The following is a 135,097-nucleotide window of genomic DNA, read 5'->3' as shown; positions in this document are numbered from 1 at the left end:
GTAGGATCATTCCATCGAACTTCCTGCATAAAACAAACTATTGTGGTTCATCTAATTCCTGTCCAAAATCTTAAGAGGAATGCAGAGCATGCCTTTTCCCAGGTTTTCCTCTGCAGGAGTTTGACATCTCTTAAAAGCTTTTCTCAAGGTGTGTCTTAGGTTACAAGATATGGCTGGGGCTGTGTATCCTATTGCCATCTGTTAGAGGTGGGGCAGTTATCCTCTGTTCATTGGGCCACCTGTTAAAAGCAGATGGGGCAGTTTTCTTTATATCTTCACACTCTCCCTCTGGGGAGATCTCTTCTGCTCATGGGCCATTGAGTGTTCCTGCATGGCTGATGAAATTCCATCATCCCATGGGGAGATGTTCCACTCAGGGGAAGGAGCCAAGAATTCCTACCTGGATAGAATCTGGCTTTTGGAACAGCACAGCAGCCTTTGCCCACTGCATTCCCAGAGGAGCAGCTTTCTGCTGTCCTGCATTCCCAGAGGGGGACCAGGCCCATCTGCAGCAGCCCTGGACCTTCAGAGGAAAACTCCCCCCTTGTGCAGGATCCCTGATCCAGCAGAACCACAGCTGGCACTGCAGGAAGGCTGAGCCCCCAAGGGATGGGGCTGGGACACCACCCTGGCACATGGGGTGTCAGGTCATATTCTGACTCTGTCAGTGTATTGGTTGTTTTTTGGGGTTTTTTTACTATTGCGTTTGTATTTTTAATTTTCCTAGTAAAGAACTGTTATTCCTATTCCCATATCTTTGCCTGAGACCCTCATAACTTCAAAATTATAATAATTTGGAGGGAGGGGGTTTACATTTTCCCTTTCAAGGGAGGCTCTTGCCTTCTTTAGCAGACACCTGTCTTTTCAAACCAAGACAAAGTGCTTTGCAAAAGCTTAAGACTTTTATGGAATCACAGAATCATTAAGGTTGGAAAAAACCTTTAAGTCATTGAATCCAACCATTACTTTGTGAGGTGTCCCACATGGTGAGAAATCTGCACAAATACCAAAAGAGATGAGTATCAGACCATTCTGCCATCTGCTCTCCCCTCCCAACAACAGTTACATCCCCTGTACATAGAATCAATAACCCTCCACGCACAGAAATAAAACAAGAAAACATCTAAAATGCCTCATTATCATTTGGGCCTGGGTCTTCTTTTGGGCAGAGAAAGAGGACCAGCAATTCCCACTCACAGGCTGGTACTTACTGGAAGTCTTCAGCTGTGAGGTTTCGGACAGGCACCTCAGGGTCACCAAGCAAAGACAGAATGTGAAGGAACCTCTTGTAAGTTAATGGGGGACTCCCACCATTTAGGTCCAAAATCCTTAAAAAAAACCAAAACAACAAGATCTCTTCTCACATAACATAAACCAAGGAAGAAGCTGGAACTGCCAGCGGACAGGAAGGTGACATCACAGGCTGTAACAACTCCATTAGTGCAACTGTATGTAGAAATTACAGATTTTACGAGTTAAACTCCCCTGGGTGAGTGTACATCTATCCCAAGAGCAGTTTCTCAGGACGTAAGACAACAAAATTGGGATCAGGATTCCAGTCATGGCTTCACCTGCACAGCCACACACAGCCAGGACACACAGGGCAGGGCGTGGGACACCTCTGGAGTCACAAAAAATAGGTTCAGGGCAGTAAATAACTGTCCTCTCTGAGCAATGACCTGTGCAAACAGCTTGAATTCAAGACAGCAAGTTACAGACATCCATTCATTTACATAATTTAGGGGTTTTGCAAAATTGGAGTGTTAGGGCTGTTAGAAGTGTTAGTTATTACTGCTTTCCTTCTTAATAATTTCAATATCTTCAGTCATTCAACACTGAGTAACAGCTTGGATCCAAGTGTATTCAAACACCAGTGAAAGCTGACTTGAAAGATTTTGAAAATATCTGACACCAAAAACTCTTTACCATATTTAATAGAACTTTTACAAGTCCTACTAAAGGTGTTAGAGAATTTCTTCCACTCTGTTTAAAAGAGTAAGTTTTTAGGTGAATTAAACTGCCCAAAAGGAAAAAGTTAAGCAGCTGTTTGGGCTGCAATTCTAAAACCTGTGCACAATCTCTTCTCTTTCTTCCATGGGAGCAACAAAATTCTCCCAGCAAACAGCACCATGTTCACCTCAGACAGTTCAATTTCCTCCAAAGGAAAAACCAAGACACTTGGCCTTTCCTCTTCTAAAATGACCTCCCTGGAGACACTTGTGGGTTTGGGGCAGTCACGTACCGCTGGGTGTTGTACAGGCTGTGGCTCACCAGGGAGAGCACCTCAAAGCCCAGCTCCGCCCCCAGGCGCTGGATGTTGGCCTCCATCTCCTTGTAGAATGGCTCCATCTCTGCATCCAGTGTCACTTGAGTGATATTCCACTTCTGGATGTGATCCCTAAGAACAAGCTCATACTCCCCTTGAATAACCAGCAAGCAGGAGCCCAGCTTGCCCAAGTTTTTGTGGAGATCCTCAAGAGACTGGAGCAGGAAGTTCCAGCGCAGGGCCCCGATGTGCATGGAGGAGGTCAGGAATGCTGTGTCCAGGATGTACACGGGGTACAGGGCCTCTGAGGACTCCAGGGCAGCCAGTAGCACTGGGTTGTCGTGGAGCCGGAGCTCCTTCCGGAAAAGGTGAATGGTGCGATGCAGCATCCTGGCTACAAGAGGAAGGGAACCCTTGGCTTTCAGGATACCAAATCCCTATAAAGAACAAGGTCAATTAACAATTAGAAATACAGCTCCAAAAAATCCTCTGCAGTTTTTACCACAAACTTCTTGCTTTGATAAGTTTTCATGAGAGAAACGCAGGAACGAGAGCAAACCTGTCCTCTGACCCCATCATTCAGCAGCAGAATCACCATCCAGCTCCACAGAGAATGGCCTCTGCCCCAAATGAGTCAATTAAATCCTCTAAATTAAATCCCTCAATGAAATCACATCCCAGTAACACTCACCAGAAGGAAGGAATCAAAACAGATGGAGCTGCCAGAGCTCCATTTAGTGCACAAACACTTTTTAACCCCATAGATGTGGCTGTCAGCAAATCTTCTGGAAGTCATCAGCTGATTTCAAGGAGGCCCACAGGAGCAATCAGCTCATCAGAGACCTGGTGCAATACTCTGTCTGTCAGGCGATTTTAGGAGACATCTGAACTTACGGATTTCACAGAATCCCAGACTGGTTTGGGTTGGAAGGAACATTAAAGCCCATCCAGTTCTACCTCCTGCCATAGGCAGGGACACCTTCTTCTGTCCCAGGTTGCTCCAAGCCCCATCCAACCTGGGCTTGGACACTTCCAGGGATGGGGCAGCCACAGCTTCTCTGGGCAACCTGGGCCAGAGCCTCACCACCTTCACAGGGAAGAATTTCTTCCAATATCCCATCTTACCCTGCCCTCCAGCAGTGGGAAACCATTCCCCCTTGTCTTGTTCCTCCAGATCCTTGTCCCAAGTCCCTCTCTAGTTCTCTTGAAGCCCTTTTAGGCACTGGAAGGGGCTCTGAAATCTCCCCTTTTCTTTTCTAGGCTGGGCATCCCCAGCTCTCCCAGCCTGCCTCCAGAGCAGCACCAAGCCCAGCAGGACCTCCTAAACTCACTTTCCCATGTAAAATTGGGAAAGTACGACATCCACCTCCCAGGTGGGTCCCTATCTGATGCTAATTTCCAACCTTACCCCCAGAGGAGATCAGAGATTAACAAAGAACCAAATGACAATCCCTAATCCAGCTCAGCACCTCCAGCCAAACAGCTGCACTCACCCCCTCACAATGGCTGCACCAGGCAACTCAGCCCTTGTCCCTGCTCAACCCACATCCAGCAGCTTTTCCATAAATCTGATTTTCTCCATTCCAAAACACATGCACCAGCAGCACCCAGACAGGCCCATTTTGTTACAACCCCCCAGTAAGGCCCCAAACTCACAAGCACTGGGGTGCAGCCCTGGGCAGGGCTGGGCTGGGCTGTGTGGCGTGCTCTGCCCTGCACCCACTTCCTGGGAGAACCGGAAAAACAAGGTGGCTCTTGCAACTCAGGGGAGCACCCCGATGGCATTTCTGGGTACTAAACCATGCAAAGTGTGCTGGAAGAGTCCCCTGCATCCTATGCACCAGCTAGGGTCACAGAGGGACTGCCCCAGCCAGGGGCTCCAAGGCCCCCACAGCCTTACAGCCTTTGGGGCTGTCCCAAGCCCTGTGGCCCCACAGGCCCCAAATCCAGGGCCCTGCAGCCCCCTGATATCTGTGGGATCACACTCACCCCCACACCCCTTTGTCTCACACACCTGGGACTGCTGTGAGCCCAGTGCCCCACACAGCCCATGCGATGGCCCCAAGATACGTCCCCAGGCAGGACCCATCCCTTCAGTGATGGCATCCTTGCAGGATCACACAACAACGCCGACTGGGCACAGGGCAGGCAGGCCCCAGGCCAGGGCCTGGGTGGGCTGTAGGGTCTGGGTTAACAGCAGCTCTGGGGATGCCACTAAAGGGGACTGGGGGAATCAGAGCTGGGGGGACAAGGATTTCATTAAAGCAGGCTGGGAGGAGCAGAGGCTCCATTAAAATGGGCTGAAGCCCACTTGGGATGGTGGGAGCCCAGAGCCAAAGAGGTGTCAAAGCTGGGTGAGGAGCTGGGATCCCCTACTGGATGGGAAAGAATGGGGAGGGGGATCACTTGTGCAGGCCATGGGTGGTGTCAGAAAGAAACTGAGCTCTTGGACACTCCTGTCGTGTCACCAGGAAAGGAAAGATGCTCTGGAATGTTGGAGAAGGCAGAGCAGGTGCTGTCTGTCATTGACATCATGTTGAGATTTATCCACTGTTACTCTTCCACCTCTCCATGAACGAGCAGCTCGAGTCTGTTCATTCCCTGTCATATCCAGATCACATCTGTTCCCCAAAAATCAACCAGGCAGGTAGAAAATACACCTCACACAGGATTCATCCCTGTACTTCGGGACAGGTACACCACGACAACAAGCACAGAAATCTAGGCCTTACCTTGAGGGTTGCACAGCTGATGCTCCAGTATCTTTACAACATGTCACCCCTAAAAGAGGAGGTCACACAGTCACTGATCCCAGCTCTCCTGATGCTGAGTATTTTTCTCCACAGGCAAGAATGTGCTGGAGGGATGCAAAAGCTGTCAGTGGCACTATCCAAAACCCACTGTGCTGCCCCTGTTCCTACAGGCATCCAGAAATGAGTTGCCCCGGGGTTGTTGGGGTTTTAAACACCACTAAATAACACAAATATCTGCACTGATGTGGATTCTGCTTCAAAGATGGTCTAAGCCATGCAAGTCTTTGTGTAATTCCCAAGAGTGAAGGAGGAGGACTGCAGGCAGCTCCTCTCTGGTCCCACTGGCCCTTGGAGCTGGCAGAACCAGATGGGGCAGGGACAGACCAAGGCCTAAGGAACTGGGAACAGAAATTTTTAACAGGTTAATTTCCTCTGTGGGACACTTTCCATTGTCAAATGCTCTTTGACTATATTTTGGCTGCTTCAGAAGCAAGAGTGAAACAGATAAACAACGGTTTATCTGGAGAGAGCAGCCTTACACCTGCTCTCTCAAACCACAGTCTGGGCTTGGGAAGTGGAATAACGATCACCATTAAGTTGTTTAATGTTATTCTGTTTCGATAGGCTTGAGAACAATTTTTAATTGGGATCTAAGAATTATTTTTTGCATAAATCTGGGTCCATAATCCCACTCTAGACCTGAGGCCACTGTTGATTCCAACCTCTAGGTTCTTTCCCCTGTTTGAATACTTTAGGTGATAAATACGGTGCTGGATACAGGTTTGATGCAAGAAAACGGCATATTGAGTCAGAGAAGGAAATAAGTCCCAAACACATCGAAGTGTAGGGGCTTGACTGGGGCTTCTCCGGCAACGGGTCGAGAACCGCACTCGAGTCTCTGCCTATGGGGGATGGGGCGGAGGGAGGCCGGGCTGAGGCCCCAGGACCCGCTGCCCGGGCCCCTCACCCGGACGGGGAAGCGGCGAGGAAGCAACGGGGGAGGGCGGCCCCTGCGCCAGCCCCGCAGCAGCTGAGGGCGAACGGGCCAGCCAGGACTCCCGCCGCCTCCCGGGGGGGCTCCCTGAGCCCGCCTTTACCTCCTTCCCCATGGCCTGTGGTGGCGGCGGGCGCAGCAGCGGTTCCTCGCCCCACGGGGCCGGTTACACAACGCTGGCTGGGACAGGGAGTTATGTAAGGACCGCTCCCAGCAGGGCGCTGCCCGCTGTCCGCGGAGGTTTAACGCGGTTCAGGGTGGGAGGGTCCCAGGGCTGGAGCATCCCAGAGCCGGGGATCCGGGGCGGTCCCGGTTGGTCCCGGAGCTCCTCCGGCCCCGCTCTCGCCTCCCCACCACAGCCTCAGGCCACACCCCGCGAGCTTGCTTCAATGAGGGCGGGGCTTGGGTTCCCGCCCGCAGCGCTCACCCAATGGCAGCGCCCTAATTCAATTGAGGGGGCGGGGACAGGGGGCCAGGACAGCTCAATCAGCGCCCGAGCGGCGGCCTGGGGGGTGGGGCTGCCCGCCAGGAGCCTGCCCGTTGCCAGGCGATAGCGGAAGTGCCGCCCCCGCCGCGCGCCGCCTCACGGTCTGTGCGGCGGGAGCCCGGGGATTGGTCATTGCGGGGGGAACGTTAATTAGTTAGAGTGAGGCGGTAATTAGTAAATAGGGAGGGCGGAGGTCGTTCCGAAGGGATTGTGTAGGAGATCTTGGAGGGGTGAGGCTGTGGGTGGCCGTTCCCATCCTTGGGGAGTGGGAAGGGGGGCGCGCATCTCTTGTCCGTGTGCGGGGGTAATTACGCTAAGGGGTATTTAGTTAGGCTGATGGAGGAGGGTAGAACGCTCCTTCAGTGGGATAGTCAGGCTAGAGGTGCAGTGAAATTGAGGGGTGCTCGGGCGAGCGAGTCTGTGGGGTGTTAATGGTGCCTGAGGGAAAGGATAATCCCTGGAGGGGGCAGTTAGGCCTCGGGGGGTGTCCCCATCCTCAGGGTGAGTGGTTAGGGCTGTGGTGGGTAATCGAGCCAGGTTCCTCTCGGGGTGTGCCTTTGTCCCTGTCTGTGGGGACTGAGGGGCAGACTAGTCCTTTGGGAGTGTCTGGAGCATTGCTGCGGTATGGGGAGGCCCATCCCTGAGGCAGCTTTCAGGTCTCCCCCTGCCCAGGAAATGGGGATGGAGCCTTTGGGTAGGAAGGGGCCCTGATGGATGGCCCCAGCAGGGCAGTGGGTACCTTAACCATGAAAGGACACGGGTCCCAGGGCAGATGTTACAGTCCCCTAAGGGCTTTGGAGCCTGGTTATGGCCTCCCAGTTTATTAGGGTTTGTTAAATCCCAGGGTTTATTAGACTCAGCTGGGGACTGAGGGGATGGGATGGATTATAAGGAGTCTCATGCCCCTGCCCCAGCTGGGTGCAAGAGCAGCTCTAGGAACTGCCTCAGCCTCTCTGTGATCTGATATCACATCAGGCTAACAGCTCAAAACCCAGGTCCTTAGCCAAAAAAAAAACCAAAATCTCAATTTAAAGTGCTGTTTTTAAAAATCCAGGTTTGTCAGGAATAGAATTTGGTCTCAGAGCTCCAGCACCATGCAGAGAGCTTCACGGCTGGCAAGGGAGCTCTCACTCCTGGCTGCAGAGCCACCTCCGGGCATCACTTGCTGGCAGAACGGGCAGCTGGATGACCTACGGGCACGTACGTACCCTGGGGGTTCCCAAAGGCAGGGCTGGGCTGCAGTTTGCTGCTAGGTTTGTGATGCTTTGGGCTTTTCAGGCTATGTGGAAATGTGGGATTGTAGTTTCCTTTAAACATGGCTTGGCCTGTGACTTGGCTGGTCTACCCTTAGTTTTGATTGCTGGGGTGTGGAACTGGTCTTACATAAGAACACATTTGATGACATTTTTTATTCCTGGATTCTCCCTAGTGAGGGAAGTGAGGCCCTGGCACAGGTTGCCCAGAGAAGCTGTGGCTGTCCCATCCCTGGGAGTATCCAGGTTAGATGAGGCTTGGAGCAACCTGGAATAATGGAAGGGGTTCCTGGAATTGGGTGGTCTTTAAGGTCCCTCCCAACGCTTAACTTTCTGTGATTCTGTCACCTGAACAGCGCTGTAATTGTGGGAGGTACATGGGGACTGCTGGACAAGATGATCTTGAAGGCCCCTTCCAACCCAAACCATTCTGTAATTCTGATTTTAAATGTAATTCTTGTATTTTCATCTTGCTCTTAAAGAAATTTTAGGAGGTGTGGACACACCATATGAGAAAGGAATATTCAACCTGGAAATCATAGTTCCTGAAAGGTAGGTGGGCAATAGACTCTAGCTAGCTCAGTTAAGGCGTTCTCCCCTGTGAGGGTGGAGAGAACCTGGCACAGGTTGCCCAGAGAAGCTGTGGCTGCCCCATCCCTGGAAGTGTCCAGGCCCAGGTTGGATGGGGCTTGGAGCATCTTGGGCTAGTGGGAGGTTCCTGCCCATGGCAGGGGGTAGAGTGAAATGTGCTTTAAGGTCCCTTCTAATGTAAACCAGGCTGATTCTCTGATTAAGTAGTTGGTGTAGTCCTGCTTTAAGTATTAGTTAACTGATGTAAGGGTATTTGCTGTAAATACTGACGTGAGTCTTCATCCTCTCAACAAGGAATTGAGACCCTCTTTTTAGGGAATGCAATTTTTCTAGCAGCTGATACTTATTTTGCATTGAACATCAAAGATGTGTGATTAAAAACCTAAAAGTGCAATGATAAGACTTTTGCTTCATCATACTGTCTGAAAGCTTTCTGGAAGGAGTTTGTTCATCAGTGCAAAGTTTGTTCTTCCCCTTGTGGAAGGCTATCCAGCGAAGAGTTAGTCTGACACAGCTGGAAGCAGCAAAGGCAGAGCACTGCCTCTGAAGATTTTTGGGGAAGAGTGTCATGTAGGCTGGGAGGAGAAAATTACGGCATTGCTTGGGTGACAAAACAACAGGTCCTATAAATATAACAGTAACTTTTGTTTCTTAATGCTTGTCCCTTCAGGTACCCGTTTGAGCCGCCAAAGATTCGCTTCCTGACCCCCATCTACCATCCCAACATCGACTCTGCTGGAAGGATTTGCCTGGATGTTCTTAAGTTACCACCGAAGGTAAAACAGTGCTTGGGTGTGGGTAAGTGAGCCTGGGCAGGATAATGAACTCCTTATCTGCTTCTTGTAAAAGCCTGATTGAATGTCTCTTTGCTCCTGACTTATTTACAGGGAGCAGGGAATGAAGTTTTGAGTGGCATCTTCTTTGTTTAGAGCCAGAACATGATGTTTTTGTTCCATATAAGTTTCCAAGGCTTTAAAGATTGGAGTCAAAAGGCATTATGTCTGAAAATGAGTTGCCCCAACACAGCAGAGATGTGCAGGGTACAGCCCATAGAATTACGGGATATCTTGAATTGGAAGGATCATCAGGGCCACGAGCTGGATTTGTGCAGGACAAGCCCAGAGTCCCACTGTGTGCCTGGGAGCTTTATCCAAATGCTCCTTGAGCTCTGGCAGCCTTGGAGCCATGACCACTGCCCTGGTTGTCAGTTGGGCTTCCTTGGAGCCTTGTGTTGAGAGTGGGTCTGGTGTGTTCCATGGGGCATTAGGTGCTGGAAGTTCCAAGGCAACTGTGGGCAGGTTGTGTTGAAGTGCTGTGGGTTCTGAGGTGTTTCTAGGCTGCCGTGTGCTGGTTTCTTTGCCCGAGCTGCTGCTCTCCTCCTGTTTCCTTACAGGGTGCATGGAGGCCTTCCCTGAACATCTCCACCCTGCTGACCTCCATCCAGCTGCTGATGGCAGAGCCCAACCCTGATGATCCTCTCATGGCCAATATTGTACGTGAGCTCCCTCTCTCCTGGCCATGGACGTGGGTGGGGAGGGAGTAGGGGGCTGGACTTAGGCTCAGCTTCTGCTTCACTCACTCTGGATTGGCACATTTGGAGCATGGCCTGACCTGGGTCAGCTGGGGCATCGCTGGGCTTCCCTGAGGCAGCTGAGGCCAGAAAAGATGGTCATGGTCTTGTCTTCAAGCTACTATCTTCAGTGCAAATGGCAGCACAAGTTCTTCAAGCAAGCTAAATGAATTTTACATTTCATGCTTGTTGCAGTTTTAGTCTGGTTTAGGAGTCCTAAAGCCAGACTTGGTCGCAGCTTCTCAGTGACATGTATTCAAACAAATCTCTGTCTTTGTCTTGCTCTTCCCATTTAGTCCTCAGAGTACAAGTACAACAAGCAGCTGTTCCTGCTCAATGCCAGGGAGTGGACTGAGAAATATGCAGGGCAGCTGAGGGTAAGGACCATGCTCTGCTCACTTGGTATGGCTCCCTCTTGGTCTACAGTCCTTTTGTCTGTTTCCGTTTCACAGTTGCTTTGTTCTTTACTTCCTCACCTTCTGCTCTGTGTTTTGGATCTGTATTTAATTTCATGATATTTTTTTAAGCTCATTACATTCTCTCCTTCCAATTAAATGTGCTCATTCACTAAAAACTGCCAGGCTGCTCAAGGTGGAGGAGGGAGAGATGGATAAACCCTTCCCAGGGATGCTGTAGCCCTATTCTCCCTCAGCTCTGTTCCCTGCCCACCTGTGCCTGATGCCCACCTGTGTCAGTTCTCCACCTGCTCATCCATTCACTGACTGGTCTCCCTGTTCCCTGATGGAGTTCAGCCTTCCTCCCATCATCCTTCCACTCTTCCTGCCTCCTTTCCTCTCTTCAGTCTCATAAAAATAAAATCACCCTTAAGCAGATCAAAGTCTCCGCCCAAAAATCAGTTACCTTTGGGCCTTCTCCCTTCCCTAGATGCCTTTCCTCCCTTGCACCTGATTTGGGTAACACCCTTTCTGGGATGGGGATATCTTCCCTGCAGGAGCCATGCTCACTGCTCCAGCTCTGAATGCATTTCCAAGTTAACTGTGGCTGTCAGGAGGGCACGGAGCGAAGCCATCCCTTCAACAACACAGAGCCCTGGAGCAACCTGGCTCATCTATGTGTGTTCTACTGCCCTGCTCAGCCATTATCTTGCTCTCCTGTCATCCCCCTTCCTAAAAATCCCAGCAGTGGGAGCAGAATAACAAAGGCTCACTGCGTAAGAGCCAGAGTACAATTAGCTCTGACATTGGTGGAGCACAGGGCATTCCAATGGCTGTAAAATTAAAATATTCACAACTCTTTTTTTTTCTTGGGTTATCACAGGCTTCCAAGCCTTTGGAAGAGAAAATCAGCCAAAGTGAAACAAGCACCAGCAGTGAATCGACCATGCAGAAAAGAAAAGGCGTTGACATCAGCAGGAAGGAGAAGAAATCCCGCCCAGATTCCTGAGGGGTTTTTGTTCTCTTTGGGCTGTCACTGTCCCCTTCCCCTCACACATATACGAGGAAAGAGTCTGCCTTTTAGGGGCTGCACCAGCTTTGGGTTTCTGTTTCTTTGGGGTGTTATTTTTTTGTGAAAAGTTCCATTATATTAATAAAATATAAAGCTTTTATTTATATCTACTTTTCCATTTTGTTGAGTGGAGGTTTTGGAATATTCGAAAGAAAAGGTGAGTTGATATGGTGCAGCATGGTTTCTGGTAGTGGGAGAGGGCCACAGGAGTAGCTTCTGTGAGAAGCTGCTAGAAGCTTCCACCGTTTCTGACAGAGCCAGCCTCTGATGGCTCTGAAGATGGGCATCAAGGGCCCAGTTAGAGAGGTTGCTAATGCCTCTGTGATGGCATTTAAGAAGAAAGTCAAAACAGCACATGGGGGCAGTTTTTCTCCAGTGGCGGGGAGGCACTGCCTTGCTGGTGTGGCCTGTGGTGAGCCTTGCCTGCCTGGGCACCCCTAGCCAACCAGTGCAGACAGAAGTGCAGGGGCAGTGTCTTCCCCTTCCGGATGCCCTGCATGAGGAGAGGTGTTAAATGGTGCCAATGCTGTGGTGGCCGCTGCCCACACAATGACAGCCAGGCCAACTGGCCACCAAGGGAAACAGGGCAAGCAATTCCTTGATGTGGAACCTAAATGAGACCAGCTTCTCTGCAGGATCTTGCAAGAATTATAGGGACTTCTTGGCAAGAGTACCTACAAGTAGCAGGGGGTTTTTCCTAGTCAGAGAAGAGGAGGAAGTGAGAACATGTGAGAGAAAAGGTCGGTGGGGAAGGAGGTGCTGCAAGTGTCAGAGCCAAGGTTCCTCTGCAAGCTATGGTGAGGACCATGGTGAAACAAACTGTCTCCTTGTAATGCGTGAAGTCCACAGGGGATGCACAAGTTCACTCACAGTCCATGAGAAAAGGGGTCTAGCTGCAGCAGAGAAAGCTGAAATCCAGTGGGAGACTTGAATAGAGAGAGAAGGCCTTCGCTTCCAAACTAGAGCAGCCTGTCATTAAAAGATTACATTCCCATGGATGAGTGACCCACACCACAGCAGTTTTGGGAAGACTGCCTGTGGGAGGGACCACACAGCACAGCAGAGAAAAAACTGCTCCCTGAGCGAACAGAAGATCTCAAGTGACAAACTGACTAAAACTCCCACACCCTGTCTCCCCACACTGTCAGTAGGAACGAGAGAGGGGCTGGAGGAGGAAAAATGTGGTTTAAAGGCTTCTTTTACTTCTCATTCTCCTCTTCCAACTTTGTTGATAATAAATTTACTTTAAACCTGTTTTGCCCTTAGTGTTTTTCTCTCCCTGTCCTTATCTCAATTCATGAGCCCTTCATTTTTTTCCCTCTCCTCTGCCCAACAGTAGCAGGAGAGGGTAAGCAAATGACTTTCGTGCCTGGCGTTTGGCCAGTGTCAAACCATGACAAAAGGAAACCTGGAACCACTGCTTCAGCTTCCAGTTTCCAACTTTCAGAGACATGGGAATAGCACCAAGTAGTTCAGTTTCTATTTTCACAACCAACTAAGAGCAGGAGCTGAGCAGCAGACAGGTCAGAAACAGCTGGTGGGAATCCTTTCCCAGGAAAGGCTTAATTTTCCATGTAATCTCAAGGGCTAAGTCATTAAACTCAAGTCTTACAACTCTGGCTCTCCAGAGCAGTCTGTTAGGTTCCAGTTGGACCATTTAGGCTAACCTGGATGATGTCTTGGCTCTGTTGTGACTCCAAGAGGTAGCCAGTGACAAGAACCAGCTCACATTAGGTGAGGAAGAGCTCAAAGGATTCCCAGGGATCTGGCAGGATGGATGTGGAAGAGCAGGATGTCAGCAATGTGATGTGCAGGGTGAAGAGCACAAGAGGACTGGGCTAAGGAGGATAATTCTTGGTGTTTCCACAGACCCAAAGAAGAGGCCTGGCAGCAGATTGCAGTAGGAGCAAGTCAGGTGCTTGGCCTCTTGCTCTGCAGGTTCTCTGCTGGGATTTTAACCCATGCCCTGTCCCTGCTCCCAGAAAAGTGAGTCAGGCCCATCTCTGGAGCAAAGAGAGGACTCAGTGAGGTTCCCAATGCCTGGGAAGCAATGAAGCTCAGTGATGTTATGAATAAGGTGTAGTAATTGGCCCATGCAAATAAGGAGTTATTAAGTATGGTAGGAAGAAGTTCTGTTAAGGTTTACAGTTCTTTTGACATGTACTTTTGTTGTTCCAGTTTGGTTTTGAACCATTTTCTGTTCACACCATCACACCAGAAACTCTTTTAACTCTAGTTACGACATCTTTTATAAATTTCTTATCCAATCAGCTATTTCCACAAAGCTCACTAGCATCTTCATAAAACAATCATTCATTGCTGTATTATATGATTTTGCTGCAATGTGTATCTTTTTATCCAATCATATAACTCTACAGAAACTTATTGCTCTATCTTCTACTTTTTACTAACTCTATAACAAGTTCCATTACTAGACTTTAAAATTTTTTACTATCTTGCATAACATATTTATTTGTTTACATGAGGCATATTTCTCCTTGCATAAAACATTTTTCTGCTAAACTACAAATGCTTATTCTTACTCTGTGTCTGTTTCAATTTTGTGTTCTAAATCTGCAAACCTTCTCCAGGGTCTTAGGTTTAACACTGTATCCATCTATCTCCAAGCTTGTATGTTCAAGGCTTTGGGAGCTCTCTGTGCTTGCGTTTTCCACATCTCCCCCTTTCTGTCAAACCACAAATACACCCTTAATAGCTTTATCGAAGATCTGCTGCACACATTGAAGCAAGCAAGGCACCATTATTAGCACAACTGCTATGTCAATTAATATATACATGCCTATTTTTAGAAGTTATTTCAGGCAAGGTGTGAAACTCCATCTCTCGAAATGGTCATCTAACCAAGTTTTATAATCAACCCTAATTTTGGATACTGCCGCAGAATGAGGCCTTTGTCGGGGATGAGCCATTTGTCAGGTGCAGGGAAAACTCAGGGCTCAATATGAGTCAACAGCAAGTTCCGTTTATTGAAGAGAGCATCAGACACTTATACAGCAAATAATAAGCTTATGAATATTCTGTAAGCCAAGCGATCTATTGGTTAACTGTACCATTAACTCTTTCTCATTCCTTTGGGCCTACATTCTCTATTTCCCACGGCTCTCTGTCTACTTGTTATCATACCCAGCTAGGCCCAAGGACACGCTATCTTGCAGATGCAAAAACTCAAACTAGCTGTGTTCGGTACTTTCCCAGCTCCTGGTCGGCTAACAAGCGAATGTCTACATGACCTCTGTCATGTAGCCATTTCTCTACAATTCCCCTGTTTTCTTGTTGCACAAGCAAGGTTTGATGGGCTAACTGCGTCACACTCTTTGCAATACAAGAATAGGTAATTCTAACAACTATTACATTACAAGCAGTATTCTCAGCTAGCAAGGTTTCTCTCTTATAAGGGATCTGAGCCAGGGAGACAAACTGAAAAGGCTATCACTATTTATAGGATATGCCTATAAATACGACATATACGACATATTCTTGTATCTGCCATACAACAGATACAAGAAGGATTCTATGCTGCTACAAGGATCAAATAAAACTCAGGTGTGCTAATACAACCTACAAAAATAAGCTAAAGGAGCAACATGTGCACAGGTTTCATCTGCGTCGATTGTCTGGTAAGTTTGCTTTCCATTCTCAAACAGCAGATACACTTCAAACAGGAATGGCTTTACTCACAAATGCTTCTGATTGTCTCTTTTAACTAAAGTTTCTCTGATGTTCACAACAACACCTTGCACACAAGTCATAAAATAAACACCTAGCATAAAAGCATAAATCTATCTAACATCACTTAAACTTAATAGCACTTAGACTTAAAATACTTAAAATATTTAACCATAACAGAACTTAACATCACTTAAACTTATTTTTACTTAAACTTAACAGAAATTAAACTTAACAGAACTTTAACTTAGCAGAACTTAAGTTTAACAGACTTTAACCTTAACAAAACTTAACCTTAACAGAACTTAACAGACTTTCAAATCAACAGAAGTTACATGTAAAATCATTAAATTTAACAGAACTTAACCTTAACAGAACTCAACCGACTTTAAATTCTACATAACTTAAACCTAATATAATTTAAACTTAACAGAATCTAAGTTCACTTAAACTTAATAACACTTAAACTTAACAGAAATTAAACTGAACAGCACTTAAACCTAACAGGACATAAACTTAACAAAACTTAACCTTAACAGTATTTAACATTTAATGGCACTTAATAGATAATTTAACTTAAACTACTTAGCAACAGATGGAACTTACTATAGAAATAGAATATAGCATTTACTATAACTTACTTACAGGCCTGACTCTAAAATACTAAGCTAAAACAACTTTCTTTGTGTGTTTGCTACAGCATTTTTACACTTGAATGCACCTAAAAATAAGGAGTTTGTTCAAGGTATAGCTGTGGAAAAATTCTTTTGAATTCAGTGCTTGCTTTTACATCTATCACATCCTAACAAAGCTCAAAGAATACAAAAAGCACACTTATTACATCCTTCTTATACAATCGCTTTAACATATCTTTAACATTTTTAAATTTTTCAAAATACAATTTCAGAGTTTGATGTTCCACCAACTGAGTTATCTGGGCTTCTGATGTTTAAAGACTATGTTAATACAGGTGATTTTAAGACAGCATAACAGGTGCTAAGCCAAATAGGCTGAAATTTGACCCACGTATTCACTACGCTGATTTCTCTTTCACAGTCTCTGCCAGGAAGAACAAAAAGTCGTTTTAACTTAGGTGAGGAACGTCTTCATAGTAATGCTCCTTGGTGTCGCTTATTTATTATCACTGGTTTCTTAATTGCAGTAGGGATCTTTTCTTTTGTTGACAAGAGTCACATTTATTACAGCCGTTAGGTCTAAAACTGAAGCTTTTGCTGGCCGCGGGGCGGAGGGAGAAGTGCTCGCGCTGGAAAAGCGCTCTGGTCCCGCGCCGCTTGTGTCTGAGCGGGTGAACCCCCCCGCACTGGGCTCCTTGTTTCATGAGACTTGCTGGCAGGCTGAATCACTGCGTGCGCCAGACTCGCAGCACGGCATCTCAGGCGGCGCGGGTCGCTCCCCCCACAGCTGCCTCCGCTACCACCACTGCAGTGCAGCATCTCAGGCGAGCCGCGAGCTGCGGCTGCTCCCCATGGCACAGCGCCCATGCCGAGTTCGGAGTGGCACAGCCCCGTAGGCGCCCCGAGCCATGGCTGCTGCCGCCATCACAGCAGGGTCGCTGATTTATTGCGCGTATACTTGCAGCGCCAGCACCACAACGCACATTTTTGCAAGTCTATATGCAGCAATCTCAGGAATTGTCTTCCCAAGTCAACAGTCTATAGTCCCCGCTTTTCTAAAAAGCATTTAGAAAGGATTATATGCCGCTTTTCCCTGTATTACCTTTTAACCTGTCATTCATTCAGCGCGCTGCAGCCTTTCCAGGATTTCTACGGCATTCAGTCAACTGGACTCTCCTGTGAGGTCACCAGGGCACCGAAGCCCACCCTTTCGCCTTTTTCCAGGACTCCTCTATGGGGTCGCCTGAGGCAGGGCCCGCTTTTTGTGCCTTCCGGGCTGCGTTGGGACTGACACCCAAATACTGCACTGACTGTGGCTCACAGGGGTCCATAGGGTCACTGTTCGCGTGCCATTTGTCGCAGAATGAGGCCTTTGTCGGGGATGAGCCATTTGTCAGGTGCAGGGAAAACTCGGGGCTCAATATGAGTCAACAGCAATTCCGTTTATTGAAGAGAGCATCAGACACTTATACAGCAAATAATAAGCTTATGAATATTCTGTAAGCCAAGCGATCTATTGGTTAACTGTACCATCAACTCTTTCTCATTCCTTTGGGCCTACATTCTCTATTTCCCACGGCTCTCTGTCTACTTGTTATCATACCCAGCTAGGCCCAAGGACATGCTATCTTGCAGGTGCAAAAACTCAAACTAGCTGTGTTCGGTACTTTCCCAGCTCCTGGTCAGCTAACAAGCGAATGTCTACATGACCTCTGTCATGTAGCCATTTCTCCACAGGATACACATTCTTTCAATTGCTGTATGCTTTTATGGATGGATTCTGAATGATCAGACAGATTCATACAACACATTCCATCAAAATCTTTGCATCCATGACTGTGTGCCAATAAGAGAAAATCTATTCCCCTCTTTTGCAGAGTTTCATATCTTACACCTTTGACAACTGCTAACAAATCATTTAATGCAAGAGAAGTAGCATTGGTTTGTGATAGGTTTCTCCTTGAGTCAGGTCTTATGAGCTCTCAGAGAACGTATCACAACCAAGATAGCTCATGTTATGAATGATCAAATTGTGAGCCAAACTTATAAGAAAATTTAGCAAAGATTTATTAATTTTTCTGTGAGACTGAAGTTTGGTCGTTGAAACCACCTCAGCCAAGAGTCAGCGTCGAGCCCGGGATCGGCACTGGGTGAACACAGATCTGACCTCCCAAGTGTCAGAGTCTCCCCAGTTCACGAATGCTGCCTCACACATCGAGTTTTTATACAGTTTATTCTGCCCAAGGCAGAGATGACCAAATGTTCTTTGTGTCTCTTCACATGCATCGCCGTTGCTTTACATGTGCAGAGGTGGACAAAGGTCCAGTCCAGGTGTGTCGATGTTGTCAGTCCGGAGAAGCCATGTATTCACATTTATCAGGGTGGGGCCATTGGTTATCTCGACAGATGCAATTGGCAGGGCAATAATCGTTTTCAAGTGGGCCCGGCAAGCCGGGGAAGCCAACGGTTATAGATCTGGAAGCTTCTATTCTTACGTTAAAGCGTCAATGTTTACCTTAACGCGCATCCAGGAACTAGATGTATATGAATAAGACAACTGCTCCCAGCCAGGATGGTCGAAAGACATGGTTTGGATTTTACAATATTTTATACATTAATAGCATGAATTATCTCTACCATATACTACAGCTCAGCTACCTTGAATGGCATAAAATTAGCAGGGTGGCTTCTGAGGTAGTATTGGAAACAGAAAAAGTTTTAATAAAAGGCAAAATAACAAAGGTCTTTCAGAGAAAAACTGAACCAGGGGCAAGAGGTTCTTGCTCCTGCTAAAACACTCCACAATAGTGATTATTTCCTTTGTTCTCTTCTTTTTCTAGTGAATTACCGAGGCAGGACCTTTTGACCTCTGTCCAATTGGGCAGCACCAAGTTTGAGGTTATAGTAGGAGTCTTAGTAAAATATCTGTATTGTATATTTAATATCTGTAAGTAAACAAAAAGGGGGAAATATAGTAGGAGTCTTAGTAAAATATCTGTATTGTATATTGAATATCTGTATATAGACCTTGCCCTGATAAGCCCTGGTTGTTTTTGATAGGCTGCAGCTGCAGCTAGTGAAGATAACTGGGATAAAAGGGGCTGGGCTTGGCCACTCGAGTTGAGCTGACAACAAGCAAGAAGTCAGAGCTGTGAAGAACTGCCCCCAAGAAGTATCACCAAGAAGGTATGGGACTTTAGAAATACAACAACAAGATTACAACATGAGGTGAATTCCCAAAGGTCCTAAGAGGTGTCTTTTTAACAAATTGAGGAGAGAAACTTCTGGGCTTTTTGCCTTCTTAAGCAGACAGAGAATAATTTGGTCACTCCGTCAACAGGAGGCACATTCCTACAGGTTTGTTTACTCAGCCAACAGCCTATTAGATCTATTTGCTTTAACACTACTGCAGAGGCAAGTTGAGGTAAAAGTACAGATGCTGAAAACCTTTTTCCTAAACTCCAAGGGTTTAAAATAATCTTAACAATCTGATTCATATTGATGAACAAACTTATTACCTCTGCATCTATTGTCAGTGATCATTTTCATACTTGGTGTCAGCAAAGTAAGTCTCCCCAAGCTACGTGGGTCACCTATGATGTGTGATGGAATGGCAGGCCAGGCTCTATCTCCACAGATAAGAAACATCCCTTGGAGCAACTGTAAAGGTGTGTCAATAGACCTTTGTACTGGACAAGTATAATTTCCCCAAGAAATTGGGTTATACACTTGGTGATAGGGAGAAAAATCTTTCATCAGCCATGACTCTTTCCCTGTACAGCTGAACTTAATACAAAAATCCATTTTTATTGTGCCAAGGAGATCAATCTCCTGATGCTCTAAGGATGTTCAAGAAAGTTCTCCTGCCCAATAATTCCAAGTGTCTACAGAGTTGTGATCCCAATCCCATGTGCTGCCAGCACTTTTACCTCTTAAAACACAAATAGTTTTCTCTTTTATTGGCCATATGTCCATGGGAAGCCTTACTAAGCAAGTTGAAAATGAATTTTCTGGGGTTGTAGTAGCTAAGCATATGGTGTCTAAGCCTCATGCATTAGCTAAAGTCACCCAAACATTTGTTTTGGGTTGCTTAATGGTAAAAGTTGCGCTACTAAAAGCAAACAAAATAAAAAGACATAAGCATAGCATTTGATTTAGCTCCGCATTCCCTCAGTTAAAACAGTCACTTTCTTGCTTCCTTTTGGCCTTCCTCGTGGTTTTCTTACTAGCTGTGTTTTTATATCACCCTGTGGGACAATGGCTATGTTCCCACTAACTTCCTGTAGCTGTTTCTTTGGTCCCCCCCTCTTTTTCTTCTGGCCTTTGGTCAGTATAGATGAGACAGGATTCCCTGGTTCCTTGTTGCTCATGTATGCATTGCTAGATGTAGTCTCTGTTCCACTCATGTCTGCCTGCTTATTTCTCTGTTTGTGGGGTTGTCAGCATGTTTTTGCACATGATATGGCTTTACATTCTTCGCTGGAATCCACTTAGGTCCACTACCTGTCAAAACACAAGCATACCCTTTTCCCCAGGTTATTAAAGGAAATGGACCCTCAATTTGTCCTGTTTCTAATTAAAACTAAAGGATTTTCTTTCAACTTTGCCTGTGGGCTATTAGGAAAATGCCAAAAAATTAGTGGGTCAGGTTCTGCAAAAGAACTGTTTAAAAAATTAAAGACATAAAGGTTTATTCAATAGCATTTGTGGTGTTGCCTGTGTTACTTCCCCTTTTTGTTTATCCAAGATATGTTTCAAAGTGTGATGTGCTCTTTCACTTGAGCCGTGGGAGAGTAGGGAATACCAAAAGTGTGGCAAACACACCAATCCATTAAGAATGTGGCCAATTTTTGAGCTGTTTATGTGTTCTGGGGTGACGTTATGATGCTTATATCCCCATTCATATGTTCTGTGCCTTTAAGACTGTCTCTGAAGAGTGAAAGTTTTGTTTGGGTTTCTCTTACAGGGACACAGAGACGGGCAGTACATAGGGCTGCTTTTGCTTTTTGCTTTTTGCTTTTGGCTTTCTGCTTTGCTCTCTCTCTCTCCCTCTGCTCTCACTTCTGCTTGCTTTTGCTTCTGCTCATTAGCTAGTTCTAGCCAAACAGTCCAAATTCCTTCCTGGACTGTTTCTCCTCTCCTTTTTCTTTGACGATCTCAAACCTGCTCTGGACTGGGACCTGGAAACACCGAGGAAGCACCATTTGGCCTGCAGCAGCTGCCCCAGCACTGGAGGGACTAACAGAGCAACCACCCCCAAAAGAGACTTTCTGATTTTGTCACCTTTTTCAGAGGGGTGTCATCCAGTATTGTTCATTTTGTGTGCTGGGGGTGCTGTGCCTGTTACATGAACAAGTTCTTTCCTCTTCTCTCTGAGGAATTCTTCCCGAACCAGTTGGGGGGAGGGGCCGTGTGGGTTTGCTTTCTGGAGGGGCCCTCCTTTGGCGATTCTCTACCAAATTGGCCCTAAACCAGGACAATATGCAGGACCATTGTCTGGCTTTATTTCTTGAGGTACACCTAAGGAAGAAAATGCTTGCAAAAAATGTTGACAAACATAATTGGCAGTTTCTCCTGTGTGTAAGGAAGCAAAAACTGCCCCTGAAAAAGTGTCCGCTCACACATGAATGTTTTTAAATTTCCTAAAAGATGGATATTTGATGATATCTGTCATAATTGCAAGCTTTGCAACTTTCGTGGGTCGACAGTTCCAGTGGACATGAGAGGCTGCACAAGTTTACGATCAGGGCAAGCATTTATAATTGCTTTTGCTTGATCTTTAGAAATACGAAACATTCACATAAGTGCTTGTGTATTTTGATGAAAAAAGGCATGACTCAGTTTTGCTTGTTCAAAAATATTGGGTATTTGCAACAACTGTTTTCCCAAATATGGGAAAAATATTTGTTAGTTCTCTTTTGTAAAATTTAGTAAAGCCATGTGAGATAATGACACAGGTTATCATTATTAACAATTTTTAAAACTGGTCCTTCTATTCTTCTGACCACAGTAGCAACATAAACAGAATCTGTAATCAAATTAAACAAACACCTGAATAATTTAGCAATGCAATTTGTAAGTCTTCTGAATGTTGTAAAGCCCAATCAAAATATTTCTTTTTCAAAGAAGGTAAATCACAAAAAAATCTTGGCCTGCTGTAGTTAGCAATCTTCCTCTGGCTCTGATTATGACCTGAGCCATCATTTTTAATGTTGTAAAAAATTTTTAGGGACCTGCAAGGTAAGAAAATCCACTCTATTATCAGCAAAGGATCTTTTTCAGAAGTGTCCCATTGAAATATGAGACCATACAACTGCATTTTTTCTCCTAATACTGCAAGAAAAAAGGGTTGTGGTATTACGCAACAGTGCGCTTGTCTTTGTTGAAGAGCTTCAGTAACTTTTCAAAGGGCTTTTTGACCTTCAGGTGTAAAAATTCTAGGAGATTTAATTGTTGCAGTGTGTTGTAAACTTCCTTCCCCAGGTGTGCCAATACCTCTCTTCCCCTTCCCCCTCGCCCCCTGCTGGGCTGTCAATCAGGTTTAACATTCCAGCAAGGCGTCGTGTGGTTGGTCAAGTTCAAAGGATGCCCCTCAGGCCCAGGGGTCATTGGCCTGTCTAGGTGTCATCCCCCCCTGAGACCCTGCCCCTCTCACCTGGTTGGGTGGCTCACCTGTTCCCTCCCCTTCCCCTGTCCCTGAGCTTAAAAAGGTGATCAGACCATGCGGCCAGGATTCTGTTGGAGCAGTTGCTCACATTCAGACCTCTGTAACCATGGAATAAACCTCTGGATTTAAACCCTCCAGCAGAATCCATCTCTTTTTCTCTTCACCACCGCCAGAAGCCATTCCTCCTGAGGTAAACGGAGTTCCTAACAAGCCTGGACTTGTTCAGTGCCCAGCTGCAATCTCCAGCAAGCCAAGGTATCTCTGGGGTGATTACACCACAGTTGCTGCCTTTGGCCCAGCAGCGAGGGCCAGACTGGCCCAGGCACCATCTAACTGGTAATATTGGGATTCATATTCCAATATTTAATGTTACAGTTTCCTCTCAACAAATCAAGAAGTGGTACAAGTTCATCATTAGTAATCCCTAACACAGGTCTAATCTGATTGATTTCTCTTAAAAGTTGCTGTAAATCTTGCAAAGTATCAACACTGGTCTGAAGTTGTATTTTTGTGGCATAATTTACTGTCCTCTTATTTTCTATCCTAAATACCTTGATGGTGAGGATTCTTTTATCTTTCATGTAAGATTTTCTAGTCCAGCATTTTGACCTTCTGTGATTACACAGTCATGAGCTTCTTCCATCTCCTTTTGTGTTGGTGCTGCAATAAGCAAATCATCCATATAATGTCAAATCATTGCTTGAGGATGCTTCTGTCAAGCTGGAGACAAGGCTCGTGCTACAAACCATTGGCAAATGGTGGGTGAATTCTTCATTCCTTGAGGGAGAACTACCCAGTGATATCTTTGCAAAAGCTCTTGTCTATTGATGCTTGGAACTGAAAAGGCAAAAAGAGGCATCTTCTGGATGAAGTGGAATACTGAAAAAGCAATCTTTTAGATTGATGATAACAAGAGAGCAATCTCTTGGGATCATTTAAAGAGAAGGAAATCCCGGTTGTAGAGGTCCCATGTCTTCTATAATTTCATTAATTCTTCTAAGATCATGAAGCAATTTCCAAGAGTCAGAGTTTTTCTTGTGTATGAAAAATACTGGTGAATGCCAGGGGATGTTTTTTGGTTTGATGTGGCCCTTTTGCAGTTGTTCATGGACCAATTTTTTAAGAGGACTAAGTTTCTTATCTTCTAAGGGCCACAGGTCCACCCAAACAGGATCGTTGGTTTTCCACGACAGCTTTAGAGTGGTGAGTGCTGTCGTGGCCCCCATCAAAAACTCATTTCTATTTTTGTTCCCCACTGGGACAGCAGGTCTCTTCCCCACACTTTGATGGGTTTTTGTATGACAAAAGGACACATGGCTGCTGTTTTCCTTTCAGGCCCTGTAACAGTAATCACATGTTCACTCTGTAATCCTATTTTGGCTCCCCCAATCACTGTGAAAGAGTGTTATTAACTTCCAATCTCTCAGCCAAAACACGTGAGATATAATTGAGACATCTGTGCCAGTGTCTTACGAGCCTGTAATTGTAATTGTCTGGTTATTATGCATCAGTAGCAGGTCATCTGTGGTTGATCACGGCCAATGCACTTTTTCCAAAAGACATCAGTCTCCATGTCAGAGCTTTCAGGTGGTGACTGGCATTTTGTTAACCAAACTCACTCAGCCAGGTTAGCTGGTAAAGCAGTAGCTGTTACTATTGGGACCTTTTCTGGAATTACTGATGGTGGTTGATATGCTTGAGTTAAGACTGTAAGTTCTTCATTACAGTTAGCTGAAACAATGGTTGGATAAACAACAAACCCTAGAAAGCAGTTTCTGTCTTTCCCCATAATTAAAAAAATCTTGTCTTTTCTGCGATTTTCCAGTAACTCCTGTGGGAACTGCAACATGAATCTCATTTGTAAAAAGTATTAATTTGGAAGTTGCCAGTTCACTTTGTGCCTCTGGGGGCAACAACTTGGGGTTGCTTGCAAAATTACTGATGATTTCGCAAATGGTATCTGGCCAAAGTTTCCAGTTTGATTCACCCTTATGAAGTTTTTGGGTTGTTGGGCTGCCACTACTGGTGTCATCACGCAGTGCTGCTGCACGTTCACTTTTGAGTTTCCCAACAAAGGCCTCCCAGAATCATCAAACTTTGAGTGGCATTGACTTACATAGTATCTTCCTTTCCTGCACTTAGGGCAAAGAGTATGTGGTTTTGTGCTTTCTGCGGGCTCTGAGCAGCTTTTTATTACATGTCCAGGCTTTGCACATCAGAAACATACTTTTTTAACAGTCTCTGCTTGCATTACTGCCTTAAAAGTATTCTGTTGAGGTGTTAAGAGCAGTGAGGGTTTTTATAAGTTACTGGTCTATCACTTCCGCCTGTGGTGCAAAGCCTTCTTCAAATCTCTTTCCTAAAGTGTCTGCTTGGTTTGCAACTATATGCTGTGGACCGCCTATTTTACTACAGGCTTCAACCATCTGAGGCAGGTCTGGCTGTATATCAGCCAAGGCACAAATAATCTTTTTACATTCTTCATTAGCATTTGCAAAGGCAAGATTACAAAGCATACAAGCATACGTGGAAGGACTAAATATCGTCATCAGATTACCTTTCAATGGCCTGTGTTAAGTGATCTATGAAGGTGGTGAATGGCTCAGACATTCCTTGCCTTCTTTGTGTGTTGACTCTTCAGGGCTCCCTGCCAGCTGAACTTGCAGGATAGCCTTGCGAGCAGCATCTTTAATGTCAGCAAGCACAACCCTAGGTAATTCAACTGCTTGATCCTCTGCTCTGTTGCGAGGCCGACCTCCAGCAGGAGGACAGAGATAGTGAGGAGACAGAGGGAGACAGAGAAAAAAACCAGAAATGATTGCAAGGGCAGGCCGCCCTGACCCAGGAATTCTTTTTGATAAAGAGGAACTGGCGATAAATGTCACGAGGAGTCCATAAGAATGAATATGTATGAACCTATTGTGAAACTGTATGCATATGTATTTGGAAGGGGAGATAAAAGGAGATCTGAAGTTCTCAGAGGCACGCATGCACTTTTAGGGAGAGAAATCTTCGCATGCATCCAGCGCTGCAATAAACAAACATACCAGCTTTACAACTTTTACAAAGTTGTGGAGTTCTCTTCTTTTCTCCACAAAACACCTGTTCCCCAGAGCTCACCTCTGCTCTCTTTGCAGGTGATCCAAGTCGAGCTCAGGCTGGGCTTGATCCAGCAAGCACAGTTACTCTGCTGCCTCTCAGCAGCCAATTAGAGCTTGACTCAACCTCATCTCAGCTGTACATATTCCACAGAATCTGCTTCCTTTCAGCAGCCTTTTAATTGTCCTCTGGGGTAGTCCCAAACTGAGACAAAAGTGTTCTTCCTCACGTGGTGGGCAACAATTGTTTGCTCTACAGAGTACACAGGGTCAACTGATGAGGTGATTAAAATATGGTTTATTGCAAAATCAGTCTCATGGAAGGTGAGACCATAAGGTTGTTGCATCCAACACCATCACACCAGAAGCTGTTTTAATTCTAGTTACAATGTCTTTTAAAAATTTCTTATCCAATCAGCTACTTCCACAAAGCTCACTGGCATCTTCATAAAATAATCATTCATTGCTATTTTTTATACTATTTTTCCTTAATGCATCTTTTTTTATCCAATCATATAACTCTACAGAAACTTATTGCTCTATCTTCTACTTTTTACTAGTCTATAACAAGTTCCATTACTAGACTAAAATTTTCTACTATCTTGCTAACATATTTATTCACTTACATGAGGCATATTTCTCCTTGCATAAAACATTTTTCTGCTTAAACTACAAATCTTTATTCTTACTTTGTGTTTGTTTCAATTTTTTATTCTAAATCTTCAAGCCTTCTCCAAGGTCTTAGGTCAAACATTGTATCCATCTCTATCTCCGAGCTTGTATGTTTGAGGCTTTGGGAGCTCTCTGTGCTTGCATTCCCCACATCAGAGTAACATCTCACCAGCAATCAAGATGTAAGAGGGGCTCCACCAAGGAGAGGCACAGAGGGCTAACAGACAGACCTTGGGAGGAGCCAAATGTGCTTATAAGAATGAGGTCATGGACCCCAGGAGGAGCCAAGTATATATATATATATATATATATATATATATATATATGTATGGGTAAAGCCACAGACTTTACCCACTGGGAAGTGCTGGGAGGACATAGAAGGACTGTGTATGAATACTAATGTGGCTGATGCAACCTGGAGTGCATAAAAGGCAAAGATGCCATTTTGTGAGCTGAGCCTCTGGTAAGCAGAGAGAGTGTCACTATGCTCCTAGCACTGTTTCCTCTTTGCTTTGTAACTTTAACAGATTCTAATTAAATTTTATTTAGTCATTCCCACCTGGGGTCTGAGTCATTTCTAACAATTTTGGGGAGACTCGTCTGGGATATTTCCATTGATTATGAGGACCCCTCAGGTCACTTATGTGGGGAGGACGGCCTCACTGATTTCAGCAGCCCATCCCTGGCCTCTGGTGGGCCCTTGGACTCTAGCTGGATAACTGGGAATGAGGAGAACCCATAAAGCAAAGGTAAAAGTCCCTTTTTTTGCTGTGGTCATTTTTTTTTACATGGATGGAGACCCAACACGAGCAGACAGGAGAGGTTTGGCCAGTGCCCCTAATCCAGGTGTGGGAGCCACAGCTCCAGCAGCCTCACACAGGACCTGTACCAGAGTACATCGGAGCAAGGGGACACTGGACAGTTGGGCGGGTAGCTGGAGAGGCAGGAGCCTCTGGCGCTAGGTAATAGGGAGGTGGGGAAGCCCTGGGCAGCAGGACACTTGGGATGAAGGCAGGGAGACCCGAGGAGGTAGGACACTTGGGATGAAGGCAGGGAGACCCCGGGCAGCAGGACATTTGGGATGAAGGCAGAGAGACCCCGGGCAGCAGGACATTTGGGATGAGGGCAGGGAGACCCGAGGAGGCAGGACACAAAGGACAAAGGTGGGCAGACCCTGGGAGGCAGGACACTCCAGATGAGGCAGGGAAACCCCAGGAGGCTGGAGGCAGAAGACAGGGAGCGGGAAAACCCCAGTGGTGGGGAGGTAGAGGAGGCAAGCTGGTGGCCACTGCAGCAGGAACATGCAGGAAGTGCGGAGGGCACAGACGCGGGGAAGCGCGCAGGACGTGCAGAGCAAGCACAGCAGTGATCAAGCGCATGTCAGGAGGCAGAGGAGATAGGACAAGCCACAGAGGGAGGAGTGCAGCCACAGGGGACCCCTGAAGAGGGGGCTTGGTTACCAGGCAAAGGGGCAGTGGTGGTGGAGGAGGATCCCAAGTGGGAAATCTTAACTGCTAGACAACAGGGCAGAGGCAGGAGGGGAAGCAGAAGGTAGTCTCAAACTAATAACATGGGGCAGCGAAAGAGCAGGGAAAGCCTTAGGAAGAAATTAGGAGGGTACCTCGGAGTATACCATCTGATAGCCCCCTGGAACTAAAACTATCCCAATGGGAGCATCCTTCTGATACAAGGGGGAAGGATAAGGTAAAAATTATACGGTACTTCATGATAGAGTGGACAAAGGAGGAAATACAGCCCAATCATATCTTTTAGCTTCAGTATGGGTCACTTGAGGGGTGAATTTGCCAAGCCCTGCAAATACATGTTAATGCCAAAGAACCATACAATCAGGAGGAAGGTGAATAGGTGCCCTGCTGGAAAGAGGAGATTTTTTTCCCCTAGAGGTCAAAACCTTTAGTCACAGAAAAAGGAATGGGATCCTCTAGATAACTTACCTCTGCCATTTCCCATGGCCCCGGATGCACTGGTACTTTCAGCAGTACCAGCCTGCCCTATTGCCCAAAGTGCACCAATATCCCCAGAGGTACAAGTGTCCCCAGAGAAGGTGGTAACCCTAGATGGGCCTAGCCAGAATACCAGAAGTAAAGCAAAATCAAGGTGTGAGAATGAGAACAAGAATCATCAAGTTGGGGTATATCCCCTTAGAGAAGTACTGGTGGGTGGGGTGCAAGGGGGGGATGGGGTTTGTGAGTGCTCCTCTCAACCCTTCTGCAGTGCAGTCTTTTAGGAAAGAGTTTAAAGGATTGTTAGGTGACCCTATTGGTTTGTTGGAACAGGTGGATCAGTTTTTAGGATCAAACACCTATACTTGGGACAAAATGCAATCCTGGGCATACTATTTACCCCAGAGGAAAGGCAAATGATCAGGACAGCAGGTATAGGAGTCTGGGATAGAGAGCACCGGAATGGACCAGAATGGGGAAGAAAAGATGCCCATCCAACATCCCCCCTGGAACCACAACAACGAGGAGGGGAGATGAAATATGGAAGATTATAGAACATTGATAATTAGAGGAATAAAGGAGGCTGCTCCACAAAATCAAAATGTGAGTAAAGCCTTTGATGGAATGACAGTGGAAGGATGAAACCCCCATGGAGGAAAGACTCAGAAGGAATGTGAGACAGTACTGTGACATCAACCGGGAATCAGCAGCTGGCAAGACACTATTAAAGGTTAGTTTTGTCATGCATGCTTGGCCAGATATCCAAAGAAATTACAAAAGCTTGAGGTTTGGCAGGAACAACGATTGAATGAACTGTTGAGAGAGGGTCAGAATACATATGTGGGAAGAGAAGAGGAGAAGGCAAAGACAAAAGCCAAGGTTATGGTGGCAGCAATAAGAGAAGGGAGTCGATCTGTTAGGAGTAGGACCCCTCAAAAGGATAGAGGGGGATGTCAACCGAGGATATTCAGGGACAGTGATAGGCAGGGTGGAGCAGTAACAACAGAACAAGATCAAGGCTTCATGTGTTTTTTTTGTAAGGGAAAAGGACATCTAAAGAGGGATTGTCCTCAAAGAAATAGAGATCTAGATAGTGGAGTGAGAACAACAAACCAAGATCAGAATTTCAGGTGTTCTTATTGTAGGACAAAGGGACATTTGAGGAGGGACATTTGAGGACAAAGGGACATTTGAGGAGGGATTGTCCTCAAAGGAGAAGGAATTTACAAGTGTATAGGGAAGCACAAAATGAGACTGAGGACTAGAGGTGTCAGGGGCTCTTATCTTCTGGGGACAAAATACCATCATGAGCCCTTGATAACCCTATACTTAGGTCCCCTCAGAGAAGAAATTTTTGAGTTTTTAGTTGACACAGGAGCTGAGAGAACATGTGTACAGAAGATTCCAAAAGGATGTGAGGAGAGCTGAGAGTCTTTGCAGGTAACAGGAGCAAAAGGAGAAGGCTTTCAGGTGCCTGTTATCAAACAGGTAACCTTTGATGTGAGTCATAAAACAGGAATGGGAGACATATTATTGGTACTGGGGGCAGGATCATCTCCTTGGGAGGGATTTGCAAGGAATTAGGAATTGGGGTGTTACTAAAAGAAGGAGAAATGGTAGTGAAACTGTTCAAATTAAAAGGAGATGATGAAAAGAAAATAAACCAAATTTTATGGGCAGGACTCAAGAATCAGGGAAAACTGGACATGATGCCCATTGCGATTACAATAACTGATGAAAGTTGCCCAATCCAAGTTCATCAGTATCCTATCTCCTTGGAAGGGCAAGGAAGGTTACAACCCATTACTGACTCTCTGATCAGGATAAAACCCTGGAATCATGAATGTCTCCTCACATTACCTTGATTCGACCCATTCGGAAATCAGATGGTGTACCTACAGACTGGTACAGGATCTGAGAGAAGTGAATAAAAAGACTATTGACTGATATCCCATGGTTCCTAACATGTACACTTTCTAAAGTAAGATTCCACCTTCATATCAATGGTTCAGTGTAATAGATCTTAAAGATGATTTTTGGGTTTGTCCTTTGGCTGAGGAGAGTTGGGACGTCCTTTCTTTTGAGTGGGAGTATCCTACCATGGGAACAAAACTACAACTGAGGTGGATGAGATTACCCCAAGGGTTTATGGAATGCCCGAATTTGTTTGGGCAGGCCGTAGAGGAGACCTGGCCATCCTCTACCCTGAGTCCTGAAATTAAACTCATACAATACGTAGATGACTTGTTACTTTCTGGGACTGAGGAAGGAGAAGTTAAGGAAGCCACAATAGGCCTTTTAAATTTTCTAGGAACTCAGGGATTGAGGGTCTCAAAGAAAAAAATCCAATTTGTGGAGCAGATTTGGGTCATAGAATTAGTAAAGGCAGCTGACAGTTACATCCAGGAAGGGAGAAAACCAAAAACAAAGAAAAGATAAGGCAGATTTTAGGATTACTAGGATATTGTTGATTGTGGATTGAGGGATACACCAAGGCTGTTAAGTTTTTGTATGAAAAGTTAGTTGAAGAGGAGATAATCTGGACAGAGGAGGATGAAAACAGATTTGAAGAATTAAAACAAAAATTAGTAACTGCCCCCACCCTCAGCCTTCCTGCTATAAAAAAGCCCTTTCACCCATTTGTGAATGTGGACAATGGGGTCCTAGCCCAGGATTGGGGAGGATCTAGAAACCTGTGGCATACTTGTCGAAGTTGTTGGATCCTATCAGCAGGGGGTGGCCCTTGTGCATTCAAGCTGTAGCTGCTGCATCACTGAGGGTAGAGGAGAGCTGGAAATTGAGGAAGAGTTACGAGTATATACTCCCCATTCAGTAAGAAATATCTTAAACCAAAAGGCTGAAAAGCAGCTTACAGACTCTTGGTTACTCAAATATGAGGTCATATTAATAGATGGGGATGATTTGGAATAAGTTACCGATAGGTATTTAAATCCAGCTCAATGGGGAGCCAGTCAGAGAATTAGAACATGACTGTATGGACATAATTGAATACCAAACCAAGGTGAGGGAGGACCTGACTGACCAGTCCTTCCAAGGAAGAAAGATCCTGTCTATAGATGGCTCCTCAAGGTATATACAAGGGCGATGGAAATCCAGGTATGCCATCAAAAATGAACAAAAGATGATGGTAATTGAAAAAGGGAACTTGCCCTCTGCCTAGTCCACTACCCTAAGCTTGTGAGTTGTATGCTTCAGTCCAGGCTTTAAAACTACTAGACCATGAAAAAAGGACAATCTATACTGACTCAAAATATGCCTTTGGAGTAGTGCACACCTTTGGAAAAATAAGGGAAGAAAGAGGGCTGCTTAACTCAAGAGGCAAGGGACTGATACATGAAAGGCTGATCCCGGAAGTCTCAGAAGCCCTGAGGTTACCAGAAGATGTTGCTGCAGTCCATATTAATGGGTCACCACAAGGGAATGGCCATAGAGAATCAGAGGAAACAATCCGGCCAATAGAGAAGCAAAGGATGCTGCAGAAAATAGGGAGGAGAGAGTCCTAACATCAAAAGACAAAGAATCAGGGATTCCAAGGTTTAGTAAACCAGAAGAGGACAGATTGAAGAGATAGGGGCAGAGAAGAATGATGCAGGTATCTGGAGGCTCCCAGACAGAAGTCAAATGTTAAATAGACCCCTTACCAAAGAAGTATTAGACAGACTACACCAAAAGACCCATTGGGGTACCCGAGCCCTCTGTGATGAGTTTTTAAAGAATTATGGGTGTATAGGAGTCTTTGGAATAGCAAACAAGTAATTGGTAAGTGTGGAGTTTATCAAAAGGTGATCAAAAAGGCAATGAGAAAAGTAACCTCGGGAGGTCAGGAACTAGCCCTAAGACACTTTCAAAGTATACAAGTGGACTTTACTGAACTTCCCAGATCCAGTGATGGAAATACTTACTGGTCTTAGTGACCATTTGACTCGCTGGGTCGAGGCTACACCTGCTGTGTGCTGTTGTATTGTCTCCAAGATGCTGTTAGAACAAATTGCTCCCCTGTACAGGATTGTGAAGAGGATTGATTCAGATAGGGGGACACACTTCAGTTCCAAGGTTTTACAACAGATAGTCCAAGCAGTGGGAATAAAAAGGGATTCACATACACTACGGCACCCACAAAGTTTTGGATGGATTGAGAGGATGAATCAGGCCCTTAAAAGAACCTTGATTAAGTCAATGATAGAGACTCAAATGTCTTGGATAAGATGATAACCCCTAGCATTACTATGGGCTAGCATATAACCTTGGTCCGACCTAGGTGTATCCCCTTATGAGATGATGTTTGGGTTACCCTTTTTAGCTTCAACCCATGAAGTTGCAACCTATGAAGAGGGGGAAGTAAATGTCATGAAATATGTTAAGACCATAGCCAAAACCTAAAGGACTTACGAAAACAAGGAATGATTCTCCAAGTTTCCCCTCTAGACTTCAAGATACATAAAACCTGGGGATTGGGTGTTAATTAAATCCTGGAATGAACAACCATTGATACCATAATAGGAAGGTCCCTTTCAAGTGCTAATAACAACCAAGACGGGCGCCAGAACTGCTGCACGAGGGTGGACCCAAGCCGAGTCAAAGAACCTGTGGAAGAACCCAAGGAGAAGACTATAACATCTGAACCAGGTGATAAAACTGACTCTTAAACAGGGATTAAGAGGTAATGAACTGAGGTGATCCAAATAATCCAGAGAATGTTCCAAGGAGCACAGAAAATGGGGAAGGACAGCCAAGTTTGTATGGACTCTGAGACACCTTGATTTCACACCAGGGAAAGATTTTTCAGCTCCCAGCAGCAAGACCAGGATTGTATTTGTCAAAAGGGAGGAGGTGTAACGTATTGACATTAGTATGTGACGTATTATTGTGGTTATCTCTCTCTGTGGATGGAAACTACTAGAGTCTGTTAAACGGGAAGGGCTCGGAGGACCAGGAAAAGATCATAATGGAAAAAGTACTAAAGGCAGCTAAAATTGGAAGGTGGCAAAATTGGGAGAAGTAACCAAGGGATGGAGGGCAAGACCGGGTTGGCCTCTGTACTTGCCACCAGGAAAATCATACACACCTGCTATAGGTAGCGACCCTATAAGGCATGGTGGGTGGAAGTAAAAGCCATACCAGACCTCTGTTACTCCCATTTTTGTCTGTCACTTGCCTTTTGTTACAGAGGACTACCCATGCCATGAGAGCCAGCAATCATTTTCTCAGGGAGACCCAAGGTTTTTGCTGCCCTCAACCATGTCAACAGATACTGTTAGGACTCATTCAAGTATAATCAGATACAAGGAGAACAAGTTAAGAGAAGTTGATTTTCCTAGACACTATATGAATTGGATGTTGTAATATGGTTGATGTTGGGTTGGAAAATTTTAAATAAATATGGTTAATGTTGGGTTGGTCAATTTCAAGTGTTGTAATAAAATTGGAAATGAGACTCATTTGCATGAGCCAAATAAATGAGGTATCAAGAGACAAAGGGGGGGATTGTAATGAATAAGGTGTAGTGATTGGCTCATGCAAACAAGGAGTTATTAAGTATGGTAAGAAAAAGTTCTGTTAAGGTTTACAGTTCTTTTGACAGGTACTTTTGTTGTTCCAGTTTGGTTTTGAACTGTTTTCTGCTCTCCCTCCAAGCCTCCCCTCCCACAGTGTGGTTGCTGCCTGGCAGCTTTGGGCAACAGAGCTGTCAAAATGTGGGGCAGGGCCACACGGATACCTGCCCCTTGCAAGAGGTGGCAGGGACTGGGGGACACTTGTGGTGGGACTCTTGGCAAGATAATATCTCACCAGCAATCAAGATGTAAGAGGGGCTCCACCAAGGAGAGGCACAGAGGGCTAACAGACAGACCTTGGGAGGAGCCAAATATACTTGTAAGAATAAGGTCATGGACCCTAGGAGGAGCCAAGTATATATATATATATATATATATATATATATATATATATATATATATATATATATATATATATATACATATATATATATATATATATATGTATGGGTAAAGCCACGGACTGTGGGAAGTGCTGGGAGGACATAGAAGGACTGTGTATGACTACTAATGTGTCTGATGCAACCTGGAGTGTATAAAAGGCAAAGATGCCATTTTGCGAGCTGAGCCTCTGGTGAGCAGAGAGAGTGTCACTGTGCTCCTAGCGCTGTCCCCTCTTTGCTTTGTAACTTATCGGGTTCTAATTAAATTTTATTTAGTCATTCCCGCCCGGGGTCTGAGTCGTTTTTACAGTGATGAGCTGGTCTCTGCTGGGTGATGGAAGGCTGAGGCCTCAGCTGCTCCCAAAGCCCTGGGCGTGTCCCTGTCCCACTCAGTCGAAGTTGTAGTAAAGGCAGAAGGCGAAGAACATGGCAAAGATCTGGAATGATGGAGATGGGAAAGGGTCAACGCCACAGCAGGGCTGGGCCAGGCCAGGGGCAGAGAGGGGCCGGAGGATCCCTGGCCTGGGGCCATCCTGTGCCCCTCGAGGGGTCTGGGCCAGTTCTCCTGGTGCTGCACAGGGACGCCAGGGCAAGGAGACCCAGGGGGAGTAAAACAAACCCTTCCTTGTTCTTTCCCCTGCCCTGTCTGCAGCAGAGAGCAGGCTCTGTACCCCAAGACAGACCTGAGCCCATTTGTGCTCTCTTTGCTCACTGAGCAACCCCCTGCCAAAAGGAGTGGATGTTCCTCCTGCCCTGTCCCCGGCCCCCCTCATTACCTCAATGCCCAGCACGGCTAAGCTGCAGGTCCCAGGGAGGGAGATGTACCTCTGCAAGGTCCTGCCGAAGGTAGAGAAGCAGCCCTGGGGCAGAGAGAGGAGGGAAGGGCTCTCTCATGTTCCCCATGGCCACAGGGAGCCCAGAGGGGGACTGGGTTTCAGGGGGATGGGGGTGGTCCCCTGTGGGGCAGGACGAGCTGAAGACTTTGGGAGCCACTGGACTGTAGAACCACAACCAGGCAATGTCCCTGGTTTCTGTCCCTCGTGCTCTCCTCCGTGAGCCTGGCTGAGGCTGTGACACGTACACACACTCAGCAGAGTTGTGCCGTACCTGCTCATGGATGTAGCCAGGGCTTCTGTCCTGGCACTGCTCCCAGCCCAGGAGCTCTCCCGCCTGCAGAAGCCCATCCCGGGCACAGCATGCCCGTGGCCATGGCATCCCTGGGTGCAGCTCTTGGAAGCGGGAGCCATTCCCAAAATCTTCGGGTCCTAAAACACCACAGCACGAGAACTGGAACAGAAGGGAAACATCATCACCATGGTCACCCTTGGTGGATCCTGTGCATAGCCCAGGAGCCTCCCAGCTGCTCACCATGACCATGAGGGTGTTCCAGGTTGTGGAGAACACCTCAGCACCCTCGTCCCCACCATAGTTCCTCTGCAACTCAGACAGGAAGTGCTCAGGCTGGACCTGCGGAATTGGTGCCAGGGCTGGGACTGTTCCTCTCCCACTCTGCTCAGGACTAGCTCCCTTTGAGGGGAATTGGGCACCCAGTGGATCCCCTCCACCTGCTTTGCAGTTTGTGTTGTGCTGCTGGTGCGGGGAAGGGTGTCCCTCCACCAGCCCCAGTTGCCTGGTGGACTCAGAGCCATGAACATGGCATGACAGAGGGAGGCTGGTGACACTGGGGATGGTGTTGGTACCTGTTTCCAGTGCACCAGGAAGAGAATGGCGCCAATGAGCTGCATGAGGAAGACGAGGCTGACGAGGATGAAGAACTGGAAGGCAGCAGGTGAAGGAGTCAGAGACCAGCGTGATCCCACCAGCAGCTTGCTCACGTCATCCCTGCCCTCCTCTGCACCATCCCTGCCTGTGCCCTGTGTCCCCGAGACCAGGGACATGAGTTCCTGGGGATGGATGCCACATCTCTGACCACTGTGGCTGCAAGACAGGGGTTAAAAACAAGCAGTGTCTGCAAGGAACTGATGATGCCGAAGAAATGGGGGTCCTGGTGCTCAAACAGGTGTTTTTCTGCCCCTTACCAGCAGCGGGGTCATCTTGGAAATGCCGTGTGAGAGAAGCGAGTGGCTTCAGAGAGAATTGACCCTACTTGGTGGCTTTATAAATCCTCTGGGCTCTAAATTGAGACTCACGAGGTCGGGAGTGGATGGCAGGACATGTTGAGGATGAGGAGCACAAGCTCCTCGCTCCCCCAGGAACACCTGCATCCCAGGAACGCCCCCATTCAGCCCGTGACTCCTGCCCCCAGTGCCCCCTGGTATATCCTGCAGCCCTTCCCACCCATCTCCCTTGTCTCACCAGCAGCAGGAGCGGGCGGCTCCGGCGCAGGGCCCCGCAGCAGCCCAGGAAGCCCAGCAGGGACAGGGCGATGCCCACGGCCAGCAGCAGCCACGCGCCCGCGCTCAGCACGGCCCTGGCGGCCACAATGCCCTGGAAACCAGCCGGGTCCACGGCCACCCAGACTCCCATGGTTGCCAGGCACGTTCCCCCAGCCTGCAGGGGAGGTCAGGAGATGATCACGCGCTCAGGGCATGTCCCAGGCTTGGTCCCCTCCCTGGGAATGGATGTCACCCACCCCTGAGGCAGGCAGAAATGTCACCCCATGTGGATGGGGGATGCTTCAGCCCTTGGTTCCCTCCCTGGGACTGGTGTCACCCACCCCTGAGCCAGCTGGAGTTACTGGTCCCCAGGCACAGTTCCCTCCACCCCTGCACTCCACAGGTTCCAGGGGGACTCACAAACACCAGCACGTTGAAGATGAACATCAGGTACTTCATGCAGCTCAAGACACCCATGGGGACACTGGGAGGGGACACACGGCAGTATTTGTCCCTATGGAGAGGAGAGCAGAGCCCTGACCACAGCCAACCCTGACTTGTCCTGGACCCCATGGCTCCAGCAGAATGTGGGGGGATGCAGCTTCCCAAAATTCCCACATCATCTTCTATCCCCACCATCTCCCATAACACCCCAAAAAGCCCCAAACCTGTGTCCTCTCCAAATCTGTGTCCCCTCCCAACCACGTCCCCTTCAAACACCATGTCTCCAGTCCTCTGTCCCGTCTAAACCCTGTGTCCCCTCCAAATCTTGTGTCCCCTACAAACCCATGTGCTCTACAGACCTTGTGTCCCCACCAAATTGTGTGTCCCCTACAAATTCCATGCCCTGTCCAAACCCATGTCCCCTCTAAATCCTGTGCTCCTTTCAGCCCCCACATCACTCACCCTGCAGGGACAGTGGGCGACCCAGGTGCCTCCAACCTTCCCAGGTGCTGCCAGCACCTATATAACATCACGAAGGTCGGAAAATCTCTCCCCCCTTGCTACTCCAGCAGTCCCCAAGAAATCTCTTCCAGCAGCAAGGCCATGAATGATTGATGGGGAACAGGATCCACCATTGTGCAGCCGGCGGCTGGGAGTCTCCTGCTCTTGTCAGCCAAGGAAATTAAACCTGTGGGCAGGGAAAGACGAGCCGCCCCACCAGGCTGGGGGTGACCTCGGCCTTTGATAATTGCTGTGGCCATTCGGGAAAGCCCTCAATGGGCACACGTGGGCGGGCAGGTGGTACTGCAGGGCTATCGGCTGTTGGGACGCAGGGACATCCCAGGTGGATGACAGGGTCTGTTTCCTCTTGTTGCCTACTTTAGGAGCTCTCTAAACACAGAGTCACGTTAGAAAGGAAACATCATTTATTCTGCACCCGGAACAAAGAGGAGTTTTCCACAAATCAAGCACACCGAGGGGTAAAAGGTTAAATACAGCAAAATTTACATGAACTCGCGTATCTAAAGCATATTCTTCGCCTGCCTAATGCGTATTTGTTTTGGTGATGTGACTTTACTCAATGCTTGAAACACAAAGTTCTTAATTACACATCTTCTGATAGAGAAATTGAATTATGGCAGTTACGTTTGCAAGAGGTGAGAGAATTCATCCCGGGGGCCGATAATTCCTCTGGACGGCGGTGTCGGTGTCACCGCGGTGTCACCCGGGCCGCTCGGCGCTCTGTCCCCCGGCCGTACCCCGGGTTGCCACCAGGGGGCAACGGAGCGCGCAGCCACAGAGCTGCGCCGCGCGGCCAGAGCGGCTTCCGCCGGCACCCCAGCGGGGCGGCTCGGCCAATCGCAGCGGGCGGCGGCCGTTGGGGCGGGAGAAAAGAGAGACAGACAGTAATCTCGACCAATCATAGAGGGTCTTTTTCGGGGCGGGGCCCTGGCGGGGGCGTGGCCCCGAGGGCGGAACCAGCGCTGTGCGTTCCCGTTCCCTCAGCGTTGCTTCCGGTGCCGCCGCCGCCGCCCGCGGGATGTAGCGGCCGGTGAGGGACGGGCGGGGGAGCGGAGCGTCCGCTGCTTCCAGCCCCCGGGGAGAACCCTGCCGCCGGCCCCCTCGGTCCCGGTAACTGTGTGCTTCTTTCCCCCCCAGCGCGGCGGCAGAAGGACGCGGAGGGACCTTCACCGGCTGCCTCGGAGCCGCACGCAGCCGCCGCCCCGATGGCGTCCCGGAAGGCCCCCGCCGGGGCGGGCAGCGGGCTTGCGGCCGCCGGCCGAGACCGGGAGCGGGAGCGGGCGCACCTGGAGCTCGCCGAGCTGGGGCCGCTCCTGGAAGAGAAGGGGGACCAAGGAGCCACCGGCGCTGCCAGCGTGAGCCCCTCCGAGAGCCCCGGGCGGGAGGGCTCAGTCTCCGCGCTCCGTCTTCGCGGATTATGCCGGGAATCCGCCTGTTATCCCATTAAGAGCTAGAGGAGAAGGGCTCCGTGTTGCCCCTCGGGCCGGTCCGTTTTCCGAGCAGGCCTAAACTGCTCCTGCCAAGCAGGCATGGAGCCGGGATAGTCCTTCCCAGAGATGTCACCGGGATCGCTGTGTCTGTACCGGCTGTTTCCAGTGCCCCAGCATTTCCACAGGGCCGGGAATCGCCTTCCCGAATTCCTTCCCGGCTGAGGAGAGCGGGAGCTGTGCCGGGACCCAGAGCGTTCCCAGCTCGGAGCCGCCTCTGCTTGGGCGGGCTAGCTCGGGTCTCCCGGCTGGGCCAAGCGGCCGCTCCAGCCTTGGTTGTAGGGATGAAGATCCCTGGTGCTAATCCCACTTTTCGACAGGATAAATCTGGGATTAGCATGCCCGGAATGGGTCAGGCAGCAGTGTGTTGCATAAACGAGGGTGACAGGCGGGTCTTGCCCATCCCGTCAGAGGGATGAAGCGCCAGGTGCTCTCAGAAGGGCAGGGATGATTCCTCTCCCGGGGGCTGGAACGATTCCCTCCTGGCTCTTCTCACTGCAGGCCGAGGACCCGCCATGCCCAGTGGCCCGTGAGGAGGAGGAGGAGGTGGTGCGGGTGCTGACCCTGCCTCTGCAGGCTCACCATGCCATGGAGAAGATGGAAGAGTTTGTGTACAAGGTACCAGAGCCTGTGGCAGTCCCCCAGTCTTGATTTTGTGGCAGATTCTTCAATCCCTGGGTTTGGGGTGACAGGATGTGTCCACATAAAGCTCCACGTGGCTGCAGCTGGCTCCAGCTCTGCTGGGCTGCTTCCAGCAGCATCCCTGGGAATGGTGTAGGAAGGGGATGGCTGGATGGGGATTGGCCCAGCCATGGTGAGTAGAAACCTGGGAGCAATTCAGATGTTCCTGCAAGCCTGAGTGGGGCCCAGGGGTCCAGGTGCCAGCTGAGGTGTCACCCAATGCCTGCAGTCACTGTGGCTCCTGTGCTTCTTCCCTGATCAAATGGGAATTCCCACTGCAGGGAACAGTCTGTGGATATGGAAGGGTTAAATCTGAGGGTATTAATCACCCCTGACTTCCTGGGGAGTCCTGGAATCGCTCAGTCTTTGTGGGAGCTGAGGTGGGGGTACAATCACTGCCTGGGAGGTTTTGGAGAGCAAAGGGCAGGATGTGGGTGAGTGCCTTACAGCGTCCCACAGGGCACCTGATGTCAGGGAAGCCAAACTTGCCCTCCCTGAGGAGCATCCCGGGGCTGGGCCGTTGCCGTGGGTTCGGGGCTGCCCTGACCCCCTGGTGTGTTGCAGGTGTGGGAAGGGCGCTGGCGCGTGATCCCGTACGACGTGCTGCCCGACTGGCTCAAGGACAACGATTACCTCCTGCACGGACACCGGCCCCCCATGCCCTCCTTCCGCGCCTGCTTCCGCAGCATTTTCCGCATTCACACCGAGACCGGCAACATCTGGACACACCTGCTGGGTGACTGTGGGGAAGGGGGAGCCCTGGGGCTGGAGGTACTCACATCCTGCATCAGGGTCAGAACGGGCTTGGTGCCGGTTCCTCTCAATGCCCAGGGCTCCTGTGCAGATCCTGTGCGTGCATGAGGATCAGACATGGAGTGCCTGGAGCTCCTGGAGCCCTTTGGGAGAGAGGGACCAGGGCTGGCTCAGCCTCTGCAGGAGTGGGACAGGGAAATGTGTCCTGGGCAAAACAGGGGAGCCTCAGAGGATGATCCTCTGAAATGAGTCAGAGGAGGCCACAGAGATGCTTTGAGGCCTGGAGCTCTTCTGTTGTGGAGCTGGGCTGGGAATGCTGGAAATACTTAGCCTGAAGAAAGCTCCAGGGAGACCTCAGAGCCCCTTCCAGTACCTAAAGGGGCTCCAGGAGAGCTGGAGAGGGACTTTGGACAAGGGCCAGGAGTCACAGGACAAGAAGGAATGGCTTCCCACTGCCAGAGGGCAGGGATAGATGAGACAGTGGAAGAAATTCTTCCCTGTGAGGGTGGTGATGCCCCGGCCCAGGTTTCCCAGAACATCTGTGGCTGCCCCATCCCTGGAAGTGTCCACAGCCACTTGGAGCAACCTGGGATAGTGGAAGGTGTTCCTGCCATGGCAGGGGGTGGAATGTGGTGAGCTTTAAGGTCTCTTCCCACTTAAACCAGTTTGTGATTCCATGACCCTGTGAAACAGCAGCTCAGCAACTCTTTGCCCTGTGCCTGCCCCTTCCCCTGACCCCAGCCCTTCTTGTTTGCACAAACAAAGGCCTCAGCCAAGGACCCGTTGGTGGGTTACTGAGCACCCCTGGGATACATCCAGCACCTCCAGGAGCATGGTCGGGGCTGTTCTTATCCTGGCTTTGCTAAAATTCCCCCCTGACTTCCCTCTCCATGTGTTCCTGCAGGGTTTGTTCTGTTCCTCTGCCTGGGGATCCTGACCATGCTGCGGCCCAACATGTACTTTATGGCTCCTCTCCAAGAGAAGGTGGTGTTTGGGATGTTCTTCCTGGGAGCAGTGCTGTGCCTCAGCTTCTCCTGGCTTTTCCACACTGTGTACTGTCACTCAGAGAAGGTCTCACGGACTTTTTCAAAGTGAGTCAGCATGAGTGTGGTTGTGTGGTTTCCTGGGAGGTTTTGGGTTTTTGCAGCACTTCCTCTTGGAAAGCACTGCATTCCCAAATGTTTTATCCCCGGGGGAAGAGAGCATCAACCCAATCCAGCATGGAACTGAGGGGAACCATAACAGGGTTCTGGAGGGTTCTGCCTGAGCACCTGAAATGTGCCAGGGCAGGGGCCTCGGGTGCATGATAAAGATCCTGGGACCCTGCAGCTCCCAAGGGAACAGGATCCTGGCTCCCACAGGAATGGCCTCTGTGCTCCTAAGGGAACAGGCTCTATGCCCCTTACAGTAGTGAATTGAGGAGGGGTCTCGCTCTCATGGGGCAGCTGGGGGCCACGGCCAGTTTGGCAGGTTCCAGTTTACTGGGTGCTTTTAAAGACTTTTGGTTTGGATCCAGTTTGGACTGAAGCCAAATGGAAAGAAGAAACACAAACGGGATTCCCAGGAGAGTGGGAAGGCTGGTCAGTGGTTTATGCCTGTTCCTTGGCTGCTCCAAGGGTCAAGCTCCCATCAGCCTTTGCAGTGAGGCTCTCAAGTGACATTCTGCTCCCATATGGCTGTTAAAGGCATTTATTTGGGTGCTGCTTGCTGGGAATCCTGCCCATCCCCTTTGCACAACCGCCAGAGATCCCATGGGATTCTGTCTCCAGAACAAATCCAGCAGGAATGCCCTAGTGTGGCTGGGAAGGCAATGGGGGCAATTCAGGGGCCATGTTTCTGTGGTGAGATGAGTAGAGGATCACAGATCCATGTGCACAGGGATTTGTTCCCAGTGCTTTGAGCTCCATCCTCCTCTTGCCACTCCCCAGCATTCCCACTGTGCCCAGGCCCTTTCTCCTGTCACACCTGCCCAGCACACCCCTCCTGCCCAGTGACTCCACTCAGGTGCAGGCTGGACAGTTCCCACACATGGAGGGGGTGGATTTTGGGGCTCACCTGTGGCTCTCTGTCATTGCACCCTTCCTGCAGGTTGGATTATTCAGGAATTGCACTGCTGATCATGGGGAGCTTCGTCCCGTGGCTCTACTACTCGTTCTACTGCTCCCCACAGCCAAGACTCATCTACCTCTCCATCGTCTGTGTCTTGGGTATCTCTGCCATCATTGTGGCACAGTGGGACCGATTTGCTACCCCCAAGCACAGGCAGACCAGAGCAGGTAGGAGCTCCCTCCTCCCCCAAGACCTGGGAGGCACTTCGGGCCAATCCCATTTGGGAGAAGCTCTGGGCACCTGCAGGATTCATACCCCCTGAGCAGCACACAGGACTGCAGGGAGTGGCCTCCTGTCTTGTCTTGCTGCACTGGGGATTCATCTCCTGAGCAGAGCCTGAGGCTTGGAGTTTAAAAATAGCCCTGGGCAGGCTGGGGCTGTGCCTTTTCTGCCTTCTCTGGGAAGTAGTTTAGCAGCAGGAACCTGCAGCTGGGGTGAAGCAGGAAGGCATTCCTGAGCTCTTGCCTACCAGGATGGCTGGTCCCTGCCTTCCTGGGGGTGGAGTGGGGGGCTGCCTCCAGCCCTACACCCCAATTTACCCCAATCTTAATGGCAGATCCCATCAGCCTCGCTAAGCACCAGGAGACACCTCCCTCCCCAGTTCCCAGGGGTCCTGAAGCAAATGTCTCTCGGTACACTGTCCTGGCTACGTGAGTGAGGAAGGACCAAGCTGAGACAGAGGCCACCTGAGAGCCGTCAGATGAGGGCAGGGGACATACAGGACTCACATCCCCATGGCTCCTCCCCACTTCGTCTTGTGCCCCCAGCATGAGCAGGATCCAGCTGAATGCCACCCAGAGCCTCCCCAGGCCAGTGTCACTATGGTGCCCCTTGTTCTCTGCCAACTCATCAGACGCCAGAGTTGAACATTTCAGCTACTGCTGAGCTCCTTCCTCAGGAGCTGCAAGAAATTACTTTCTTGGAAGGGGTGGCTGTGTTCCTGGTGCAATCCAAAAGGCTGGCACCTTCCAAAATGTCCATTCCCGTAGCCAGGAGCAGGAGCTGCTGCAGTCCTGCATAAGAAACACTGGGTGAGTTCTGCCCAGTGAGCATCAGGGCTGTTTACCTGGGATGTGGAGCTGTGGGCCCCTCATTTTGTGAAGGATAAGTGCCATGAGGACTGGAGAGGTTTAAGTGCTTGAACAACGCTTTCAGGCACTGGGTGAGATTGTTTGGGGGTCTCCAGTGCAGGGCTAAGAGTTGGACACAATGATTCATATGGGTCCTTTTCAGCTTGACATATTCTGTGAATTCAGTGAAGAAAAGATGCTTTGCTAGCACAGGATGAGGGATCAAGGGGAGTTTGTGGGAGGAGTGGCTCCCCCTCCACACTTGAGCTCTTTTCCCTGACCTCCTCTCTGGGCCGCAGGCGTGTTCCTGGGGCTGGGACTGAGTGGGGTTGTGCCCACCATGCACTTCACCATTGCTGAGGGCTTTGTGAAGGCCACCACGGTGGGGCAGATGGGCTGGTTCTTCCTCATGGCTGTGATGTACATCACGGGCGCCGGGCTCTACGCTGCCCGCATCCCTGAGCGCTTCTTCCCGGGCAAGTTTGACATCTGGGTGAGTGTGGGGGTGAACAGGTTGTCTGGGGGCAGCTCTGGGGTCAGGGGAGGGGGCACTGAGGGGCTGGAGGCTGGGGGTGTCCAGCTGTGCCTCAGCACATGCTGGCAGCCAGACCTTGAACAGGTTCTGTGCATGGGCAGGGCAAAGTACAGGGTGGAAATCGCTGCTGGGGGCAAGAGTGGGGAGCAGAGCACGGAGCATGGTCCTGGAGCGGCGAAGCGGAGGAGGAGGTGTTGATAATGTGGCTGTCCCCTTTGATGTGGTCTAAAGGCTTTTTTGCTTCCCTGCAGTTCCAGTCTCATCAGATTTTCCACGTGCTGGTGGTGGCTGCAGCCTTTGTCCACTTCTACGGGGTGTCCAACCTGCAGGAATTCCGCTACGGCCTGGAAGGGGGGTGCACAGATGACTCTCTCCTCTGAGAGCGCCTGGTTTTAGTACAAGCTTCCTAAGTGCTTTTTAAACTCTTGTCTTTGCTAAAATCAAAGGAAGACTCAAAACCATTTGGGGTTGTTGGTTTGTTGTTTTTTTTTTTAAAGAAACAGAAAAATAAGAAATGGATAAATCCTTTAGCAAAGTTGTTGACCAAATCCTCACCCCCTTCCCCACGCACTGTGCTGGGGCTGCAGGGGCACTCCCGACTCCTCCAGACAGTGTTTTAGCTGCACTGGGATCACCTGCTGCTCCGACAGCACAGGGAACAGCTCCCTGCTCCCACACAGACGAGCACATCCCGCTCCTCACGCAGGAGGAGCTGCTCCTACCAGGAGTTCTGCATATCCCCCACAGCAGTGCCTGGCTGGGGCAGCCCCAGGCATAGGCACACACTCATGTAATTTAAAGTTTTAATTGTCCTTTTTGTTTTGTTCTGTTTTCCTTGACAAAGTAATGTAAACATAAATGAAAGAATATTTAATATTTAATACTAAGCTTTAAGACAACGCGCTGCCACCGCAGTCCTCAGCTCCCTCGCTGTCGGGAGGAAGGACAGTGTTGTAGGGAATGTAGAGCTGCTGTAGCTGATTGAAATAAAAAGGTCAATAGTTCAGTGTCACTGCTGTGTCTCTGTCCATTTTTGAGGTGGAGAAGAGAGGGCTCTGGACACCCCAGGAGCAGGGCAGGAGTGCCCCAGGGCAGTGGAATCCCTCCAGCTGCGGTCGACTCTGAACTGGGCTGGAATAAACCAGGAAATTGGGCATTGTGGTGGTGACAGGGCAGGAAATGGCCCTGGTTGGTGACAGCTCCAAGACTGACTTCCCTTGGGGCTCAGTAGGGCAGGAGAGGTGTCACACACAGGTAGGGTGGGGGCAGTGCAGGACTGTGCTCCAGGCAGGGGCTTCTCCTGGTGCACAGGGGACAGTGATTATCAGGGGTTTGGAGAGGCAGAGGTCAGCACAGTAAAGCCCAGTTCAGGCAGTAGAAGGCCATTGCCTGACCTAGGGGTGAAGGAGTGTAGGCAGAGCCGCTAGAGCCCCTGTGCCACCTGTTCCTGCCATCCCCCAGAGGTGAGGGTGTCCTTTGCTGAGCTGTTTGGATGTAGGCCAGCTTTGGAAATCCCCCAGGCTCCATACTGTATCAGGAACTGCCAGCAAGCAACGGTGTTAATTAGTTAATTAACAAGTTACAACAAAAAAACTCACTGGATGTGATTTCTGTAACTACTGGCAAGAGGGGAAGGGGTTTCTACAGCTGGAGTTTAAGGACAAAACCACAGAGCAGATATGGTCACTCTGCTCAGGCCAAGATCTAAGATGAAAAGCAGGAGGCCGTGCTGGCAGCAGGTGCAATGCTTCCCCCTCCAGCCCATAACCTAAATCTAACAGGGAAAAGGCTACATTCCAGCTGTGTTCACTGCAGGCACAACATCCCAAAGGAGACTCCAAGACTTTCACTCCAGTTTGTGTCCAAAGGATGACAAGACTCCATTTGGTCCTTGTCTCAAACTTCATTGTATTCTACCAGATGTGTAACATTACAGCAATGGAATATATCAGGAATAAATAGATTTTCTTTTCTAAAAGTTCTCCTGAGCAGTTTGACGTTGAGAAATGCTGCACGTCCTCCTCGTGTGGTGTGTAAGGGATGACCACTGGTGTTAGGTACAAACCCCCTCCACATCCTCCAGGTGGGACCACTCAGGGACAGGGAAGGAAAAGAAAAGAGGAGGAGGGGGGAGGAGGTGGTCGGAGACCATCATTGATACTGTCGGTAGTCGCTGAATGGGGGTGGCTGGAGCTGGGATGGATCCTCTGACAACTGTGGGCCTGGAGGAGGGAGAGGGGAAAAGGCAAATAAATACCAAAATGCAGGCAATTCTTCCTATTAACAGAAATCACAGCTGGTTTGTTTATATAAATCCCTCTTAAAATGAATCATAAACCCTGGAATTGCTTGGGTTTCATAAAAAGTTTCAAAAGTTGCATAGAATCAAAGACTGGTTGGGCTTGGAAAAGACCTCAAAGCTTATCCAATTCTACCCCCTGCCATGGCAGGGACACCTTCCACTATGCCAGGTTGCTCCAAGCCCCAGCCAACATGGCCTTGGACACTTCCAGCATTGGGGGAGCCACAGCTTCTCTGGGAAACCTGAGCCACCACCCTCAGAGGAAGAATTTCTTCCCAATATCCCATCTCACTGTGCCTTCTGGCAGTGGGAAGCCATTCCCCCTTGTCCTGTCCCTCCAGGACCTTGTCTGAAACCCCTCTTCAGCTCTCTTTTAGGAAAGTACACTGTATAACTGCTCCAAAGACAAACCACTTCTCTCTGAGTTTCATAGAATCCATAGAATTGTGGAATGATTTGGGTTGTCGCAGCTGGTGGGCGAGCCCACCAGGGGAGGGACTATGTTAGATCTGTTATTTGTAACTAGAGATGGGTTGGTGGGAGATATGGTGGTTGGAGGCCACTGGGGGCATAGTGATCAAGAAATTATAGAATTCTCAATATTTGGTGAAGTCAAGAGGAACACTAATAAGACTTTTACACTGGACTTTCGGAGGGCAGACTTTGGTCTATTCAGGAGACTTACTGAGAGAGTTCCTTGGGAAGTAGTCCTTAAAAATAAAGGAGTTCAGGAAGGGTGGGTGTGCTTCAAAATGGAGATCTTGAGGGCACAGGAAGAGACTGTCCCTGTGTGCCAAAAGACAAGTCCACGAGGCAAATGCCCAGCCTAGATGGGAAGGGAGGTTTTGAAGGAACTCAGGAATCAAAAAAGGATGTATTATCTTTGGAAGGAGGGTCAGGTTTCTCAAGTAGTATTTAAGAGGGCTGCTAGAGCATGTAGGAAAAAAATTAGAGACGCTAAAGCTCAGCTTGAACTTAAAATGGCGACTTTCGTAAAGGATAACAAAAAATGTTTTTATAAATATATTAGTGGTAAAAGGAAGAGTAAGACTAACGTTTGTTCTTTATTAGATGCAGAAGGGAACTTAGGAACTGCAGATGAGGAGAAGGCAGAGGTGCTTAATGCCTTCTTTGTCTCAGTTTTTAGTGAGAAGACTTGCCTTCAGGATAATTGTCCTCTTGGGTTGCTCAGTCATATCAGGGAGCAGAATGGTCCCCCCATTATCCAAGAGGAGGCAGTCAGAGAACTGCTGAGCTGCTTGGATATTTATAAATCCCTGGGAGCAGATGGGATCCACCCCAAGGTGATGAGGGAGCTGGCAGCTGAGCTTGCCAAGCCAGTCTCCATCATTCACCAACAGCCCTGGCTCACTGGGGAGGTTCCAGATGACTGGAAGCTGCCCAATGTGACACCCATTCACAACAAGGGTGGGAAGGAGGATCCTGGTAATTATAGGCCAGTCAGCTTGACCTCAGTATCCAGTTAGGTCATGGAACAGTTTACACTGTCATCACACAGCATTTATAGGATGGCCAGGGCATCAGACCCAGCCAGCAGGAGTTCAGGAGGGTTGGGTCATGTTTGAGCAACCTGATCTCCTTCTATGAACAGGTGACCCTCCTGCTGGATGCAGGAAAGGCTGTGGATGTTGTGTACCTGGACTCCAGCAAGGCCTTTGGCACTGTATCCCACAGCACACTCCTGGAAAAGCTGCAGCCCATGGCTGGGACAGGAGCACTCTGTGCTGGGCTCAGAACTGGCCCAGAGAGTGGTGGTGAGTGGTGCTGCAGCCAATCACCAGTGGTGTCTCTCAGGGGTCTGTGCTGGGGCCAGTTCTGTTTAATATCTTTATTGACAACACGGATGAGGGAATTGAGTCTTTCATTAGTAAATCTGCAGATGACACTAAGTTAGGATCATGTGTCCATCTGTTTGAAGGTAGGAGGGCTCTACAGAGAGACTTGGAATGAATGGATGGGTTTAGTCTAACAGGATGAAGTTTAATAAATCCAAGTGCCCAGTCCTGCACTTTGGCCACAATAACCCCCTGCAGCATTATAGGCTGGGGACGGGGTGGCTGGACAGTGCCCAGGCAGAAAGGGCCCTGGGGGTGCTGGTGACAGCAGGCTGAACATGAGCCAGCAGAGTGCCTGGTGGCCAAGAAGGCCAATGGCATCCTGGCCTGGATCAGGAATGGTGTGGCCAGCAGGAGCAGGGAGTCACTCTTCCCCTGTACTTTGCACTGGCGAGGCCAAACCCTGAGTGTTGTGTCCAGTGCTGGCCCCTCAGTTTGGGAAGGATGTTGAGACACTCAAGCATGTCCAGAGGAGGGGAATGAGGCTGGTGAGGGGCTTGGAACACAAACCCTGTGAGGAACCACTGAGGGAGCTGGGGGTGCTCAGCCTGGAGAAAAGGAGACTCAGGGGGACCTTATCACTTCTCTACAACTTCCTGAAAGGTGGCTGTGGTCAGGTGGGGCTGGTCTCTTTCACCAGGCAGCAACTGGCAGAATGAGAGGTCACAGTCTCAAGCTGCATCAAGGGAAATATAGGTTGGATATTAGGAAAAAGTTTTTTACAGAAAGGGCGATAAAGTTCTGGAATGGTCTGTCCGAGGAGACGGACCATTCCAGAACTGTCCCTGGATGTGTTTAAAAAAAGACTGGATGTGGCACTGGGTGCCATGGTTTAGTTGAGGTGTTGGGGCATGGGTTGGACTCGATCTTTAAGGTATCTTCCAACCTGGTCATTCTGTGAATTCTGTGACCATAAAGCTCATCTTGCTCTACCCTCTGCCATGGGCAGGGACACCTAGCACTAGACAAAGTTTCTAACAGGGAAATCGACCAGAGGAGGGAGAGGGAAACCTTTCCAGTCATCTAAAGGAGCTGGAAACTTGCACATCAGTGTTTCTGAGGTGACCTTGGCCCCTCTGGAAAGGTTTAACCATGCTGACTTGCCCGACAATAAAGCAATCAGTGAAATGGAACAAGTGTGGAGTCAGCTTCCTGATCCACTGCCTGCTGCTGGAGGGAGTAACAAAGATGTGGTGGGACAATCCAGAGAGAATTAATTGCCATGGACAGATGATACACTTTCTCCAAGGCAAATTAATTTTCAAGCATCTTTAAAAAACAGAAATTGTCATAGGGTGGATGAAGAATATTGTTGAACAAACCCAGGAGAGGATTCACTTGGGAATTAGTGACCTGCTACTCATCCAACACTAGCGGTTTGTGTTCTTCCCAAAATAAGGTGGAGCATTTTCTCCTATGAGGAAAGGTTGGAAGAGCTGTCAATGTTAAACCTGGAGAGCAGAAAGCTTAGAGCACCTTCCAGTGCCTGAAGAGGTTCCAAGAGAGCTGGAGAGGGACTTTGGACAAGGGCCTGGACTTCAGAGAAGGGCCTGGAATCCCCCAGAATAAGGGGGAATGGCTTCCAACTGACAGAGGGCAGGGTTAGGTGGGATATTGGGACAGAATTCTTCCCTATGAAAGTGGTGAGGCCTTGGCCCGGCTGCCCAGAGACGCTGTGGCTGCCCCATGCTTGGCAGTGTCCAAGCCCATGTTGGACAGAGCTTGGAGCAACCTGGGATAGTGGAAGGTGTCCCTACCTATGTCAGGAGGTAGAATGAGATGGGCCTTGAGGTCTCTGCCACCCCAAACCAGTCTGGGATTCTTTGACAGACTATTTAGGATTTTCCACAGGAAGCATTCACACAACAGTCTGTGACTCAGTGAGATATTGAAGCAGTTTAGAAGAGAATCACCACCACCCTTTTTGGAAATCATGTATCTGTACCTGCCAGGTCTTCATCTTCTCATTTACCTGGGGTTCCCCACAGAGACCACAGCCTGCCAGAACCACCCTTCTTTTGCACAATTTGCTGCCTGCCATTCCCTCAAACCATTGCGTCTCACCCCTGAGTAAAACCCTTCTGCCACCATGTGTGTGGCAGAAGCCAGGGACAGCAGGGACATCCCTGCTCTCAGCCATGCTACCTCCCATCTCCCAGCAGGAGATAATCTCATGTCATCAGCACCTGCACCTCCTCCTTGGCTTTCCACAGCCACAGGAGCTGGCAGGGCAGTGCAGATTCACTCTAGGATAAGATGACTGCTAGGGGCCCATCAGCAAAGCAAATCCTTGTGACATATCCTCTGCCAGCTCCTTACCATTTGGGAATTGTGTGGAGGCAAATCTAGTCAGCAGAATTCCAGCTCCTTCAATCAGGGCCAGGAGAATTCCTCCCATTGCAGCAGATCCAACCATGGCAACAGGGCCATCTGGAAATGAAAAGCACAAACCAACACTTAATTTCTTTGCTGCATGTTAGAATCCCACGATGCTTTGGGCTGGAAGGGACCCTGAAGATCCTTTAGTTCCACGCCCTCCATGGGCAGGGATACCTTCCACTATTCCAGGTTGCTTTAAGCCCCATCATCCAATCCAGCCTTGGACACTTCTAGGGATGGGACAGCCACAGCTGCTCTGGGTAACCTGTGTCAGGGCCTCACCACCCTCTCCATGCCTTAATCTCTCCTAAAACACACTCAGAGCAGTAATTTTGCATCCATTAAGCTGCATTAAAGGATAATTACTGGGCAACTCCCCCCGTCCTTCCTTCAAGGAACACTGGGAACATTTGGGAGCCTGATTATTACTTTCCTAAGCACAGGGAAAAAGTTTCAGATTATTTTTCAGCATCTGAGACAGCAAATGCCAATTAGGGTGTCACAGACTGTTGCTTTGCTATACAATGAGAACTGAACATTTAGAGAATAGGAGATTTTCAACTGATATCCCCAGTTTCTTACTTCTTGCAGCTAAAATGGCTCCAGTCAGGGCTCCGCTTGTGATGGAATTCCAGGGATCTTCCTTCCCTCTCATTCTGACCATACTGCAGTCAATCATGGAGAAGAGACCTCCCCAGACAGCAAAGCTCCCTGTTCCAAATCAAACCAAAGCCACTTTGAAGAGAGCAGAGAAGCTAGTTATGCTGCACAACAGATGTTGTGGTGTTACTGGGCTCCCTTTAAGACATGAAGTAAATTCAAACTCATAAAGAGCCAAGTACAGGTTAAAATCAATACAGGGAAATTTCCAACTTGACATGACATCATTGGCCTCTCGTCCCATTTTATATATGATCTCACTAATCTACAATTAACTACAGAAGATTTATCAAACTGTGATTATAATGGAACTTTCATTCTAACAAAGTCAGATTAGCTAAGGGAACTTCTAGATTTATCCCTTTTTAACACACTTCCTTACAGACAATGATGGAGAGTCATGTCACACCTCACACTTCACCCAACCCTGCTCCTGTGGCCTCAGGAGCTTGGCATGCTACAGCACATGAATGGATATCCCCAAGTTCTATTTTTCATCCAAGCTGGATCACTACTCGTAATGAGTTAGTTTTATCTTAACCCCTTCCACACCATGAAGAGGCTCCAGGGAGCTCTGCTGTTTAAGATATGACCAGTTATTACAGTTGTCTTATCATTCCAGGAACATGGACTGTTTCCTCCCCATCCAAACCACTTTTGGATATATCAGAACTGTATTTTCCCATTGCTTGGGCCAACAAACCTGCTGAGACTCAGCGCAGGTGTCAGTGTAGCTGCACCATGTTACATTCCCAAACTCTGTTATCTAGCAACAGTCAATTCTGTGTAACAAAACCCCAAAATTCATTACCTCCCAGTTGTGGAGCTCTGGTTTTAATAGCCGTCAAACTGCCCCGCAGCCGGTGGTTTACACCCTAAAATAAGAGAATTCAGTCAAAAGAAAACAGTCAAATCTCACAGCCAAGCTGAGTCTATATTGCAAAACCCTGCCACAGGCCCAACACATTTCTGAGCTCCCTCAGCAGCTGTAAGGAGCTGAGACAAAGTGTACTTTACACCTATTTCACTATTTATCATTCCCATACAATATTCCTGCCAGGTACAGATGGGAATTACAGTCACCAGGCAGGAAACAATCTGGGTTCACAGTCTCAGTGGGACTGAAGGAGGCATTACAGTAACATTTTATCAGGATAAGCAGTGATTTTTCACATGTATAATTTTTTCTTCCCAGATGCTGGGCAATCCCACTAGTTGTCCTATGTTCAGTCATTCCTGCAGGTGCAATTGTAGGTGTCTTTGTAGCCAAGAGAAGCAAAGTCATGCTGAGCCTTCCAGACTCCAATACTCAACATGTCACCCAGGACCCCACAGAACAACTGCACATTCTCCCAGACTGTAACACAGTTTAAAGAATATCCACCAAGTTTTATTTTTGTTACAATCACTCAGAAGTGGGGACAGGTATATTTAGCAAGTCTTAAGCAAAATTAAGACTCTAATTAAGCACATAGTCCTTTGCAAGTGAAGTGTCTGCAGGATCTGACTAGTCTGGAAACAGTTATTTATTAAACCCACCTCAAACCAACAGCTTATTGTCAGACTAATATCAAAAACACCTTATCTATGAAGTCAGAGAAATTTTAAAATTAATGTTCAAGCAGCAACTGAATCTTAATTCATCAAATGTCTCTGCAATGGGTTTATAGCCAAGATTTTGCAGCAGATATCCCAAAAGTGAAAACCAATTTGTATCAGCAAAACTTCACTTCCATGTTTACTCACTCCTGCATTGAAACCAAATCTGAGCATTAAGAAATCAAGCTAATAAAAATGGCAATGATTAAAAAGAGATTAATTAAAGAAAAATATACCCTTTAATATAAATCTGAAAGAGAAAAAATTCTTTGAGTCATTCCATGTTTTAAAAGAAAGGAAAAGGCCAGGAGAGGAAGGAGAGCTTAGGCTTCATGTCCCTCCATGCAGACAGAAGCACAGGCAGATGAATCTTTCCTGCTGCACTTCCTATCCTGAGGGAAATGTTCATCAGTTAGGGAGGAACACACGACCAGTGTCCCACCACGGACACCAGAGCAAATGGGGGAGCAGCAATTTTATCCCAAAAGATGAAGAAAGGTCTTGAACCAGGACAGATTCTCACAGTGTGGATTAACAATGCAGAGGTCTTTAATCAGCCCTGCTCCCTGCACAGGGATTTATTCCCCTTCCCCTTCACTGCCACACTCCCTGGGGAAGGACAGCGCAGTCAATGCACCTGCAGAGGATTTTACTCACCACTGGGGAATTTCGGAAGCCTTTGATAGCCTGGAAAATGCCCCCTCCTATGGCCCCCATGGTGAAGGCCCCTCCACAGTCATCCACTATCCTCCAGGGACTAGAAAGAAAAATAGAGATGAAAATATTAAATCCCATCATGTTAAACCATGTAAGTGAGTGGGATGGATCCAGCACTTCAGCTCTGATATAACTGGGGTGAAGACTGAGCCTGGTGGCTACACCATCTCAGCTAACTGAGCAGGCAGCAACAAAAAATCAAGAATATTACAGCAAAACAGACTCAACCTTTGCCAGAGTCTCCTGGCCCACTTCCCTGGAGTGGGAAATACCAAATATACAGAAATGCCTGAACTCCTCACACAAGGCAGAGAGACATACTTCCATCATGGAAAACTCCTGAAGAATTCCAGCTCTGCCCTACACTATTTACATAGTGTAAATAGCTTTAAATTCCCTGATCTCATTCTTCTCTTGACCTACAGAGAACTGAGGTACCAAATTCCATGAGACTCAGCTCCCAGGTGGCACAAAACACTTTTTCTTGAATCACTCATCCTTTTCATTAGCTCTGCTTATTTAAGTGAGACTTCAAAGTCATCTTTTTTGAGCTGGAAAGGTTTTTCCGGGTGCATCCTGGATCTTTGAAGTCCATTCCAACAAGAGATCTCTCCTCAGAGGTATAGCACCCACAATTCCTGCTCCAACACCACAGAGCAGCCAGGAAAACCTTGCATAGAACCTTCCTGCAGCACAGGCTGTCAGTATCTGACAAGGGACCCTTACTTACAGGTTCAGAACTCTGCCAAGAACTGGAGCCTTGCAGCTCCAAACCAAACTCTTGAATTAGGTGAGCTTTAAGATGCTATTAACTTCTGGTGTCACTGTGGGTAATTTCAGAGCACAGAATAACAAAGTTGTTTGGTTTCTTTCATCTTGCATTTAGATCTTCCAGCCAAGCACTCAGGTAATTTAACTCCTACACTGCCAATCATCAGAAAATGCAAAAATCAGTCTACAACAGCATGCAGGTCACAAACAGGAGCACCATGGCAAGCTCAGTGTTTCTGTCAGGCAGGAGCATCAATGAGCACTTCCAATTTCACTTGTAATGTCATGCTTCTGTTCCTGAGGAACCCCTACAGCTTCCAGCTCCTGCACATGAGGACATCATCCCTGATGATCCCTTACAGACCTCCCCTAGCAAGGGGTGATCAATCCCCCTCACTGTGCTGCAGCATTTGCCACAAGGTGTTTTTCTTCCTGGAGAAAGTATCTCTAATTTTCAGTCCCTCTCCCTGAGTGTTCTCCCAGGCTCTTCATGCTCACAACCTACTTCCAAAGCTCCTCCTCTGCAGCCAGCCCTGCCCCCTACAAAGAGAACCCCTGCGTGCACAGGTCACACTCAACGTTGGCTTTGCTTTTGTGCCTTGGATCACTGGGTAGTTCCCAAGATACCAGGACCACACCCAAATGTCACCACTGAGTGTCCCCAGAGACAGCCACATCCAGGTCCCAAACCCACAAGGCCTCAGGAAGCAGGGGGGGTGTATTTTACCCTCCACCACCTCCCGTTTGTCTGCCATGCCTGCATATGGTTTCATCTTATCTCACTACAACCCCCTCAGCCCTAACTGCATTCAATAATTCAACCGTTTATTTTCCTTCCACTTTTTTCTGCATCAGGAAAAGCTTCCAGACACACTCTTGTCCAAGATGCCAAGATGAAAAGAAACTCACATTTTTCTCAGGTTTTTTTTGTTGTTTTGTTCTTACATCTCCTGTGCAGATTTTTATCTCCTCTGCTATGAATAAAACATCCCAACCCTCTTCCTTTGTTAACTCTCTGAGAGTGATCTCGTTAAAAGGCTTTTTGGAAATCTAAATGGAGTATATAAAGTGGGTTTCCTTATCCATAAAGTCAAGGAATTCCAAACTACAAATCATGGCTGCTTTGTTCTTGAAGCCTTGTTAATGAGACCCCAATCGGGGAATGCTTCCCTCTTTAACCTCATTAACTGTTACCTTCAGGGTTCCTAATTTTCCTTTTAAACTACTCTCCAAACTTTTCTGAGCAGCTTTTAAATGAGAACATCTTTGATGCCAGCACAGCCAGCATGTGTCAGCTCCTCCAAACTCCCTCAGAGCTGATGCAAAATACCTCTAGCTCTGGCACTGCCTGACCTCATAAAGAACTGGAGGAGAAGAAAAGAGATTATTTCATTCTTAACCTGGCACTTATCTACAAGCAACATTCCTGTTAATTGTTTAACTGTACTCAGAGGGGAGCCCTGACTATAGGGAAATGACATGTGGATAAGGTTGGGTTCCTGCTCCTGATGGCACCAGAAATTTCTCAAAGATGAGCTGAGCAGAGGGCAAGACTTCACCTTTTCCCAAGGCTATGGGACAGCCACACACCAGCTCTGGCTGCCTGGGAGAGGGGTGAGTCCTCCCTCCAAGCCCCACAGCATCTTCCAGCCCTCCTGAAGGCTGCATAACAACTGGAAACAGAGGCTGCCACAGTTTAAAAGAGCAAAGGGGCCTTTTCTCTGTGCCAAGGGTTCACAGGAACCCAGCCTGAGCCCAGGACAGCTCCAGGGACTGGGTAACAGAAGGGACCAGAGGGTGACCAACAGCCAGAACAATGGGGGACACCAACAGCGCCACATGGCTTGGCAGCAAAACACCCCAACTGCACAGCACTAAGGACACAGCTTCATGCTGTGCCTGGGGAGGGTGAGGACAATACTAGGAGGAATTTCTCAACAGAAAGGACTGTCAAGCAGGGGAAGGGACTGCCTAGGGAGGTGTTCAAGGAATGACTGGACATGGCACTCAGTGCTCTGGTCTGGTGACAAGGTGAGGTCACAGGTTGGACTTGATGGTCTGAGAGATCTTTTCCAACCTAAGTAATTCTGGGATTACCCAGAGCCCACAGCAATCTATTAATAAATACTATTTACTTTGCTCGTGTCCCAGATGTCATGCTGTGAAAAGGTGATGTTTATGGACAAACTTAACACATGTCAGCAGAGCAATCTGCAAAGTTTGGGAAAAGCCTCATGAACAGTCACAGGTCTCTTGTCTGCAAAGGTGAGCAGAATCTCAGACTGGTTTGGGCTGGAAGAGACCTTGAAGCTCATCCTATTCCTCCCCCTGCCACGGGCAGGGACACCTTCCACCAGCCCAGGTTGCTCCAAGCCCAGTGTCTAACCTGGCCCTGGACACCGCCAGGGATGGGCCAGCCACAGCTTCTCTGGGCAACCTGGGCCAAGGCCTCATGACACAGGCAAGAATTTTTTCCCACTATCCCATCTAACCTTGCCCTCTGGCAGTGGGATGCCATTCCCCTCTGTCCTGCCTGTGATTCCAGGTCCTCGTCCCAAGTTCCTCACCATGATGAGAAATTTCGCCCATGATTCAGTAACCCTGCACCTGAGCTTGCATTTAATCCTTTTACTACTACAAATACAACTTGGACTTGCAACCAATGTGCCTGTGTAGGTCTACGAAGACAGTGCTGAACCATGACAGGATTCAGACATTGCCAGCTTGGCATGGAAGGGGCCAGGCTAGGCTTATGGAAATGGAGAGGGAGAAGGGCAGGGCCACGGGAGGCATGAGGGGAGCCTGGGGGGCCAAGGATGGGGGAGGACTTGGGGACTGAAGGGAGGTTGAAGATGAATTAAGGATGAGAGAAGGCTGAAGTGGGATGTGGGAGAGACTGAGTGAGGTGGGCTGTAGATGAAAGGAAGGCTGAGATGGGAGGCTGAAAATGGTAGCACTGAGAATTGGGAGGGCTTTGGATGAGAGGGAGAACTGAGGACGGGGGGACTGAGATGGTGGCTGAGGATAAACGGGGACTGAGGATTGGAGGGGCTGTTCATCGGGGGGAGACAAGAGGCGAGCTGACAATGAGGGGCTATTGAGGACAGATGATCTGAGATGGGGAGCAGAGGGGGAGGGGAGCCTGTGGGGGACCGAGAATGTGAGGAGCTAAGGATAAGGGGGAATTGAGGACAGGGAAGCCGATGATGGGGGACTGAGGAGGCACTATGGATAAGGGAAGGCTGGAAGGGAAGCTGAGGATGAGGGACGGAGGCAAGGCTGCGAGGAAGGGGCTGCTGAAGGACCGAACGTGGGACCGTCAGTGCAGGCCCCGCCACCCCCGGAGGCGCGTGAGCCGTGCAGGCCGCAGGACCCCGCCGGCCCCTCGCCGCTCCGGGAGGCCGCGCGGGGCTCGGTGGCGGAAGGGTTCGGCTGCCAGGCTCCGAACGGGCCCCGCGGCACGGCCGGCACGGCCTCCCCCGCCTCCCTCAGGGGGCCCCACCAAGGTCAACCCCGCCCCCCCGACGGGGAGCGGCCCCGAGGAGCGGCCGCGAGTGCGCCCGCACCGCTCCCTCGCACCGCCCCTTCCTGGCGCTCGCAGGTCCCGATCCCCGGTCCCCGGTCCCCGGTCCGAATCCCCTCACCAGGGCTCGCGAGCGTACTCCTCCATCTTGCTCGGCCCCACCACCTCCCCGCGCTCGATTGGCTGCGGCGGCCCCGCGCCGGCCAATGGCAGCGGAGGGCGGGACGAGGCGACGATTGGGGACGTGTCTGCGCGTGCGCCATGCCCTGGCCCCGCCCCCAGCGCTGATTGACAGGCGCAGTGACGGTGTCAGCGCGAGGGATGCGTTGGGTGAGATGGGCCTGAAATTCCATCCAGTGCCACGCCTCGCTATGGGCAAGGACACTTTGCACTATTCCAGGGCGCTCCAAGCTCCGCCTATCCTGACCTTGGACATTGCCAGGCATGGGGCAGCCACAGCTTCTCTGGGCAACCTGGGCCAGGGCCTCGCCATCCTCACAAGGAGAGGAATTCCTTCCCAAAACCCCATCTAACCCTTTGTCAGTGGGAAGTTCTTTGTCTTGTCACTCCAGGACTTTGTCCCAAGTCTCTCTCCAGCTCTTTTAGAAACTGTACCTGTGTAAGTTGCTCCAAGGACAAACCACTCTGCCCCAAATTTAATGGAATGAAGGAGTGGTTTGTGTTTGAAGGGACCTTAAATCTCATTTCATTTTCCCCCCTACCATGGGCAGGAACATCTTCCACTAGACCAGGTTGCTCCAAGCCTGTCCAACCTGGCCTAGAACGTCAGGGTCCAAGCCCACGTTATTCCTGATGCTGCTGCATGAGCTGGGCTGACCTGACATGTCCCAGGGGATGCTCTTGTGGTCCTCCATGCAGCTGGAGCTGGGACTTGACATTCCTAATACCAGGCCAGTTTCCTGGGCAGGCAGAGCTGGAATCCAGGGAACAGGGTCTGTGCCTGCAGAAAATTCCCGGGCAGCTTGCAAAGCTCTCAGCACAAGATGAGGGTGTTCCCTCTTGTCCCATCACTTGTTCTCTGGAACCAGCTCTACCCCGACCTGGCTCCACCCTCCTGTCACGGAGCTGTGGAGAGTGAGAAGGTCCCCCCTCATCCCCTTTCTGCATTGAAGCCTTGCCCAAAGCAGTGGTTTGCAGCCTCTCTAAGTTGTAAAGTGCTTATTCTTTTCCACTCCTAATTTAACAGTACACACTCTGCTCTCTTTGAAGGGCAGCAAATCATTCGGTAGCAAAAACTGAATGCAAAACAAGTTGCTCTCCAGTGACTTAATTGTTTTAATAAGTAATGGTCTGAAGCACCATGAAGGAGCTAGAATGCTCCACCTGCTGTGCTGGGTTTTGATGCTTTAAAAGACTCCTACTGTTTCATGAGCAGGTGTGTTTGGCCTCATTTAAGGTGGGGGAGTAGAGGTGATGCAATTTTGGAGATTCCTGGGAATCTCCAGGTATTGTGGTATTGTTGTTTCTGTTTTGACCAAGAAGGAGAGATGGGAAAAGTAGGAAATATTGGCCTCTCTCAGCCACTGGAGCAGCTCCCTACTCCTGTGTCCTCTGGCACTGCCGTGACTTGATCCCCCTGTGCAGGGCAGTGGTGAGGCAACACCTCCAATCCTGGGGTCAGTTCTGGGCCCCTCAGTTCGGGAAGGACATTGAGGAGCTGGAGCGTGTTTAGGGAAGGGAACAGAGCTGAGGAAGGGTCTGGAGAACCAGGAGCAGCTGAGGGAGCTGGGGGGATCAGCCTGGAGAAAAGGAGGCTCAGAGAGGACCTGCTGGTTCTGCACAACTCCCTGACAGGAGAGGGGAGGAAGGGAGGTGTCAGGTGTCAGGCTCTGCTGCCAGGGGACAAGGGACAGGTCAAGAGGAAATGGCCTTAAGCTGGGCCAGGGGAGGTTCAGTTTGGATACTGGGGAAAATTTCTTCCTGGAAAGGTTGGACAGGCACTGGCACAGCTGCCCAGGACAGCGCTGTGATCACCACTCCTGGAGGGATTCAAAAAACATATGGATGTGGCACTTGGGGACATGGGCTAGTCGTGGCCTTGGCAGTGCTGGGGGAACTTACGGGGCTTTTCCAAACTCAGCAATTCTATTATGTTGTGACTGATCCAACCCTTATCAGGGTGGCAATCCTTTGCTGTAGCCCTTATTATTTCCCCTAAAGAGTGGTAGATTAAATCAGGCCAAATGATCATTCTGGTCCCACCTTTCACAAACTGTAGGAGAGCTGGTGAAACGTGATGAGTCCCTGAGGTGCAGGAGCTTCTGCATCACCCAAGGACTTTGTGCTACCCTCGGGCAGGCTCATGGAAGATATCCAAGGGCTTTCTGGGATTTCTGAGCTTCCCCATAGCCAGGATTTGGTTAGTTTCCCAAAATATATCACCTTCTCCACTCTTGTTGTCATGTAAGCATGTGTCTGGAGAGGAGGTTTTGCATAAAGATGCAGTGGGTTTGGGAGAGAAGAGATTTCTCTCACTGGCCACAAGACATCCACCGCCTGTTGTGGCCAGGGGAAATGTCACTCTTCAGTGAACTGCTTAGAAAATGATAAAACGATCAGTTTTCAGCTTCTCCTTCTGTGGGCTCTGAAGGAAAGAGAAAGATAACAGGCTAGAAAAATCCATTCAACGTTCAGTTGTCCTTTATCACCTAACAGGGAAGAATAAAAGCAGATGGATGGTCCCAGGTGGCGATGAGAGAGGTGCAGGCACAGAAAGTTTTCACAGCTCTACCAGAGTTTGTAAATATGCCTGGAAAAGCTGCTTAATCTGACTCTGTCTCTGTCCCTCCTCTTTAATGGCTTGTTGTGGTGCTTCAAAGCCAGTGGTTTGGAAATACTCATTAGTGCCCTCAAGGTATTGTTTGCTATGGAGATGGGACCCCAATAAATCCAGGACTAATGGATTCAGAGCTGCCAAGAGCTCCTGTGTGCCAAGCCACACAGCATCCCAGTGCTCTGAACCACACAGGGCCTGGACCATCTCTCTGATGAGGAAAGACTGCAGGAGCTGGGCCTGGTGAGTCCAGAGAACACTGAGAGGGGATCCCATCAATCCAGACAAATACCTCCAAGGAGTGTCAGAGGACAGTGACAGACTCTTTTCAGTGGTGCCCAGTGATAGGGTGAGAAGCAATTGCCATAAACTAAACCCTAAGAAGTTCCACCTCAACATGAGGAAGAACTTCTTTGCACGGAGGAGGGCAGAGCACTGGAATAGCTGCCCAGGGAGTGTGTGAAGTCTCCTTCTCTGGAGATACTCCAAACCCACCTGGAAGTGTTCCTGTGTCACCAGGTGACCCTGCCTGGGCAAGGGGGCCAGACTGGATGATCTCCAGAGGTCCCTTCCACCCCAGAAATTCTGGGGTTCTGGGATTCTGTATATCACCATTCCACACTGTGGTGGCTGGAACCAGCTTCAGAGCATGGCCCAAGGGTCTGTAAACACATCCCCCTTCCCAGTTGTTGATAGCCCATGAAAGACCAATCAGTGCAGACATATCCAAGCTTCTCTAATTCTTGGGTGAAAACACAATATTTTTTTCCTACTGTTTTCTTTATATAGCCCCAAGAACCCTGTGGGATATGGTCTAACAGAACTGTGCCAATATCCCAGTTAAAAAGGACTGTGTGACAGCCAACAAATCACAGTGAGACCATCCACTCCGAACCATGACAATTTTGAGGTGTCCCCTGCTTCTCTCCCTGACTTTCTGCTAATGTAGGAATATTTCCCCACAAAATTATGCTCTGTGCTATCTCTGCCTGGCTCTGCAGTGCAGGGGAGGAGTGGGTGATCTTTTCCTAGATCAGGAAAGGATGGGTGATACTTCAGGAGAAACTTGGAGTCTCCCAGGCCACATTCCCAGCTTCTTAGGAGTTTGATGTGCGGTACCTCTCATCACAAGAATCGAGGTTTGGGAACAACAAAATAGAGATTTTATCAAGGTGTTGATAGCAATTATATTCTGTTGAAAACCTATTTACAACACGGGAAAGTTTGCAACAATTTACTACGAAGGAAAGGCAGACAGAGATAATTCAAGATTTCCCTTTTAAGCAGAAGGATTCTTTCCTAGCTTAGCACTGCAGATTGTCCCTGGGGCTGTCTACATGTCCTGTCCCTTGAGCCAGGGCTGGCACACCTGGGAATGCTTGGATTGTTCCAAGAAGAGGCTGACACAAAGATGTGATTCCTCACTACCTTTTTGTTGTGTGCTTTCCAGCTGGGAAATTACCTTCCAGTTTGTTGCTCACCTCTTATAAGCACTTGATGACTGAGCACAATAATACCGTAGAAATACTGGAGGGTCGGACATTTATAGAATACAATAATGGACTTGTATAGGTTGGAAAAGCCTTCTGAGATCATCAAGTCCAACTGTTGCCCCAGGACTACCACTTACCCAGTAAATTCCTCCAAGGAATGGGGACTCCACCACTGCCCTGGGCAGCTCTGCCAAGACTGAGAAATCCTTTCAGGGAAGAAATTTTCACAATATCCAACCTAAACCTCTGCTGGTGCAACTTGAGGCCATTTTCTTTTGTCCTGTCTCTTGTTCCCTGGGAGAAGAGCCTGACACCCACCTAGGTCCACCCTAGGTCAGTTAATTTCTTCCACCCCCAGACTCTGTAACTCAAATTTCTCTTCCAAAATGCACAGTGTTAAAACATGTCCAGCCTTGTATCCTGAAAAGGGACCAGAGAGGACCTGAAGATAGATTCAGGGCTATATTAAGGTGGAACAAACAAGACGCTCATCTGGCTTCTTCAGGCAAAGATGGCACCAAATGCCATCTTTCAGATAAATTCAGGCAATTTCAGGCAAGTTCAGGCAAATTCAGGCAAAGACTAAATTCATTGTGGTTTCTGTTGCCCTCAGCACTGTCACCACTGTGGCAGCATTGGGGAAGGAGAATTAGAGGAGATGGAGAGGAACTTTTCATCAGGAACTGGAGGGACAGGGCAAGGAGGAATGGCTTCCCACTGCCAGAGGGCAGGGTTACATGGGATATTGGGAGGAAACTGTTCCCTGTGAGGGTGGTGAGGCCCTGGCACAGGTTGCCCAGAGAAGCTGGGTCTGCCCCTAGATCCCTGGAAGTGTCCAAAGTCAGGCTGGATGGGGCTTGGAGCAACCTGGGATAGGTGGAAGGTGTCCCTGCCTATATAAGGGGCTGGAACATGGTGAGCTTTAAGATCCCTTTCCAACCCAAACCATTCCATAATTCTGTGTGTGAGGCCAGCTGGGGAAGAGAATGCCTGCGTCCCTCCTAGTGCAAGCAAGCACCAAGACCCCCTGGTTGCAAGATCAGGGAAACAGAAGTAAGGGAGATGGAATTCACCACAGCAGTGTTTAAGTTTGTGCACTTAGAGACTAAAACCAATAAGTTCTTTTACAATCTGGAAAAAATCTCAGCTGTGCTGATGAATCATAAGAAGGATATGAGCACAACCTGGGCACTGCTGTGCTGGAGATAAAGGAAATTCTGGAATTCACCAAGAATGTACATTTCCTGTCAGGACGGGGAATGTCTAATTTGTCACTAGGAGACTCACCTGGTGCTTGTGTGCAGGGTGGGATCTGGCCAGGAAGACGGGCAGAGGAGGTGATTAGGCTGAGGAAAATCCTAGGGGAACTTGTTTAGTCAAAAAACACCAAAGGGTTCCTTGCTTGGATCAGCAGAGAGAGGCCTGGGAGCAGGCAGTAAATATTAGGAGGATGATAAAGGATGAAGAAAACCAGGATGAAGCTGGCAGAATGTGCACAAAATGCTGGACATGAGGTAAGGCTGCCTGTAAACTTGGAGAGAAAAGCCTGTCTCCTATCCCTATGGGAGAACTCCCACGTGCCAGTTAAGCTTCTGTATGGATTAGGGAAATGGAAAGTTGGTGCTGCCAGCCAAAGCCCAGGCTCAGGTCACTGCCTGGACCAGGAGCAGGGGAGATTCAGGAATTCCCTCAGTGCAGAAGAAAGGGATGTCTTTGGGGCTTGGTGAGGGCAAGTGGGAGTGTGTGAGGAAGAGCAGCTGCGGGCACAGCCCCTCAGGGTCTGCGGGTCGGGAGGAGCTCTGACAATCCCGGGGAGTCAGGTCTGCAGAGCCGGAGCACTCGCTACCCGCTGCCTCCATCCCTCCGGTGGAAGCCGTCTGCCAGCACCTCCAGCCCTTTCCTGTGGGGCAGAGCGCGAACAGCACCGATCGCAGGCTGCAGCGGGATAGAGAGGAAAACTTCCTCTGCAGTGGGTGCTTCCTTGCCGATTTTAGCCAAGAGCTGTCACCGCTACAGCAGAGGCTCCCCCCATCCCTTTGTGGCCACGCTGCCCACTTTAGCAGCCCCCTATCCTCCACGACACAGGCTGGGGCTGCCTCCTCCATCCCCCATTCCCGGCCTGCCGGCTCGTGCATTTTTCCCTGTTTTCTCACTAGGTTGGCCCATTGCCTTTAAAAGGCGAAATGCTCCGGACTAAATTTGGTCATGTAGCTCTGCACGGTTCCCTGGAATGTCCTCGGGTTTCAGGCTCCTCTGATAGCACCATTCCCCGCCTCCCGCCGGGTTCCATTGGCTTCCCAGCGCCCGAACCGCCACTGGATCCTGTTATTGGCCAACTCTCGGGCCGAGGGGTGTCCCCTCTGGATAACCACCGTATCTCGGGCTGGAGAGCTGCTGAGATTTAACACTTCAGCACCTGCTGCCGTTCGGGAAGCAGCCTTGGAGCTTCGGCTTCTTTTTTTTTCTCTTGCTTTGGGTACTACACAACCGCCACCGTGTCTCGCCAGCGAGCCAAGATGTCCAAAGTGGCCAAATACCGGCGACAAGTTAGTGAAGATCCAGATATAGACAATTTATTGTCTACTTTGTCTCCAGAGGAGATGGAGGAGCTGGAAAAGGAGCTGGATGTGGTGGATGCGGACGGGAGCATCCCTGTGGAGCGCAGTCAGACAAACCAATCAGAAAACTCCTTACCTGGCCCACAGAACTGTGACACGGCGCTCAACCACCACGACAAGGACACCAAGAGGCTCCTGCAGCGGGAGCACTCGATAGACGTAAGTCACGTCCCCACTGCTGCTGCGGGAAAAGTGGGAACACACCTCGAACCCCCCCTTCCCCCGGGCTGAGTGAGGGACGAGATGGAAAACACAAAACCTGAGAAAGGCTTGCGCTTGCTGAGGAGGAATAGCTGTCCTGGAGAGACCAGGGAGCTGGTCCTGGCACTCTGGGAGGAAACAGGGTGTCCCATAAAACCCCTGGTGTTACTGGTAAAGCCAAATCCTGTGTTGGTGCCTGGGATTTTCTCCCTGCCCCTTCTCTAACATCCCTTGGCAGGGCTGGGAGTGGAGCTGGGATTCACAGGAGGCTGCTGGAGGGGCCGATGCAGTGACAGTGATGCCACGGGCTGCATTTTTTCTTTTCTTTTTTTTTTTTTTTCCTCTCTCTCCTTTGGGGATCTTGATCATTTCAGTTCTTCTTATGCAAAAGATTAAACAGTCTCTGGTTCTTGTGGAATAAAAATGTTTCCTGCTCTGTGGAAATCACATCGAGAAGCAGGTTTTACCCTGTGACATTTGTTTGGCATTTATTGTTCACTTAAAATTCCTTCTTTTAGTTTGATTTGGGTATATTTATCTCCCTCTCTGCACCTGGCAAATTCTTTAAGAGTTTGCTTGGAGCTCGAGAGCTTCATGTCAGTCCTTTTCCTCTTTTTGTGTTGTGCCTTAGTGGGAGACAGTCCTGCTTTTCTGTAACATTTATTAACCTCAGTACTAAGAGTATTTGCTATGTGCTTTGTGCTTGGAAGCCTGGGAAGTGTCTGGTTTCCCTAGTTTTCATGGCAGGCTGAGCCAAAAAATGAAAAACAGCGATTCTGCAGCAGCTGATCCATGTGGCCATGGGTGGTTTCATGTCGCATTCACATCTGCTGTGCCGGAGCTGGAGAGTTCTGGCAGCACAAGCAGTGCCAAGTGTTGTGGGGCACTGCTCTGCTCTGGCTCTGATTCCAGATCTATCCCAGGTCACCCAGCTGTACCCTGGGTCTTCCAGCTGGGTGATCAATCTGTAACTACCCCAGAGCACTTGGATATTTCTCTTTCTGGATATTTATGGAGTTTATTCAGGAGGGTCCTCTCCTGACTGTGGCATAGATACCCTTATTCCCTTCTAAATATTGGGATGAGTGGGAATGAAAATTGCACCAGTAGGAAAAATAACTGAAGCTTGATTTTGGAGAGCTGAACAAGGGGTTAAATTGTTCCTTCCCACCCCTGTCCTGGGCAGCCTAGGAGCTCACTGGCTCTGAGGATAAAGGAGCAGCTTTCACCTTCTATATGTAGTGCTTGACATGGGCTGGGGGACAGTGAGTGCCGTGCCCCTCACCACAAGGGCTCTGCCTTGATTTCTTTTCCTCACCAATGGAAAATTTCCCTGTGGTGGGGAAGTGCAGGTGCTGCAGGACAAACCTGCCTGGAGAGGGAAATGCTTTTATGTAGGACCAGTCATCCCAGTGACCACTGTTTTGCAGGCGATCCCAAGAGATGACACTAAAAAATTTGCATTTTCAGGTGGGGGGGGACATTTGGGTTTGACATGATTTGTGTTGCTGTTTCAGTGTTAACTGTTGGAACATGAGGGCTTGCTTGGGAATTGGCATAGGGAAGTGTCCATGACCAGGAGGAAGGGAGGAAATTTGTGAGTTTTGTTAAAAAGAGATCTGGCAAATTGCCTGATTTAACATAATGTTGTTTGGAAATGCCTGAGAGTGTATGTGCAGTGGGAGAAGAATTGGGTTGTGGAAAGGGGTGGCCTGGGGAGGAGAGACACCTGGGTTATGGTGTAGGGCACTGGCTGGAGGGGAGGGCAGCACAGGGGTCCTGGAAAATCTCCTGCTGCCCTCTGAGTTAAGGAGGTTCAGGCAGTGGAAGACAAAGCAAATTGGCAACAGGTCAAGTTTGTCAGTGAAAATGGCCCAGTTTGATTGTATTGCAGTAACTGGATAGGGCAGAACTGACTTTCATCTTCTATTTCAATCCCTGGAGGCCAAGGAAAAAAAGTATATCCTACACCCCTTCCTCCCTGCCATTGTTAGGATCTGGGATTAACACCTAGAAAATGCCAGTTTACAGCGCTGGCACAGCAAATCATGCTGATGGTAGAGAAGGGCTGTCTTCTGCCATGGGGCTCAAGGATGGGGTGGGGTGGGATGGGATGGGATGGGATGGGATGGGATGGGATGGGATGGGATGGGATGGGATGGGATGGGATGGGATCATCAAACCACATGAACAGTCAGAAAAAAACAGTGCAGGAAGCCAACTCTCTCAGTTCCTCTGTCCAAGGAAGCCCAAGGGCTATGTTTTGCTGAAGGATGGAATGAGAACATGAAGCCATCCAGAGCACCCCAGGCAGGTGTTGAACTCTCCCCCAGCTGTTCAGGGCTCTGAGGTCTCCAATGACAAATCCCTCTCATGTGTCAGCAGATTCCATGTTGTGCCAGCCAGCACAGGCATGGTGGCTGCCCTCCCACGGGCTTGGCATCCCCCCAGGGTGTGTAGGCATCACCCCATACATGTCCCTCTCAGCCCCTCTCATCAACAGCTCCCAGTGTTCTGAAGCAAATCCAGGGGAGGTCACAGACATGCTCTGAGGGCTGGACCTCCTCTGATCTGGAGACAGGCTGGGAGAGCAGGGGATGTCCAGCCTGGAGAAGAGAGGGCTCCAAGGAGATCTCCTGAAGAGGCATCACAGACACAGGATAACATCTTCTAGATGTTCACAGGTAATTCCCACTGGAATTACATCCCATTCCTTCCCTGACCTTGTGCCTGTGCTTCACCACCCCCCTCCCACCCCCTGGTCTGCTCACATATCTGCTTCTAGCTTGTAAAAGTTTCTCTTGATGCCTTAAATTAGGAATGCCAGGCACTGTGTCTGTGATGTGTCTTCAGTAGGGAGAGAGAGGAGGGCAGATTCTCGTCCTTGGTTCATGGAATCATGGAATGGTTTGGGTGGAAAGGGACCTTAAAGTTCATCCCATTCTAACCCTGCATGGGCAAGGACACCTTCCACTATCCCAGGTTGCTCCAAGTCCCATCCAACCTGGCCTTGGACACTGACAGGGATGGGACATCCACAGCTTCTCTGGTCACCCTGTGCCAGGGCTACACCACCCTCACAGGGAACAGTTTCCTCCCCATATCCCATCCAACCCTGCCCTCTGGCAGTGAAAAGCCATCCCCCCTTGTCCTGCCTGTCAGTCCAGGCCCTTGTCCCCAGCCCCTCTCCAGCTCTCCTGGAGCCCCTTTAGGCCCTGCAAGGGACTCTGAGGCCTCCTCGGAGCCTTCTCTGCTCCAGGCGAACACACCCAGCTCTCCCAGTCTGTCTCCAGATAAGAGGGGCTCCAGCCCTCAGAGCACCTCTGTGGCCTCCTCTGGACTTGCTTCAGAAGTTCCATGTTCTTCTTATGTCCTCCCTGCTGTTCCATACCTCCTGATGGGAATCTCTGTTGTGGGACATTGTGTGTTAGCTGGGATGTGCAGGAATCCCTCCAAAGTGCAAAATAAGGTATTTTGAAGGGAAATGTTGAGTTTCTGCCCATCTAACAGTTCTTGCAGTCATTGCCCTGTTCTTGGACTGGTGCCAGGCACCTACATTTCCACCTAAATACTGGGAGAAGTGGATATATTTAGAAATATTGTTAACTACATAATAACACATCTTCTTAGTGATGAAAGGGGCAAACTAGGGTAACTAGGAAGCAGATTATAAACAGCCCAAAATAGATGTGAGCTTTGCCCCTGCCTTTCCACACTGGACAGCCAAATTCCCATCTTGGTGATGCAGTAATAAATTAATCTTAATTTTATCTTGCTAATGAGTGGAAGTATAACCAAGCCCAAGGGCGGGGCTTGGGCGAGTGCCCCTCTCTGAATGTACTCAACATGGTCCATGTGTCACAGAGGCTGGTCATGAGTAGATAAATGAAGAGATGATTTCTATTAGCTCATGGCTCTTTACTGTCACAGGCAAAGGCATAACAAGAAAAGTTCCAGTTAGAAACATGCTGTGAAGTTGGTGCTGTGTTATCAAACTGCCAGAGGGCAGAGTTAGATGGGATATTGGGAAGATATTCTTCCCTGTGAGGGTGGTGAGGCCCTGGCACAGAGAAGCTGGGGCTGCCCCATGCCTGGAAGTGTTCAAGGCTGGGTTGGATGGGGCTTGGAGCAACCTGGGATAGTGGAAGGTGTCCCTGCCCATGGCAGGGGGTGGGACTGGATGATCGTTAAGGTCCCTTTCCACCCAAACCAGTCTAGGATTCCATGAGTTACCTGGGGCACAGCTGACTTGCTGTCACTTGAAATCCTTGTATCATGCCTGGGATTTCTGTCCAGAAGAGGAAAATCTGTGTGTGCCAGGGCACAGGGGTTCTTGCAGCTGTCCCTGTGGGATAGGTTTCTCTGAGAGCTGAGCTGTGTGAGGAAATGTGGTCTGTGGGAGCTGGTCCAGTTCCTCTATTGCTGGTGACATCTATAAAAGCCATGTGTCTGTGCACAGAGCAGGTATACCCTGAGAACACCCCATCCATGGGGTCTCTTCCATTATGGTCTTTAAGGGAATGATCTTTAAAGTCCCTTCCAAGCATAACCATTCCATAATTCCATGACCTTTCCCACTGGCGTTTGTTTAGCCCTAAACACTCTCAGGGAACCTCTGCCAGATGGGACCTAGATGAGAAGAGCTATATCATGGGAAGGATCTCCATGTGAACCACACGTGCCATGGACTGGTGCTTTGGTGTATGAGTCCTCCTTAGCATTTGCCAAGTCCACAACAGGAAGTTTTACTTTCTGAAATATTCCACAAAATCCATCTGCAGCTGTTCTTGGCTTTCCTTGGATTCCCAACTTACCACAGCACCCTGGTGACTCCCAAAACAACAAGCCCCTGATGGCAGAGACAGCTCCTCCTTGTGATTTCCCTTCTCTAGCATCACCATCTTCCCTGGGAATGGATGGAGTCTTCTTCCCTCAGTTCACATAATCCTGGAATATCCTGAGTTGGAAGGGACCTGCGAGGATCACTGAGTCTAGCTCCTAGCCCTGCACAGGACAACCCCAAAATCCCACCTACCATGTGCCTCAGAGAGTTGTCCAAATGCTCTTTGAAGCTCACCTGTAAGGGGAGGGCACCTGCATGTCCCAGTCCCATCAGAGTTCCCAGTCCTGCCTCCCAACCAGCGCTTGCTTTGATTTGATTGCATGCAGCTTCAAGCAGGGATGGCTGGGAAGTGCAGGGAAGTTGCATGAGGGAGCATCATTGTGCTTATAGAGGGGAATCATTCCAGGGCCACAAAGCCAATTTTTTATGAAAATACTCATGTCATGGGTGTCTCTTTCCATGGAAGCCCACTCACCAGCTTCCTTGAGGAAAAGACTGAACAGGGGATGCTGGATGTCGGGGCAGTTTTGCACAGCCAGAGCCAGATGTGCACAGTGCAGATGGTCCCTGTATTTTTGTCTCATGAAGGCTGGACCCCCTTCGCACAGGAGAAGCTGAGGTGGTTCACTTATCTTCCAGCACCTTTTTGCCTTCTCTCAGATATCCCACTCCTCTGCAGGCAAGACCTCCTCCTGTTCCAGGTCCATGCATCCTTATCCCTGCAGGCTCCTGGGAATGTCTCCATGTCCCCAGGCTCTCTTCTTGGAGGCTGGACAGACTCCTTATAGCCTGGTCTGGATGCAGAGGGATAAACAGTGAGCTCAGAGAGGTTATTTAATCCAAATTCTGTGTATCTGAAGGATGCTGGTGGACAGCAGGCCCTGGAGAAGGATTTGTTTTTACAAGACCTTGGGAAGGTCTTGTAAAAAGTCCTCCTGTCCTTTCTGACTCACTCAGGCTTGGAACTTGTTGCTGTGTGATTTTTAATCCAGTCATCTGATTTCCCTCTATGGAAAGTGGAGATCCTCAGCAGTGAGCCCTTCTTCAACACCACGGGCAAACAAGTCAGGATTTAATTTTTTTTATTAATGCTCAAAGCTTGTCATCTTTTCATTAAAATATCTGGAGGGAAGAAAGGAGCTCTTTATTTAACTTGCTGGTTCAGACTCGAAGGAATTTGCAAACAAAGGTACAGCAGGAGTTATATCATTCCTTGAGCATCTTTCCAGTTTTTCCCTAACATATGTACTGAAACTCTGCTCTTCTGTTTATCAGCCAGTTCTCAGTTCTCTTGACTGCCAAGACCATTCCTTCTCCCTTCCAAGAGTCTTCACTAATTCTCAGCTCTTGCCTTTCTTTTAGCCATATCCTGACCTGGTCTCTTCTGCCTCATCAGAGAATCTTTATGATTGGAAAACGCCACTAAGATCATCAAGTTCAAAGAATCCCAGAATCCCAGACTGGTTTGGGTGGAAAGGGACATTGAAGCCCATCCCATTCCACCCAACCCTGCCATAGGTAGGGACACCTTCCACTACCCCAGGATGCTCCAAGCCCCATCCAACCAGGCCTTGGACACTTCCAGGGATGGAACAGCCAAAGCTGCTCTGGGCACCCTGTGCCAGGGTCTCATCTCTCTCACAGGAGAGAACAGACCATAATAAATTGTTCTGAACAGCTTCTGGCCCCCCAAAAGAGATGAAAGGGGTGGGTGACACTGGGACATCCATCCAGAGGCTTCTGCAGTGGCTTGCGGCCCATGGACTGAGCAGTGGGTAAAGCTGTGGGTGCTTTCACTGGCACACAGAGAGGAGTAGAGCTGGCAGCTTCCTGGGCTTTGCGTTCCTCCATGGATGATAGCCAGGATATCCAAACTAGTCGCACATTTGGAAAGAAACCAAAGGTATTGAGCCATTCCTATTTGGTCTTTAAAGGAGGCCACAGATGGTCCCTCCAGCTGCACAAGTCACTCTCCAACTCCCTGACAGGAGGGAGCAGCCAGGTGGGGGTCAGGCTCTGCTCCCAGGGTTCAAGTTGGACATCACAAGGAATTTCTCCATGGAAAGGGTGGTCATCTATTGAACAGGACAGGACTGCCCAGGGCAGTGGTGGAGTCCCCTTTCCTGGAGGTGTCCAAGGAATGCCTGGATGTGGCACTTAGTGCTCTGGGCTGGGTTACAAGGTGGGGGGATTGGTCACAGATCAGACTAGATGATCTCAGAGGCCTTTTCCAACCAAATTGATTCTGTAATTCTGTGAAGTCCAGGAGATCCCTTTCATTGCTCAGAAATGAAAACTGTTGTCTGTGCTCTATATTTCATTCTGAGTTTCTGAAAAAGTCCCAACCCTGTCACAAGAGGGATGAGCAGCAGCAGCAGGAGCTGTTACCTGCAGCAGATGATAAAACAACCCTCCAAGGTTAACATAGAAGCAAGAACAATCCCATGACAGCTCCCAGAAGGATCTGCATTGTGGAGAACAGCTGAAAAATGGGAAGCGAGAACACAGGCATCTTTGAGCTGCATTCCTGAAAAAATGGTGTGAGAAAGACCTTTACAGCTGGATCAGTGTTTTTGTGATGCCCTTGGGGGCAGAAGCTTTGCTTTCCTTGTTTTTCCTTTTGTGACCCGGGTGAGTTGCAGCACAAATCGTTCCCAGTGACTTGGAGCTCATGCCAAAGGCACACACAAGTCTGGGAGATCCACGGTCCATCTAAGGGCACGAGCAGGGAAAGAAACCCGTGGATTTCTAGTCAATTGGAGAAAAAAGAGTAAAAATCCAAGTTCTATGTTTACATAAAGCACAACAGAGATGCAGATAAATCCATGGAAGTGTTTGGAGCATTTAGCTTATATGGGCTGAGCTGCCCAGGAGGTTTAATATGTGTTTATGTTGAGCTGATAAATAGACATGGAGGAGGAGAAGAGCTGGGTCCGTTATGTGTCTCTCTCTTTCGCAGCACTGTGACATCACTTGTGTGCTAAAACCATCTCAGTGACTCAGCTTCCAGCAGGACGCTGGGATTAACCACTCCTGTTGCTCCAGCCCACCCTTTGCTGTGTGGGAATCGTGGCAGGATGGAGCAGGAGGATCTCAGTGGCAGGGCATACATAGTCAAGGTGTGGCTGGCAGGATGGTGGGGGACAGACACACCATGGAGAATCAAGGGTCCTGCTCTGTCCTTTCCTCTGCCCAGAATGTGAGCAAACAGGGATGAAAACAGAAAGGAATTGGAGCTGTGGAAGCAACACGAGCCTGTCCCAGCCATGGTGTGGCAGCAGGACCAGGGCAGTGCCCATGCCCTGTGCTGGCACTACTGGTGTCACACCTTCAATCCCAGTAACAGTTTTGGGCTGCTCAGGAGAAGAAAGTCATTGAGGGGATGGAGCAGGACCAGAGAAGGGAACAGAGATGAGGAAGAGTCTGGAGCCCCATAAGTGGCTGAAGGAGCTGGGGGGGCTCAGCCTGGAGAAAAGAAGGCTCAGGGGGGACCTGGGGACCTTCTGGCTCTGCACAACTCCTGACAGGAGCCATGTGGGAGTGAGGCTGAGCTCCCAGGGAACAGGAGGAGAGGAAACGGCCTCAAGCTGTGCCAGGGGAGGTTCAAGTTGGAAACGGGGGAATTTCCTGCATGGAAAGGATTGTAAAGCACTGGCATAGGCTGTCTAGGGCAGAGGTGGAGTCACCATCCCTGGAGGGATTTAAGAGCTGTGTGGATGTGGATGTGGCTGTTGTGGACGTGGGTTAGCAGTGAACATAGCAGTCCTGGGGGAATGGCTGGACATGACGAGCTTAGAGGGCTTTTCCAACCATAGTAATTCCATTATTCTGTGATTTCCTGAAACACAACTGGAAAGGCGCCAGTCCATGTCATAGAGGTGTCCTGTGCAACCTCTTGACCATGTGTTGAGCAGCCTAGGGCTTATGCACAGTATTTGGGTCAGGATTTATGCTGCATGCTGCTGAGGGCTCCAAGGGGTCCCTCCTCCTGACAGGGGCACCATGGCATATGTTGGACATGCCCAGCACAGGAATGAGCTCCTGCATAGCCATGGCAGACTCTGCCAAGGAGAGTGATTTGCCATTTTCTTCCTTGCAGGGAATTCCCCAGGTCCCAAGAACCAGAGATGGTGACCCCTGGCATGCCTGGCTGTATGCCTACTAAGTGCTCTGTCCTGGGATGCAGCTCCCATGTGGTGCCAGAGCCTGAGGAGCAGGTGCTCCTGTTTCCCACAAACTATTTAAGGGAATGACCAGCAAAACTGGTCTGATTTTCCAGGTAGGCACTTGGAGCTTGCCTCATCTCACCTGCTTCAAGAACCTGGGATCATCTTCCAGCAGCAGGTGCCCATTTCCAGGGGGTGTCTGTGATGGTTCCATGGGCTGCTGGATGGAATCCATTGGATACTTGCACCAGCAAGAGGCCTGGATATGTGCCCATGTGTTGCCAAGAGGCTGGGAGCGGTGTCCTGTTCCTTGACCATCCAGCATTTATGACACAGAGGATGGAGATAGGATTAAGACTTGCTAGGACTGAATTGCAATTCTGCTGTTCCTAAAAATCCGGTGAATGCTTGATGTGGGCTTCCCACGAAGTGCACTGGGCAGAAATCCAGCCTAGAGGTGTTGTAGTGTCAATTGCTGGGATTCCCTGCTCTTTTCAATCCCTGATGAAGAGGAGACAACCAGGGAAAAGGTCTCATCTTGGAAATATCCAGTTCAGCCATGGCAGTGCCAGTAGAAGGGCTGGAAATACAGCAAATAGAAGAGAAAAACCTGGACTTGTAAAACTTGATTTTGTTAGATGAAAAAAGTTTCCATTTGCATAGTATTCAGTGGCTTTACAGCTTTCTGGAAAATGGCTGTGTCTCCATGGAAGGGCTGGAGCTCTTCTGTTAAAGGAAACCCAAGTTAAAACATTTATCGCCTTAATTCAGGGGAAAATAAGAGGAATAATCAGGGCCAGAAGCTGCCCACTTTCTGGAGAACAGCTCTGCATCTCAGAAAGGGGACTTTTTAAAAACACTGGCCTGAGACATGCAAAGACCCAGTGATATTTGGGGTCAGAGAGATCTGGGCAGAAGGGAAGGGGAAAAGCTGAGTTCCTTGTTAAAATGACAGGATAATATGTGAAGCAGGACAGGGCAAGGAGTTCTTACATCTCTCTGGGCTTTAGCACACAGACCATGGCCAGAGGTCATGTATGTCCCAATGCTGAAAGCTGAGGTCCTTTCAACCTTCCTTCCTGCCAAAAGAGCCCAAAAGTGCCAAAAGAGCCCAAATGTGCCAAGAGAAACTCTTGGCTGCCTGATCCTCTCAAGAAGCCCTGTGGATGTGAGCAGGGTCTCCCACAAATCTTTCCATGGTATTTGCTGAGGAGCAGGAGGGTTGTCCAGGGTGTCCCAGAGTCGGCAGAAGCCTCGCAATCCTGCTTCCTTTGCAGGTCGCTGGCAATCCAGATTCAGCAGCTCCCAGGACTCAGCAAAGGACACAGCATTCTTTCTGGGAATGTCCTTGGCTCTGAGTTGTCCCTAGGCTACTCAAAACTGGCTGAGGAATGGAGGAAAAGAGCTTGGGCAGCTTGTTGTGGTTTGGCTTGCCTCTAGCAATCCTCTCCAGGAACAGGTACCCAAATACCAGGAACATCAAACAACCTGCAACCCCCTGCTTTTGCCCCCAGCCACCTCGACGGCTTCTCCATGCAGGGGGACAGTCTCAAAGGACATCCCTGTCCCTTTGGAGCTCCCACAGGGCTCCTACTCAGCCTCCTCAGCCCTAGGGTCACACTGAGGGGTGGAAGGATGCTGGTGCCTCACTCATGGGCTCTGGCTGGGATTTGGGATAGGTGGGTGGGACAGAGGGAACATAGGAGTCCTCAGAGTCTGGCAGGTAGGCAGGGATCTCCAGAGAGTGATTCCCAAAGTTAGAGCTGTGGATTCAATCCTAGAGTCTTGTGGTAGCTTTGGAGACTTTATAGGGCTTGGCAGCAGCCCTATAAAGAGCTGTAGGACAGACTGAAACCCCCCAGGCAGTGAAAGAAGATTGGCTTGTTAGTCATGGATCATAATTCCCTAAATCTGCTAATTCAGGTAACTCAACACAGTTTCCTTCCCTCACCAGTGTGGTCTGGGACCCCCACAGCTGACCAAGAGATTTTGGTGAATTGTCTGTCTGTGTCTCAGAGATCCCACCTCATTCCTGGGCTTCCCCACTTCCCCAATTTTCCACCACCAAAAGCCGCTCAGAATTTGTGTGGGACCAATGGAATTGTGCTGGTGATGTCTAAGCCATGCCGTGCCAAGAGATGATCTGGAAAATATCTCACAGGCTGCAGGAGGAATTTATTATCCCAGCAAAGGCTGGGAGAGAGGAACAACCCCTTGGCCTGGGCGTTATTCACAAGTGTGCAGCTCTGGAGGGATTACAGTTGCTTTGTAAGGAGCTTGGTTCTGGTGGGACAGTCTTTGTTGGTGGCCAAATCCACGTGCCAGACAGGCAGCATGGCCCTGCCTGGGGAGCTGCTGGAAAGGAGGGAGGCAGTGGGTCCCCAGAGGAGGGTCATGGTGGGCTGCAGTGCATGTGCAGAAACCATATTAGCCACCTTGGAGCTGACCCTAGATTTCCCAGCAGTACAGATGATTGGGATGGACCCGATCCTGGCTCAAGCTTCCCCTGTTGTCCTCCTGAGGTTCTCATATCATCACAGTCTCATACTCAGCTTCCAGAGGCCCCTAGAGCTGCAGGCGACATTAGAGACTGAGCCAGGGTCATGGCTGCAGGTTGAGTTGAGTTCACTGTTCCTGGAGCCATTTTCACAGGAGCTGCAAGGGCAGGTTTGGCCTTTCCTCATGGGGACCAGCACGATTCATGTCCCCAGCAGTCACCTGCACAGAGGAACCTCTGGACTTTTGAATCATGGCATGGTCTGGGTGGGAAGGGACCTTGAAGATCATCCCATTCCAGCCCTGCCATGGGACACCTTTCACTGTCCCAGGTTGCTCCAAGCCCTGTCCAGCCTGGCCTTGGACTCTTCCATGGATGGGACAGCCCCAGCTTCTTTGGGCAACCTGGGCCAGGGCCTCACCACCCTCACAGGGAGGAATTCCTTCCCAGTATCCCACCTATCCTTGCCCTCCAGCAGTGGGAAGCCATTGCCCCTAGTCTGTTTCTCCAGGCCCTTGTCCCAAGTCCCTCTCCAGCTCTCCTGGAGCCCCTTTAGGCACTGGAAGGGGTTCTAAGGTCTCCTCAAAGCCTTTTTTTCTCCAGGCTGGACACCCCCAGCTCTCCCAGTCTGTCTCCAGATAAGAGGGGCTCCAGCCCCCAGAGCATCTCTTGGCCTCCTCTGGACTCACTCCAAAAGCTCTGTGCCCTTCTGATCTTGGGAGTCTTCTGGCTTCCCAGCCAAGCCCTCTTTGAACCTCAATGGGGTACTCCTCCCTGGAGCCAGCATGGAGGTGCTCATGCTCCCAAGATCCCATCCTCACCTCTTGTTCTTTGCCTGAGCCAAGCACATCCTGCCATGGTGAGACCATGAGGGGCTCTTCCCAGGACATACCTCTGAAAATAACTGCAGGCTGGGGAAAGCTGGCCCCTTGCAACGACTAAACTTGGGCAAATGCATTTCCATGTCTCCTCTGCCAGGGACTGAGGTACCAGCAGCTGCTGAGCCACCAAGTGCCCCTTCCCTCATCTTGGGTACAGGATTTGTGAATCCCTGGGTAACCTCTCCTCTCCTCTCCTCTCCTCTCCTCTCCTCTCCTCTCCTCTCCTCTCCTCTCCTCTCCTCTCCTCTCCTCTCCTCTCCTCTCCTCTCCTCTCCTCTCCTCTCCTCTCCTCTCCTCTCCTCTCCTCTCCTCTCCTCTCCTCTCCTCTCCTCTCCTCTCCTCTCCTCTCCTCTCCTCTCCTCTCCTCTCCTCTCCTCTCCTCTCCTCTCCTCTCCTCTCCTCTCCTCTCCTCTCCTCTCCTCTCCTCTCCTCTCCCTTTTGCTTGGAATCTGCTCTGGGCACAGCAGGGTGACTGTGCCCACCTTCTGCCTGCTAAGCAAACAGCCAGATCAATAACTGCCATTAAACCAGCCGTTTTCCACCCCAAAATGAGCTGTGGGGCTTTGGGGGCAGGAAGGGAGACCCTCACTCCACCTCCAGATTCATTTTCCCCATCCCCAGCTCTATCCCCAGCCCCATCCCTTGCTCAGTGCTGGAGCGAGTGCTTGGATTCCAGGCAAGAAGTTCCCAGTCTCCTTTGCCTTTTAAGGCAACATCTGAGTGGGTTTGAGGGTTACAAATGCTAACAAGCCATGGCAATGCTCATTTTAGTCTATTTAGAGGAAACGGGAAGGCATTTCAGTTCATCAAAACACTGGTGATTAATCAACCGACTACCAGGCTGTTTTCATTAGGCTTATTTTTAAAAGTCTGACATGCTGTGTAAAAATATTCCCCTAATAAATGTGCTTGTGGCAGAGGGAAAGGCACAGAGTGCATGCAGCAGCACTGGTTTCCAGGTACCCAAGGTAAATATGCCAGTGGGCAGAGAGAAATGAGCAGGCAGCACTTGGGATAGCCATGAAGAGGGGACAGCTGGCCCTGGGCTGTAGGAGAAGCTGTGCTGGTGGCCATGGGGGCAGCCAGGGGTTCCAGAGCAAGGGAAAGGTGCTTATCTCTCTCCTGAAACACAGCTCTGCCTCCGAGTTCTAGTTGCACTTCCAGCCTGGAGGTGAGGACTTTGGAATTATCAGCAGTGGTGGGCCGGTGACACCTGAGGCTGGCTGCTGCAGCACGTGCTGAGCCAGGGGGACACACCGAGAGCCCTGAGGTGGTGGAAAGGCAGGAGGAGACAAGGACATGTTCCCTCTTGGGCACGCATGTGGCCTCAGGCAGGGCCTGGAGCAGACCTGCTTTGGAGATGACCCCAGGCTCCAGCAAGGGATGGAGCTGGCCCACTGTGACCCTTGGGTTTAGAAACACAGATCTGGTTTCTTGCCTGAACTTTTTTTCCTCCCGATTCCTGTCCCTCTACTGCCACTAGAGCTGGGTGCCTGCCAAGGGCTCTCCCAAGGCAGCTCCACAGGAGATGAAGCAGCTTGAGCCCCTCTCATCCCCTGCAACCATCCAGCACTTCTTCCAATAACCTGCATCTCTTAGATGGGATCTTCTGATGCATCCCAAATTTGCTGTAAGCAAATGATCCCACAAGTGCTACCCACAGTGGCAGGAACACCTGTGATGGTCACTGCATATCTGTGTCATTCCCTTGTTCCCATGCCTGGGGCCACAACTGGCTCCTTTTCCCCCAGCTTCTTTCCCCTGACTTCTCCCAGCTCTCTTTCTCCTGATTCCTTTGCCCTCACCTCTTTTCCCACATCCCATTCTCTGGCTCCAGATCTCTCCTCCCCCAAACTGCAGCACGTGGACATGTGGTCACACACCCATGAATGGAAGCTTGAACCACACAACAGTACACACTCAGCATGTGCTGCAGCACCTTTCCCAAGTACGGATTTTCCATGGATTTAATTTTCTTCTGGTTTAATTTGCCTGGAGTAAACCATCACCTTCTTCAAGCATGGGAGAGGTTGCTGGTAATTTTCACCAGGGTCTTTCTCCCTCTCTCCAAGTTCTGTTCATCCCTGGCCAAAGCCTTTTTTCCTCTTTGTCTTGGATGTGCCCAGGGTGCTCAGGGGAGATTCAGAGCTCGCCAGTGTTAGGCTGGGTGAGCTTGGGCTGGGAAGGAGAAAGATTTCTGGAGCAGTTGGTATGGAGATGAGGCTGCTGGCTCTGACTCGATGGGTGCTCAGCCTGGGGTCACCAAAGTGTCACAGAGCCCTGGGGAGGATAAATGTCCCTTCTCAGAGGAACCTGCAACCTGGGCACTCCCAAACACCTTGGAGAGGCCCTGTTGGGGGCAGGGCAACACCAGTGTTCTCATCCCACAGTCCTCCTGCCAGGGCTCTTCCTCCACTGAGGTGCTTCAGGATATCACTGAGCATCTGTGCACCATTCAGGTGCTGGGAATAGAGCACAGCTTGGTGACAAGGACCCCTGGCTCAGTGCCAGAGGAGGTGGCATCACCTGGTCCCTGCAGCACCCAGGACTGGGGTGCATGGGAGCCCCATGCCTGGTCCCTGGGGTGGCAGCAGTGGGGACTGTGGGGCCCCCAGGCCAGGCCAGGCTCTGCAGGGGTCTGGCAGGAGCCTTCCTGTCCCTGCTCAGCCCTGCACCAGGAGCCAAGAAATCGCTTAACTAAACAAACAGCTCTCTCGTCCCTGATGGCATCTGTTTATACACCAGGTACAAACAGTCCCCAGGGCTGCCCATGCACAGCCAGTTCTTTCCACAGAAATCTGTCCCTGAGCGCTGGCAGTACTGCATGTGGGGAAAGTTCAGCCTTATGCTGCCCCAGCATGGACACTGTGGAGCACCAGGATGAAGAGGAGGAGGCCAGCCTGACTGCACACTCTGGTGTCAGGATTCAGGCCTGGGGGTTGAGGCACTGGGTGAAGCCACAGTGCTGTCCTGATCATGAGAGGATCCAGGGAGATTGTAAAGGCATCACAGCTGCATCTCCCAGTGGCATCTTCCTTCCTCCTTTCCCTGGAGTCCTAAAATCCCTCCAGCCAAGGTGATGAGCCAGGCCAGTGAGAGGACCTGTGCGTTCCCTAGCTGTGGAAGAGGGAGAAGGGCATTTAAATTGCCAAACCTTGATGTTAAATTTATGGTAGCATCCTCCACTATGCAGCAAACTTGGTCCCAGCGTCAAGTTCATCTCCCTTCAGCCACGTGAAGCATTGGTTCCTCTCCCTTGGAAATGGATGTGTTTCATGTCATGGAGTCCTAGACTAGTTTGGGTTGGAAGGAACCTTGAAGTTCATCCCAGTTCACCCCCTGCCATGTGCAGGGACACCTTCCACTATCCCAGGTTTCTCTAAGCCCTGTCCAGCCTGGCCTTGGACACTGACAGGGATCCAGGGGCAGCCACAGCTGCTCTGGGCACCCTGTGCCAGGGCCTGCCCACCCTCACAGGGAGAATTTCTTCCCAATATCCCACCTAACTCTGCCCTCTGGCAACTGCCAGAGAGAAGGATGGGAACCATATCAAAGGTTGTACCAACGCTGATGGAGACCCCTCCCAGCCCTTCAGCCTTGGTTGAAGGCTGCAACAAGGCATTGGCTGTGTCCCCAAGCTGCTGGAGTTGGCTATGGCCAGCAGCAATGCCCAGGACAGGCTGTACCAAGGGCAAGGGTCACGTGCTTGTAAAAATGGCCAAAACTTCCTTCTGACTTTCCCCCAGACTCTCCAAGCCCTTCCTTCTTTTGATGTCTTTGGACACTGGGAGCAGATATGCTGGGAGAACCTCATGCATTAGAAAGCTATAAATGCCATGCTCCCATTTCCTCGGTTTTCTGCTCAAAAGTGCAAACTGCCATTGAAGGCAGAATGGTTTTGCAGAACCCAGGGTTGGAGTGACTGCTGGGTCAGCGGTGTCACTAGGGACATTGCTGTGGGCTCTCCCCTGCTTGCACACACATGCAGGACAGTGTGGAGAGTGCTGGGCGACAGACTGGGAAAAGCCACCAAGCATCCAGCTGGAAACCATTTAGGAAAGGCGGGAAAGCAACCTGGGGCTCACAGGCACTACCTCCATCCCTAGTTAGAAAAATTATTAAAAAATTATAACTTAGAGGGGGTATCAGAGAAGGTGCCTCCTACACCTTGTTAGTTTGTGGCCTGTCAGGGAAGATGTCCTGCAGACCTCCAGAGCCCTTTGGGAGGGGGGACTGGAGGCAAAAGAGAGCAGAGCTGCCTTAGAGAGCTGCAGCAGGACCTCATCACACCTGAGTCCTGCAGGCTCTGCCTACATTCAAGGCACTCACATGCTGAACCCTTCCCTGGAGCTGGGACCTTGGCTGGGCTAAATATTCCTCTTCAAAGGCCAGCCACAGGCTGGGACTGGGGTGGCAAGGCTGTAGGTCAGAGGCACCTGTTCCTGTAATTCCCGGGTGTTTTTCTCTCACTAGGAAAGCAGGTTGAACAAGAATGAGGGAGACAAAAATCAAGAAGAAAAAGGAAAAGAATCTCCTTCCAAAGAACTGGCCCAGAAACAAGATGCTAAAGCGGGGAAAGACTCTAAAAAGGAAGAAAGTGTTGAGAAAACAGACCTGAAAGGTAAAGCTGCGACTGAGACCAAGAGCAAAGAGAGCAATGCTATGAATGATAAAGTAAAGGCCATGGAAAAAAAGCTGATGGGGAAGGACAAGAAGGAGGAAGAGAAGGGTTCAGTGTTGAAGAAGGACACAGGGAAGAACAAAAAGGAGGAAGAGAAGAGCTCAGAGTTGAAGAAAGATGAAGGGGAGGATAAAAAGGAAGAAGAGAACAGCTCATGTCTTAAAAAGGAGGATGCAGGGAAGGATAAAAAGGAAAAAGAGAAGACCTCAGCAGCAAAGGAGGAGACAGAGAAGGAAAAGAAGCAAGAAGAGAAGGATTCAGCATCAAAGGACACAGGGAAGGACAAAAAGGAGGAGAACAGTTCAGAATCAAAGAAACAGACAAAAAAAGACACAAGAGGGGAAGATAAAAAAGAAAATGACAAAAAAGAAAAGGAAAAGGCTTCGGCTGTGAAAAAATCCAAGGCAGATGAGAATGATAAATCCCAGACAGAAGCAGAAAAGGCAGAAAAGGTGGAGGAAAAACAGGAGGCCAAGGCAGCAGCCGAGAGCAGCCCTTCCAAGTCTTCCTCCAGCAGCTCTGCAGATCAAGCCAAGGACGATGAAGCCTCCAGCATCTTTGACGAGCTCATCGAGAAGGTGAAGAACAATGACGCTGAGGTGACCGAGGTCAACGTGAACAACTCCGACTGCATCAACAACGAGACCCTGGTGCGCTTCACTGAGGCCCTGGAGTTCAACACTGTGGTCAAGGTGTTTGCCCTGGCAAACACCCGCGCTGATGACCATGTGGCCTTTGCCATTGCCATAATGCTCAAGTCCAACAAGGTGCTGACAAGCATCAACATGGACTCCAACCATATTACAGGCAAGGGTATCCTGGCCATTTTCCGGGCCCTGTTGCAGAACAACACACTAACAGAGCTACGTTTCCACAACCAGCGGCACATCTGTGGGGGGAAAACAGAGATGGAAATTGCCAAGCTCCTGAAAGAGAACACCACACTCCTGAAGCTGGGTTACCACTTCGAGCTGGCTGGGCCACGCATGACTGTCACCAACCTGCTGAGCCGAAACATGGACAGGCAGAGGCAGAAACGCCTCCAGGAGCAGAAACTGGCACAGGAACGGGGGGAGAAGAAAGACCTCCTGGAGGTGCCCAAGCCTGGAGCAGTGCCGAAGGGGTCCCCCAAGGCATCCCCGCAGCCATCCCCCAAGGCTTCCCCCAAAAGCTCTCCCAAGAAAGGAGGGGCACCCACCATACCACCCCCACCTCCTCCTCCGCTCGCCCCACCACTGATGATCAACGAGAACCTGAAGAACTCACTCTCGCCAGCCACACAAAGGAAGTTGGGAGACCGGGTGCTGCCAGTCCAGGAGAAGAACTCTCGAGACCAGCTCCTGGCAGCCATTCGCTCCAGCAACCTCAAACAACTCAAGAAGGCAAGTGCAGGGCCAGGTGGGGCCCATGCACAGGGTGGGGCTGGGGGCTGAGGTCATGGTGGCTGTCACTCTGGCAGTGTCCTTCTCTGGAGTGGGGCTGTGTCCAACCCCTGCACAGGGGCAGATCCATCCCTTTGCCAAGCACATGGGGAAGGAAGATCCATCCTTTAATCCCATCCTGCAGAGCAGATGAGGTCAGCAGGTCCAGCCTTTGGCACAGTATCCAACAGGAGATCCATCCTTTGGCAAAGAGCATGACAGGTGCAGATCTATCCCTTGGCAGAGCTCCTGTGTTGGCCAGATCCACCAGGATCCAGGGGCTGGGACACAAGGAAAAACCCATCCGTAAGTTATAAGTCACTGGGCTCTTGATATCTTGTTGTGGCTGAGCCCATGCCCCTGGGGTAGAAGGTGGCCCAGGATGGCTGGAGAGGTTTCACCTGCATTTAAACAACTGAAACATTTCTTGATGTCAGCCCCAGTCTGGACGTGACTAATCCTTTTGAACTCTTTACATATGAGTTAATGTTGCTCTGAGAGTACTGATACAGCACTTGGGGACCAGCAGAGAGGTGTGGCCTACTTCTCAAACAGCTAGACTTAGCCAAGGGTGGCCTGGGTGCTTGAAAGCTGTGGCAGCAGCTGCCCTCCTAATACAGGAGGCCCATAAATTCACCCTTGGGCAGCACATCGTCAAACATGTACCCCATGCAGTAATAACTGCTGGAATAAAAGGGCCTAATGCTGGTCCCAGCATGGAGCCTTGAAACCTGTCACACATTCCAGGTGGTTTGTGTCCCTGCTAGGCTGTCCATGGGCAGCCTGGCCAAGAAAAAGAGGTCATTGAATGGTCTGGGTTGGAAGAGACCTTAGAGATCATCTCTATCCTGTCATGGGCAGGGACACCTTCCACTAGCCCAGGTTGCTCCAAACCCCATCCAACCTGGCCTTAGAACACTTCCAGGGATGGGGCAGCCCCAGCTCTCTGGGCAGTCTGTGCCAGGACCTCCCCACCTTCACAGGGAGGAATTTCTCCCCATCTAACCCTGCCATGGATGTCCCCACACCGTGTCAGTGCAGTCCTGCACCCCGTCCCATTGCTCGCCCAGTAATGGGGTGTGCTTCCTTGCAGGTGGAGTTGCCGAAGCTGCTGCAGTAGGGAGCGGGAGGATTTTTCCCCTGCAGCCCATGGCAGACCCCCAGACACTCACCTTTCTCGTGACAAGCCCTTTGGAACCTGCAGTGACCAACGCCGAGGAGCAGGGATCTCTCTGGGACACGGAGGATGGGCCGGGCCCAGCAGGACATGATGCAGGAGGTTGTATTTATTTTTTGATGGTTGTGAAGCCTTCAAGCTCACTCTTCTACCAGCACTGTGCCCCACCGGAGATGCCAAGAATAGAGCAGGGGTCTGCAGAGCTGATCCTTATGGAAATCCCCCGTCAGAGCTTAACAAAGGGGTTTGGCACCCCACTCTATCCAGGGTCCAGCCTGGGGTGAGCAAGAGTACCCCCAGCCATGGGGGGGAGCAGGGGACACCCAGACCATCACCACATCACCACAAGGTTTCTGGGTGGCCAGCAGAGTTTTGGGATTCAGGCACAGCAGTGGCTGCAGAACTGGGGGTTCAGGCTTGATGTCAGGAGGAATGGGAGGGTGGGAGAAGGGAGCAGCCAGGGAGAGAGGGGGCATGGAAGTGGGGGACACAGGGAGCCAGGCTGGGGCCAGGAGCTCGGGCATCTTGTACGCACCCACAGTATTGCAGGGGGACCCCCAGGACCCTCAGAGCATGGAAACCAAATCCGCCTCAGAGAGAGCAGGGAAAGCACCAGCTCAAGGGGGGCAGTGGGTTTTGGGGTCATGTGATGCCCATCCTCCTCCCCCCATCCTTCCTGTCGTGACACGTTGATCACGATTTGTATGACTGTGGCCACTGCATCAGCAATAAAGCTCACCCAAATGCTTCCTGTGCCTCTGGACAGGTCCATGCCCCCAGACCCCAAATTGAGGTGCAGGGGGTGTCTGGGAATGGACTCAGCAACCTCAGCCAGGGGCAGCTTTTCCCTCTCCCACACCCATAGCCCACCCTGAACTGGGCACCCTGGGACCACCTGGACAAGCCAGTCTGGGTGTCCCTCGTCACCCACTCAGAACCCCTGAAAATGGGGCACCCAGGACCCCCCAAGTGAGACAGCCAAACCCCCCAAATGGGGCAGCCTGCTGCTGCTGGACGCAGACAACCAGGAACACAGAGCCATGCAGACACCCCAAAACTCTGGAGTAATGAAGAACTGAACACCCCAGGACCACCCCACAGTCACCTAAAACCCTTTGAGTACACCCAGAACTGGGAATCCTGGGGCAGCCCCAGGGTCACCCCAAACTCCAAGGTAAAATCCGGAACTGGGTGCCTCAGGGTCACCCTAAAACTCCGGGGTGACCCCAAAACTGAGCACCCCAAACCCCTGGGGTCACCCAGAACTGTTCTCCCCCTGGCACCACGGGGCGAGGGCCGTTTTGGGATGCAGCAGCACACGGGTGTCCCCCGGGAGGCTCTCCCTGCTCCGGGACACCCACATGCGTGGCTGAGAGGCGGCTGCCGGTAGAGGTGAAACGCCGTTTTAGGGGGCATTTCTGCAGCCGCGCAAAGCCGTGGCCCCAGCGGGAGGAGCAGTATCCGCATCACGGGGTCCTCCTGCCCCTTGCCCCCGAACTCCTGCCCCTTGGGGCGGCCCCTGCTAACGCGGGCACCACGGGGCCATTGGGACATCCCACACCGAGCATCCGGCCGGCCCCGGGGTGAGAGCACCAGGGGCGTCTCCCGAGCCCCGACGGCGTCACTAAAACCGGGGGGCCGGGGTGCAGCGGGGCGGCGCAGCCCCCGATGGGGAGGGAGCGCGCCCGGCAGGGGGCGCCCTTACCGAGCCGGGGGCGCTGCTGTGCGCGGCGGGCCCGGCAGGGGGCGCCGCTGTCGCACCGGGGCCGCCGTTAACGCACCGGGGGCGGAGCGGCGCGCGGCGGGGCCGGCAGGGGGCCCGGTGCAGCCCCGGCCCGTCCGGTCCGTCCCGGATCCGGTTGCGGCAGCGCCCGACGGGGGCTGCCGGGGGTCGCCGGCTCCGCTTCCCCCGCTTAGTACCGGGGAACCGGTGCAGGGCACAAGGCGGCGGCGATGGACGGCGGGGCGGCGGCATGAGGCGGCGGAGGCGGCGGGGAGCATGGCGGCGGCGGGCGGCGGCGGGGCGCGGCGGGGGCTGCTGAAGCGGAAGCCGAACTTCACGCTGCAGGAGCTGGAGGTGCTGATGAGCGAAGTGCTCCGGTACGAGCCGCTGCTGTTCGGCGCCGCCGCCGGTACCGTGAACGCGTACGAGAAGCAGAAGATCTGGTGGCGGATCACGCACAAGGTGAACGCCGCCGGCCGCCACCAGCGCGACATCGGCGAGGTGAAGAACCGCTGGCGGGGGCTGCGCCGCCGCGCCGGGGACAAGATCAGCCGGCACCGGCTGGAGCGGCAGGGCCCGGCCGGCAGGGCCGCCGCCAGGAACGGGAACACCGGGAGCGCCGGGAATAACGGGAGCAACGGGAACGGCGCGGCCGAGCCCGGAGCGGGGCCCGCCCCCGTCTGGGGTCCTCGCAGCGCCGCCGGAACCGAGCCTTCGATGCGCAGCGCCGAGGGGTCGGCACAGCACGGTGAGTGCGCGGGCAGCGGCAGCGGGACAGGGCAGGGACACGAGGGTGCTGTCCCGGGACGGAAGAGTGGAGACACGTGCACGGAGGACACGGACACGCACATGCGGGACCGGGACTGGGACCGGGGAGAGCGGGGCAGGGTCGCGGGGGTGCTGGGACCGCGTTCCGGGGGGGACCGGCACAGGTATATGGTGGGACAGGGACATGAGGAACCAGGACAGACATGGGGCAGGGACTTGCTGGGTGACCGGGATGGGGGACGAAATAGGGGCCATGGATGAGTTGGAATGGGACATGGAGAAATGGGTTTAGGAAGTGGGGCAAGCAACAGGTACATAGGGACGCTGGGACCAGGATATATGCATGGAGGAATTTCTCCCCAGTATCCCATCTAACCCTGGTCTCAAGAGAGACGAGGACCAGCACCAGAACATGCAGGACCAGGACATGGACATGGGAAACCAGGACACAGACACAGGGCCACTGGGACTGGGAGAGGTTGGGAGGAAGAGGGACACAGGGGGACCAGGAAGTGAGGGGATCGGGATACAGGAGACCACGATAGTGACATGGAGATACTGTGACCAAGATGTGGGGGTCCAGGACACAGACATGGGTGACTGGGACTTGGATGCAAGAGAACTGAGCCTGAAACAGGTCACTGGGACCAGGACAGGTGCATGCAGGGACACAGGGGACTAGGACCAGCAAAGGGGACACAGCCAGATCAGAACACGGGGGCAGGTGCATGGGGGGATGGGGATGGGGACTCAGGAGGCCTGGATCAGCACCTGGAGAACCAGGATACAGGGCATCAGGACAGGGACATGAGGAACTGGGACATGGACACAGAGGCACAGAGGCACTGGTCCCTCCAGTAAAGGGACATGGAGTAACCAGGACAAGGGGACCAGGACAGAAACATGGTTCTGAGACAGGGACACAGGAGACCAGGAACAAGAGCACGGGATGAGGAGCAAGAAACTGAGAGCAGGACAGGTATGTAGAGGGACCAGGACAGGAACACAGGAGATAAGGGCCAGGACAGGGACACTGGGGCCATGCCATGGGGGACAGAGACATGGATACAGGGGACAATGGCAGGGACATGGAGGATTGGGACAGGAACATGAGGGATATGGGGGCATCCTAAGGCATCACTAGGCCTGGGAAGATACATGGAGGGACTGGGACATAGATCCAGGCAAACAGAGCAGGGATGTGAGGGGACTGGGACCAAGATGTGGGAAAAACCAGGACCAGGACACTGGGACCACTACAGGTGCATGGAGGGACTGGGCAGGAACAGTGGGGCAGGGACACAGAGGGAACACAGAGTCAGGGCAAAGGGATACAAACATGGAATATTGGGACAGGTGACAGGGATGTGGGAGGATCAGGACAGGGACATGGGAGACAGGGAGAGTAACAGGGGCACCTATACAAGGACAGAAGGGTACCAGGATCAGGACAAGGATATGGGTGACTAAGATTAGGACAGGGACAAAAGGCACAGGGTACTGGGACCTGGACAGGGATAAGAAGGGGCTGGGAACAGGACAAAGATGTGGTGGGACTGGGGCAGTGACATGGGGCAGGACCAAGACAGAGACAAAGAACATTCCAGTACTGGGACCAGGACAGGGACATGGGGGTTAGTGGGGTGAGAACTGGGACTTGGTGGTACCAGGACCAAACAAGGACGTAGAGGCACCATGTTCAGGACAGGGATATGGCTGGACTGGGGCAGGGACATGGGGGTACCAGGACCATACAGGCACGTGGGCACACCAGAATCAGGACAGGGGTATGGGAGTACTGGGGACAGGAGAGGGACAAGGGAGTGAACTATCATGAGGGACACGGAACTATGGAGATAGGTATAGATGGAACTGGGGCTGGGTGCAGGAGAGGGGATGTATGAGCACAGGGATGGAGACAACAGGGTCTGTCACTTGGTCCGTGGGGCACCGGGAACACGAGAGATCCCTGCAGCTGCCCTGTGCTCGCCCTCGGTCCCACAGGTGTAAAGGAGGAGCCAGTAAAGGAGGAGCCTTTGGAGGTGAAGACTGAGCCCTTCCACGGTCCCGCTGCCGACGGCGCTCCCGGCCGCGGCTCAGACTGTCGGCTGCCCCGCACCGGCATCTGCCCGCCCAGCGAGCTGTGCGAGGGCTGGAGCCGGAGCCCCCCGCGCTCCGCACCCTCCGAACTCCCCCTCGGCGACCTCCGCGGGCCGCAGGAGCCGCTGGGCTCCGACTTCCCGAGTCTGCTGTTGGAGCAGGAGGCCGAGCAGCTCAGTCACTGCAGCGCGGGAGAGGCGGGGCCCCCCGGCGGGCTGGACGGGACCCCCGAGCGCCCCCAGCTCAGCCTCGTGCAGTCCAACGAGCGGCTGGTGCAGGAGCTGCGGGCGTTCCGCCGGGAATACGCCGAGAGCCGCCGGGAGACCGCGGCCGTGCTGCGCGGCATCGCCCAGGCGCTGGGCGGGCTCAGCCGCAGCCTGGCCGAAATCCGTGACCTCTACCTCCGGGAGCGGGGGGTCCCCGAATCCTGAGCCTCCCACGCAGCTGGCTGTGTACACACACCCCAGAACCCACGTCGCTGCTTTTATTATTATTTCTTTTCCTGTCCATCCCACTTCAATAAAACTCGGAGCTGCTCCCCCATGGCTCCCCCCACTCCGGGCACCTCAGACGGCTTTTGGGGATGATGCAGAGGGCTGGGAGATGGAACAGCAGTTTGTCCCTCCAGGCGGCTCTGTCTGGCTGTTCTCCTGGACTGATGGACTCTGGTCCCAAATTTAGCCAGCAGTGCTGGCAGGGATGAATCCCACCAGGAACAACCATCGGGGTGACACACCACCCACCCTCCCCTGCTTATTCCTGTCCAGGGGAGGGGGCATGGATAGAGGAATTGTTCACACGCCCACAGTCTCAATCTCGGCGCAGAATTTGCTGTTTTCTCACCCGAAATATTCCAGGGGTGGTTTCACGCTCCGTTTTGAGTGAGGGGGGCTGAGTGGGCGGCCAGCACTCCAGGCTGGCTCATCCAGGCTGCTGATTTGGTGGGAATTACCCATCCCAACACAATTTTGGGAGGGAGAAGTCTCGGGAGCAGAAGGGACAGAGCAGAATTCATGTTTCCCCACATAACAATTCGCGGGAAGGGTTTGGGGGCGTTGCCCTTCCTTTTTTCCCCATTAGAATCAGGGAGACAACACCAGGCTGTGGGCACAAGACATGGTTTAATGCCAACCCCGGAGGGAAGAGCCGGGGGTGAATCCGGGGGTAGTGTGCAGGGAGACAGCGGTGCACGGCCCTCGGAGGTCCCCCCGGGAACCCCTCCGCAGCTGCTCGGGGCCACTGGCACCCAGAGCCGGGGGAGAAGGCGCCCACAAAGGGCCCAGTGTGCGGCACAAGGGCCGCCCTGTTCTGCTGGCACCGGATCACCACAGGATGGCTGGGAAGAGCCCGATCCAGCGCTGGCTAAGGCAGCCCCCCGGCGCCAGGGGGGGTCCCTGGGGTCCCCAGCCCGGCCCCGCTGGCCGGCGGCGGGTACGGGGGTCCCCGCGGGGACTCATGCTCCAGGGTAGCTGGGCTGCGCCGGGACGTAGGGTGGCGGTGCTGCGGGCGGAGCAGGTGCGGTGTCACCAGGCCGCCAGGCCCCCCGGGGAATAGGGAGGGTCCCCGTTCCCCCCCAGTGCTCACCTGTGGGGTTGTAGATGGGGGGCCCGGAGGGGTACATGGGGTACTGGGCGGCAGGGCCGGGCGGGGGGTACATGGCCATGGGGGTGAAGCCAGGCTGGGGAGGTGTAGGGCCGGCTTTGGGGTCCACGGGGAAGGGAGCTGGGGGAGCTGCGGGGTGGTAGCTGGACAGGGGAATTTCCGGGCCTGTGGGAGAGATTGGGGAGGTCTGCAGCACCCCGACACAGGGACAGGGATGGTGCCTAAGAGTGGTGGTGGCCCTCAGGTTGGTGGCCGCTGGGGTGTCAGCCAGACCCTCACCACAATGCACAATTTTCCCCCCCGCATCCCTTCAAGTCCCACCACCTCATCCCCCCCACAATCCCTCCACCGTGTACCTCAGCACCTCTCCTTCTCCCCACCCCCATACCCTACCCCTCCTCCTACACCTTAATTCCTGCAGTCCACCCCCCACCCTCCCGATCCCCCCCTTCATTCCAACAGCTACCCTTCTCTTTGCTTCCCCTACCATTCCCCCCACCCCACACCTACAGGATTCTTCTGCTCCCTCTCATCTCTCATCCCTTCAGCTTCCACCTTTTACCCCAACACCCTCCTTGCCTCTTCCCAAACCCCTCCACTCTCTACCTACAGGACCCTCCTGCACCTCCCACCCCTACAGCCCACAGACACACACCAATTCCCACAGGCCTCTGTCCAGGCCCCCCCAATCCCCCACCCTGTACCTACAGCATCATCATTCACCAAGCCTCCTCCTGCACCCCCGTCCATGCATCCCCCATTCCTGCACCCTCCCATTCCTCCAGGTCCTCCTAACCCTGCACCTCCTGACCTGCAGGACCCTCTTGATCCTCTCCTCCTGCACACCCTGCATCCCCCATCCCTACAGCCCCTCACCAGACCCCCCTTCCCCCTGAAATCCTCTAGGCCCCCTCAACCCCACTCCACCCACTTTTCCTACAGGATCCTCCTGCACCCCCATCCCAGCCCCCCAGCCCCACACCTTGCAGGGGTGTGCGGGAGTGCTGCCGGCGCTGGTACAGGTAGCAGCAGGAGCACATGAAGCAGCAGACGATGGTGGTGACGATGGCGATGAAAAGCACCACGGCTGAGGCGATGCCCGCGATGGTCTTGGGGCTGTGGGACCCCCGGGTGTGGGGAGCAGGGCCAGGGAGGCACCCACAGCACACACCCCCAGCCAGCACCCACTGATAGTGCCCTGTGCCCCGTGCCCAGCACGCAGTGACACTGCCCAGTGCCCAGAACCAATGCCCAGTGACAGTGTCCAGCACTACTATCAGCACTCAGTAGCATTGCCCACCCAGCAGCTGTGCCCAGTACCCAGTGCCAATGCCCTGTACCAGTGTCCTCTCCCAGTGACCAGCATCCAGTGGGAGTAACCAGTGCCCAGCACCCAGTACCAGTGACCAATCCACAGCATCCATCCCCCAATGTGCAGTGCCCAGTATCAGTGCCCAGTACCAGTGTCCAGCACCCAAAACCCAATACCAGCACCCAGTACCAATGCCAAGAGCCTGGCACCCAGTACCAGTACCAAGTGCACAGCACCTAGTAGGAGTCCCAACACCCACTGCAAAGCACCAATGCCCAGTTCCACTGGCCAGAGACCAACAACCCAGTACCAGTACCCAACACCCAGTACCACTGCCCAGTGTCCAGCACCCAGCACTCAATGCCCAGCACCCAATGTTAGTGTCCAGCACCCAGAGCCAACAGCCTAGCAACCCAGTAGCACTGCCCAGTGCCCAGTATCACTCCCCAGTGCTCAGAACCAGTGCACAGCATTCAGCACCCAGTAACAGTGCCCAGTGCCCAACACCCAGTGCCCCCACCAAGTACCAGTGCAGAGCACCCAGCATCCAGCACCCACTGCCACTGCTCAGCACCAATGTCCAACCCCCAGTACCAGTGCCCAGCACCCACTACCAGTGCCCAGCACCCACTGCAAGGGCCCAGATACCACTGCCCAGTACCCAATACCAGTGTCCAGCACTACTGCCCAGTCCAGAGCATACAGTGAGTGACCAGCACCCAGTACAACTGCCTGTCCCCAGCACCCAGTACTAGTGCACAGCACCCCCAGTCCCAGCACCCAGGCTGCCCAGGAGAGCCCCCAGCCCCATCAGCCCCGGCTGTGGCACCTGAAGGCAAGACAGTGGCGCTGCTGGCGCTCGGTGAGCAGGCGCAGAGGGTCTCGGCAGCAGTACCGCTGCTGACACGTGCCGCAGCAGAAGGTGAAGAACTCGCAGTCGAAGCCAGGGTGCCATGACCCGTTCCTGTCCACGTACCACAGGCAGTCTTCGCCCCCAGCCACTGTGGACAGCCACCCACCACCGGGGCCTTGGAGCACCTGGCCGTCACCACCCTCAGGGGCATCAGCAGCACCCCATGCCCTTCCTCTCCCACATGAGCACAGCCTGTACCCCACTGCGTCCTATTCCCCTTGTACCCCGGTCCGTCCTGCCCCATGGATCCCCAAAATATGCCCCTATACACTCCCAAATACCCCGCTGCTTCCTGTCCCCCTCATATCCAGCCCCACATCCCCTATACCCTCGTGTGTCCTGCCCCATGGGCCCACAAATGGTGTCCCTATGTACCCCCAAACCCCTGCTCTGCTCCATCCTGCCCCACATCCCTTAAAACCCTGCTCCATTCTGCCCCTGTGTACCCCCATACCCTGCCCCATCCCACTCCACTTCCTTCCAAACCCTGCCCCTATGTACCCCCATACTCGACTCCATCCAACCCTACACCCTTGCAGACGCCACTCCATCCCACCCAGCTCTCCGATCCCTCCAGAATCCTCCAGATCTCCCTAGCTTCCCCTCCTTCCGCGTGTTCCAGTGGCACTTCCCACTCTATTTCTGTCCGGAGCCACCTGTCTTCCCAGAAATAGCCGCGGGCCGAGGTCCGGGGGCGGCCGGAGGCGCCGGAGCAGCCACGGAAATGGGCTTTGCGGGAATCTCACGTGGCATTATTCACACATCCCAAAATGGGATCACGGCAGTTCAGGGACAAGTGGGGAAACTGAGGCACAGGGCTCGTCCATGGGAAGCCCCCAGGTTCCCCGGGGCTGGGCATCCCGGCTCGGTCAGCCACCGGCTCCGTCCCTGCTGCTCCCGGGGTCACCCCGAAAGCGGCAAATGGGAGGCGGGTTTGGGGGCAGTGGGCACAGTGCCCAGGGGAACACTTTGTTGCAAGCAACCCCCGGTGAAAGGGGCCGTGTGTGACACGACTCACAGTCACGGCCGGTGGCACGAAGTCCCTCCCACCCAGCGGGATCCCCGTGTCACAGATGGTGGCACAGTGTCCAGTCGCAGGGTGGCACCGGGTCCCCCGGCCCTCCCTGTTTTCCGTATATCTCTTACCCATCGAGGCGGCCACGGCCACCAGCAGGGTCCCGGCCAGGGGCCAGCCGCTCCCGGGGCCCCCGGGCCCCATCCCGGGGCCGGGCCTGGTGTCCCCGCTCAGAGCTGTCCGGGACGAGGGCGGCGGCTGCGCGGCGGCACCGGGACCGGGGCCGCTCTCGTGGCCGGTCCTGGTGCCGCCCGGTGCCGGTGCCGCGGGGCCGCTCCTTCTGCCGGCGTCTCCCGGTGCCGTCCGGTGCCGTGCGGGGCCGGCGCAGGCCCGCAGTGACGCCGCAGCCCCGCGGCGCTCGGTTTCTGCCCGGTGTCCCTCCCTCTCCCGTCCCCCCGGCGCCGCCTCCCGCCGCAGCCACCGGCCCCCGCCCGCCCCCACCGGGAGGAGCGACGCCGCCGGCCCCGGGCACAGGCAGGGCCAGGCGGGGACCGGAGCGTCTCTGGCACTGCCCCCCACCACTGCAACCCCCGGAAACCCTTATTTCCCCTCTTCTTGCACCCCATCTCTTCGCTCGTCCTTGCACCACTCCCCGCACCCCATCCCCGACATTCAACCCCTTCCCTACCCCCTGCTCCCCATCATTTCCCCTCCCAGCACCCCTTCTCCCACCTCATCCCACCCCTGCACTCCTTATTTGCGTGCCCTGCACCCCATCCCATCCCTGCACCCCATCACTTTGGTTCACAGCACCCTTTCTCCAACCCCATCCTTTCCCGGAGCACCTTATTTCCCTCCCCCGGCACCCCATCCCTTCACCCATCCTTGCAGCCCTCCCCTGCACCCTTCCTGCCCACCTTCCTGCACCCCAACCCCGCACCCTTCACCTCCATTCCATCCTTCCTTTCCACTCCTTGCCCCTTTCCCAGCCTGGGTCACTGGGTGCCAGGGTTGCACAGCTGGATCTGGGGCACCCTCTTGCCATTGGGATCACCCCATTACTGCCCTGAGCACAGCCAGACCCCAAATCCACGGAGTCCCATCCTGCAATGCCAATGGGACCCGGGGATGGGGGACCTCAGAGGGGACATGGAGGTGACACATCCTGAGAGTGACGTATCCCAAAAACCACTTTTATTAGAGACCAGAACCTCAAATTCAGGGTCGTAGTGACACCAAGGTCACCATAAGCACTGGGGTCACAGTGTCCCTATCAGCATTGCAGTGCCAGTGAGGGAACACAGGGTGGGGGCCAGCCCCTGCCACCCCACTTGTGGCTCCCTCCTGTGCCCCATGCCAGGCTGGGGAGGCACGAGACGTCCCTGCCGCCCCTGGACCAGCCAGGATGTGCTCCCGCCCGGGGTGAGGACATGGCACTCACACTTGGGTGACAATCTCGCCGTTCTCGGGCATGTAGACCTGCACGGGCACGCCGGCTGCCGAGCGCCGCAGCACCTGCACCGGGGGACCCTGGGGGACAAAGACCCTGTGGGTGTTGGCATCCTACCTTGTCTGAGGGGCACCACTGTGAGCACATCCTGGCACAAGGGCTGGACTGAAGGAGCTGTGGGGGCATGACCACAGGTCCTCACTTGCCCAGCCTGTGTCCCAGCTGTGCCACAGGTGCATTTGTCCCAGTGAGACTGCCAGGTGGAAAGGGGAGCTGGTCACTGAAATGCCTGCAGGGATCCTTCCCTGCTCAAGGGCACCCCAGTGCTACCCCAGGGACCCACATGGATCCTGCCCTAGGGACCCCCCTGAAGTCCTGGTCCTTCCCATGGGACTCTCATGGGACCCCAGTTTTGCCCCAGTAATCTCCTTAAGGTTCTGGTCTTTCCATGGGACCCCAGTTCTGCAACATGAACCCTTGTCTTGCCCTTGGGATCTGCAAGAGAAAGCAGGAACCTACATGGAACCCCAGTCCTGCTCCAGAGGCACCCTTAAGGTCCTGGCCCTATCCCAGGTACTCACATGGGACCCCAGTCCTGCCCCAGGGGGTCTTGGTTCTGCCCCTGGGACCTACACAGAACTCCAAACCTGTCCATGGGACTCTCAGCAGGCCCTCATCCTGTCCCCGAAGGACACTAAAGACCTTATTTCTGTTCCCAAGAACAGAAGACCCTGGTCCTGGCTGTTGGACTTCCTCAGGAACCCAGTCCTGCCCCAAGGACCGCTCTGGGACCCAAATTCTTCCTTTGTGATTCCCTCAGGACCCTAATCTTCCCATGGAGACCTACTCAGGGTGTTGGTCCTGCCCAAGGAACTATGAGGGACTCTCCAGACCCAACTTATGAGGGACTTTGGACCTGCTCAAAGGACCCTCAGAAGGTCCCAGTTCTGCCTCAGAGGATCTTAAAGGACCTTGATCCTCTCCTCAGGACCCTCCTGAGACTATGTTCCTGCCCCAGGCTCCTTTCTGAAATCCCAGTCCTGTCCCAACAACCCTCACAGGACTCCATGGACTCCCTCAGGCCTTCACCCTTGCTCTAGAAATCCTCATGTCCCTACACTACTTCAGGGTAACAACTCATGTCACCTGCAGGACAGCACCCAGGGGGTCTCTCTTCTCCCACATGGCCACTCCCAGCCAGACCCCGTGTCATACCTGAACCAGTGACAGGATTCCATGAGCAATGGGCACGTCCCTGGTGGTCCCACCACGGGGTCTCTGGAAAGCCCCTTGCCGGTCGAGGGAGTGGGGCCGGGCACTCCTCAGCTGGGCACGCTGGTGCCATGACTTGAGCTCCTCGGTGACAGCGGCCTTGGAGAGCCCCCGGGCCCCAGCAGGTGCGTAGTCTTTGAGCGAGGGTGTGCGCACGATGCGGCTACGGGAGGGCACCAAGCGCTGGTACCGCAGCGGGGCCAGATCCTGCTCGTACAGGAAAGTCAGGGGACCAGCAGGTGGCAGGAGCTGGAGGGCACCCCGTGGGTAGTAACCAGGCTCGGCAAGGGGCAGCGGAACCGCAAAGGACACGTCAGGGCTGCTGCTGCCCGGGGAGGTGGCGTGGGAGATGCTGGAGAGGTCGGAGATGCTGTCATCGGAGCCAGAGCGGCACGCAGGGCCGGGGCTCAGGAGGCACGAGGTGGGCACAGTGACTGTGTAGTAGGTGGGGCGCCGGCGGGGTGTGGCGCTGCGGCCCCGCGGCTCAGCTGGCTGCCAGCATGGGTCCACCCTGCAGGCAAGACACTGTGGCTGCAGGAGCACCCTTCCCCTCACCCTAAAGCCAGGGCAAGCTCTGGGAAAGGTGTACCCATGGGTACAGCCAGCCACCCCGTGGGGAGACATCTAATTTCCTCCCAAGGGATTAGTTCATCCTCTCCATAGGCTTACTTCCATCCTCTCCATGGGATCATCTCCAACCTCCTCCCAATGGATTTCTGTCCATCCTCCCCACATTCCCATAGGATTATCCTCATTCTGGTCTCTGGGATTATCTCAATCCTCCCCATAATATTGTCTCCATTCTCCCAATGACTGAGCTCCATCATCTCCAAGGGGTTAGTTCCATCCCCTCCCCATGGGATCATGTCCATCCTCCCCAAAAGATTTTCTCCATCCTCCCCATAGAGTTAGGTCCACACTTCCCTTGGTGTTCTCTCCATTATCTTCTCCATAGGATTATCTCCATCCTCCTCCCCATGGGTTTAGCTCCATTATCTCCATGAGGTTCTCTTCATCCTCTCCCACAGGATTACTCCCATCCTCCTTCCCACAGGGTTAGCTCCATTTTACTGCCAGTAGGACTATCTCCATCCCTCCTATGGGATAATTTCCAACATCCTCCCCATGAGCTGAGCTCCATTGTCTTCACAGGGTCATTCCCATCCTCCTTCCCATGGATTGAGCTCCATCCTCCACATGGGATTATCTCCATCCCCCTCTCCATGGGGTTATCTCCATCCTCCCTAGCAGAAACCCTTGTCTATCCTCCTCAAGCTCAGGACATACCTCAGAGATTGGGTCTGTCCCTGCCGTCCTGATGGCTCAGGGGTGCTGGGAGCACTGGAACCTGCCTGCCGGCACAGCACCACAGTCCGGATGGGGACAAACCGGTAGGAAGGGTCCCCTGTCCTGGACACTGAGGGGCTTGCAGAATCAGGGCTGCTGGGGGCCAAGGAACTGGCAGGGGCAGCCATCAGGGACCCAAGACAGCATTGGGAGCTCTGGGTTTCCCCATCCTCAGGGTCGATGCTGGGATTTTTGGTCCTCTCGTAGGGTCTGTCCAGGCTGGTCTCCTGCCAGGGAATAGGGGTGGGTACCACAGGCCCTGACTCCTCCTCCTCCTCCTTGGTGGGGTCCTTGGGAGATGGGGACTTCTGTGGAGTGGCAGGTCCTGGTGGCCGTGTGTCCTCTGCAGGAGAGATGGAGGGTTGGGATGGAGGGGACACAAAGGGAGAGTTGGTATGGAGGGAACAGGTGGATGGTTGGTATGGCGAGGAGATGTGGGGGGCTGGGATGGAAGGGACACACAGGGGAACAGCATGGAGGGGATACATGGCAGCGGAACGGGATGGAGGAGACACAGGGAGAGTAGAGATAGAGGGGACACAGGAAGGGTTGGAATGGAGGGAACATGCCAGGGATCCCCCCTGGTCCCCACAGCCCCCTCACCCTCCTTCAGCAGGCCGGTGTCAAACACAGAGCTCTCGTCGGAGGCACTGAGCTCTATGGGGCAGGGCCCTGTGAGAACAGAGCTGGGGCCGCCTCCGGGTGCCAAAGCGCTCCCACGGCCCCGCCACCACCCAGCGCGTCCCCGCGGGCCTCCACTCCCCTCTCCCACGCCACCTGTCCCAACACGCTCCGGGACGGCAGCGGTACCGGCCAGGCCGGCTCTGCTGAGCAGCGTGCAGCTCCCAGCCTGCCTGGGATGGGCAGGCTGGGGGCACCGACAGGGAAGGAGATGCCACCACCATGACCCTGTTCCTTGGAGGGGACAGGCATGGAGAGAACGGGGACCCCCTTGGATGGCCGCCACTGGGATGGGGACACAGCAGCTGGGCCACATCCTGCCCCCCTTTGGGTGCAGGTGCTGAGGACGGGTGACTGGGGATAGTTATGAGGTGCAAGCGGCAGGGGTGAGCTCTTAGGGTACTTTCAGAAGGGTGCAGTCAACGGAGGTGAAGTACTGGGGTGGATTCAGTGGGGTACTGCTGGGGATGGTTTATCAGGGTGTATGCACTATGGATGGGCTTTTGGGGTGCATTCAGGGGGTACATATGCCAGGAATAGTTATTGGGGTCCATGCACTGGGGACTTCTTTTTGGGGTGCACTCACAAGGACCCTCACAAGGGTACAACCACCAGAGATGAAGTATTGGGGTACCTTCAAAAGGGTGCATTGACTTTGAGAGTGTAGCAAGGTGCATGTACCAGGGATGGCCTTCCAGGGGGCGTCCAAGGGGTATATTCAGCAGGAATGGGAAATTGGGGTGCATTTACCAGGGGGTGTTAGGGGCATGCATTCACTGGCAATGTAGAACCAGGTTGTATTCACAGGGGATGGAAAGTTGGAGTGCATCCAGGGAAGTGCAGTCACCAGGGAACTGGGGTGCAGCATTGTGGATGGCATATTGGGAAGGGACACACAGGAGAATGGCAGAGGGGCATGCCTCCAGAGGAGCGCATGCACTTGGGATGAAGGATCCCAGCATCCAGTGGGGTGCATTCACAGGGAATGGGTAATTTAGATGCATTCCCCAGGGACACCCAACCAAGCAGCACCCCATTCTGCTCTCCAGCATCCCCCCCGCCATGGGGCTCGGAGGGCTCACCCTTGGCAGTACTGATGTCCCGCTGCCCTGCCAGGAGCCGCCGCTGGCTCAGAACCTGCTCCAGATCCCGCAGCTTCTGCTCCTCCCGGAGTGCTGCCGTCTGCCGCCTCTTCCGCACCTGCCGGCTGATGTTCTCCTCGCAGCAGAGCCGGCGGGCGGCCTCAGCAATCTGCAGCTGCAGCGCCCGCTCCCGTTCCAGAGGGTCCTGGGGGCGAGGGACACGCTCAGAAATGCACCTCAACACCCCTGAGCCCCCCATAAAGCTTAACATCCCAACGCCACCCATAGCACTTGGGATCCCAACCCCTCCCAGCATCTCATCTGGGACACCGAGCATCACTCTTGGAACCCAACACCACCCATCATGCTTAGGACCCCACCACTACCCATGACATTTGGAACCCACCTCCTCCCATAATTCTGGCACCCTGATACACCTGGGACTCTCCCCACACCCATCACCTTGGCACCCCAATCCCACACATTATGTTTAGGAACCCCAGGATAACCCCATTAACTCAACACCACCTCATGCTTGAAAGCATCCCCTGCCCCTCTCACCTACAGCACTTGGCACCTAACCACCACCCATGGGATGGGGATGGCAACATTTCCAGGTGACCCTTAGGCAGCTTCCACAGCAGAGGGGATGGGATGGGATGGGATGGGATGGGATGGGATGGGATGGGATGGGATGGGATGGGATGGGATGGGATGGGATGGGATGGGATGGGTCCCCACCACCTTTGCACCTCAGGGACTGTCTCACCACCCCACGCAGAACAGCGATCTCATCCAGCTTGAAGGCAGCCCCGATCCTGCGACGGACCTTGGGGGGCTTCTCGCCAGCTTTCAGGGGGTACTCGCAGGGCAGGGTCCCCGTCAGCTCCTGAGGATGGCACAGGGACACTGAGCAGAGCCATGGCAGTATATGAAGGTGGGCAGGGGGTCCTCATGCCCTGCTCACCGCCTCACGCAGGCACAGCTGTCGCAGCTCCTGGATGCAGCCATCCAGCTGGGCCTCCAGTGCCTGCTGCTGCCGCTGCCCCACTAGCACTCGCTCCTTCAGGGGGGACACTGGGCTGTCAGGGCCTGGAACAGATACATGGACATCTGGAGGGATGGGAGCACCCAGGTACCATCCTCCACCACTCCACAGCCTCCCTACCTTAGTTTTCCCTCCACCGCAGGGGGAGGAAAAAGCAGCCACGACCCTCCCAGCACACCCATGGGCACTCCAGCTGCTCCAAAGCAGCTGCGCCTCCCTTCCCCCACAGCAGCACCCGTGGGTGTACTGGCTCCCGTGGAACACCTGTTTCCCCCACCCAGCAGCAACCATTGGTGTTCCAACCCCCCAGGGTATCCAGGAACTCCTCCCCTAGCAGCACCCATGGGTCCTCCAATGCCCCAGGGTATGCATGAAATTCCCCCAGCAGCACCATGGGTGCTTCAGCCCCCCTGGGACACGTGTGACGTCCCTGCTGGGGGGTGGGAGGGGGGGCACAGGAGGGAGGTTTCAGTCTGACTCAGCCATCCCAAGCCAAGCCCATCTGAGTCAAATCCTGTCCACAGCACCCCCCTCTACACTTGGGATGCCTCCCGAAACGCAGGGGGAGCCTCCATTCCTCCACTCCTTCATTTCCCCAAAGCTCTCTCCAGGCAGCTCATGTGCCCCTAGTGTGTCCCCATGCACCGAAGTGCTCCGTTCCCTGCCTGGGAAGGAGGGACACGTCTATCAGAGCACTCCTGGGCCACAGGGGCACCCCAAAACCTCCCACAGCCCCAGACCCCATTCTCACCCGAGTGCAGCACGATCCCGCTGTCCATGTCACTGGCCTCCCCCATGCCGCGCCGAGAGCCTGCGGGCAACAACGGGTACACAGCTCGTCCCCACGCCCCCAGCCGGGCTGCACCCATGGGTGCCCCCCACCCTGCACCCCTACCATCCCTCATGTCACCCTGGGCGTGCCACGATGGCGGTGGAGGGGAGGCGAGGCTGTGTTTGCTTTGCCTTCTTGCAGGTCCTACCATAAATAAAGGGTGCGGTGCGCCAGGCGGGGGAGGGTGACACCTTCGAAGGGGTCAAAGGTGGTCGGGGTGCGGTGGAGGGGAGGGCCGAGGGGCCCCTCGCTCCCGCCCCAGCTGGTTTCGCTGGGCACCTCTCCCAGTTTTCCTTTCTTTTCCATCTGGGCTGGTGGCGGATCCGGGGGTGGGAGCGACCGCCGGCCTCGGAAAAGGGGGTCCCCAGCACCCCAAGATTCCCAAACTCTTGGGGAGGGAGTGAAAGGAGGACAGTGGGACGCAGGGGGTTCACACCGCTTTTCCAGCGCCGTCGCCTGGCTATGCTTCAGTTTCCCCAGCCCGCTCCCCGTCGCGCTGGGCGGCCAGAGGCAGGACGGAGGCCCCGGGGTCCCGGCGGGGTGGGAGAATCCCTTACCTGAGCCCGCCGCCGCTGCCGGCTCTGCTGCGCCGGGGCACGGACGGGTCTGGGCTTGAGCGGAGGGAGGAGCAGGGTGAGCAACATCTGCCCCAGTCCCCGCCCCGCCGCACGGCCCTGCAGCGTCTGCACCGCACGGCGCTGCACGGCATGGAACGGCGCTGCACGGCATGGCACATTTGTGGCATGGCATGGAATGGCACGGTACGGTATAGATGTGTCACAGCATGGCCTGGCACATCGCTGCAGGTGCTGGTGCAGTTCGGTGTGGTGTGGCACCGCAGCCCAGCACAGCCTAGTGCTTGCTGAGGCTCCAGCCCCAGTGCCATGGAGGCATAGGCCAAGCACAAGAACCACTGTCCCCGTCCTGGCGCTGGCCATGCACAGCAGGACAGTGCCAGGATGGTGCCACCATTGTGCCAGGATGATGCCAAGGCTCTCCCAGGCTGTGAGGCAATGATGCTGCAGACACTGTGGCCCCTCTGAGCTGGATTGGAGTGAGTTGGGCACTTCCTGCATTGCTACACCTGGCAGGGTGGGGAAGAATCCTCATAGGATGGGGCTAGACAGGATGGGCTGAGAAGGCAGGGAATGGGCAGGGTGCAGGCAGGGTGATGCAGGGGGCAGGCAAGGAGTGCAGGGAGCAGTCTGGGGTGCAGATTCCCTGGAACAATGGCCTGTTCCCTGCCTTGGTGCCCGGGGTGGTGCTGTCAGCCTGGGGCTGTTGGAGTGAGACCTATTCAATCCAGTCTCTTCCTCTCTCCTGGTGCCTCCCAGCTGCAGGTGGAAAGGGCGGGGGTGAAACATGTTCAACTGTGGAAATGGAAAAAAACACCAGGAGAAGACAAAGAAGAAAGGAGAGGGAGACTGAAGGAGTAAGGAAGGCTCTGTGCCACCAGGGGATGGCTGAAGGCCTTGGATGGACACCAACTGCAGTTGGGCTTGTGGCAGCACTGGTAAAATGAGCCACTGGCCACCATGACCACCCTCCATCCTCACCATGCACCATTAGCCCAAGGCAATGGCACCCCATCCCTGTCTCTGTCCCATTTCCATCAAGAAAACAGATAAAAGACTTTATTTGGTTGTTTTCTGGTTCATGAAGTCAGGGCAGGTGCAGGTCAGGGGGAGACTGTTGCCTGCATCCCCCGTATCACCCCTGGCACTGCCCTGGTGTTACCACCTCCTTCCAACCCTGGCATCTTGGTTGTCACCAGCATGGGGACACCAAGGCTCCAGGACTTACCCCTAACCACAAGCTCACTCAGAATGGCAGTGCCAGGTGGTGTTCCCAGTGCTGGGATGTGCTGGGGACGGGGGCTGCCCAGTGTATGCCAGGGGACTCAGGGAGCTCTGCTGAGCTGGCTTTGGCTTACATGTGTCAGGCACCTGCCTCTGCCAGCTTCATCTTCTGCAGGCTGTCCCACACCTGCAGGAACCTGGGACGAGGGTCTGGCCCTGGCCCAGCCACCTCCTGCTCGTGCTGCAGGAGGGGCAGCCATGGGGCCTGGTTGGGATTCCCCCAGCCCTCCCCATGACCCGATTGTCTCCTGACACAGGTGTTCCCTCAGCTGTCACCACGACCTGGTCACTGCTGGCCATCCCTTGACCAGTGTCCACCCCAACCAGCTTCCTTCAGCTACTCCTCAATTTCCCTGGACATTCCTCAGCTGAACTGCCCCAACAGCCCGATCAGCACTTGTCTGTCCCCAGGGAAGGAGACATGGATATGTAGCTGGATGGACATGTGGAGGATGGATGGATGGATGGATGGATGGATGGATGGATGGATGGATGGATGGTTGAATGGATGGATGGATGGATGGATGGATGGATGGATGGATGGATGGATGGATGATGGATGGATGGATGGATGGATGGATGGATGGATGGATGATGGATGGATGGATGGATGGATGGATGGATGGATGGATGGTTGGATGGATGATGGATTCATGTATGGAGGTTGGATGGGGGGATGGATTCATGGGCACATGGATGGATGAGGGATGGATTCATGCTCGTATGTATGGATACATGGGTGGATGAATGGATGGAAATGTGAGGCGAAGGCAGGAGAACTGGCCTGGATACAGGGATGGAGGCTGGGACAGACAGACAAGGACAAAGGGGCATCACAGACCTCCTCAAGTCTGTGGTGGCACTTCCTCAGCTGCTGCTCCAGGTCAGGTGGGCATCCCTGCAGCTCCTCCTGCAGCTGCCTCAGCCGCCAGCTCTCCAGCACCTTCAGGAGCTTAGCCCTGTGCCAGGGCAGGATCCCCCTGTAGCGATGGACAGGCTTCAACCAGCCACCACACCCGGACACCCAGCTGGAGACAAGCCCATTCCCATGCCCACCTGCTATGGCTGAAGGGTAGCTCCTAGTGCAGGTCCTGGTGGCTACAGGATTCCCATATCAGGTTTGGCACCTTCTCAGGCTGAATAATGTTCCTGTGGCCATCAGGGGCCAGGTCCAGGGAGAGAACATCACTCCTGTCACCTTCTTGAGAGGAAGGGGATCAGCAGGGGATGGGAGCACCAGGGGATGAGTCACCAGAAGCATGGAGTCACCAGTGGGAAAGGGTCATCGGTGATGGGGTCACCACAAGGGATGGCACAACCTGGGACAGAGTCACCAGGGGATGGGGAGGAGCCACATGCCAGTACAGGGTGAGATCCTGGACACCAGCCCCTGTGTCCCCCAGTCCCTGTGGTCATGTGGTGGCACAGCTCAGAGTCCTCACCTGCTGCTCCCAGCACCCTCAGGGTCCCTGTTTGCAAGTGTCCCTGTCCCAGGCCACCCTGTGGTCTCAGGCCACCCCATCTTCCCATCACTTCTTAGGGTCCTCATTATCCCTGAAGTACCCACCACCCATCAAGTGCCCATCACCTCTCAGGTCCCCATTGTCTCCTGGGGTCCTCATTGTCCCTGGGGTCCCCATCACCCCTGGGGGTTCACTATCCCTCAAGGTCCTCATTACTTCTTAGGGTCCCTCTCACCTTCAGGGTGCCTACTGTCCCTGGGGTCTCCCTCACTCCAAGATCTCCATCACCCCTGGTGTTCTGTTGTCCCTGTGTCCCTTCATCCCCAGTGGGGTTCCCAACACCACTGGGGTCCCCATCAGTCCAGGTGTCACCACTGTACTGTGTGTCCTCATAACCTTCAAGTCTTCACTGTCCTTGGGATCTCCATCACCCCTGGGGTGTTAATCATCGCTCAGGGTCCTCATTACTCCTTGAAGTCTCCATTGCTTTCAGCATCCCCATTGTCTCTGTGTTCCTCGTTGCTCCTGAGGACCCCAGGTTCCCATCACCCTTGGGATTCCACCACCCCCTGGTCCCCATAACATCCAGGTTCCCATTGTCCCTGTGTCTCCATCACCCCTGGCATCCCCATTGTCCTTGGGATACCCATCACGCGCCATCCCTGTTCCCCTGGGTCCCACAGCCCCATGCCCTAGTGCCAGCAGCCACCCAGCACTGTGCTGCTCCTCGAGGCTTTGTTGTCACCCTGGCCAAGATGTCACTAGTGGAGACCAAATAAATGAACCCTTGATGTCCCTCCTGCTGGGAGCTGTGGCTGGCCCTGGTGCATGGGTGCAAGGGAGCAGCAGGAGAATGGATGTTCTCCACGTTAGCTCTGGAACCCAAGGAGGGCAAGGGGTCCTCAGGCTGAACTCCAGGACAGGCACTGGAGTCTACTGGGAGTACTGGGAGCACCAGACTCACTTGGGGAGCACTGGGTTGGCTGAGGGCACTGGGAACACTGGGGACATTGGGAACACTGGGAGCACGGGGTTTGCTGGGAGCACAGGGACTGATGGGGGCTCTGGGAACACTGGGAGCACCCAGGACTGCTGGGGGCACCAGGACCACTGTGGGGACATTGGGGCCACTGGAGGCATTGGGAACACGGTGGGTACTGGGGTCACTGGGAAGACTGGGACCTTGGGGCACTGGGGTCCGCTGGGGGCACTGGAAACACAGGGACCACTGGTGGGCACTGAGAACCCAGGGGGCCCTGGGGGTGCTGTGAGCACTGTGAGCACTGGGGCTGGGTGCACTGGGACCACTGGATTGTGTGGGTTGCTGTGGGAGCTGAGGGTTACGGGAGAAACTGGGCTGGGGACTGGATGCACTGGGTGTTATGGGAGATACAGGGAGTTACTGGGCGCGCTGGGGGTCAACTGGGAGACTTATGGGGGATACTGGGATGGGGATTGGGTGGCATATGATGTTACTGGGAAGGACTGGAATACTGGAGGCATTGGGGAACCTGGGGGTTACTGGGGAGGACTGGCAAGGACTGGGATAGAGGACTGGGTGCTTGGAGAGGGGGCCTTAGGGTTAGACTGGGAGTTACAGGGGAGCCTGGGGGTCAGATTGTACTGGGGGGTTACTGGGATGACTGGAACTCACTGAGGGCTGGAATGGAGACTGGTTACACGTGGGTGGTACTGGGATACTGGGAGGACTGAGGGTTACTGGGGGTGCTGGTGGGTTACTGGGTTGCTGCAATGGGGACTGGTTGCACTGGGGAGGTACTGGGAGGACTGGGGCATACCGGGGGCTGCAGGGTTATGGGGAGATTGCGAGTTGCTGGGAAATCCGGGGGTCACTGAGGTGTGGTTGCACTGGGGAGGTACTGGGAGGACCGGGGATTACTGGGAGTACTGGTGGGTTACTGGGAAGACTGGAATGGGGACTGAGTGCACTGCGGGACACTGAGGGGTCACTGGGGACAGGATGGGGGCTGTTCACACTCTGCCGGGCGCACCGGCAGCTCCCGCGGCGCTCGGGTCACCGGGGCTGCTGGGCCGCACCGGGGCGGCACACGCACCTTCCCGATAGGCGCTCCATTGAGGCCGCCTGCTCCTCAGGATGCGCGTCGCGCGGGTCGGCGCTCGGCTGGCCGTGCCTGTCGCCCGCTTCCGCTGTCGCGTCGGCGCCGCGGGGGCCGGGGGGGTGCGGGGGCGCCATGACCAACGGTGGGAACGGGGGGCCCAGGGCTACCGAGGGGGGCCTCGGGACAACCGGGGCCGGCATAACCAATGCTGGAACGGGGGAACGAGGGGTTGTACAGGGTCCTGAGGCCACCATGGCTGGTGGTGGGAACTGGGGAGTGGAGGGGCCGGGGCGTCCGGGCGGGTTCGGGGCCTCAAGGACCATGGAGGGAGGGGGGTACGGGGGGTTTTGGGGGTTCCGAAGGCGGGGAGCCTGATGGGGCACCATGGGGAGAGCACTCAGGTACCGGCAGGCGGCGGGGCAGAAGGGGCTGATGTGGGGGAAGTACTGAGAGAGAGGAAGTTTTGGGAGGCGGCTGGGGGACTGTGACCCTTCGGGGACGGGGTACTGGCGGTTCTGAGTGCCGTCGGTGGGGACACGGGCAGTGTGAGTCCCTTTCGGGGGGATCCCGGGGAGTCTGCATCCCCTCATAGGGGCAGAGATGGGAGGTTGTTCACACGGAGTGTGGGGGTCTCTTTGCAGGGGGGTTGGGCAGGGGCCCGGAGTTCCCCCTGACCTCTCCCCGACCGATCTCCCCGCAGTTTATTCCCTGGACGGGCTCCTGGTGTTCGGGCTGCTCCTGGTTTGCACTTGTGCGTACCTGCGGAAGGTGCCCCGACTGCGCATCTGGCTCCTGTCCGAGCGCAGGGGCGTCTGGGGAGTCTGCCACAAGGGTGAGGGGCACTTGGGACACTGGGGTATGGCGCGGGGGTGCTGAGATCACTGGGGTGGGGCACTTGGAACACTGGGGTACAGGATGGGGATGCTGGGATCACTGGGGTCGGGTCTAGGACAGGAGCATTGGGTCCAAGATGGGGACACAGAGATGTGGGATGGGGGTTTTGGGGTCTGGGATAGGAACACAGGGATTGGGAATGGGAACCCTGGGGTTTGGGATGGGAACATGGGGTCTGGGATGGGCTCACAGGGATTCAGGATGCATCTGGCATGGGGACATGGGGCCTCACCCCATCCTTGTCCCACCTACAGCTGCTGTGATTGGGACCCGCCTGCACGTGGCTGTGTCCATGTCCTGTCTTCTCATGGCCTTCTACGTCCTTGTGGGAAAGTGACCACATGGAGACCTGCTGGCAACCTGAGAGAGACCTGGGACTGACTAGAGGTCCTGTGACTGATTCCAACAATCCCACTATGGACCAGAGATCCTGGTACTGACCCCTGTGTCCCAGTACCAACCAGAGACCCCATTGCTGACCCTGGAGACCCTGGTACTGATCCTGAAGACCCTGGTACCGACCCTGAACCACCCCTAGTCCTGCCCTTGGCAGCAACCTGGATCCTGCATGTGGCAACCCAGGCACCATCATGGCCCATCACTCTCCTTGAGCCCACCAAGGGCAACTGTGAGGGCCAACAGAGCACCTTTAGACTGTTGGAAAAAGATTTCTCGTTAATTCTGTAGAGAAGTGGGTGAAGGGACCCCCGGGACTGGGGGACCCAGCTCTGAGTTGTGAGCCCCTTCTCTTGATGCTGAGCAGGGTGCTGGTGAGACCATGGCAGGCTCTAGGGGCCTGGCAGGGTCCCCCCTGATCTGTGGGATCTTCCTATGCCCCTGCAGCGTGGGGGGCCCTCAGGGGGGTCTCCTGCAGTGGGGGGTTGGTGACGCCCCCGGGTTGTAAATATTGGACCACCACATGCAAATAAAGTGGGGGTTCCTCTGTGGCAGTGCTGGCCTGGGGGTCCTGTGGGGCTGGGGGTGCTCCTGTGGAGTTGGTGCCCTGCTTGGGGGTCCTGTGGTGTGGGTTGAGGCTCCCACTGGGTGTGTGTGAGGAGGTCCTTGGAGGCTGCCTCCCATGGGGTGGAGGGCTCCTGTAGTTATGAGTCCTGGGGTGAGGAGGATTTGTGCAAATAAAGTGGGGGGGTGGGGAATGCTGATTGGAGCCTCCTGGCCCGGTTCATCCAGCTCTCTGGGGCCGGGAGCGATACAGCCCCTCAGCGAGGGGCACGGAGGGCTGTGCCCTGCCCGCGGTGAGTGTGCCCGGCCCCGCCTGCCGCCCGTCGCTGAGCCGCCCGTGTGCCCGGGAGACGCGGGCGGCGCTCGGCGGTGCTTGGCGGTCCTCCCATCGGCCGGGGGCGCGCCAGAGCTCTGCGCCGCCCTCCCGGCGTGCTCGGCGCGGCTACGGTAGATAAAGGGCCGGAGCGGAAGTGGCTGTGGCTGTGTGCGCGTGCGTGTGTGTGTGTGCGTGCGCGCCTGTGAGAGAGAGAGTGTGTGTGTGTGTGTGTGTGTGTGTGTGTGTGTGTGTGTGTGTGTGTGTGTGTGTGTGTGTGTGTGTGTGTGTGTGTGTGTGTGTGTGTGTGTGTGTGGCGCCAGCCACCCTACCTCCCTACACGTTGATCTTATTCGATCGGCCGGGCCCCGCCGGGCCGAGGTGAGAAGAAAGCGCCGCGAAGCCCTCGGGCGCTGTGCGGCTGGGCCGGGCGGGATGAGTCGATCAGATAGGCGAGGCCACGGCCGCTGAGCGCCCTGCGATTCTGACCCGCGCCCACGTCTGCAGCCCCGGGGCCGACACCGAGCCGCTCCCGACAGCGGCGGAAGACGAACCGCCCCAGCCTCATCCCGGCCCAGCCAGCCGAGCCCCGCGGCGAGGCGGGAAATGCGCCCTGCCGCGGGCTCCGTTCGCGCTTTGCGGGCTCCGTGCTGGCCGTGCGGGGTCTGCACGCTCCGGGCCGTGCTGGCGGTGGTTCGCCGGGCCCTGCAGCTGTGTGCGGCACAAAGGCTGTACGCGGGGCTGTCGTGGCACCGTGCCGCGTCTGTGAGCTGAGCGCGGACCTTGCTGGCCCCGCGGGACACCGGGGACTCATTAGACCTACGAACTTCATGCAGCACGGCCTCTGTGTTTTATTGGGAGTGTGTGGGGATGGGAATAGCCGTGATGGTGACAGGAGGATGGCCACAAGGGGACAACCATGGTGAAGGCTGGGGGATGGCCATGGTGACAAAAAGAGCAGCCATGGTGCTGCCAAAGCTGTGATGGTAACCAGGGGACAGCCCCTGTGGAAACTGGAAGAGTACAGTTATGCTGCTGACAAGAGGATGGCCATGGTGATAACAGGAGGACAGCTGTGGTGATACAAGAGGATGGCCGTAGTTATGCCAAGGGGACAGTAAGGGTGGGTGACTGAGGGGTGGTGACAAGAGGATGAGCCTGAGAGGACAGCCACAGAGGTGAAAAGGGGGCGGCTGTGATTCTGGCATTACTGGGAGAAGCAGCTGCGGTGACTGCTGATGGTGGCCTTGCTATGGGGAGAGGGCCTCTGAGAGGAGGTCACCAGCTTAATGGTGCCTGGCAGGCTTCATCTGCCAGGGGGACACTGTGGATGCCGTGGGGCATGGCCACCCCATGCCACTGTCTCTAGCTGTGGCACAAGTAGGCGTGGGGTTGTCCCCATGCTGCCATAGGGACAGGCATGTTTCCTTCCTGTGGCCGTGTCCCCCCTGCCCGTGGTACTTGCTGGCATCCCTGTGTCACCACAGATGGACATGTGTCACTAGTGTCCTCTAACCCACAGGGTGACCCTTTGCCACCAGAGTTGAGACCTCGGTGTCACCTTAGCAGCTCTGTCCCTCATGTCCTCTTGTGACTGTGGCCCCCATATGCCCATGTTCCCCATGTCCCTGGTGTTCCCGTGTTGTCCATAGCCTTCATGTCCCCCTGTGTCCCCAATCTCCTTGCATTCCCATGCCAGCTGTGTACCCAGTGTCCCTCTGCAGCCCCTTACCAGCTGTGTTCCTACGTCCCTCATGTTCAGATATCCCCTGTATCCCGTGTCCCTCGGTGTCCCCCATTCTCCCGTGTCCCCTGTATTCCCAGTGTCCCTGATGTTCCTGTGTCCCCCGTGTTCCTATGTCCCCTGTACGCCCTATGTCCCTCATGTCCTCCATGCCCAGGATATGCAGCCACATGTGTCCCGTGTCCTGTCCCCAGTACAGTGGGGCTGGCCCGGCTCCGTGAGGACATGGCCTGAGGGCACACGAGTGGCACCCAGTCTCCGGTGGGGTGGAGGCAGCTCCAGGCTGCGGGGGGCTCTTGACCGCCCCTCGCCGTGTCCCGGTCCGCCCCCAGCCCCGGGCGGCGGGAGGAGGGGCTGTTCCGGGGGCGTGATGCCCCGCGACGGTCCCGGTGCTGTTCCTGGCGTAACATTCCCAAATCCGTTCCGAGGATAAATTCCCGATGCCGTTCCCGGGAACGCGTTCCGGAGATCACATTCGCAGTCCCGTTTCCGGGGATACGCTCCCAAGGATGATGGGGTTCCCGGCGGCGTTCTCACGGATAGCACTCCCGGTGCCGGTGCCCGGCGCCAATCTCAGGATACCATTCCCGGGTGTAACCTTGGCCGTGCTGTTCCCGGGAGTTCCCTTCCCGTGTCTCTATTCCCAATACCGATGCGCGGTGCCATTCCCATGAATAATATTCTCGATACCGATTCCCGGTGCCGCTCTCATGGCAAGCGTTCCCGAAGGCGATGCCAGTTGCCGTTCCAAGGGAGTCTATTCGTGCTCCACTGCCCGTTCCCGTTCCCTGGGGCGATGGCCCGTGCCATTCCCACCGTTCCCGGTGTCCGTTCTCGGAGGTGCTGCCCGGTGCCGTTCCCGGGGGTTCTGTTCCCGTTCCCGGGGGCGGGGGCAGGTAGCGGCAGGTGCGCGGAGGCCGGGCCGTTGGCGGGGGCGGGGCAGCGGCGCCGGTGCTCGCACCGGCCGAGCTGCCGCCGTTGCCGCCGCCGTTGCCGCCGCCATGGCCGGTACCGGAGCCCGGTGGATGCCGCTGGCGCTGTGTCTGGCTGTCACCGTGTCACCGGGACGCACCGGAGAGCAGCTACACGTCTGCAAGGAGGTACCGGCACCGGGAATGGCGGGGGGCGGGGAGGATGGGGGTGGGCAACCGATAACACACCGGCCCCGCTACAACCACCCCCAAATTCCCCCCGCACACCGATGAAACGGAGTCCCGGAGCACGGGAAGGCCGCTCCCTATGAGATGGGGGGGACAAGGAGGGGACAGGTGGGGGTCGGGCATCCCGGTGGCACTGGGGATGGGGTGTCTCCTGTAGGGGGGAGGGAGTGGCCGACCTCCTGGGGGCCCAGGGAGCAGTCTTTGCTCCCAGTGGCTCGGCCAGAGCCCGACGGTCTCCTTTGGGACCCCAACTGGTGTCACCCTATCATGGTCCCTAAGTCCCTACCCCTCAGACACATTGGGGTCTCCCTGAGTGCTGCTGGGGGGTGACAAGGAGCAGGGGGGGGGGGCAATCCCAACGGCCACGTGTCATTCCCAGTCCAGCACATGGTATTCTGTGAAGAAAAACTGTCACTCACCAGGATCTGTCCACCTTGGGGACAGCGGGTGAACCCCCAAATGCTCTCCCTGGGTTGTCTGCATTGCCCCCCTCCCCAGAGTTTTCCTCCCCCCTCCTCAGACCCGCGTCTGCTTTTAATCTGGGCCAGGATTTTTTTTTTTTCTCTGATCCAATTATTTTTGTCCGTGTTCCATGATCCAGAGCTGGAAACAATAGACTGGGGCTGGCACCTGCCCCAGGAGCGATCAGTCCCCCAGAGGAGGTGTACCCTGTCCTTCACAAGGGACAGCCCTTCTCCCTCCCCTGGCCAGAGCAGAGTTACAGTGGCAGTTTTGGGTGCCCTCCACCCCCAGAGCCACCCTGGGGCTGAATTAGGTCAATTTATGTAGATTTAATGAAAACATGGAAAAGTTTAGGAAGTGAAAAAAAAATACCCTCTCCCCAAGGAAATCCCTCAGGACTGAGAGTAATGTGGTAGTTCAGGGCTGCTGAAAGTTGGAGTGACTCTCCGGGTACCCCCAGGGTGGTGGGGACCTTTCTCTGTGTCCCCATCCCAGGGCCAGGGGGGTTCCATGCTGCCTGTACATGGGCAGGGGGTGCTGCAGGCATCTCTCTGTCCTCAGTTTTCCTTCTCCACCCCCCTTTTACCTCTCCAATCCCTTTTTCCCCTTCACACCCCCCCATCCCCCTCTTCCCCCCCCCCCCCGCCCCCATTGCTGTGTTTCCAGCTGATGGGAACATCAAAGCAGTTGTTTTCTCATCAACCTGCCACGCTCCAGCAGCCGCCGGGAGCATGAAGCCACAGCACCGGCTCTGACACCTCAGCGCTGCTGCGGGGGGTGGGGAGCTCCCCTTGTACCCCAAACCCCAACACCACCACCAGATGTGTCCTTCACCCTGCCCACGCCGTCTGTCCCTGGCGTCTCCTCACCGGCCTTAAGGCAATCCCAGCTTGGTGCAGTGGGAGGATGGGGGGGTCACGGTGCCTCTGCTGTCTCCAGCACTTCCTGGTTCCTCCTGGTCCCCCCTGTGCTCCCGCCCTGTGCCCGGGCTGCTCCCCGGCTGGATCCGGGTTTTGCCACAGCTGTTTGATGAGCAAAGTGTGTCACAGCCGTGCCAAGGGGCGTGACAGTGCCATGTGATCCCAGGAGCATGGAGGGGGCGCAGGGGTTCCCCTTCACACCAGGGAGGGGTGCAGGGCTGCTGCTGCTCCAAGGCTCTTGGGCAACCCCAGCCAGATCATCCCCCCACGCACAGCACCCCCATTTCCCAGCGTCTTCTCAAACTGCCCCCCCCTCCCCCTGCCACAATCCTCCCCCACTCTGAGCATCCCTCTGGTCCCCAGCTCCCCTCAATCCAGAGCATCTCCCCCCCAAATCCACCCCCATTTTCCAGGATCCCCCCCCCACACTGAACTCTCCCCTGCCCCAGTATCCCCCCACTCTGAACGCCCTCTCAGGCCCCTCTCTCCAGGCCCTGGGCACCACAGGACATTGCCACACCTTAACTCAAAACCATCCCTTGAAGGCACTGCTGGGCCCAGGGGCCAGCCCCTGTCAGGGAGCAGAGGGTGCAGGGGCAGCCCGGGGCACAGCTCCCTGCACGCTCCCTCTGTGTCTCCTGCAGTCCGAGTACCACTACGAGTACACAGCCTGTGACAGCTCAGGATCGCGCTGGAGGGTGGCTGTACCACACACACCTGGACTCTGCACTGGCCTGCCTGACCCTGTCAGGGGCACTGAATGCTGTAAGATTGCCACCAGGAATGGCTAGGGGTTAGGCTGGGGGGTGGGAATGGCAGGGATGGGAAATGAGGGCGAGGGGAGGGAGAGAGTGGGGAGACAAGCACAGCCATTGTTGGCTCCAGTGCAGGCAGGAGGATGGAATGGGATCAGTGGGATGGTAGAAGAGCTACAAGCACTGGGATGGGATGGAATAGGAATCACACACACAGAAACTCCCTGGGATGGGATGAGAGGGATGGGAACCACACACACACAGGCATTGGGATGGGATGAGACAGATGGGAATCACATGCACACACAGATAGGATGGGATGGGAATCACACATAAAATGATGGAATGGGATGAGAGGAATGGGAATCTCACACACTGGGATGGAAATCCCCTCATCCCACACATGCACCAGGACAGGATGAGCAAGATGAGCACTCACTCAGCTGAATGGGATGAGAGAGATAGAAATCCCACACACATAATGGGATAGGATGGGAATCCCACACATGGGCACTAGGACAGGATAAGAGGGATGGAAATCATACATAGACATGCACGAGGATGGGAGGGGAATCACACACACAGTCACCAAACGGAATGAGAGCCATGGCAATCTCACCACACACACATGCACCAGGATGGCTGAGAAAGGTGAGAATCCCCCTCACACAAACTTACCAGGAGGGATGAGCAGGATGGGAATCCCAAACACATGCCCCCCAAAGCCTGGAGGTGCCCCCGGTTCCATGGTAGAGTGTTACATCCTGCCTGGATTGGGCAGAGCTGGGCATCAGGTACCAAAACTCATGGATGGGGGGGTTGCCTTTGTGGAGTGGTAAGAATTGGGGATCCCAGCACCTCCAACAGTTGGAGCACTTGGAAATGCAGAGCTGAGGGTGATGAGGCTGTAGCGGCACCAGGAGGATTGGGAGTGACCATCCATGCCCTGTGCCCCCGTCTCCATTGGCAGCATTCTCCTGCAAGGCGGGTGAGTTCTTGGAGATGCAGACGCAGACGTGCCGGCCCTGCGCTGCGGGCACCTACTCGCTGGGCACTGGTGTCCGCTTCGATGAGTGGGACGAGGTGCCCCATGGCTTCGCCAACGTGGCCACCAACCTGGAGGTGGATGACGGCTTTGGTGATGCGGCAGAGAACTGCACCGCGTGAGTCACGGTGTCACTGGCTGTGACGCCAGCACACGGGCACCTGGCCTGTCAGCACTGGGTGCGGGGCACAGGGAGCAGGGTGGGTGTGACACCCCTGTGCATCCAGTTGCCCCGACACCCTTCTGTCATCCTGCCCTGGGAGGTGACACCAGCAGGGCATTACAGGGGCACCCTGGTCACAGCAGGGGAACACCTAGCAGCATCCCCCATTCCCCAGAAGTGGCAGGACCCCAACCCCATGGGACTTCCACATCAATATTCCTTGGGAACGGAGCACCCATGGAGGTCCCCAGAGCTCCTATGAGGGTCTCGAAAGGACCCATGGGGGTCCTCACACCCCCGTGCCACCAGCGAGAGCCTTTTCTGCCACAGTCCTTTGATCCTCACTAGCAACCTCTGAGCTCTTTTGGTTGTGCTGGCAGCCACCAGACCCTTGCAGTTGTTGCACAGCCGTTAAACATCCCACCAGCAGCCACAAAACCCTCTTACGTGTACCACAGCCACCAAGGCCTCTCAGTTGTACCAGCAGCTGCCAAGCCCTCCCAGTTGTTCCGCTGCCACTGAATTTCCCACCAACTGGTTGTACCAGCAGCCACTGGTATACAACAAATACCAACAGCCACCAAACCCTCCTGGTTGTACCACACCACTGAGCCTTCCCAGTTATACCAACAACCAAGAAACCCTCCCAGATTTACCAACAACCACCAAGCCCTCAGTTTTACTGGCACCACCACGCTGCTCCATTGATGCCCCTCTTATGCATTCCCTACTCCCAGTAGTGTGTTCCTCATCCAGCCACATTCCCAGAACAGGGGGACCCCATCCTCTTCTCCTTGCAGTCCACACTCCACACGGCTCTCAGAGAGCCGGGGGATTCTCCCGAGGGAGATGTGGCTAGCCATCACACCTTGCCATGTCCCTAAGATGTGCCCAAGCCCTGTGCCCCCCATTTCTCCCCTGCTTCCTGGGTACCCTTCCAGCTGTCCCTACAATCCTTGTCCTGCCTGCCAAGAGTTGTGACAGGATATATCACTTGCCCCAGGTCAACGTGGGTGCCACTGGGGGACTACGTGGCCTCCAACACAGATGAATGCACAGCCACCCTCATGTATGCTGTGAGCCTCAAACAGTCGGGGACTGTCACCTTCGAGTACATCTACCCTGACAGCAGCATCGTCTTCGAATTCTTCGTAGGTGACGGGGACAGGGGTGGAGGATATGGGTCTCTGGGGACGTGGGAGGGTCCTTGGGGGCATGGGAGGGGTCTCTTGGTACATGGAGGGGTCCATGGGGATATGGGAGAGGGTCCTAGATGGCATTAAGGGTCCCTAGGTACATGGGACAGGTCCCTTGTGACCTGAGTGGGTCTGTGGAGACTCCTCAGGGGTCCCTGGAGACGTGGAAGGAGTCCCTGAGAACATGATGTGCGTCCCAGGGGACATGGCAGGATCTCTGGTGGATGTAACAGGGGTCTCTGGGGACATGGGGAAGGGGACCCTGGATATATGGGAGGGGTCCCTGGGAACATCATAGGGATCCTTGCAGACATGGAGGGGTCCCTGGTGACATGAGGGGAGCCCCATGGGATATGGCAGTGGTTCACGGAGACATGAGGAGGGGTTTCTAGGAATATGGAGGGTCCCTGGGAGCATGGGGGTGTGTCCATGGGGACATGCAGGGTTCCCTGTGAACATGGGGTCCCTGACACTCTCCCTGCAGGTGCAGAACGACCAGTGCCAGCCCACGGTGGAGGAGTCCCGCTGGATGCGGACAACAGAGAAGGGCTGGGAATTCCACAGCGTGAGTGTTCGGCGGGAGGTGACACCGGGGGGAGGTCCCTCGGTGCTGCCCCGGCGTTTCTTGTCCCTCCCGTGGGACGAAGATGCTCCACGAGGCTGAGGAGGGGGCGATGGGTGGGGACAGACGGGGGTGCCGCACACCCCCTTCCACTGGTGGCCGCCCCCTCCTCGGCAGCGGGATCCCCCACCCATGGTGCTAAACCCATCCCTGGCAGTGGGATTACCTAATCCCGTGGGATCCTTCTCCCAGGTGGAGCTGAGCCGTGGGAACAACGTGCTGTACTGGCGGACCACCGCCTTCTCCGTCTGGTCCAAGGTGCCTAAACCGGTGCTGGTGAGGAACATCGGCATTACAGGTGGGTGGGGGCAGGAAGGAGGGTCTCGGGGGTCGTGCACCACCCTCCCCGCTACCTGAGACTCCTCCCGCTCTCAGGGGTGGCCTTCACTTCGGAGTGCTTCCCCTGCAAGCCCGGCACCTTCGCCCCCGCTGCCGGCTCAGCCGCCTGCCAGCCCTGTCCCGCTGACACCTTCTCTGGCAAAGGGGCCACCGCCTGCCAACCCTGCGACCCTGACACCTACGCCGGTGAGAGGGGACACCCGGGGCTCCCCCCGCCCAGATCTGTCCCTCTAGTATTTGACCCTGGGAAGGGAAGGGGTGATCTGGGGAGCAGGTGTGACCTGACATCCCCTGGTGGCGATGGTGTTGGCACCCCTGACAAACCTGACACCTACGCTGGTGAGGGGGGACACTCTTAGGGGTCCCTTTGTCCCCGCAATCTGCACTGCAGGAGTGGCCCTGGGGGAGGGAGAGATGATGTGGGGAGTAGGGAGCACCCACTACCCCTTGGCTGGGAGGGAAGACAAGGACACCCCGCGTGGTGGGAGCAGCGCTGGGGTCCCCGGGCTGTGCTGGCTCACCCGCCGTGCTCCCCCTCGGCAGAGCCCGGCTCGGGGTCCTGCAAGCCACGCCCGCCCTGCACGGACAAGGATTTCTTCTACACCCACACGGCCTGCGACGCCCGTGGGGAGGTAATGCAGGGGCAGCCCGGGGTGGGCCCCCTGTCCCCCGTGTCCCCCCCAGCTCACCCGCTGCCCCGGCAGACCCAGCTGATGTACAAGTGGGCAGAGCCCAAGATCTGCAGTGAGGAGCTGCCGCAGGCGACCCGGCTGCCATCCTCGGGGGTCAAGACACGATGCCCCCCCTGCAACCCTGGCTTCGCCAAAGGCAACAGCAGCACCTGCCAGCCCTGTCCCTATGGCTTCTATTCCAACGGCTCCGGTAAGGTGGCCCCGTCATTGTCCCCAAGGCGTGACTGGGGCAGCCTGAGCTGCTGGGGGAAGGTAGATGCCACTCCTGTGCAGGGTTGTCCCTTCCTGTCCCCATGGCTCCAATAAGGCACCCCCACCACTGTCCCCAAGGAATAACTGGGGTCTCTGGGGCTACCAGGGGGACGTGAGTGCCACCTCAGTGCAGGGTTGTGCCATCCTGTTCCCATCATTGTTCCAAAGTGGTGACCAAGGCACCCAAAGCTGACAGAGAGAAAAGTGGTACCACCTCGGTGCAGGGCTGTCCCTATGTATCCAGTGAGAACATCCCAGTTATTGTCCCCAGTGAGTAACTGGGATCGCTGGAGCTGCCTAGGAAGATGGGTGCCATCTCAGTACAGAGCTGTCCTCTCCTGTCTCCACCATTGCCCTCAAGAGGTGGTTACCAGGTCATCCCAAGCTGCAGGGAGGGTAATGTGGTACCACTCTAGTGCAGGGCTGTCCCCTCTTGTCCCCATCACTGGCCTCAAGGGGTAAGCAGGGCACACCAAGCTGACAGAGGGGGAGGTGGGTGCCACCCCTGTGCAGGGCTGTTGCCTTCTCTCCCCAGCCTGTCTCAGTTGCCCAGAGGGCACTGAGCCAGTGCTGGGCTTGGAGTACAAGTGGTGGAACGTGCTGCCCCCCAACATGGAGACCACCGTGCTCAGCGGCATCAACTTCGAGTACAAGGGCATTGCAGGTAGTGGCAGAGGGCTGTCCCTTCCCTGTCCCTTGCTGGGGCACGGCCAGGGACCTCTCTGAGTGTCACTGCACCCCTGCAGGCTGGGAGGTAGCTGGGGACTACATTTACACGGCAGCTGGAGCCTCTGACAGCGACTTCATGATCCTCACGCTGGTGGTCCCTGGCTTCAGGTGAGGTGGGGGCCACCACCAGGGAGCAGGGGGGACACAGCCATGGAGCAGAGCTAGCAGTGTCCCCACGCTGTCTCCAGCCCTCCAAGCCCAGTGCTAGAGGACACAGAGAGCAGGGAGGTGGCCAGGATCACCTTCGTTTTCGAGACGTTCTGCAGCGTTGGCTGTGAGCTCTACTTTATGGTGGTGAGTGGGGAGACACAGCAGTTTGGGGGGGGGGGGGCACAGTGAACTTGGGTAGTGCCACCTCCACCGTCCCCACAGGGTGTCAACTCACACACCAACACTCCGGTGGAGACATGGACAGGCTCCACAGGGAAACAATCCTACACCTACCTGGTGGAGAAGAACGCGACCATGAGCTTCACTTGGGCCTTCCAGCGCACCCCCTACCACGAGGCGGTGAGGGACAGGGGGCCCTGCTTTGAGAGGGCTGGAGGGCCCCCACTTTGGGGGATCTGGGGGAGGGTGGGGGGCAGATGGTGATGGTGCTCTCGGTGCCAGGGCCGGCGGTTCACCAGTGATGTGGCCAAGCTGTACAGCATCAACGTCACCAATGTGCAGGGGGGGGTGGCCTCCTTCTGCCGCCGCTGTGCCCCCCAGCCCACTGGGTCCTGTGCCCCGTGTTCCCCTGGCAGTGCCGTGGACCCCAGCTCGGGCACCTGCCAGCCCTGTCCGCCTGGCACCTACCTGCGGGGCCACCCCTCCGACGGGACGCCCACCTGCCACCCCTGTGGCCCTGGCACACGCAGCAACCAGGTGACTGGGGATGGTAGGGGGTCCAAGTGTCCATAAATGTCCCCATGGGTGATGCCAGTGGGCCCCAGAGGAGTCACACCAGCCTCCCCCAGAGCCAGGATGTCCCAGATGGTGGCACTGGCTAGCACCAGGAGGGTGACACCATCACGGGTGGGTGACACGAGCCTCCCCCAGTCATCCTGGGTGCATGACACTGTGTCCCCATGAAGGTGACACCAGCCCCTTACAGCCATTCTGGGTGGATGACAGGATGGGTGGCAGTGTGGGTGACTGTTTAACCCAGAGTGGGTGATGCCTGCCCCCTTGGCCATCTCCAGGGAGGTGACACCAACCCTGTGGCAATCCTGGGTGGATGGCAAGGTGGGTGACAATGTCTAATCCTGGGTGGGTAATGCCAGTCCCCCAGCTGTCCCCAGAGAGATGACACCAGCCCCTCCCAGCCATCCCAGATGGGTGACAGTATCTGACACTGGTGGGTGGCAGTGAGTGACCCTGGTGGGTGCCACTATGGCCCTGCTGTCTCTCAGGGGTGGTGCCAGCTCTCCAGAGTCCCCCACAAGGGTGTCCCCAGTGGGTGGCATGGCCATTCCTGAGCTCCCTGTCCCTGTTCCCAGCTGCGATCACTATGCTACAACAACTGCAGCCTGGCACTGGCACTGCCAGGCCGGATGCTGCACTTCGAGTTCCCATCGCTGGGCCAAGGTGCTGGGGTGGGCACAGGGCCCGGCTTCACCCCCAAAGGGCTGCGCTACAGCCATCACTTCCGCCTGAGCCTCTGTGGGCACCAGGTGAGAGACGTGTGGGCAAACACGTGTGCACACATGGGAACACACCCAGGGGTGGGCACAGGCACACGAGTGCAAACACAGGCACGTGGGTGGGCACTCAGGAGAGTAGGCACACATGGGCAGGAGGCCATGGAAACATGCCTGCAGACATGGGAATACACCTGGGAAGGCACACAAGGGCACACACAGGAGAGCAGAGGATCATGCATGAATGTATGGGAACACAACTGGGCTCATGGGGGCTGATCATAGGAACACAAGGGCAAACACGAGCACACAGGGGGTGTGTGCACTCACAGGCACATGAGTACAAACACAAGCACACAGGTGGGCACACAAGTGGGTGGGCACAAGCACGAGTGCAAAGAAGGGTACAATGGGTGGGTACTCAGGAGGGTGGGCACAGGAACACAGGTGGGCACACATGGGCAGGAGGGCTCACAAATACACATGCACACATGGGCATCTGCATGGGCGAACACGGGCACACACCTGGGCACACAGACGGGATGGGGCATGAAGGTGGGCAGACACAGACACACATGTGCATATGTTCTCGTAGTCATGCAAACACAAGGACGTGTATGCAAACACACATTCCCACATGCAGGTGTGCAAATACAGGTGTACATACTGTCACACTTGCACATACACACCCGCCCACTTGTGCAATCACTTGTGCACAGTCACACAAACACACCTGCACAGTTGTGCAGACACATGTGAACACTCGTGTAAACACGTATGGGCACTTGTGCAGCCACACCTGTACACCTATGGCCCTGCACACACAAATGCCAGTCCCTTGTACACACAGTCTCACTCCACACACGTGTGTCCTGTATGTCCCCACAGGGCAGGAAAATGGCCTCATGTGCTGACAATGTGACGGCAGGTCTGGGGGGCCCTGCCCGGGTGGTCACCTCTTATGTGTGTCAGGCCATTCTGGTGCCCTCCGATGTCACCGGTGCCCGCGCCGCTGTGTCTTCTCAGCCTGTCAGCCTGGGTGACCACCTGCTGGGTGAGCAGGGAGGGAGGGGGGACACCCTGGGGCACCCCAAGGTCGCTGAGACACATGGGCAGGACAGACACTGGAACATCTTGGTGGCACTGGCACACCAACACTGGGACTCCTCAGGGGGACTGGGACACGTGTGGGACAGGAACTGGAACAACCTTGCAGCACTGAGAGTGGGACACCTTGTTGAGACTAGGACAGCCTGGTGGCACAGGGACCAGGACATCCCAGTGACACTGAGTGGGATACCCTGGTGGGATTGGGGCACTCTGCTGGGACTAGGACACTGGCACTGACATTTCAGCAGCACTGGCATACCTTGGTGCCACAGGGACACCCCAATGGGACTGAAATACACCCTGGTGGGATTGGGACACTACAGAGCACCTTTTTTGGGATTGGGACATTGTCACTGGTATATGTCACCGACAACCCCAGTGGGACTGGGACACCATGGTGTGACTTGAGACATGCTGGTGGGACTGGGACACTGACACTGGGACATCCTGTTGGGATTGGGATATCCTGGTGGCACTGGGACACCCTAGTAAGACTGGGACCCTCTGGTGGCACTAGGACACTGGGACTGGAACACACCCCAGTGGGACTGGAGACACCCCTCTCTCCCTGCAGGTGTCACCACCAGCTCCGTGCTGGACGGCATCGTGTCTCCCCCAGAGCTCTTCCCCCCCAGCCACCCTGACCTGCCTGACATCATCTTCTTCTTCAGGTGCAGGCAGGTGACAGGGGGTTGACACCCACACTGTACCCCACTGTCCTCCTGACCCCCCATGTCCCCTGGCAGGTCCAACGACATGACACAGCCCTGCAGTGGTGGCCGGGCCACCACCATCCGCCTACGCTGTGACCCCCTGCGTGTCGGCATTGGCACCCTGGCTGTCCCGAGGTGGGGAGGGGACACGGGGAACCCTGAGGGGGGTTTTGGGTGAACAGCATCTCCTGCTGTCAGGGTTGGGCATATCCCTGGGGTGCTTTGCTTTGGAGACACCATACTCACAGTGTCAGTGTCCCTCACTTTGAGGCGTCACCCTGGCTGTTCCCAGGTGGGGGGGGTGGGGCGGTGGGACACTGGGGACACCAAGGGGGGCTTAGGGGTCTCCCAAAGTGACCCAAAACATCTCCTGCTGTCACGGGTGGGCATGTCCCTTGAGGTGCTTTGCTCTGGGGACGACACTGATATGGCGTCAGATTCCCTCACCCCGAGGTGTCATCCCGGCTGTGTCACGGGCGCCCTGCGTGTACTCAGGTTGGCAGTGAAACAAAGGAGTTCCGGGGGAGGTTTGGGAACCTCCAAGATCCCCTGCTGTCATCGGTAGATACTTTGGAGTGCTTCAATTTGGGGACACTGCTGTCATGCTGTCCCGACCCTGGGGTGTCACCTTAGCTGTAATCCCCACTTTGGAGTGTCACCGTCACCTGAGCCCCCCCTTTTTGTCCCTCCCCAGCAAATGCCCCGAGGGCACCTGCGACGGCTGCACCTTCCATTTCCTGTGGGTGACGGCCGAGGGATGTCCCCGCTGCTCCAGCTCCCACCACCGCCCCATCGTCGGCGCCTGCATCGGCGGCGTTCAGGTACCGCCCCGTGCCCCGGGCTGGGCAGCGGCTCCTGCGGCCCCTGAGCCCCCTTTCCCCCCATCAGAAAACCACCTACGTGTGGCGGGAGCCCCGGCTGTGCCACGGCGGAGACGGCCTGCCGCCGCAGGTGATCCAGGCGTGCCGGAGCGTGGATTTTTGGCTAAAAGTGGGAATTTCCACTGGGACGGGCGTGGCCGTCTTGCTGGCTGCCCTCGCCGCTTATTTCTGGAAAAAGACTCAAAAGTGAGCAATTGGCGGCGGGATTTGGGGACACGGGGGCTAGCACTGTCACGGGGAGGTGATGGCACCGCCTGCGTTCCCAGGTTGGAATACAAATATTCCAAGCTGGTGATGGACGCGGCGGCCCGGGAGACCGACGCGACGTCGCCCGATAGCTGCGCCATCATGGAGGGGGAGGACGCGGAGGACGAGCTGCTCTTTGCCACCGAAATGTCACTTTTTGGAAAACTTAAAGCCCTGACGGCCAAGGTGAGGGGTGGGGTGGGCGGCGGAAACAACCCTGGAGCAGCCACCGCAAAAGCCGTGGTGGGGGTGGGATTTGAGGATGGTCCATGCCTCAATTCCCCACCCCGGGGGTGCTCCGGGCCTCAGTTTCCCCACTCCAAGGGGGGCTCTATGCCTCAGTTCCCCACGCCGGGGGGCTCCAGGCCTCAGTTTCCCTACCCCACAGCGGATGCCGGATGGATTCGACTCGGTCCCGCTCAAGACCTCATCCAGCAGCACCGATCGCGAGCTGTAAGAGGACGGGGGGCACCCTCGCATCCCGGAGCCCTCCCGGGAGCTGTGACGGGCCGGAGGGGCACCCACGAACACCCCGGCCCCGGACAGCTGTGAAGGGAAGGGGGGGTACCCACGGCCCATCCCCTGCGCCCCCAACGTGGCCTTAGGGACCCGCTTCGGACCGGAGCCTCGTTACGGCTTTTGTACGTGTGTCCCCACTCGTGCCCCCACCGTGTCCTCCCCATCCCAAGCACCTAAAATGCCAAATACAGGAGTGGGGTTTGTATAAGGGCTCCATGTGTGTGCGCACACGGGGGCTGGGGGACACGCCTAGGGGATGCGGGGAATTGAGCGTGGGCATCAAAAATGGGTGGGGTGAGGATGTGGGGCGTCCGCAAGGTGTCACACGCGTGGGAGTGGGTACCTAGGGGTGGAGTGAGGGAGCAGCGGAACTTTGACTTCTATCTGCACGCCTCCTCATGGGGGAAGTGCTATAGGGTCCCCCAAATGGGTGAAGGCACCAGAACCCCGCCGGGACCCCCAGGGAGGGGACAGTGGGGTGACATGGGGTGACGTGGACGGCCACAGTCGTGCCATGGGGCGCTGTAGAGAGGCATGGGGTGGCTTTTGGGAGCCCCAAGAGCAGAGGGGTGCGAGGTGTCCTGGGGTGGGAGATCCGCAGAGCCCACCAGTATGCCTGAGATGTGGCTGAGGAGCCCCAGGAATCCTCGGGGTGCGAGGGCGGAGACCCCTCTGGCGGGGGGGCTCAAGGATGCTCGGACCGCTCGGGCCCCTCCAGACCGCGCCATATCCTCCCCAAACCCTCTCAACACTTCCCGATACCCCCATCCGGCCGCTCTGCCCGGGCCTGCCGGCCCGCCGGAAGTCCCTCACGGGGGTCAGGGCTGCTCGGGCCCTCCCCATCGCCCCCGTGCCCTGCCCGCCCGTCCTGCTGCTCCTCCTCCCGGCCACCAAGGGGCGCTGCTGCCCCCGCCCCACGGCCGCGGCCACGCCCCTTCCGCGCACGCGCGCGGAGCAGCTGTCCCCGCCGGCGCTCCCGGTGCCGCCGCCGCCATCACCCGTCATGGTGCTGGACCTGGACCTGTTCCGCGCCGACAAGGGCGGAGACCCCGCCATGGTGCGGGACATGCAGCGCAAGCGCTTCAAGGACCCCGGGCTGGTGGATGCGCTGGTGCGAGCGGACGGCGCCTGGCGGAGGTGTACGTGGGTGTGGGTGGGTGAGGGGAGGCAACCTCCGGGCTGGGGGACCCCCTTGTCACACGCGGGCGTATCTCCGCTTCCCGGTGCCTTTCCACCCACCCCGTCAGCCTGGTGACCGGTCCGCAGGTGGTAGGAACTCCCCACCATTTCCACTCCTCGGGGATGGGGGATCCCCTAAGGGTCCCTCTCTCCCTCCCGAGGAGCTGGAAGCGGCCCCCACGCTGATCCCCGAACCTCCTCGATGGGGTGACCTTTCGGGAGGTCTTTCCTATCCTCCCCAGCTGTTTGTGTATTCATCCCCAACCATCGGGGATCACCTCGGTGGAGCACTGCCCTCTGGGACTGGATCCTGTGGGTAGGTCGCGGCAGAGACCGAGGGCCTGTCACTGGGCGGATCCCCCTCGTCCCTAATTCCAGGGGTTGAGGTGGGAGAAGTTCTCCCACTAGACCCGCCTTCTGTCCTCCCAGGCTGGGAGGCAGATCCCAGGTTCCCCTTGGCCCGGACTTGGATCCCGTCCCATTGCGATCCCCAGGGATCCGCTCCTTGCATTGCCGCAGGATGCAGCTGGGCGGGGGGGGATCCTAGACAGTGCCACCCCCAGATTTGGGGTACACCCACACCTGGGCGGCTTGGGGGGGTGGGGGGCAGGAGCCCCCTCCTCGTAGCTCCCGGGGGCATATGGGGCAGCGGGAAGCGCATCCAGCTCCGTCAGTGGGTGCCGGATGTGGGGAGGAGTTGGAGAGCGGCAGGAGGAGTGGGTACCCCCAAACCCTGCCTTTCCTAGGGCCCCCCAGCATTCCATTGCTGCGGAATGAAAGCGGCGCTTGGGGCTCCTCTTTAATGCGTTTGCCTTGATGTCCAAGGGGTCACCCCCTTCCCAGCCCCCTTCCCGCGGGCTCCGTGTGCCCAGGACGGCGGTGCTGGAGAATGGCGGGTGCCTGCAGGGTGAGGCAGGCTGGCGGGTCGTGCTGGCTGATGCAATCCCGCGGCGCCGGTGCGTGGAGCCCGTGCTGTGTCCTGTTGGTGTTCCCTGGTTCTGGATCCCCTGGGACTGATCCCTCCTGCTGATTGGGGTGGCGCGTTCTCAGCGTAGGTGCCCCCAGTTTGAGCTGCCCCGGGTCCTGGGCTCTGCCCTTACCAGCCCTGGGCTCACAAAGGGGGAACATCCATGCTCCCCTCATCCAGCACCCCCTGAATCTCGTCATTGTGGCCTCAGATCCCAGGGTCTGCTCAGTCCTTAGCAATCCCATTCCGCTGAGGGAGGTGTCTCATCACAAGGTGGGGTCCCAGCACAATGCGGGGGTCTCATCCTAACAGGGAGGTCCCAGCACGGGAGGCTCTGAGCCTGTGGAGGGAGGGATGTTATCCTGGCATGGGTGTCCCAGTGCAGCGTGAGAGGGATCTCATCCTGGTGTGGGGGTCCTAGCCCAGCACTGGGGGGTCCAAGTGAAGTATGGAGATCCTATACTGATGTGGAGGGTCCCATCCTGGTGGAGGGATTCCCATTGTGGCAGGGTGGTGTTCCCAGTCCAGCATGGAGGTCACAGCCCAATGTGGGGGATCCTAGCATGGGATGGGGATCCCATTCCAGTACATTGTTCCCAGCCGGGCATGGGACTTTCACCCCAGTGTGGGCGACCTCATCCCCTCATGGGGGTCCCAGTGTGGAGGTCCTATCCTACTGTGGGGGTCCTAGCCCAGCACAGGGATTCCCAGTGTAGGGTTCTCATCTTGGAGTTGAGGTGTCCCATCCCAGCGTGGTTCCAGCACGTCATGGGGGTTTCCAGCCTGTCATGGAGGTCCCAGTGCAATGTCACTCTAGGTGTTTTCCAGTGACATCCCTACTCCTTGCAGCTCTGCTCCACACGATCAACCTCTGTCCTTCCAAAAACCCCAGGGATGGTGCCTGTGGATATTCTGGGAACTGCCATCCCCCCTGCTGCTCCCATGGGGGCTCCATATCACCTCTCTATACCAGATAGGGGCCCCAGCCCTTCTCTCAGTCCAGGTGACAGCCCCTGCCTTCCTTTCCAGGCAGGTTTCGTGCCGACAACCTGAACAAGCTGAAGAACCTGTGCAGCAAAACCATTGGGGACAAGATGAAGGTGGGGCACGAGTGCCCTAGGTCACCTTATGGTGGGACATCACCAACTGGTGACATCTCTCTTTCTCCCAGCCCTCCAGTCTCTCCCTTGTGTCACTGAGGGATGTTTTCCCACTGGAATTTTTAACTCTCTTGGGGTTCCTTTTTCCTCTTGCTGCAGAAAAAGGAGCCAGTAGGGACGGATGAATCTGTACCAGAGAGTGCACAGAACCTGGATGAACTCACGGCTGATGTCCTGGGGGTGAGTGAGACCCCCAACTCCCTCCACTGTGCCTACAGTTTGTCCAGAGCTTTGCCTGGAATTGCCCAAATTGGTGGCCTAAAGTGCCCACCAAATGAGGGGGGACTGCCTGTTTCCCCAGCTGGGAGGATCCTTTATCTCTCATTCCCACACCACCAATAAGTGACTCTTCCTCAGTGTCCTTGATCTCCCCAGCATCACCCTGTGTCAGTCAAGGGCTGATCCCTGGGAATTTGAGCAGCCTCAGTCCTTCTGTGTCCTCAGTGTGTCCCTCCCTGCCTGCTTCCATCCCAGTTTGATAGTCACTCTGGTTAATGGATGCAATGCTGGCTGCCATGGGAGCAGCTCAGGCCTTCCAGATTCCAGCTTGTCACCCCTTTATCCTTTCAGGCTGTTCTTGAGAGTGTCCAGCCCAGGGACCCACTCCAGAATATGTGGAGGGTCCAGAATTCACCATGCTGGGCCCAGGATTCCCTGTGCTGGATGAACAGGACCCTCTTCCCAGTGGTCTTCTCTCTCCCCCACCTCATCCAGAGGTCTCTCTGTAGTGTCTCCAGGTATCCCAGATAAAGAAAATTCGGCTGCTCATTGATGAGGCCATCCTGGAGTGTGACTCCGAGCGCCTGCGGCTGGAGGCTGAACGCTTTGAGAGCCTCCGGGAGATTGGGAACCTCCTCCACCCCTCTGTGCCCATTAGCAACGACGAGGTGGGACATGGGAAGGGAGGTGGGGCTGGGTCAGAGGGGCTAGGAAGCTCACAGTGGGAAGCAGGGGGCTCCCAGCAGGGGATCCCCCAAGCCTGTCTGGGTGGGCGGGTGAGGGAAATCTGCATGACAAGCCAGCATTTCCCACCGGGATCAGACAAAGAGCAGCTCAGACAACACTGGGCACACCATTGTTGGGGGAATTCATGGGAAAGGCGCTTACTGTGGTGAGGACAGGGTCTCCCTCTGCTGCCTCCATTCATCCCATGGGAATATTTTTGCAGAGGGAGCCCAACTGGGGCAGGCTTGCTGCCAAGTGGCTGCACAATAAGCTACAGGCTGGAGTTTGAGCTCCCAAAGTGGGCCCAGTGTGGTTCAGGGGCTGGTGTCACAGCATTCCAGGGCACTGAGGAGGTGACAGGCTCCTGCTTCTCTTTTCTCCGGGTTCCTGCAGGATGTGGACAACAAGGTGGAGCGGGTGTGGGGTGACTGCAGCTGCAGGAAGAAGTATTCTCATGTGGATCTGGTGGTGATGGTGGATGGCTATGAGGGGGAAAAGGGCGCTGTGGTGGCTGGCAGCCGTGGCTACTTCCTTAAGGTGAGAGCTGTGACCCCGGAATGATTGGGTTCAGAGAGGAACGAGGAGGAGCAAGGGCCTTGGGTTCTCCTCCCCTGGGGTTGATGATGGACCCTCTGAGCAAGGAGTGGCCCAGCAGAGTGTGTGTGTGACCCTTGTTCCCAGGGCCCACTGGTGTTTCTGGAGCAGGCGCTGATCCAGTATGCGCTGCAGAGCCTCCGTGCCCGGGGGTACACCCCGGTGTACACCCCCTTCTTCATGCGCAAGGAGGTGATGCAGGAGGTGGCCCAGCTCAGCCAGTTTGACGAGGAGCTTTACAAGGTAAGGGATCACTCCAGATTTGGGACTTGGAAGCAAGCACCCCAATGGGACTGTGGAGAGGGAGGCAGCAGGGTCCCCTCTGCCCTGGCAAGCTTATGGTGGTGGCAGCAATGGTAGTAGTGGTTCCTTCCCGTCTCTGTGGGATCCATCTCCACGTTGTGATGGTGATGATGTGACAGGGAGATGGCTTGTCTTGGGGGTCCACCTCTGTGGGAAACACCTCCATGGGTGACACTGCAGTAACAAGGAGGTGGCTCATCTTGGGTCCATCTCCATGGGTGACACACTGTGATGGCCATGAAGTGACAAGGAGATGGCTGGTCTCCCGAGTCCATCTGTCCATCTCCATTGGTGATGTGTGGTGACAAGCATGTAGCTTATCTCTAGGGTCCATGTTTATGGGTGCCACATGATGGTGATGAGGTGGCTCATCTTTGGGATCCATTTGAACAGGTGACACATGATGGCAGTGCAGTGACAAGGAGATGACATGCTCTGGGGGCCATCTCCATGGGTGACATAGGTGACAAGGAGGTGGCTTGTGATGGTGATGACGTGACAAGGAGGTGGCTCATCTCTGGAGTCCATCTCCACGGGTGATACAGGTGACTCGTCCCTGCCATCAGCCCCTTTGAACGACCGACAAACTCCCCCTGTGATGAATTCTCAAACCATCTGGTGCTGGAAAACCTCCCTGCTGGTCTCTGGAGGTGCAAGAGCAGCTAGAAGAAGGCCGGTGGCTCATGTCCCCTGCAGGTGATTGGGAAGGGCAGTGAGCGGGCGGAGGACAGTTCCATCGATGAGAAGTACCTGATCGCCACGTCCGAGCAGCCGATCGCCGCCCTGCACCGCGACGAGTGGCTGCGGCCGGAGGACCTGCCCCTCAAGTACGCAGGGCTCAGCACCTGCTTCCGCCAGGAGGTGGGGTCCCACGGCCGGGACACCCGCGGCATCTTCCGCGTCCACCAGTTTGAGAAGGTGAAGGAGCGGTCCCGGGAGGAATGTGGGATGTACTGAGGGTTGCTGTGGGGTTCCAGTGGGAATTCAGTATGTTCCAGTGGAAATTCATGGTGTATCTGGTGCCACTGCAGCACACCCAGCAGGAATTCAGGGTGTACCCATTGTCACCGTGGTATACACCCCAGGAAGTTGGGGTGTATACCCCATGTCACTGTGGGGTTCCAGTGGGAATTCAGGGTGTACCTGGTGTCACTGTGGGGTTCTGATGGGAGCTTCGGCTATACTTAGTGTCACTGCGGGTTTCCAGTGGGAATTTGGGGTGTACTGGGTATCACTGTGGGGTTCCAGTAGGAATTCAGGCTGTACCTGGTATCACCGTGGGGTTCCTGTGGGAATTGGAGCTATACCTGGTGTCACTGTGGAATTCCTTTTCCTGCAGATTGAGCAGTTCGTCTACTCCTCCCCCCATGACAACAAATCCTGGGAGATATTTGAGGAGATGATGGCCACAGCTGAGGAATTCTACCAGTCCCTTGGGATTCCCTATCACATTGTCAACATTGTCTCAGGTAGGGGCTCCTGTGCCACGGGGGGTTGAGGGGGGCCCTGACCTGCTTCCTGCATGGCAATTTCTTGCCTCTGGCTCATTGCTGTCCCCAGCCTGAGACAGAGGAAGAGAAGGGGACATTTTGCTTTCTGTGGAATCCTCAGCCTTGCTCTGGGTCCGTGGGAATGGGTGTGAAAACTGCTGTGATGGATTGTCCCTGCTGTCCCTTCCAGAGGGACAGTTGGAGTGTCCCAGCTCCTCCTGGAAATGCTCACAGGAAAAAGATCTGGTTTAAAAGCTCCCTGTGGCTGAGCTCTATCCCCTTTATCCCATTGGCAGAGCAATAACCCCACATCCCCACTGTTGAGCAGAAATCCCTCATTCCTGTGTCCAAGCAGGAATCCCAGATCCCTATGGCATAATCCTACCTCCCCATAGTCAAGTGCAAAGCCCATGTCCTTGTGGCTGAGAAAGAGCCCTATGTTCCCATATCTGAGTGGAAATCTCACATCCACAAAGCTGAGAGAGGCGCCCACATTCCTGTGAGTAAGTGGGATCCCCATATCCCCATGGCACAGCAGGAACCCAGTGTCCTGTGGCTGAGCAGGAGTTCCCCATCTCTGTGTCTGGGCAGGACTCCTACACCCCCATGTTCCCATGACCAAACAGCATGTGGCTTGTTGACCCTGTGGCCAAGTGGGTACCCCACATTTTCATGGCCGAGATGTAACCCCACATCACTATGGCAGAGCAGAAATCCATGGTGGATTGGCACCAAGTTGCTGGAATGACTTTGGAGGCTTCACCCTACACTCTGCCCCAGGACAGGAAAATTCAGGATGGCAGTGGGAGCCCCCCACTCAGCACTGTTCCCTCTCCAGGCTCCCTGAACCATGCAGCCAGCAAAAAACTGGATCTGGAGGCTTGGTTCCCTGGCTCTGGCGCCTTCCGTGAGCTTGTCTCCTGTTCCAACTGCACTGACTACCAGGCCCGGCGCCTGCGCATCCGCTATGGCCAGACAAAGAAGATGATGGACAAGGTGAGGCTAATGGGCATAGGAGAGTTCTTCCTGTGTTCCTGTGCTTTCCCCATGTCACAGGTGTCCCCTGTGTCCCCCTACCACAGGTAGAGTTTGTGCACATGCTGAATGCCACCATGTGCGCTACCACCCGCACCATCTGCGCCATCCTGGAGAACCACCAGACCCCTGAGGGCATCCGCATCCCTGAAAAGCTCCAAAACTTCATGCCTCCAGGTAACATCCCCCTGTGCCTTCCCCATCCCCTGCTTCTTGGCGGGGAGGGTGACAGTGGTCCCTTGTTCCCCCAGACCTGCGGGAGCTGATTCCATTCATCAGGCCGGCACCCATTGAGCAGGAGCTCTCCAAGAAGCAGAAGAAGCAGCAGGAAGGAGGGGGCAAGAAGAAGGCAGGGGGGGGACGCGATCAGGTGCTGGAGGAGCAGATGAAGAACATGGAGGTCTGAGGGTGTCCCCCTGCACCCCAAGGACTTTGAGGGCCTCCCAAGTCATCTCACCTTCATTGCCAGGCTGTGCCCTTCATCATCATCTTTGCTTGGAGGGGAGTCACCGTCTGTCCCCCCTGTTCCACAAAGAACTGACACTGTCAGGGCGCTGCCCCTCTCCCTGTGTGTCCCCCTTACCCTGCTGAGTCGGGCTGCGATTCCCCTTTGTCCCCCTCATGCTGAGTGGTGCTGGGGACCCCCGTGCCCATGTAACATGACCCTCCTCCGTCCAAAATAAAGCCAAGAGCTGCTGAGCTGTGTGTTCTTGGGGGCTTCCGAGGAAAGAATGGGGGGGGGTCCAGCCCGGGGAGGTGTCTCCGTTGCACACCACCCTTCCCCTCCCCCCGCACCTCCCTCCTCCCCTCCCTCCTGCCAGCCCCACACAAAGCCGCAGACAAAGCTCCTTTGTGATGCTAAGTGGGGCCGAGGGCCCCCAGCCTCAGCCTCAGCTGCTGCTCGCCCCCCGCTCCGGGGTGGGGTGATACACGGGAGGGTTGCCCCCTTTGCCCCCTTCCGTCGCCATGCAGGGAGGCCTGGCTGCCGCCCGCTGCTTTGCGTGGGAAACCCCCGGCAGGCCTCGGCTGTCGGGTGGAACCGGCCGGGAGCGGCCCAGTGAGTCACCGGAGCCCCCGGCGGAGGCGGGGGGGTTCGGCGCTCCAAGCGCCTCCCCGGCGCTGGGGGGCCCCTCCCCGGTACCCGTCGGACCCGTTCCGCCGGGGGGGGACGCGGCTCCGCGCCCGCCTGCCGGCACCCACGCGACCGGCGCCGGCTTGGGCGGCGGGGGGGAGCAGCAGCCACAGACCGCGGGGATCCGCCCCCGTCCAGCTTCTCCAGTCTCTCCCAGTCTGTTCCAGCGCCCCCGACATCCCCAGTCCCTCCCAGTTTGTCCCAGCGGCCCCCAGCATCCCCAGTCTCTCTCAGCCTGGTTCAGTCGCTCCCGGTCTGTTCTATTGCCCCCAGTCTTGGTGCGGTGGGACGAGGCCGGGGGTCTGGGGTGGGGATGTGGCACGGAATGAGGGGAGATGGACGTCCGTGTGTGGAGTCACGGCCGGCGGTGGGGACACGGGGGCCTTGGGGGACATATGTCACACGTGCTGTATGTGCCACACATGTACTGGGCGTTTACAGACATGATCTCTGTGCTTTGTCACACACGTGCTCTCTGTCTCACAGTGTATGCTCCGTGTGTGTTTCACGTGCTGTGTGTGTCACATACATGGTTCCCATGTCATATGTGATCACAGATGCCTGTGTGCCCTGCGTGTGCGACGTGCGTGTTCCCCGCGCCTGCAACACGCATGCCTGCAATGCACAGGTGCGTGCAAGGCCCTCCACATCTGTGTATGTACGTGTGTGCGCGCAGGGCGCACGTGTGCACCTCACACGAGCGTGCACAACCTGCGCACCTCGTGTGTGCGCAACCTGCGCGCAGTGCGCGCTCGCTCCCCCCGCGCTACCGCTGCCGGTGCGGGCGTCGCCGGCGAGTGCCGGGGGCGGCGGCGGCGGCTCCTTTAAGAACGGCCGGGCCGGTGAATCGGCGGCTCCGCCCCTGCGGGCGCGCGCGGGCGAGGGCGGGGCGCAGGCGGCGGAGCGGGTCGCTGCGGGCACCGGCACCGGGGGTACCGGGGGGCAGCGGCCATGGGCCCTCCGCCCACCCGCCGGGCCGCGCTCCGGCTGCTGCCGCTGTTGCTGCTGCTGCCGCTGCTCTCACCGGGACCCACCATCGCCACCGGCATCAGCTCCGGCGTCGGCACCGGCACCAGCACCCGTCGGTCCAGCACGCTACCGGCGCCACTCCAGCTCCGCGGCGGCACCGGGGACAGCGGCGGCGCATGGCCCCCGCCGAGCACCGGGGACAGCGGCGACAGCGCTGGGCCCGCACCGGCTGCAGGCGGCAGCGATGGGACTGCACCAGGCACCGGCTCCAGCGGCGGTGCGTGGACCCCGCCGAGCACCGGTTACAGCGGCGACAGCGCTGGACCCGCACCGGACGCGAGCGGCAGCGATGGGACTGCACCAGGCACCGGCTTTTCCAGTGGGGACCACGGCGGTGGCATTAGGGGGGGCCCAGGTATCGGTGGTTCCAGGATTACCGGGGACGCTGGAGGCACCGTGAATGCTGGAGACACCTGGAAGCCTGGAAGCACTGGGGGCGTTGGAAGCACCTGGGACGCTGGAGGCACTCGGGATAGTGGAGGCACCGGGGTTACTGGAGGAACTGGAGGCACTGGAAGCACCCATGTCCTCAGGGACACCAGGAGTGCTGGGAATACTGGACACACTGGGGACACCAGCATCCCTATGGAGGACTCTGGGAGCACTGGGAACATGCTGAGCACTGGGGGTGTTTGGGGCACTGGGAGCACTCCAGTCCCCAGGGGCATCAGGAATTCTGTACTCACTGGGGAGATTGGGAGGTTCTCCAGAGGTGCTGGCAAGACTAGGAAAGTCCCCAGGGATACTGGGAACACCAGAGATACTGAACATAATGGGGAGACTGGGAAGGTCCCTAGCAACA

At 54.1% G+C, this 135,097-nt stretch overlaps 12 protein-coding genes, 1 non-coding gene and 1 pseudogene across 21 annotated transcripts in view; 8 read left to right on the top strand and 6 right to left on the bottom strand.

Moving 5' to 3' along the window:
• Nucleotides 1-4,051, bottom strand: part of LOC131567598 (cryptochrome-1-like) — a 14,440-nt gene extending 10,389 nt beyond the window's left edge. The window contains exons 1-3 of the mRNA XM_058819279.1: nt 3,923-4,051; nt 2,243-2,703; nt 1,212-1,328 (exon numbers count right to left, since the gene is read on the bottom strand). Of these exons, the coding sequence (XP_058675262.1) occupies nt 1,212-1,328; nt 2,243-2,703; nt 3,923-4,051 (707 nt within the window). The remainder of the gene's footprint in view (nt 1-1,211; nt 1,329-2,242; nt 2,704-3,922) is intronic.
• A 2,559-nt stretch (nt 4,052-6,610) lies between these two features.
• UBE2T (ubiquitin conjugating enzyme E2 T) lies at nt 6,611-11,465 on the top strand. 5 transcript variants are annotated; one of them, XM_058819464.1, is made up of 7 exons: nt 6,611-6,730; nt 7,555-7,700; nt 8,236-8,305; nt 9,015-9,120; nt 9,738-9,836; nt 10,211-10,291; nt 11,193-11,464. In XM_058819464.1, the coding sequence occupies exons 2-7, from the start codon at nt 7,595-7,597 to the stop codon at nt 11,316-11,318; spliced, it is 588 nt and encodes a 195-aa protein (XP_058675447.1). In that variant the 5' UTR covers nt 6,611-6,730; nt 7,555-7,594; the 3' UTR covers nt 11,319-11,464. The 5 variants fall into 5 exon arrangements, with proteins under 5 accessions (XP_058675447.1, XP_058675448.1, XP_058675450.1 ...); XM_058819465.1 differs by having other exon boundaries at nt 6,621-6,659; nt 11,193-11,465; XM_058819467.1 differs by having other exon boundaries at nt 6,629-6,667; nt 11,193-11,465.
• A 22,984-nt stretch (nt 11,466-34,449) lies between these two features.
• On the bottom strand, nt 34,450-36,873 carry LOC131567556 (tetraspanin-18-like). Its single transcript, XM_058819213.1, has 6 exons — nt 36,817-36,873; nt 36,377-36,571; nt 35,761-35,835; nt 35,429-35,527; nt 34,837-34,920; nt 34,450-34,497 (listed from the first exon to the last, which is right to left on the bottom strand). Exons 1-6 carry the CDS (start codon nt 36,871-36,873, stop codon nt 34,450-34,452), a joined length of 558 nt encoding a protein of 185 aa, XP_058675196.1.
• A 1,466-nt stretch (nt 36,874-38,339) lies between these two features.
• On the top strand, nt 38,340-45,003 carry ADIPOR1 (adiponectin receptor 1). Its single transcript, XM_058819256.1, has 8 exons — nt 38,340-38,392; nt 38,500-38,717; nt 39,351-39,467; nt 40,095-40,266; nt 41,188-41,374; nt 42,372-42,559; nt 43,762-43,955; nt 44,249-45,003. The coding sequence occupies exons 2-8, from the start codon at nt 38,568-38,570 to the stop codon at nt 44,375-44,377; spliced, it is 1,137 nt and encodes a 378-aa protein (XP_058675239.1). The 5' UTR covers nt 38,340-38,392; nt 38,500-38,567; the 3' UTR covers nt 44,378-45,003.
• An 825-nt stretch (nt 45,004-45,828) lies between these two features.
• Nucleotides 45,829-58,006, bottom strand: TIMM17A (translocase of inner mitochondrial membrane 17A). Its single transcript, XM_058819257.1, has 6 exons — nt 57,926-58,006; nt 53,451-53,550; nt 52,006-52,069; nt 51,117-51,245; nt 50,475-50,585; nt 45,829-46,219 (listed from the first exon to the last, which is right to left on the bottom strand). The coding sequence occupies exons 1-6, from the start codon at nt 57,949-57,951 to the stop codon at nt 46,149-46,151; spliced, it is 501 nt and encodes a 166-aa protein (XP_058675240.1). The 5' UTR covers nt 57,952-58,006; the 3' UTR covers nt 45,829-46,148.
• Nucleotides 58,007-64,531: 6,525 nt separating this feature from the next.
• On the top strand, nt 64,532-84,925 carry LMOD1 (leiomodin 1). Of its 2 annotated transcripts, XM_058819502.1 has the most exons (3): nt 64,532-64,868; nt 81,771-83,360; nt 84,493-84,925. In XM_058819502.1, the coding sequence occupies exons 1-3, from the start codon at nt 64,608-64,610 to the stop codon at nt 84,517-84,519; spliced, it is 1,878 nt and encodes a 625-aa protein (XP_058675485.1). In that variant the 5' UTR covers nt 64,532-64,607; the 3' UTR covers nt 84,520-84,925. The 2 variants fall into 2 exon arrangements, with proteins under 2 accessions (XP_058675485.1, XP_058675484.1); XM_058819501.1 differs by lacking the exon at nt 84,493-84,925 and having other exon boundaries at nt 81,771-83,411.
• Nucleotides 84,926-86,587: 1,662 nt separating this feature from the next.
• LOC131567788 (myb-related transcription factor, partner of profilin-like) lies at nt 86,588-89,710 on the top strand (the record flags this gene model as incomplete). Its single annotated transcript, XM_058819531.1, has 2 exons — nt 86,588-87,047; nt 89,072-89,710. Coding segments are annotated over 2 exons (987 nt in total), but the record flags the coding sequence as incomplete, so codon positions are not given.
• A 566-nt stretch (nt 89,711-90,276) lies between these two features.
• On the bottom strand, nt 90,277-94,428 carry SHISA4 (shisa family member 4). The gene is made up of 5 exons (XM_058819508.1): nt 94,141-94,428; nt 92,911-93,082; nt 91,752-91,885; nt 90,752-90,934; nt 90,277-90,667 (listed from the first exon to the last, which is right to left on the bottom strand). Exons 1-5 carry the CDS (start codon nt 94,211-94,213, stop codon nt 90,621-90,623), a joined length of 609 nt encoding a protein of 202 aa, XP_058675491.1. The 5' UTR covers nt 94,214-94,428; the 3' UTR covers nt 90,277-90,620.
• Nucleotides 94,429-95,346: 918 nt separating this feature from the next.
• INAVA (innate immunity activator) lies at nt 95,347-101,758 on the bottom strand. The gene is made up of 7 exons (XM_058819212.1): nt 101,641-101,758; nt 100,809-100,933; nt 100,614-100,730; nt 99,842-100,046; nt 98,019-98,421; nt 96,675-97,242; nt 95,347-95,539 (listed from the first exon to the last, which is right to left on the bottom strand). The coding sequence occupies exons 1-7, from the start codon at nt 101,756-101,758 to the stop codon at nt 95,447-95,449; spliced, it is 1,629 nt and encodes a 542-aa protein (XP_058675195.1). The 3' UTR covers nt 95,347-95,446.
• Nucleotides 101,759-103,659: 1,901 nt separating this feature from the next.
• On the bottom strand, nt 103,660-107,258 carry LOC131567554 (protein FAM107B-like; annotated as a pseudogene).
• TMEM167B (transmembrane protein 167B) lies at nt 107,207-108,968 on the top strand. Of its 2 annotated transcripts, XM_058819478.1 has the most exons (3): nt 107,207-107,266; nt 107,825-107,956; nt 108,273-108,968. In XM_058819478.1, the coding sequence occupies exons 1-3, from the start codon at nt 107,257-107,259 to the stop codon at nt 108,353-108,355; spliced, it is 225 nt and encodes a 74-aa protein (XP_058675461.1). In that variant the 5' UTR covers nt 107,207-107,256; the 3' UTR covers nt 108,356-108,968. The 2 variants fall into 2 exon arrangements, with proteins under 2 accessions (XP_058675461.1, XP_058675460.1); XM_058819477.1 differs by lacking the exon at nt 107,207-107,266 and having other exon boundaries at nt 107,725-107,956.
• A 524-nt stretch (nt 108,969-109,492) lies between these two features.
• Nucleotides 109,493-109,784, top strand: LOC131567850 (small Cajal body-specific RNA 2). Its single transcript, XR_009275670.1, has one exon. It is a non-coding gene; the product is annotated as a small Cajal body-specific RNA 2 (non-coding RNA).
• A 5,524-nt stretch (nt 109,785-115,308) lies between these two features.
• ELAPOR1 (endosome-lysosome associated apoptosis and autophagy regulator 1) lies at nt 115,309-124,548 on the top strand. 3 transcript variants are annotated; one of them, XM_058819426.1, is made up of 21 exons: nt 115,309-115,495; nt 116,544-116,691; nt 117,221-117,301; nt 117,551-117,656; nt 117,734-117,883; nt 118,241-118,329; nt 118,402-118,579; nt 119,177-119,305; nt 119,388-119,478; nt 119,559-119,664; nt 119,743-119,880; nt 119,983-120,237; nt 120,852-121,025; nt 121,881-122,046; nt 122,677-122,773; nt 122,849-122,950; nt 123,510-123,636; nt 123,704-123,882; nt 123,963-124,128; nt 124,252-124,260; nt 124,292-124,399. In XM_058819426.1, exons 1-21 carry the CDS (start codon nt 115,335-115,337, stop codon nt 124,397-124,399), a joined length of 2,760 nt encoding a protein of 919 aa, XP_058675409.1. In that variant the 5' UTR covers nt 115,309-115,334. The 3 variants fall into 3 exon arrangements, with proteins under 3 accessions (XP_058675409.1, XP_058675410.1, XP_058675411.1); XM_058819427.1 differs by lacking the exon at nt 124,252-124,260 and having other exon boundaries at nt 124,331-124,548; XM_058819428.1 differs by lacking the exons at nt 117,734-117,883; nt 118,241-118,329; nt 124,252-124,260 and having other exon boundaries at nt 117,551-117,634; nt 124,331-124,548.
• An 876-nt stretch (nt 124,549-125,424) lies between these two features.
• Nucleotides 125,425-132,824, top strand: SARS1 (seryl-tRNA synthetase 1). The gene is made up of 11 exons (XM_058819422.1): nt 125,425-125,600; nt 127,637-127,707; nt 127,867-127,947; nt 128,496-128,654; nt 129,106-129,249; nt 129,394-129,549; nt 130,306-130,527; nt 130,949-131,078; nt 131,938-132,095; nt 132,182-132,311; nt 132,386-132,824. Exons 1-11 carry the CDS (start codon nt 125,465-125,467, stop codon nt 132,538-132,540), a joined length of 1,542 nt encoding a protein of 513 aa, XP_058675405.1. The 5' UTR covers nt 125,425-125,464; the 3' UTR covers nt 132,541-132,824.
• The last annotated feature ends 2,273 nt before the right edge of the window (nt 132,825-135,097 follow it).

The sequence above is a fragment of the Ammospiza caudacuta genome, chromosome 24 (genome assembly GCF_027887145.1).
Source record: "Ammospiza caudacuta isolate bAmmCau1 chromosome 24, bAmmCau1.pri, whole genome shotgun sequence".
NCBI classification, from domain to species: Eukaryota; Metazoa; Chordata; class Aves; order Passeriformes; family Passerellidae; genus Ammospiza; species Ammospiza caudacuta.
The sequence above is the reverse complement of the archived record's forward strand: the minus strand, read 5'-3'. Positions and strand labels throughout refer to the sequence as shown.

Excerpts from the sequence above, each read along its gene's own strand:
- INAVA (XM_058819212.1), bottom strand. The coding sequence starts at position 101,758 with ATGGGTGCAGCCCGGCTGGGGGCGTGGGGACGAGCTGTGTACCCGTTG. Across the intron at positions 100,047-100,613 it reads AGATCGCTGTTCTGCGTGGG|GACCCTCTGGAACGGGAGCG; the intron begins GTGGTGAGACAG and ends CCTCGCCCCCAG. Across the intron at positions 95,540-96,674 it reads GAATCCTGTCACTGGTTCAG|GGTCCCCCGGTGCAGGTGCT; the intron begins GTATGACACGGG and ends TTTGTCCCCCAG.
- LOC131567556 (XM_058819213.1), bottom strand. The coding sequence starts at position 36,873 with ATGGGTGTCTTGAGCTGCATGAAGTACCTGATGTTCATCTTCAACGTG. Across the intron at positions 35,528-35,760 it reads TCCTGGTGCACTGGAAACAG|GTCCAGCCTGAGCACTTCCT; the intron begins GTACCAACACCA and ends CCAATTCCGCAG. Across the intron at positions 34,921-35,428 it reads GGAACACCCTCATGGTCATG|GGCTGCTTCTCTACCTTCGG; the intron begins GTGAGCAGCTGG and ends TCTCTGCCCCAG.
- TMEM167B (XM_058819477.1), top strand. The coding sequence starts at position 107,725 with ATGGGAGGTTGTTCACACGGAGTGTGGGGGTCTCTTTGCAGGGGGGTT. Across the intron at positions 107,957-108,272 it reads CTGGGGAGTCTGCCACAAGG|CTGCTGTGATTGGGACCCGC; the intron begins GTGAGGGGCACT and ends TCCCACCTACAG.
- SHISA4 (XM_058819508.1), bottom strand. The coding sequence starts at position 94,213 with ATGGGGCCCGGGGGCCCCGGGAGCGGCTGGCCCCTGGCCGGGACCCTG. Across the intron at positions 93,083-94,140 it reads GGCCGTGGCCGCCTCGATGG|TGGCTGGGGGCGAAGACTGC; the intron begins GTAAGAGATATA and ends GGCTGTCCACAG. Across the intron at positions 90,935-91,751 it reads CTCCCGCACACCCCTGCAAG|GCCCGGAAATTCCCCTGTCC; the intron begins GTGTGGGGCTGG and ends TCTCTCCCACAG.
- TIMM17A (XM_058819257.1), bottom strand. The coding sequence starts at position 57,951 with ATGGAGGAGTACGCTCGCGAGCCCTG. Across the intron at positions 53,551-57,925 it reads GAGTACGCTCGCGAGCCCTG|TCCCTGGAGGATAGTGGATG; the intron begins GTGAGGGGATTC and ends TTTTCTTTCTAG. Across the intron at positions 51,246-52,005 it reads CAGAGCTCCACAACTGGGAG|GGAGCTTTGCTGTCTGGGGA; the intron begins GTAATGAATTTT and ends GATTTGGAACAG.
- LMOD1 (XM_058819501.1), top strand. The coding sequence starts at position 64,608 with ATGTCCAAAGTGGCCAAATACCGGCGACAAGTTAGTGAAGATCCAGAT. Across the intron at positions 64,869-81,770 it reads AGCGGGAGCACTCGATAGAC|GAAAGCAGGTTGAACAAGAA; the intron begins GTAAGTCACGTC and ends TTCTCTCACTAG.
- ELAPOR1 (XM_058819426.1), top strand. The coding sequence starts at position 115,335 with ATGCAGACGCAGACGTGCCGGCCCTGCGCTGCGGGCACCTACTCGCTG. Across the intron at positions 116,692-117,220 it reads GCATCGTCTTCGAATTCTTC|GTGCAGAACGACCAGTGCCA; the intron begins GTAGGTGACGGG and ends CTCTCCCTGCAG. Across the intron at positions 121,026-121,880 it reads TGAGCCTCTGTGGGCACCAG|GGCAGGAAAATGGCCTCATG; the intron begins GTGAGAGACGTG and ends ATGTCCCCACAG.
- SARS1 (XM_058819422.1), top strand. The coding sequence starts at position 125,465 with ATGGTGCTGGACCTGGACCTGTTCCGCGCCGACAAGGGCGGAGACCCC. Across the intron at positions 127,948-128,495 it reads TCACGGCTGATGTCCTGGGG|TGTCTCCAGGTATCCCAGAT; the intron begins GTGAGTGAGACC and ends GTCTCTCTGTAG. Across the intron at positions 132,312-132,385 it reads CCAAAACTTCATGCCTCCAG|ACCTGCGGGAGCTGATTCCA; the intron begins GTAACATCCCCC and ends TTGTTCCCCCAG.
- ADIPOR1 (XM_058819256.1), top strand. The coding sequence starts at position 38,568 with ATGGCGTCCCGGAAGGCCCCCGCCGGGGCGGGCAGCGGGCTTGCGGCC. Across the intron at positions 41,375-42,371 it reads GTCTCACGGACTTTTTCAAA|GTTGGATTATTCAGGAATTG; the intron begins GTGAGTCAGCAT and ends CCCTTCCTGCAG. Across the intron at positions 43,956-44,248 it reads CGGGCAAGTTTGACATCTGG|TTCCAGTCTCATCAGATTTT; the intron begins GTGAGTGTGGGG and ends GCTTCCCTGCAG.
- UBE2T (XM_058819465.1), top strand. The coding sequence starts at position 7,595 with ATGCAGAGAGCTTCACGGCTGGCAAGGGAGCTCTCACTCCTGGCTGCA. Across the intron at positions 9,121-9,737 it reads TTCTTAAGTTACCACCGAAG|GGTGCATGGAGGCCTTCCCT; the intron begins GTAAAACAGTGC and ends GTTTCCTTACAG. Across the intron at positions 9,837-10,210 it reads ATCCTCTCATGGCCAATATT|TCCTCAGAGTACAAGTACAA; the intron begins GTACGTGAGCTC and ends CTTCCCATTTAG.